The following is a 121,896-nucleotide window of genomic DNA, read 5'->3' on the forward strand; positions in this document are numbered from 1 at the left end:
GTTTTTCTTACCTGTTGTTGGCTACAATCAGAGAGAGTTTCTCCACCACTATCAATCTATTCTTTTAACTAATTTTGCTCAGGAAGCAAAACCTCAGTAAAGCTTTGTAGGTTTGATTCTGTTTTAAGAGGAGTGGTCAGCCATTTCATTGAATGCAGCTCATTTACAAGTAGATAATCCTTTTTTGGTGCAGGAAACATTAAACTACACAGCTTCTCTCCTTATATTCCCACTGTTCTTCTAGACAAATATTTAACTCCCAAAATTTCTCTCAATCCAGTAGTGTCACCCTCTTCTCAAAGGTCATTGGGCTAATATTCTCGCTCTATTCTCTCTCCCCTGCATTTTCTTGTCTAAACTTGTATTACAGAGCTTTTCCACCAGCGACCAAATATCAAATAGTGTGTTACACTGTTACCTGCCTGCTACTTGCATTAAATAAACTAATTTCACAATCTAGTGATGTCACTGCTGTGCATAACATGTTAGAGTCATAGCTGGGGCTTTTCCAACAATGCAAGATCACTAGAAGCACAAGTTTACCAGCTCCCTTAAGGTTTTGTCTTTTTAAGGGTTCACAAAACCCACATGGTATAAGGAACACAAGAGCTAAAAATTGTTAGTCTCTGAGGATAGAGCTGACCTGGAAGTCCCATGCACATGATGAACTCTGGACTTGTCAAAAATTTTTACATTGTCCCTCACTTGGAACTCTGTCCAGAAATGCAGTATAGATCCAAGTGTATAAAAAGCTGCAAATCACAGAATGACAGAATCATTAGGCTGGAAGAGACCTCCAAGATCATCAAGTGAATTTAGCCCAACACCTCACCTAAATGATGGCACCATAGTGTGCCACATCCATTCTGTTTTCAAACACATCCAGGGATGGTGACTCTGCTACCTCACCAGGCAGACAGTGCCAATACCTTATCACTCTTCCCACAAAAACACCTTTCCCTAATACGCAAGTTATATTTTGGCATAGCTTAAGACTGTGTTCTCTGGTTCCATCAGTTGTTGCCCAGTGAAAGAGACCAACCCCCACCTACAGCCACCTTTCAGGGAGTTATAAAGGATGGTAAGGTCACCCTTGAGTCTCCTTTTCTAGAAAAGAGTAAAAATCACTTCATCTCCTACTGGGTTCCAAGACAAGTAATAACAGTTTTGTGTTATTGTTATTGTTTGTTTGTTGTTTGTTTGGGATTTTTTGTTTGTTTTGGTTTTTGTTTTTGTTTTTTTAACAAAGAATTATATTTTTTGAGCTCATTCCAGTTAGAAGTGGAGGAGAAGGGATATATAAATTCCATATCATTAAAAAAAACACAGTAGATGCTGAGTAGTGCTGACCTTGGACTTTTGGGACTGCCACTTTTTTTTTTTTTTTTTGCATTTGCATTTGCATTTGCCTGGCAAGGTTTCAGTAGTGGGAGGGGCTACAGGGGAGGGGTGGCTTCTCTGAGAAGCTGCCAGAAACTTCCTCCATGTTGGTCAGAGCCAAAGCCATATGGCTGCAGGACAGACCTGCTGCCAGCCAAGGCTGAGGCCAAGCCCATCAGTGACAGAGGTAGAACATACCTGAGAGAGGAGAAAAAACTTGCTGTGCAGCAGTAGTCAAAAGAGTGAGAATATGTGAAAGGAACAACTGCGTAGACGCTCAGGTCAGTGCAGAAGGAGGGGCTGGAAGTACTCCAGGTGCTGGAGCTGAGATTCCCCTGCAGCTGTGCAGCAGTCTGTGGAGGTCCATGGGATGCACAGATCCACTTGCAACCCTGGAGAGCCCCATACAGGAGCAGGTGAGACAATGAGGAGGAGGGAGCAGAGAAATGTGTGATGAACTGAACCCAACCACTGTTTTCTGTCCCCCTGTGCTGCTAGGAGGAAGAAGGTGAAGAATTCAGGAGTGAAGTTGAATCCAGGAAGAAGGGAGGAGTGGGCAAAGTGTGTTTTGTTTCTCAATACTCTACTCTGACTTGACTGATACATATTCAGCTTTTTTCCCCACATTTGTTTTGTCCATGACAGTAATTGCTGAGTGATCTCTCCCTATTTTTACCCTGATCCCTGAGCCTTTTGTTGTATTTTCTCTCCCCTGCCCTGTGGAGGAGGGGAGAGATAGGACCATTTTGTGTGTACCTGCTGTTTAATGGGGTTAAACCACCACACTTTGCTAGCTCTGATGGCTGACCTCCTGCATCTTGCTTTTCGGTAGTTAGCACAGAAATGTCACACCAAATGTACCATGGGATTTTAATGTTCCCATGGCATATTTTTGCCCTGCTGAATTTGCCAGATCAGCATTGCTTAGGTAGTCATTAGGTCATTCCAGACTACCCAAATTTACCAGATTATCTGTTAATGGATAAATGCCTAGGAAATCCTTCTCTGAGCAGAGCCCAGATTTTAGAGTTGCACAATTACATTCTAATTCCCAATTTTGGGACTATTGCTATAGCTTTTAAAAAGCAGAGGTATCTGTATGTATCCTCTTTCAGACAAACTGATAGCCAATGCCTAGTGAGAAAAATCAGGTATGTCTTATTACAAGATTTATGATAGCACTTCTTAAACAAATTGTACCTTTATGAAATTAACTTGTTACTAGCAATAATTTAGATCTGTTTGCAGTACTGTGAATACAGGAAAGTGAAAGCACAGATGTCAAGAATTAAAATCCAAGCCAAAAAATTATATAAAACCTGTACTATTCTCTCCCCCTTGTACAAGATTTCTCTAAGGGAATGTCAAGGTTCATTAATGAGACAGTGGAAGAAACTTGTCATGACAAGTTATTTTGCCCACAATTAACTTGCACAGGGAACCGTGTTTGACTTTGGCTGTGCTAATTCCCAGAGAGGTCATGGGTTCCCTGGAGGTGTTCAAGGCCAGGCTGAATGGGGCTCTGGGCAGCCTGGGCTAGTGGTGGATGTCCCTGCCCATGGAGCTTGATGATCTTTAAGGTCTCTTCCAACCCTAGCCATTCTGTGGTTCTATGATCCCATGAATTCACAGTTATCAACCTGCTGCCTCCACCTAGTGTGCTTCTGTAAGGTCTTAATGTCATGATCATAAGCACACTACTGCTTCCACATCTGGGAGATGTTCAAGAAAGGAAACATGTTTCTATTAGCTATGCACTTTTTAGCTGAACACATATTTGCCATCCTACTGCTCCATCCGGTTCCCAGTGAAGGTAACAGTCTTTCCATTTCAGTGGTAGGCAGAACAGAATTTGAATTATCTTTCTATGGAAAAGACAATCCTTGGAGCTAGTGAGTAATAGGAATACCTCATACTTCTGTGCGCCCTAGAAATCCCACTACGGTAAATTGCCACAATTTGTGTTTCCCCATGATAAAACTCTGCAGAGCAAAGTAGTTTTCTTTGCTTGGTGCCACTGTGTTCCTTTAGGGTCTGGACACAACCCAAAGATAAACATGTTATTGAAAAAGTAGCACAGAAAAGAAACAATAGGCCAGCAAACTATCCCATTAAAAGACTGATAATACATTCTGGAATCCAAGCCTTTAGTCATAAGTATGCTTATTTTAGTAGAATAACTATTTATAATTCATTATTTTGGTAACAAGAGGAGACGGTTAATTTGCACTACAGTTGCACTTCTCAGTCTGGGCAAGAAAAAGTTAGTGATTAACATATTAAAGAGCACAAGCAAACACGGAGGACATACCAGACTTGAGAAATAAATGGACTGTGCCAGTTCGTAGTATTTATCACCTTTACAAAGAAATATATATTCTAGGGAAAAAAATATCAGTAATATCTTTTTCCTAGTATATATTTCTCCTGTGCAGAGTTGAAGACAAAAAAGGAGCCCTCAAGAATATATCCATTCTCGCCAGATACCATATTGCAATAAAAATTTAGAAATCAGGTCCTGATCGAGGGAACAGCTGGCAAAGAGTAACTGTCTAATCAGAAATTATGCTCTGCAGAGACTCTTTGAGAAAGAAAAGCAGGGTTTGATCCAACATTTCCCATCATGAACTTGTCAGTAAATCAACAAGTTACTCAACAGCTGGCTTTCTTTTTGCTGAATTCAGTCCCACAGGTCCAAGAGCTTTTAAGGAGAATTCAGTCCTAAAAAATGCATAGGGACAAGCTTCCTCATGTAGTCTGTGGATAGCCCCATTAAGTCAGAGGGACCAACACACAAGTGCCCTAGATAGTATTATTTGCTTTTCATCATATGCCTGGAGTCTTATGTAACTTTATGAGGAAAACAGGTAGTCTGTCACCAAAAGTCCTTTCGGTTATATACACAGTCATTTTGCTTGCAGCAATGTTTTATCAGTGTTGTACAACTGTCCTTATGCACTGCTTTAATAATTTAGTAGGTTGTGCATTAGATTGGGAAAACACTCATTAAAAGTGTCTACAAGTATTATATCCAAGTCTGAAAAATAGATCTGAATTTACATTCCCTGTGTGTTAGTTTCTTGCATAGTATCTAACAAATAGACCTAGCTGTATTCTCCCTTATATTTTATCTTGGTGTAACTCAGCTAATTTAATTAGCTAATGGAATGTCTGTTAATATGTGTGTAGTGTTAAACATTAATTTTTTCTCGGAGGTACAGAATGAGTTTGAACAAGAGACCAGACTCACTGAAACAGTAAGCCCCAGGGACATATGGAATAACACCTGCAAAAACACACAGATTTCTAGTTCCTGCTTGCCTACTGAATCTCAGTGTCTTCAGTTAACGTTGGCCATTTAAACACTTACATGTTTTGCTGCCACATCTGCTACAAGAACACACAAAATATTGCTATGGTCAACTGAGCTGTCTTAGTCCAGTGCCTGTAAAACCTGTTCCAGTAGCAGTATACATGCATGCTTGCATGCACCCAAAGACTTCTGTGTGTGTGAGTATCTATCTATCTGTGTGTGTGCATAAATATATACATATGCAGAAGTGTCGAAATACTGCTTGATGTGCCTACATGTTACTTTTCATAATCTTGTCCTAAGATATTCTGCATGCATGAGACACAGGACTAACATGGATAGCAGACAGTAAGGTTTAGTTTTAAAGAAGTTCCATCTGTGATTAATATTGCATCCAAAACGATATAAGTTTGCATAGTTCCTCTATCTAGTGAATTCATTGGCAGGGCTATTAATGGAGTACCATATTTTAAGAAAATAGTGTGCTAAATTTACAGTGAACCGACTCAAAACTTTTAGAGAAAGCCCTGCTGCCAGAAGTCTTCCGTCCTTCCAGCTAGTTCACCCCTTTCCATAGTATGTATGAGATACTGCAGGTGCTTTGAATACATTCTGCATTATCATCACCCCCCCAATCCCCCTAAAGAGAGGAAAGTAAAAGGAAAAATTAAAACAGATGTATTAACTTATGGTTGACCATGAATTTGAAACAAAACGTTGAAACTGTAAGGTGCTTCTGGATGTCTGTGGTATATGACTGAAGTTTGACAGGCAACCCCTACAAGTGTCAGGCCCCCAAAGCAATGAAGCAGAAAATAAAAGTGGTCCCAAACACATTTAAAATTATTCATCTCACTGTTCCGCTTTGAAACGAGGAACAAAAATCGAAGCATTCCTATTCCCTATTGAAAGTAATCACAGTTTTATATCCTGCAGTATTTACATAGGGAGAGCTGTTTATTTAGAATCCTTGGTGATAAGGACACAGCAAGCTCATAACTTATTATATATTCTCTTTTCATTTTGTCTTTTTTGGGGCTAGAATTATGTATATTTTATGATAACCCAAAATGACTTATACATAAAAAATACAGACTTTAAAGATAAAAAGGATTAGTAGCAGGTAATGCATTTTCCATGAGTGGCTATAGGGCTCTCAGTTCCAGAATGTACAGGCTGCATACAAATGAATTGATAAAAGTCTGAGGCTGCGGATGGGTAGAAAGGCTCATGCTTTGCTGGAGATGATTCTTAAAGTTACAATAAATCAGACAGACAGTGTCGGCCTTTGAGGATAAACCTGTGATGGCTTGTTGTGCCTCTTTGAATCGCCTCAGAGGCCCAGGGACTAAAAAGTGCCTAGATGTCACATTAAATCTACCAGGAGGATGGAGCACTTCAAAGAGGAACGCAATCAGATCTGATGGAAAATACATTTTCTGAAAGCTACTGACAAAAAAGTAATCTTTGATGTGGATGTTGAATAACAATTGATATTGTCTTTCCTGACATTTTTCATTATTGCTGTCTTATACAGCCTACTTCATGTATTAAAGCAATATTAACTGTTTGACAGGGACAAATCCTCAAACGATCACATAAGCAATTGTTTCTGAATTGTCTTAGCCCACTGCCTGTAAAAGCTGTCCCAATAACTGCTTTTAAATATGATGGTATACTCCTTTCCTTGACTACCTAGACAGTGTCTGAGCCTTAGTATAATACAATAGATTCTAGGGGATATTAAAAATGGTTAGGTGGTTATGAGGTGTCATTTGATTGTAAGTAAGGTGTACCAGTGTTTTCTGAAGGTGACTTTTAATGAGAGAGGTCTATAAAAATTTAGTCTGTATTACTCCCATTCTACAATACACATTCACAGCAAGTAAATCTACCCAGAAATTTTGACTCTCCTACAATTCTTGCAGTTTAAAAGAAGAAAAAAAGAAATGTACAGGAGATACTTGTTATTTATGCAAAGGAACAAATAACTCTAGCTATACAAAATGCTATAAATATAATGCAGATAAATCACACAGTTATTACTGGAGGGAAATTCATGCAGATCTAAAGGCTACATGTCATTTCAAAGGGCTGGATCCCTCCTGAGGTTTGATATCTTAACTCTCTACTGTAACAATGTGCTGCTTTACCAAAGATCTCTATAAATCTAGAGCCCCTAATTCCTGGATGACCTCGAGCTACTGACAGTTAGATGGAAAGGCAGCTATAGCTCTAATCAAGCTGGTATACAGGGGTTAATTGCACTAGTATCAGGGGAAGACGCATACACAGAAGCCCCAAACGTGAGAGAAAATTGCAACAGTGGGGTAATCCACTGCTCTCAGGCTCTCACATGTTACTGGTATTTCTGCTGCACCATAAAATAGTGAAGCTGTGGATGTCCCTGTTTACTTCCAATTTTCTTGACAGTGTTCAGTTTTTCACATACCTGGAGGGTGGTTTCACCAGCTTTTTCTCCCTTATCATGACTACCAGTTTCAGACCCACCACCAGGAGCCTTCTGCAATCACTTGTTTCAGATGATTGGGGGGTTTTTTGTGTGTTTTTGTTTCTTTGTTTGTTTTGTTTTGTTTTTTGTTTATTTGCAGTTTGTGGGGGGAGGTTGTGGGGTTTTTTTTGGGGGGGGGGTTGTTTGTTTGTTTTTTATTGAAGGGTCCCATGGTAAGGTTTTTTGTGAATTCCCTCCCCAGGGAAAATATTTTACAGTTTACAGTTAACCTATTGTATAGAATAAAAAGAAAATAGAATAGTTTTTAAAAGGGTCCATAGAGAAATTAAATAATGTCTCTAGCAGGACAGAGTAAGCAGCATCACTGACTGACTGCATAGTGCACAGCTATAATGCATTAAATATTATAATTCAGCAAGAGGGTTTGAAAGAGAGTTCAGCTACACCTCTCTCTGCTATACAGAAACACACTTCTGTTGCCCTCTGACAGGGAGGACAGCTTTCATTTGCCACTCTTCTGCATCCCTCTTTGCCTTGCCAGTGTGTGTGCTCTGGAAGGCGGTCATCCCCAGGAGGACAAGGATAAATCATGCTGCCACTAACATTTCTTCCAAAACCTAGGTGATGCGTGGCTGGTGCCGAGTTGTCAGATTCCCTGGGGCCAAACACTCAGACATACTTTGTTTCTGCCCAGAAGTCAGTTGCTGTCTTCTCATGAATCAGACACAATGAAACCTTCTTCTCTTGGATGACTTGAAATTGATGAATGACTCTAGTCCCACCCTCCAAATAAATAAATAAATACATAGGGGAAAAGACATCAGCAACATTCTCAACAGCTTCCAAGGTTATTCTCTTAAGCTGACTCTTGCTTTATTATTTCAGAGTTGGCCAAGGAAAAAAATATTCTGTATATACTTCAATCTGAAGTCCTCATTGGCCCCTTTAGGATGCCAGCTCCTTGACACTTCAACTCCAGTTACACCAGGAGGGATTTCTTTTCTTTCTTCTCTCCACTGCTCTATCCCTGGTGGGAACTCATCCACTCCCAGGTTTCCTTACACCTTTCTTCTGAGTTATTGAAATGAGGCTGCTTGGCCAGCTGAAACTTCTTTGAAGTCAGGGAATACTTCAGATGTCAAGTCATGAATTTCTTCTCTCTTTACTTTAGACTGCTGCCTGTGTTTGTAAAAATCCATGAACTACTAACTGTTAAAGCTCTATACACAGTGAACTCCTGGCACTAATTTTGTCATCCTACAGTAAATGGAGAAGACCACAGAAATTACTCTGTGGAAGTATTAGAAGGATAATTGTTGTTAGGGGATGGGAAAATAAAGACCCATTAGCTGGCAGAAGATGTGTAAAAAGCTTTTAGTTTGCTTTTATGTTATTGAGGTCTAGCTAACAATACTCCCTCTGCAGAGGTCATGGTTTGACAGTAGAGAAAGTCTGGCTATCACCATATCAGAAATACTGCAGCAAGTGTTATAAGGTTGCCAACCAGTAAGAACTCATGCCACTGCTTCACATTTGTCCACAGTTTTCTGATGGGTTTTTACTGGGCATGCAGGCTTCACAACGATAGGCCATTGTCTATCTGCCTACAGCCAGCAGACATTTCATCCCACATGCTCTGACGCTGACAGAAGCACTGGCACATGCCCTCACGTCACTTGTGCTGCTGCTCAGTCTGGCAGGGTCTGGCAGCACACAGTTCTGACACTAAACATGGGGCAGCTGCCACTTCCCTTGCTGGTTTGGGGCTTAATTATATAAAGCACAGAAATAGAGTGTGCTACTGCTAAGTTCAATAAATGAGAGTAAGGAGCGATCGGCAGGTCAGTGTGTGAAAGAAATCCAGTTTTGCACTAATGAGGACAAAGCAGCTGTGAGACAGCTGATTTCCAAGGCAAGCAGCCAGAGCAGTTGTATGGGGCTCCAGGCTCATGGCGACCCTCTCAAAGATGAATTTTGGCTACACTGAAGCATCAGGAAAAGGAGAAAGAGGGGAGAGGTCCAAGTTGTGATTTCTTCCCCTTGTTTCCATAAGCATCCAAGTTGCTCTTGCTGGGCAGTCAATATCCAACACAATCTCAGTACAGCAATGATTCAACCCAGTTCCATTTGGAAACCACAGCCTTCTACTTCAGGTGATCGTTTTTATACGTACAAAGAATGGGAGTGCCACGACATCTTAGAGGCTTTGAATCATTGCTGCCAGAGAGGAGGAACCCAAATATAGCACTTCATTTTGCCTATGCACTTGTTCAGCTTCTGCACACACACCTCTGCATATTGAGCTAGGCTTAGAGATTCACAGCTTTCCTGAGAAGATCTGTGAAAGGATGCAAATTGCTCCATAATTACTCAGATGCCTTATGGAGGCCTGTGCACTCAATGTCCAATTTATAACCAATCAGCCCTGTACAACAAGCACCTCCACATACAATAACAGCTGATTCTGTCTGGCTCTCAATTCTTAGAAGTTACAGCCCTGCAGGATGTAACAAGACAGTTTTATAAAGCTGTGCAAGTAAAAAGAATCATCAAGGTCACCATTTTCAAAAGCACCCAGAGCTAAAATGAAAGGCTAAGCAGATGGTGTGTGGCACAGAGTCAAACCTCTCCTAGCTATGGTCTTTTTTTTCCCAGCTCTTCTGAAAAAAAGTCTGTGCAAAAGTTGTCTACATAAAATCAGCCATGATTTTCAATATTTTGCCTTTAGATCTTTAAAACAATATCTATTGTCATGTTTTCAGAAACAATCCGATGAGCATGCAATTCTTCGTTGTACTTTTGAGCTGGTCAGAGCTTATAAGCAAGTAGATGCTTGTATGGCAGAGAGTTCTGAAATTCAAGATTCTGAATTTCTTATTTCTTTTTGAAATGCACTGATTTAAAGAACACAAAGTATCATCTTTACACTGGTTACACCAGGATCCGTATCCTTGAGTTCTGTTTCATCACTGACTTACTCTTTGTCCACTCTATGGTATTGCTTGTAGGTTTCATTCATACTGTAAATTCAAGGAATTGCATCACTAGCATTTAATTAACTACAGGGTAATAAATCCACTACATGAACAATGTGGTGGGTTGGCTCCACCATCAGCCAAACAGCACTCCAGTCACTCCCTCACTCTCCTCTTCTGCCAGGTGGAAATGAAATACAAGGAAAGGGAGAAGCCTCATGGATGGAGGCACTGACAGTTTAACCTGAGAAGCAGAAGCTGCCCATGCAGGCAAAGCAGAACAAGGATTCCCCTGGGCAAGCGGACTCCGGCCGCTCCGCAGGACGCAGGGCTCAGCACACCTGACAGGGGCTTGGGACAGAGATGCCACGAGCACGACTGATCCTCCTGCCTCCCTCCTGGAACTGTTCTTGCTGAGCACTGTGGGGCATTTCCTTGCCCATTGGGGTCAGCTGTGCCATCGGTGTCCCCGCCCGGATGCTGCTCGTTTGGAAGGCAGAGGGAGGATGAGAAATGGAGAAAGCCTCGGCACTGCATTCGCCAGTAGCTGGAGTGCTCAGGATTGTGTTTTCAGGATTGCTTTCAGCACAAATCAGAAAAGCAGCACTTTCTGGGCTGCCTGAAGAAAATGAACTCCATCTCAGCCAGAAGCAGTGCAATGAGAAATGGAAATGAAAATGGAATTGGGATTTTTTCACTCCTCAAGCCACAAGGAGCAGTCATATTCTAGGAGAGCTCTACTGGCCCCCAGATTAAAGGGACAATCTGGGTAGTATTCTGGCATCCAGAAGTGGCATATCCTTAATACTCTCTCAAGAGACTATGGCAAGCATTTCTCCATTGCTAATATATTTCAAAGGTTGTTCTGCCCAGCAGATTTTCTTGATGATTTGTTCTTTCCCATATGCCTTTCCTCCTAATTGATTCCTCCTGCCTGACAAGATCTTCATGAAACTCCCCACCAAGGCCTCCATTGCCAGTCCAAGTGAAATACAGAAGATGCTACCTAGATGTACAAAGAGCTGTAAACTTTCTTCTCCTCAGGCAAATAGCCTGAGGCTTGTGCCCCAATAACATCCTGAGATCTGTCAGCTGGGGGAGTATAAGATCCAGCTTTGATTTTTTCTTTCAGATTTATGTAAATGGTTCTTCTGCTCTGTAATTACTTTGCTGATAATTACACAATTACACTCATTTATAGTAATCATTTAAAAATGAATTGATGTTAGCCTAGTCTAATTTGCAAAATAAATTTAGCAAATTATTACTTGATTTTAAGTCAAGTAAATCTACCCCTCCATTCAGTTTGCCTGCATGGTGCCACAGCCCGCTGTGATGCTGCTGGTCATTGCTGGTGTTCATGACAGATGCAGTTGCTGCAGCCTCACATTAATGCAGTAGGGGGAAGTCTAGGGGGTGTTGCTGCCTCTAGTTGTGTGGCATTTTGCTTTTCCTGAGCTCCTGTTTAAGCTGACCACTTTGAATTTTCTCATGATGAAGATTTATACCATCATCTAGTGGAACTCCCCTTAAACTACAACCCTTTAACTCTTCTGCTCTGTACTTTACATGCAGCCTGAGATGGGAAGAGCAGGCAATGAGGTTCTTGTATTCAAGTTACTAAATATAGGAGGATTTTTGACATCTCCCACAGCAGGAAAAATTGCCATAACCACAGTAATTAAAATCTTGCTCAGTATTTGCGTAATGTCACACTAAATCCATATAATGCTGCTGCTCCCCCATCCCACCCATCTCTCAGTTTCATATTTTAGAATCTAGAGACATTAAGTACAGCAGTAGAACGGCTGAGTTTGTTGTACAGAGAGCAAAAAATACTTTAAAAAGCACATTAAAAACCAAGAGAATAAATATGCAGTCTATGCTCTCCACATCAGATGATAAACGGTGCCTGAATGAAAAAAGTATTTCATCCTAATTTCTCATCACATTTGAATAGACAGCATTTCCTCTTCTCTTGTTGCAATCACTCTTGTGTAGAAATACACGTATGCTTTTATCAGGCGTAGAAATGAGTTGCTATTCTCACAGTTAATTCTATCAGCTCTGAAAAACAGCATCAAAGATATTTCCCTATTTAATTCAGGAGTTTCCCCCAGACATCTTCCAAATTACTTTCTTCTTCCTAATACAGAAAAAAATGGGGACTTACCTATATTCCCATACTGCTTCAGGGCATCTAGAGAAGCTTCACATTGGCAGAAGCAGCACACTAATTCCATGGTGTGGAGCTGATTAGGAGACTAAATCAGAGGTGATGTGGCTTTACATGAGTGCAGTGCACCAGTCAGGAGGTGCATTTCCTGTCCAGGGCTCATGCCTCAAACACTGGCTCCTGGCTGTTTATCTCCCTCTGTAGCTCTTGGCAGAATGCAGTGGACACCTCTCCCCAGACCTGGGCAAGCCCAGGAGGAAGCTATGTGGCCCCCAAGCTCATGAAATACATGGTGAGGTGCACACAGCCTGCTCCCCACAGTATTGCTCATTTCTGATTTAGCTGTGGCTGTTGGACTGCAAGGATCCAAGCAGTAATTGCAAACACTATCCCCATGCCAGTGGCGCATGAGGTCAGGCCCAAGACTGTGCCGAAATCTGTACCAGGTGTCCTCTTCCTGGTTCCATTTTGTCATGGTACCCAGTGAGCAGCTAAACGAGTACTAGCACTGCTACCCCAGAGCTGGAGAGGCAACTTCTATTTACAGTTATTTTTCCACAAAATGTTTTGTCTCCTTTCTCCTATTGCAGCAATAGCCAGTTGATGCTGCTGAGAGCCTTTCTGGGTAAAAGTGCTGACCATGCATCCATGCTGTGGATTAGTTTGCTTTCACTCTGATTTAGCACTAACTTAATTTTCTGTGACCAAATGTCTGATGCCTCCCTCTCCCCAAAGGCATGATTATACCCCTTCAAGCCCAGGCATACGAATTTCACAATAGTCAAAAGACAACGTAAAGGAGAATAGTAATCCAGTGCAACAGCACTTGTTTTATAATAGAGTGTACTAGAGAGCTACAGTACAGCTTTTTCATCTAATCTGAAGCATGTACAGTTCATATTAATAGTTAATTTAATCTGCTTTTAAATCGCAGTAATACGAACAACAACAAAAAGGCGTGACCTGTTTTTCCTGGAGGAGCCGAGTCACGTTTCTCTCCAACTTCTCCATGTGACAGAGCAGTGCTACAATTAAAGCACAATAATGTGCTTGTTATTCAAGTCAGGCATTAGTTCTAGTAATGGGGTGCTTGGTGGTGAGATGGATTTCCTTGTTAGGAGCTAAGCAGAGGATTAGCTGAATTCTCCATGGAGAAATCTTGATTTGTTCAAGGTCTTTCATGTTTTCTACAGAGAAGGGATTATGTCTACTTAAAGAGGGGGCTTGCTTAAAAAGCTACAAAGTATAAGAAAAGGATTTAGGGCAGTCGGGCCTGTGGTTAAGTAGCTGAGGGGTAGAGGGAGTTTTAAAGCAGTGGATTATTTAAAGCCATAAAGTTCAAAAAATAATTGGTTTAGCACTACTGGGTCAATGCAGAGTAACATGCTGAAAAGGCAGTTGAGCATAAGCTAATATTCATTTTGCTTTGGCTAATTGTTGCAAGTATTCAGAGTAGAGGGTGAAAGAAGAAATGTTCTAGCTCTTTTCTTTGGGGTCCAACCGTACATCATCATTCTGCACTCCTTTGCTTTGCTGTAGATATATGTTGTGACATGCATTACCCACCCAGCACAAGAATTGCAGAGGGCTCTTTTGGAAGCTCTAACACTGTTCTCTTAATGAGGTCTAAGCAAACTATTAAAAGCCTTTTAGAAGAGTTGTAAAATTCACAGTCTTCCTGCAGCCTCCTGTCTCAAAGGCAGCTCTGCTCCCTCTTCCCCTCCTTCTTCAATATCCTCTGGCAATATCGTTAGTTCACTTTGTCTGCAATCAGACTTTGATGATCATCAGTGCCTCTGAGAAATCTGAACAGAAGCATCCTGCACTGCAGCCTGTTTAGGGGAGTGGCACAGTGCTTGGGGCCATGCCAAAAGCCTGACAATGCAGGAGGTACAGGGAACTGCCACACTTCAGTAGACTGTCCTTGGCATTGCGGCAACAGGCGCAGGCTGCAGTTCACCCTTTACTTTCACCTTAGTCATACTGTGGGTTCACAGCAGAGATCTGACCACAGCAGAAGCAAATCTCTCTACAGCTGGAGACAGCATTCTCCTAGACAGGCCAACCTGATGGATTAAGGCATCTAGAGACATTACTTCCATAGGCAGAATAGCTGAATGAGTCATCACAATCTAAGGACAACACAAGTACACAAAAAATTGGATGGATGGTTGGAAGCAGCTGTTTAAAGCTGTTCTGGATGGAGCCAGAGAGTGGTGAGAAAAAAGATTCTTTAGTAATTCACTGGGAATGATTCAGTGAGTTTAATGGAAGCCAATGAAGAGACGTAAGTGTTCACTAGGGTGTGGTAGATAAACTCTTCAGGCAGAAATACTCTGAGTTGGTTGTGCAGTATGAAGAAGAGGTAGGAGGTGGCAAAGTAGATTCATTATGATACAGAGCAGTGAAAAGAAGAAAGTGCATGGATTTGGATGTCACAGGAGGAAACTGAAATGGGCTTGTCCTTGCCTTGTACAACTCTTGTATATTCACATTTGTTACATTGCATTCAGTCCAAAGGTCAAAATATGTTGACAAACAGGTGGGGAATTTACACTAGAGCTTCCCAAAAACTAAGGTTCCACAGGTGAATAATGAGACAGAATTATAGGAACTAGTTCTGCACAATAGCCTGGCTAAGTGACACCTCAGTGCGTAATGAGGAGACATAACAGGAGATGTCAAATATTTTAAAGTTAGGAAAATATAAGTAATAAATGGAGTTATTTAGGGACTGCATAAAGTATAATAGTATGAAGGCATACTGAGTCAAGATGTTCAGAATGGGTGTCAGAAAATTTACTGAAGTAGCAAATATTCTCCCCAAGAGAAGTTGCAAGCCTGTTTATTCTGGAAAAGTAAAATGTATATAAACTTAAGATTAAGAAATGTATATTAGAGAAATGTCCCAGGTGAGAAAAAGGAGTAAATTTTTTGTGTCTAATAGGCACAATATGAGTCAAGGTACATTGGGATCTGGACAAAGCAAGATATTTGGCAAAACATATGAAATGTTTGTTTTGACAGATTCAGCTAAGCACCTGAAATCCATTAACATCCATATAGTCATCCTTGCAACGGTTCTGCAAGGTAAGAGGACACATGTATTAGCATTCTATGGGTCTCAAATTGATGCAGAGGCTGAGAACTAAATCCCCAATGAGATCAGGAATTGCCACACTCATAGTTACAGACCTGACCTAGCTCAAGGCATGAGCACTCTATTGTCAGTGTGTTTGCCAATAGAGTTAACATATGTTTACTTTTATTTAGTATCAATGCAGAAACACCTGCAGTCAACTGGTGAGTTTCCATCCTCAGCCATGATCAGTTCTTTAGAGGTTTGTCCTCTGCATGGTTTCATTTCCAAAACCCAGTAAACAGGACTTTTATTTTATGATAATCCAGGTCCTGTCCCTGGCTCTTAGTATAGGTTGCCTATGTCAGACTTTCAAGAAAACATTGCTTCTCATTTTGTCTTGACCTAGCTCCCCTTCAGAGGGAAATATCAACATTTGCAAGCACTGTATCAGGAGGGGAACTAATTTATACTTTTTTTTCTCTTTTTTTTTTTTTTTTTTTTTGCAAAGTGCTTTGGATGAAAGGCCGGATAAAATTCTAAATACTGTTTTTTTTCTTTCAAGTTCCATGCCATTGAAGAGGTGAAAAGGTTCTTTTGAACAAAAGCTGTTGATTTATCTACATTTTAGTGGCTTCCTTTGTTCCCTGAAGCTGCACATTTACACTTTGCTATGCAGGAATTTGTTTTAGATACAGGAGGGCAGAGCAGTCTTGTTAAAACTCAACTGCTCTGCTCAGAGCAAAGTTTTGGGATGAAGTAAAATTGAATTCACTGGAATTATAGATAATTTAAAAAATAAAAATATACTTGCATAAAAACAAACAAAAAAACCCCACTGAAATGGAAGCTACAGTCATGATTATTAAGACTGAGATAAGGGTATCTCTCCCCCATTTGTTACCTTTTTTCTGGTAAGACTAATTCATGAGTATCTGACAACACTCTGTAAATTCCCATTTTGCTAGCTCAACACAATAATTTGCCACCACTGCCTTCTAGCATCACACATGGCATCTCTTCTGCATGAATCCCCAGCATCTCTATACTAGAGATGCCAGTGAGTCATCATTGCTGGCATGACAAAGAAGAATTTGACTGTCATAACTCCCAGTTCTCAAACCAGGCACACATTTTTCACATCCTGATTCATCTTCAGAGTGGAAGTGACTGTGTAAGGGACTGGAAATAAGCAAAAGCATTCATACTGGTAATGATTTTAGCTACTCTGACAGATGGGTAGTTTTGTGATAAATTGAAAATCGTGTGGTGGTTGTGGTGTTTATTATTAATTTTGATGCTTCTTTTTTTTACTTCAAATCAAAACAAGACTGGAAGGAGCAACTTGGGTCATGTAGTTGCTATTTAATCTGGTGTACAGAACACCCACCCTGCACAATGCTACCCACCAAGTGCTTCTGGAATCGTTTAGCAAATGAACACATGCTGATACAGAATACAAGCAGCCCCCAAGAGAGTGGCACAGGATATGCCAAGAAAACAGAACCAGCCTCACTTTCAAGAATAGCGTTTCCTGTACCTGGTGAGGTGTCTGAATGAGGAGATGCCTGTAGTCTTCTCATCAGGTGTCTGGATGTAGTGCTGTCAGCCTGTCTCAGAAGCAATGTAGCACCTACCCCACAGAAGCCTCACAGCCCTGTAAGCCTTCTCACTGGAAAAAAACAGCTTGAAGGGACAGCCAGAACAAATCTTATGTAGCCATGGTGATTAAATCCAGCTGGAACCTATTGGAGGGTTCATCCCCTTTCCCTTATATATATTAGAACATAGCCCATGTAATACATATGACACCATTAGGTATTCCTGTCATTATGATTTTATCCTTTCCTGTTTTAAATTGCCTTGGTTCTCATGTAGCATTTTGTTAGTTAATTAACATTTAGAGTTTCCAGAGCACTATCTCCATCATCTCTGGTCCATGGAGAGGGACAGCAAAGGAATAAAGCATTAGAAGAGTGCTTGAAGAAGGAAGTTTAAATATGAATGCCATTCAGCTGATTTAAAGAAGCAAAAGCAATCAATTTACCTCTATACTTCTGAAGGACAGGTACCACCTAGCCTATAAAAAGAAAAGGAACTTCTTTATTTGTAAGAAACAGTTAAATTTTCTGTATCGTATAGGTAATGTCTGCATTTCATAATATATTCAGTGAGAAATTCATCATTCAGAGAGAGATTCATCTCAAATCTCTGTCCCATAATTTCAAATTTTTCCATGTTCCAACAGCCTTCTTCTGGAAGTGGACTTTTGTGCCTGATATATATTTTTTTCAACTGGACTGATATGGCACAGTAGAGACATCCAGTGGTTTGTTAGATTATTAAACTCATGACTGTCACTGAAGATATAGTACAGAGCTATTTCCATTAGATAATGACAATTTTAATTTCACTTCAAACACAAATTTAAGATTTGATATTAATCAGCACTAATTTGGGAATTTGCAGCAACTTGACATCAGATATTTAATTTAATTTGCCATAGAGTTAACTAGTTTCTAGTGATTTATGTGAAACACAAGCTCCATTTATACTAAGGTGTAAATTTCAGTTATAGTCAAAGTAAAGTTGTTGAAGTCAATGGACTACCACTGAGGATATGGTCCTGTCCAATTTGTAGAAAGTGAAAGGCATTCCTATTAAGAGTTTAAGATTCCTTAGAAGAAAATACTGGCTTGGCTTGTACTTATCGTGCTCTCCATCTAAGAATAATGGGGGTCAGAATAAGAGTGTGGGCTTACCCATCTTTGTTAACTCGCTAAGTAGCAGCAAATAAATTATGGCATTTGATGACGGAAAGAAGATTGCTGGGAGCCAGCAAAGATCTGGCAGTTGAGAGGAAGAAGGCAGCCCAATAGACAGAGACAGAGATTTAGCAGCTGAGTGATAGGGCCAGAGCTCTGGAAACACAGAAATAAAAGAGAGATGAAATTTTGCAAGCATATGAGGGGAAGAGACAAGCTAGCATGACAGTGAACTTTGGATCAGAAAAAGACAATATCAGAGAATAAGAGTCAGTGCTGACTTACAATCTGTAAAACTCTGTTTAGGTTCAGTGCGGCTGTACAGAACATAAGTCAGGGTTGCTTGGGTAGAATAAAATCCTTAAAAAACAAAGAAAACCTAAAGCTAGCAGGCCATAGAGAAGCACAAAGTATGCAGTCTGACAAAGAGGTTGCAATACTGTGATTTATTAAAGTGCTACCGTTACTAAGAGTTTGATATTAAACACATTTAACCCAGTAGGATGTTTCCGTGGACTCTGGATCAGGCTCTGAAGCAGCATTGCTTGACTGGCTGATAAAGTGAATAACAGCACATATCTTTTCTATTGACAAAAGTGAGGAGGAGGTTTTAGATTGCTTTGGTTTAGTCAAGTAAAAACAAAAAACAAAGCTGGTGCTTGCACAGTGCCCTGTTAGGAGAGAGGGAAGTTAACCCTAATCAATGTTAATTAGTAGTTGACATGAATGCAACAGAAAAACTTCAATGAAATGCTGACTATGATTACTATTCTCAGTGTTTTTTAACCCTTGTGAAAAAAATATGCATGCAGCAGATAAGTGAACACTGGTTTAACCAGTGTCCTGTTCCTTGTGGTGACTACAAGCATGCAGTCAGGGAAGAATAAGAAAAGGACAAATATATTCCTATGTTGCATTCTGCCACATATTTGTTGGTCACTACATACCTCCACATGAAACAAACTTTTAATACATTTAGGAATAAGCAGCACAGTTTCAATACTACATTGTGCCAGGAGCATTCTCAGTCTGACCCTTTTTTTTGCATTTAGACCTACATGTAGATCTCTCAAGATCCTCTTACTTTGCAGATGAAGCAAAATTTTTATTCAATGGAATGTTTTTTATTGAATGTGCTTTGGAAAGCCACATATCAGGAGAAACTGAAGAGCATCTCTGCAATGTAAGAATTTGGCTTCATTCTCAGCCTTAATTTGATACTATGCAATTGCTTACAAGACTTTAATTTCTGCACTTGATTCCTTAAACCCAGAACTTTTCATACAGACTTGTTAGCATAAGCCAAGAATTTTTCCATCCCTATCAGAAGTGCATTCACAGACCTGAATTTGAGGGCAAGGTAAATGGAGGGATAATTTCTACAACTGAACAATAATTCTGCCTGTACTAATGCTTTTTAATGTCTGCAGAGTGGGGCCAAACTTCAGTAATTGACAGAGCATTGTGTTGACAAAGGTGACAGGGCAACCATTTAATTTTTTACTGTACTGTGTTTCGAAGATTTAGTATGGGCACAAATTATAAGCTAACATTCACAGTGAAAAATAGATCACCAGGTTTCCAGCACAATTAGCACCTACCGTTCTTCTCAGGATACAACTGAAATATTACAAGTGACATTCAGCAGCAGTTTTTCTTCAGTGTCTAGGTCAAGAATCTATCACTTTTTTTAACCTCTGCTCAGGCAAGAAACAAAACAAAACCTCAGCCTTCCTCAAGCTGCCTACCAGCTTCTCTATATCACCTTGGCAAAGTAATAGCAGCTTTAGGGCACTTTAATATTCAGTCTCCATGCTTATTCACACATTGTGTGTTTTTCTGATCCCATGATCATGTGGCTAACTATTCTCTATTCTGTCACCGTTTTTATTGCGGGGAAACAGAACTGCCTCATGTTTCCTGGCTCATTTCACATAGATATCAAATGAAATATTGTCCAAGGAGGTAGTGCTGAAGAAATCATTTGCACCTTTATTAGAAGTTAACAGAAATTGCCAGCACAGGAATGCACATACGTAACTAACTTTGTATGTGGTCAGTAAAATCAAGTACTTAAAACCCTCACAGCTCATGGAGTTTCATTACAATATGTATCTGTGTAAAGAAGGAAGGTCAGGATTTTTTTCTTTTAAGGAATCTTGTCATAGACTGTTGACGAGGAGAGAGAAATGGAGTGAGTTCACAGGCTGGACCTTTAGATGGCATTTATTGGTTTCCATTTCCATTCTCTTAGATTTCCACATATACTACTCAAAAGAAACCCTGAATTCAGTAATAAAATTAGGTATTAAGTGTTGAGTTAAATTTGAATACTTTTAATTATTCTAATCCCTTGGGAACTGAAAATCTATTACTCATGAAGAGACCAGAAGATTTAAGACAGAATTGTATTCCTGATGGGCTTTAATCCATAAAACTAGAGACAGAGAAACAGTGATTTGACCAGAGATGCTTCCACCCCAGGCTGAGCTGGCCAGCCTTTATTTTAGCCCAGCCCTTCACAGCATCCATTTTGTGTAATATTTTTAAGAGATTTCTGCTATAGCCCCTTAGAAAAAAATATTGTGGACATATTTTCTTTATTTTGATGGCTGAGAAATAAATCACTATTATTACACTGCCAGGGTTTATGAAGATTTTGTTAACATTAGAATTCATTTAAAAGTAAAATTTCATACTGGTAAGAGAAGGAAATTTGCTGTAATCTCTGCATTCGTCATGAAAACCTCAGAAGGAAAACAACAGAAGGAAAGGTGTCCTTTCATTCTATGCCAGCTACAGAAGATGCTAACAAAAGAAAAAAAAAAAAACAGTTGAACACATACAAAATACCAGTCTCTTCCCTCATTCAGACTGCAGCATACAGGTGAGGCAGCAGGAGATTCCAACTAGCTTCTCTTCTGAGCTCATGGGTACTTTCCAAATACTCAGGGCTTTGAATCAGATTGCTCTATCTCTTGAAAGATTATCTTTAACCACCTCCTGTTTTTCATAACTGTCAATCTCATTACTAAATATAATTCTCTGGATAGTTATTTAGATCCTGTAAATTAAATGTAGTACAGTGGGTGGTATAGGAAAGTTGTATTCTTTGCATGTTGAACCCCAAAAAGCACAGCACAGTCTAAAGTCTACCAGCATATATCTGACTGACTTTCATCAGTTCAGAAGCTAAGCACTGACTGTCATTAGTGGTGCAGGACCCTTAAAGCAAAGAGAAATTCTTCTTTTGCAAATGAGGAGCCTTGAGCAGAGGGAGTGTAAGTGATTTCCCCAGGTCACAGGGAATCATGACACTCTGCCAAGAGCTTTCTCTGAGTCTCCTTAGATTTCAGTTCAGGGCACTGAGGTCATTCCAGCTATGCTCTTAATGGCCACCTCTCTGGGACACCTGCAGTCTTCCTGAGTTTTAATTATATGTGGCTAGTTAAGAAAAAGGCTCAGGAATTTTTCCTTAAGAAAAATAAATCTGCAATATATCCAGAGTCTTCTTTAAAAGCCTCCTTTGAATGGAATGGACAGCTACATCAGAAGAGACATGCTATGATGAGTTGAAAAATGCAGGGCTCAGATGATTAACTTGTCATCCTAATCGCCTCTGGAAACAGAGGGGAAAGGGCATTTTATTTTTAAATTTTCATCTAGGTAATATCTAGTGCAGCTGAAGAATGTTTGCATTGTCTTCCACTACATGTGTGAGTAGAAGAAATAAATGTGAGGTTTCTCATGTTTTCTGTGTGACAGAAAAAGACAGAATCAAAAAGTGATTTGGAATCTATATGCAGGAGATCAAGCATTTATCACAGGATTTATGTTTTGAAATTGATTTAGAAGAGCAAATACTTACTGGAACTATTCCCTAAAATCAAACCTAATTTTGAGATTTGAAGGAAACCCTTCTGGTTCAGAAAGATAGAAGAGAAACAAGCAGATTACTTGTTCCTGTCTACTCCTGAATAGGTCTATATCAGCAATTACTTTCCATTCCACCAGCTTTCACATAACTGTCGGGCCCATGTTTCAAAATCAAGAATTACACATAGTTATGAGGCTTACTTGAATTAGTCCAAAACTTAAAAAGAGGAGTAGAGGACCTTGATAGGTGTGGCAGAACACTGAAGAAAGAAGTCCTAAAATGGAAGTTAAAATTTAAAAATTAATTTTAAAAAAAGCGCCAAATAAGGGAAATACCTAGAGCAATTATTTATCAAAAATATTCATATCTACCTTTTCTCTATTTGTTAAATTGTGTGAGGAGCCAGCTTATTTGTCTCAACCCTGGCTGTCTGTGGGGGAGGGATTGCACATGTGCCGTGTCCAGGAGGCAGCCAGGAGAAGATGGAGCAAAGCCTTGTCCCTGGGGTTGCTCTGCCTGGCCACCAGCTCCCGTCTGCCACGGGCTGGGCAGTCAGCAGGGGAACTCACAGACACTGTACCAGGGACCCTCTGCAGAGTGGCAAAAGGTCTCTGACAATGGACAGGGACACTGGGCTGGGCCCGTGGTCTCCTGTTGGGAACACTTGGGGATGAGCCGGGGGCATAAAAATAAACTGCACCCCAAGCTCCAGGGGCTTTTCTGTCCCTTGTCTTTTGGCTTTTTTGAACTTGTTTCAGGAGCCCTGCCTTTGTCTCTCCTGCCCTCTCTGGCCTTGCTCGCCCTCCCTGTGTCTGACCAGCGCCTGCCCTGGTCCAACATCCCAGCCTGACCCCTGTGACCCACTGCCCGAGCGGGCCCAGGGCCCTCCACGCCATGGCCCTGTCCGGGCTCCGGGCCTGCTGCCCGATCCCCACTGTGTGCATTCCCTGATCCCCTCACCGTGTGCATTCCCTGATCCCCTCACCGTGTCCATTCCCTGATCCCCTCACCGTGTGCATTCCCTGATCCCCTCACCGTGTGCATTCCCTGATCCCCTCACCGTGTGCATTCCCTGCTGCCCGATCCCCTCACCGTGTCCATTCCCTGATCCCCTCACCATGTCCATTCCCTGATCCCCTCACCGTGTCCATTCCCTGCCCAATCCCCTCACCGTGTCCATTCCCTGATCCCCTCACCGTGTCCATTCCCTGATCCCCTCACCGTGTGCATTCCCTGCTGCCCGATCCCCTCACCGTGTCCATTTCCTGATCCCCTCACCGTGTCCATTCCCTGCCCGATCCCCTCACCGTGTCCATTCCCTGCCCGATCCCCTCACCGTGTCCATTCCCTGCCCAATCCCCTCATCCCGTGTCCATTCCCTGCTGCCCGATCCCCTCACCGTGTGCATTCCCTGATCCCCTCATCGTGCGCATTCCCTGATCCCCTCACCGTGTCCATTCCCTGCCCAATCCCCTCACCCCATGTCCATTCCCTGCCCAATCCCCTCATCCCGTGTCCATTCCCTGCTGCCCGATCCCCTCACCGTGTCCATTCCCTGATCCCCTCACCGTGTCCATTCCCTGCCCGATCCCCTCACCCCATGTCCATTCCCTGCCCAATCTCCTCATCCCATGTCCATTCCCAGCTGCCAGGAGCTGTTCCCAGGCTGGCAGTGAGCCCAGCCCGATCCCCTCGGGACACCAACGGCATTGCCCAAACTCCACCGGCTCTCTGCCTCTCTTTTCCCTCTGTCTGCTCTGTCCCTCTCTCTCTCCCGTGTTTCTTCCTCTTGCTCCGGCTTCTCTAGCCCTCTCCAGTGGGGCAACTCTTTTTTGTTTGGTTGGTTTGGGGGGGTTAGTTTGGGGTTTTTTTAGATACAATGTTTGCTTCTTTTGGCTTAATTTCATTCCTGACCATCTATTCTTAAAAGAACTTCTCATATTTCCCCACAGTGGATTGTGATAACTTGCTACTGTAAATGTCAAGTAATACAATTCAATTTTAATTCACACAGCATGATCATCAAAGCCATAGCACTTACAGAGGAAGTAGTTACAAAATAAATAGTTACCTGATGCTGGGATGATAATGTTATCTAACCTAACTTTGCAAGATTGCTAAACTTGTGTTCTTGCTCAGCAATATTTCTTATAGAAAACTGACAGAATATTCTTATATTATTAGTAAGATACACCTGATTTTTTTGCCTCAGTCCACCCACACACCCCTATAATCTGGTTTAAGCATTTCACAACTAATTTGCTAATTTCAGTCCCTTTTGCCTCCATATAAGTCCACCGCCATTTGAACCTTGTGCTTCTCAAAACTGCTGTCTGCAAAATCAATTTAAACCTATCCTGGATGCAGAAGAGCTATCACTTGAAGGGATTTTTATGCCCTATTTCCCTGCTCACCAATGTGAAGACATCTGCCCTCCTCTGACTGTTCTCGTTCCCACCAGCTAGCCCCAGCTGCCAGAGAAAACCTGTCCACTTTGGGAACAGAAAGGGAAACTGTTCTCCAGCCAACCACTCTTCATCATTGTGTTAATAATCATGTTCCCCATCTGTCCTCCACATCCATCTGCTTTCCTCTGTCTTACACTGGGCTTGGAAGGTCCTTGGTGAATGCATAGCCCTTGATGACCATACATTTGTCATACTTGCAAAAAACTGAATAGATTTAGCCTTGATCCAGGCATAACAGATAATTTAAGGGAAGGAGAAGGAGGAGTATTGTTATACCAAGACATTTGTCACCTGCATATCACAGTACGGTCCTGGAAACACCAGCAACTGTCTGCTCCTGTTCTGGGAAGGGAGCAGGAAGTGAAGGATCTCACCTATCCTACTCCACCTGAGGACTGAACTAAAGACCTGTAGCCAGTTGATGGGATCTAGGTCAAATGGATTTGAGGGACCCTGAAGTCAGCCAAGGGGGGCAGTAAAATGACTAGCCAAAATACCTGACTGAAAAGAAAGAGAATCTTTTGAATGAAAACAGTGTGGAATCCATAGAGGGTTTGCCTGTTTTTGTGGGAGGGGGAAAGAGGTGGTGATTGATTGATTGATTCATTCATTCATTCATTCATTCACTGATTCATTGATTATTTTTAGTGATTAGTGAATGTGGCAAAAGCATGAACCCATGTTCTACCTATAGCCAACATAAATGAATCACTGGAAGTTTTCACAATGATACCCTATTTTCCACGATTCGAAAAAAAATTGAAAAAAGATACACCAAAGGTGTTACTTTTTTTCTCTATTAATTTATTCTGATGGAGTCATCATCAGAGTTGTAATATTCTCCTGCTATTTCTGAAATCTGTAAATATCAGAAAATTCACAAAGGCAATAGTGAAATGCTAAAACCGCAGGAACAGCATTGAATTACTCAAACCATTGGAATCTGTCACTGAACAAGGAATCTGGAAAAAAAAACAAAACCCACTGTGTTGGAAGAAAAAATGTTCATGCAGACTCACAGACCAATAAAAGCAAGGAAGTTCTGAATCCAGGTCACTGTGGAGTCCTAAACACAGGCCTATTGTGTTTTGATGCAGCAGAAGCCCATATGGTCTTCCATTAAAGGGTCTCAAAGCAATGGGCAATGTTACCATACCATATGTGCTGATTTGAGCTACTGTGATGATTTATGTTAGCGAACATAAGGATTTTTTGCCCTCCCACTTTTTTCTTATTCTTGTTCTGATGGCAGAAGCCTAGAAATGGACAACCTTGTCAATGGGGGTTTCCAGCATTAATACTAAATTTGTCTCTGAAAAAAAAAAAATGAGCAAAATAACTGCAAGGCCAACAGAACAGGCCTTCATGTTTAAAACTGAGTTCTCTAACCTGGAACTACGATTTTCCACCAAATGAAAGATCCCAGTTTCTACTTCAGGTTCACACTGCTTCTAATCAATCCCCTGCTAGGAAGCTACAAAAAGGCAGTGGCCAAACTTATGGAAATTTACCACTCAGAAACTTAACCCCACAATGCAGGTTTGTTTCTTGATTTCCCCTTTTGAAACAAAGCAACTGGGAAGAAAATAAAACATTAAAAATACCAGTGAGCAAAAAAAAAAAAATCTTGCTTTCTGGGAGAAAGAAGCAGTAATGTACCTAAACAAACAAGCAATAAAAAAGCCATCATCATCTCTCTTTTCCTTCACAGTACAAACCAGAGCTATCCATGACTTTCCTCCCATGGATCAGTTCTGTGTATAACTCACCACACAACACCCAACAAACGTGCCATTCATCCTGTTCTACTGAGCATTGCATACATTGGTAAAAGATCATAAAGAAGACAAAACAGTCCACTAAACAGAGAATCAGATTTCTTTCTCCTTTGCATGTTGTTACAGTCTAACTACCCCACCCCACCAAATGTCATTGTCAAGTGTAACTGCCTGGTGAAGGCACAGGTTGTTATCTACAGACTAAACCAGTTGAATAATTAATTCAGCTGACAATTGTTGCTTTTCCATATTTATAAAATGTCAAGACAAAAATGGCTTAGAAGGAAATTTCAAAAGCGCAAAGATAGGAGGTATTCAATCTCTTATAAAATCTTGGGCAGCTGCCAACCAGCTATAGCAATTGTTCTCCTTCAACTCAATGTAATCTTCCAACTTAATTTTCCCTGCACCTTTTTCTTAATCTCAGAAAAACACAGGTGCTCCAATGTCAGATTGTGCTCCAAGATGTTGATTTAAGAACATGCAGGGGAAAAATTGAGGTAACTCACCCAGTTGTATGTACATAGCTTTTTGAGTAGAGATGTATATGGACTGTGTGTACAAACACACTGATGTAATCTTCTGGTAGTTTTACAGATTCTTTATTTATCATCAGCACATTTGCAATTGCCTGTACACCATGGGAATTAAATCAGAAATCAAATAAGCTGTACATTTTACAGAATTGCTAGCTAAAGCACGGCACACTCTGCCAAAAAGCCAGTTACAAGGATCCCTGATGGCCAGGGGAAAGAGACACCTTTGCTAAGATCCTGGTTTCCTCCAGTGTGGCCACATCTCAGCCAGTGCCCTGCCACCATCTCAGAAGCAGCCAAGGGGAGGAGAAGCCCCCAGCCGCCCACGCAGCTTGGGGAAGTGCAGCTGGGCTCTGTTCCAGCCGAGCCTCCCTCCTGCATTTGCTTGCTGGACTTTGCAGTTTGATCCAGCCTCTTCGACACAGCCCATGCTGCCCGAAAACCCTGGCACAGTTTCCAGGATGGCATGACCCTCCCTTCACCTCCTAGGTGCAATTTTAACCCTTCTGATGTTGAGATAAGACTTCAGATCTCCTGAGCTCCCCTGAATGAAAAGAATAAAGCAAGAAATATATTGAAGTCAGTGAAGTAGGAGCTAAGTTTCCAGATGGGAAGAGATTGAAGAGATGCCACAGATAAGTTGGCTGAAAAATCATTTTTGTGGACTATTGGGGGACTGGACTACACTGAAATTCCTCTAAATTGTAGAGAACTACTTGGGGGGGTTGAATTGCTTGAGGAAAAAGATCCTTTGCCCCAAGGGAATGGGACACTCTGTTCTGGAGACTAGAAGGATGGACAGAAACATTTGATGGAAAAAGCGATGAAGAAAATTTTTGTCTTTGAACAGCTTGTCCTTAAAGGTAATACCCCATGTGTGTGGCATAACCCATAACAGAGCTCTAGAAAAACTGTGAAGATGGAAGGAAATTCCACAATTTGCAAATTTTCCCCAGGTGGATACAAATTGTGAAAGTAAAAACACCCCCTATGCCTAAACTGAAAAAAGGAACTTTTCTTTCTAGAGTAAACTGAAATGATTATTTAAGTGGAAAACTGAAGTGTTCTCTGTATGTTGTTGTTAAAAAATATGGAAGGTGAGGGGGGAGAAGGAAATGGTCTGGAAATCTGATTCAGAATTTCTTATTTTTTCTGTTTTATTAATAAATTTCTTCTATATACTCTTTTAAGTTTTAGGCCTGCCTTGTCTTTGCTTCTAAACCCTATCTCTAAAATAAATTGAATATATTAAAATTGGCAAACCCAAATCAAACCAAGAAATTTCCACAAGCAGAAAAGCAGACTCATCTCATCTAATAAATGTACATCATGTCAATTCCACTATGTTATACTGAGTCTATCAAATAGTGCTCTAAACAGAATCATTGTGTTTTGGAGTTGTTTAAATCCTAAATCTATCAAATTCAAAGTGCCAGATGTCAGGAAGAGCAGAGCTCTGTTTTGGGGAGAGGGGATGACAGGGCTGGACAACTGCAGTGTACTCAACAGAAATAGCAGAGCATCTTTCTCCCCGAGTGAAGTCCCTCCCACTGTAAATAACAATCAGTTATTTCATACCTGAGGAACCTGAATGTGCATGAGTCCATGGCACCTCATGAGCTGTATCCCAGAGTCCTGAGGGAATTCACTGGCATAGTTTCCAAGCTATTCTCCATGATATTTAAAAAATAATGGCATCCAGGTAAAGTCCCAGGGGATTGGATAAAAGGGAAACATTGTGCCCATGTCTAAAAAGGATAGAAAAGAGGACCCTGGGACCTATCACCCTGTCAGCCTCCTCTCTGTGCCTGGGAAGATCATGGAACAGATTCTTCTAGAAGCTGTGCTAAGGCACAGGGAGGACAGGGAGGTGATTCAGGACAGCTGTCAAGGCTTCATCAAAAGCAAATCCTGCCTGACTAACCCTGTGGACTTCTATGATGGGATAACTACATGGAAAAGGGAAGGGCTACAGATGTCATTGATCTGAATTTCTGTGAAGTTTTTGACACAGCCCCCAAAACATCCTTCTCTCTAAACTGGAAAGAGATTGAGTCAACTGTTAGATGGGTAAGAAATTTGGATGGTCGAATCCAAAGGGTAGTGATTAGTGGCTCAGATCTGATGGACATAATGGACAAGTGGTGTCCTTCATGGGTCCATGATGGTGCTGTTGCCTTTTCCAACCTAGAAATGACACTCAAGATAATTTTAATATGGAAGGTAATATAAAGAAGATCTTTATTGAAGACCTTCAGGGACAGGTATGGAAAGATGTCCACAAAAGCCTGCCCACACAGGGTGAATACAGTTTTTATATGTTTAGCAAATTAGCATAATTGACAAAAAAACACCATTTAGGAGGACAAGTGATGATGGAATTTCCCCCCAGGTCCCTAGTGACAGTCTATGAAAGCAGCCTGAACAATCAGGTCTGGGACACTGGCTACTAGGAGGCTGATGAACCATGAAGGGATGGGTTCTTGTTTGGAAATCCAAAGGCTGGTTTATTGACATACAGCTTCAAATATAAGTCCAGGGACAAGAACAGGGATGGGCTGAGTGTACAGGATTATATATGGGGCAAAAGGGGGTGGTTCTGGGGTTAGGGTCCAATGGGGACAGAGCAAGGTATTACATAGGAGGGGTTAGGAATAGGGAAAGCAATGTGGACAGAACCAACAGGGATTTAGGGAAGGGAGAACATTCTAGGAGATGTACATTAACAGAAGATGGGGGCTGAACTGGGGTGGTCAGGGCCAACAAGCCAATGGGTCATCAAAACTGAGGGGGAATTAACATATGGTATGAAGGTTAGTGGGAAAGAGGCTTTTCTGTCCACAACCTCAGAGTATATTTTTTACGAATTTTTCCAGAGTTGAGGGATGACTGACCCTTGTGCCTCCACATAGGTCAAGCTCCTTCTTTGGAGTCTCCTACCTTGGTGCTAGCTCTACCTTCTTCATGAAGATGTACCTTGAAGAGTTGTTCTCAGTCTTGGCTCCCAGGAAGAACCAAGATAGGACAGGGGCCTTGTACCCCCCAGGGCTTGGAGCTCTGGAATTAGTTTTGACTTTCTGCTTAGGGAAAAGCGATGGAAAATTACTGGGAAAAATAGCCACTAGTGCAACAGGCTACAGAGCTGCAAATATATGTGTGAAGAATTCAGAGAACATATAAAAGGGAAAGGGCAAACCAAAACAGCATCAGTACCAGTATTTTTTAATGTCTTCATTAATGATTAAGATAATGATTTAATGATTGCACCCTCAGCAAATTTGCTGATGACACCAAGTCAAGTGGTACTGTTGTTACATCTGAAAGACAAGATGCCATCCAAAGGAACTTAGACAAGATCAAGAAGTGCACCCATGGCAGTCTCATGCGATTTAGCAAGACCAAGTACAAGGCAGGCACCTGGGTTGGAGCAATCACCAGTTCCAACAGGCTGTGGGATGGACAGATGGAGGGCAGCCCTGGGGAGAAGGACTTGGGAGTACTGGGGAATGAAAAGTTGGACATGACCCAGCCATGGGCACTCACAGCCCAGAAAGCCAAACATGTCCTGGGCTGCATCCAGAGCAGCGTGGGCAGCAGGGGAGGGAGGGGATTCTGCCCCTCTGCTCTGCTCTGCTCTGTGAGACCCCACCTGCAGTGCATCAGCTCTGGGTTGCCCAGAAGGAAGGACTTGGATCAGTTGGAAACAGTCCAGAGGAGGGCAACAAAAAGGATTTGAGGAATTGAACACATCTTCTGTGAGGAAAGAGAGAATTTGGACTGTTCTTGGAGAAGAGAAGGCTTTGGGGTGACAATTGCAGCTTTCTAGTACCTAAAGTAGTCCTCAAGAAACATGGAGAGAGACTGTTTACAAGAACATGTCATGACAGGACAAGGGGGAATGGATTCAAACTGAAAGTGGATAGGTTCAGATCAGATATTAGGAAAAGCTTGTTCATTCTGAGGGTGGTGAGGCACAGGAATAGGTTTCCCAAAGAAGTTGTAAATGCCTGATCCCCATGAGTGTTCAAGGCCAAGCTGAGCACTGAGCCACATGGTCTATTGGGAGGAGTCCCTGCTCATGGCAGGGGCATTGAAACTGGATGATCTTTAAGGTCCCTTCTAAAACAAGCCATTCTGTAATTCTGGATTGCTATAATTCCATGACTCATTGAACAAGTCCTTGAATTGGCTACCAAATAGAGCATGGTGGGATGGATGGGTGGATCAGTTGCCCGCCAAGCTTATCCATCACTACTGTCTTCCATAGAACATGGGAGAGAAAATAACATGGGGAAAAATATTGTGGGTCAAGATAAAGACAGTTTAATAAAGCAAAAACAAAGGTTGTGCATGAAAGCAAAGGAAAAGCAAAGTTTTATTATTTATTTCCCATCATGGACGATGTCCAGTTGCTTTCCAGGAAGTAGGGCTTCCAGATTCACAGTGATGGTACTAAAAGACAAATGTAGTAATAACAAATGCCTGCTCCCCTCTTCCCTCTTTCACTTAGGTTATATTGCTAAGCAGATGCCATATGATATGGAATATCCTTTTGGTCAGTTTGGGTCAGCTGCCCTGGCTGTATTCTCCCAACAACTTGTTCATCTCACTGGTGAGGGGGGAAATGTTGGAGAGCCTGCACTGATGCTGTGCCAGCACTGCTCAGCAGTAGCTAAAGCACTGGTGTGTTATCAACACCTTTCTAATCACCAGTGCAAAGCACAGCACTACAAGGGCTGCTGTGGGGAAAATTAGCTTCATCTCAGCCAGAGCCAATGGATCAGTCCAGCTGTAGATTACTTATTTCATTCATTTTTGTATTACAACTGAATGCCTCACAGGGAAGCCTAAATAACTCAATTTTATCAGTTCTTAAAATAAAGTCAAATGTCATGCAGGACTTAATGAACTTGGAAAGGAACAGTAATCAAGCTGTAAAAAAATGCAATATTTTTTATCCCTTTTTATTTGATCCTAATCACCCTGTGCTATAGGCGGTCAGCAGACACAGGATTGGAAGATAAATAAATGCACCCTGGCAGTTGCCTCAGCTGCCACTGCAAGTGCTTTCTGACATGTAATTAGAAAACAAATGGACGATTAGCTTAATAATATTCATTAGCATCAAGCGAAACCAAGAGTGTTTCGTGTTCAAAGCATGTTGGGCTTTTAGATGACTTTAAGAAAATTCTGTATTTTCACCCTTCAGTTATGAGAAGACTGGGGGATGGGGCAAGAAGGGGAGGGAGGAGAGATGGGGGAAGAGAGGGGGAGTAGGAAGGAGGGAGGGAGAGGAGAGAGCTTGCATAGTGTTAACCCCTTTCTCTCTTGTCCATCCTATTTATTGATGTGGTTTTTCCACAAGTATTTCTCCTAATCTTCAGGGCAGGAATAGTTAACAGAAAAGCAGGGCCTCCTTTCAGGCATTGTTGTTTTTCTATGCTCCCCTTCTTTTTTCTTTTTTTTCCTCTCAAATTATCCTAAGTAAGGATTTTAATGATATTCAGAAATCACGGCTGTCTTGCTGAATCGCTGTAGGACTGACCTCCCCTGACAGTTCTTAAATTATTCAGCTATCAAGGGCCTGCTAAACATTAAATTAAGCATCCTCTCTCCCCTGTCCTAAACCATTAAGTTATGCAAATGCACAGATAATGGGGCATATGACAGCTGGAGGCATTAATCAGGCAGCTCTGTCTCTGGGCTGTTGTTATGTAGAAACCGCATCTGCCAACAGACAGAAGAGACACAATTAGATCTCACTTAATGGAATAAGAAGAAACTACCGAGCTCTCTACACTCCTGTTAGGTTGTAGACCTGGGAGGGAATAAGGCACTTGGGAAATCTCACTCGCTCTCTGTTTCTCTTGCTCTCTTTTTTTTTAATACCTGTTCTTCCAATTGAAATGAAAAATTACCTGTAATTGTTATCATTTGCAAACAAAGCCTGTCAGAAGACCCACCCGCTGTTTGCAATGGATGTTTTTCTTGTTCCTTGCTAAGGTTCTTCGGGGAGTTTTACTCCATTTGTTTTTTTAACTAATGCTCTGTCTTTTTCTGGAGAAGGGGGAGGGGGGAAGGAAGCAAATAAATGGGTATCCCTTTACACCATTCAAATTACTGCTTTGAAAATGAACTGGCATGCTCAATCATAGCAAAGAAGCATATTGTTGAGGCATGACTCAGTTTGCCATTTGTATCTATGTGATGATTTCTTTCTTATTACTTGCTAATTATTGGAGACGAGTCTTTGCATGCAGATTTTTCTGGCACCTTTAGCACATTTTCCCCCGCAAAATTTCTTCTCCACTCTAATGAGGTGGGTGGGGGTGGTGCCCAGAAATTTTGGGATGTCCTGTGAATTTCTTAAAGAGGTATGGAAAAAGAACCTAAATAACTTAATGTAGCTTACTTTAACGGTGGCTTCAAAAATCCTTGTTCGAAATTTGTGATGGATCAAAAAGTACCTAGTAAGTGGGTAAGTGTGCACGCATGAGGCACAGTGTTAGAAAGGAAACATTTCCTATACAAACTGATCCTATGTTTTCTGGTGGAATGTCTGAAAGCCTTAATTATTAATAAAGCATCTGATGCAATTTTCTTGCCATAAAGATCTTCTTTCACCTTTGGTAAGCTCTCCCTTTCTCTGAAGGAGAGCCTACTTAAACAGCTTCATTGAGTCCTTTAGACAAAATCTTTAATATACACATTTTCTCGTTGAGAGGCTGGGCTTTTAATTCAGGCTGTGTGTTGACTTGTTTAATAAAAGCAAAGACTATCAATCTTTACTGCTACCAACTTTGATTTTTGGAAAGCAGTGACGTTTTTCTGGGACATATGTTAAGATGAAAATGTTCTTGAAGTAGTAGAACAGGTTCTTGAGCACATATCAGTTTGTACACTGCTACTCAAATAAGCCAAATATGTGCTGCATGCATCAGTAATACAGATCTTTTTCTGCCCAGCAGCGATGATCAGAACTTCTGCCAAAGGTTTTACAATCCAAAATGCTACCTAAACATATTAGTTGAACATTTGAAGTTGATCTCTACCCCACACAGAATAGTTACCACCTCTTTCACTGCTGAAAGCCTGAGTCCTTATGAGTTTGACTGTCACCTTCAGTGAGCAAAGCTAGAACCCTAACTCTAGGTAGGAGGTGAACAAGTCTCAGAATCCCAAAATACCAGGTCTTCCTTAGCAATCCACTTTGGGGAAAAAAAAAAAAAAAAGGAAGCACTAGGATAAACATTCTAGATGGTCACAGCTGCCAGATTTCCACATTTAAAAGAAGAGAGAATGATGGAAAATGAAAGCTGCTTCTCTTATTTCTGTGACTGCATCTCTGACAAACAGCTGGAGATCTAAGACCTTAAAACAGTAGATCATGAACCAGTACTAAATTAATGATGTAGTTTTCAATTACTTCCATTCATTTTGATTTCTTCTGTTCTTTTTTTATCTCGGCGGTACTGGGAATTTGGGCCAATATACACCATCTCTATCTCCATTTTTTATGCAGAGGACAGCTTTTCCTACTGGTCCAACAACCTCCAAGGTAGGAAAAATAGAAGAGAGGTAGGATATACCACCTCCAAATCTTACTACTTTCATTTTAATTTTTGACAATCATAGTATTTCAGAATTATTTCAGCTGCACAGATTGTTTAGTGTGTTTGCTCCCAGTGATCATATAGACACAGTTATCATTTTGCTTGTTTACAAAGTGCTCCCAGCGGTCTGGATTATGAAGCTCTTCGTAAACTTTACAGCACCAAAAATGACATGGAAGCAGAGTACTGGTTTCTTCATTATTGAGAAGTTGGATGGTTTCTGATTTGGGTGCACAAGTCTTCATTAAGATATTTTAATTGAAATCAAGTGATATACAATTAGCTTCTTAGCTTTTCTGTAAGCCTAGAAATAGTGTGCCAAATCAACTAAAAGTGTATAAATTGTTATACACAAATTCTACGTGAATAAATTGCATAAATCTCTGAAACCTTCACTGGAGAGGATGGGAGAGATGCAGATAATCAAACCCACTGCTTGTCCCATATTGTATGCTTTGTAATATTTAACTACTTTATAGTGCCAATTCCAAAACTGTGCTGACTGTGAAGCAGCAATTCATAACAATAAATACAGTTATTTGTAAAATTCCTCCATGCCAATGCATACTAAGTTTTATAACTCTTCATCAGTTTTCAATCATATTTTTCAGAGGAAGCTATATAGAGGTATCTGACCAATCTGAGTGCTTGCTCTGCATCATGACAAGATAGACATGGCATTGTAATTAAATACCTCTATAAAAATGCCTGAGTAAGCCATATGTATAGAGCATTTACAAGCGTCCAAAAATTTATTTAAGGTAGTCTTGGCCTATGGTACTACTTATACTCTAACAACATATTTTTATTATAAAATATCCTTCTTTTCTGACCACTGGTTATATTTTGACAAACATAGATGGGAATAATTTCCTGGGCAATCCTGTGTAGCAGATGAACTGTGCAGAGACATACATATATTGAATTCTATAAGAAGAGATTGAGCACATCAAGAGACAAAATATTACATGATGCAGATAATTTTTCTTGCATGATGGCATCATACAGAAACTAGAGATCACAACATACATCTGTGTTTTAAATAAGAAAATGTGTTCACATTCTTAATGTTACTGTTTGTATTGGTCATTCTCAATTTAATAAAATCTAATATAAAATATTAAACAGGTTGCAGTAGCCATTCATGTACATTCGTGTAATCACCTTGGTGTTCATTTCTCTCTGACAGAGTTGCAATCATGCAGTCTCTCAGGCTGCTTTAGAAAGGAGAGTGGCAGCACTCTTTCAACAGTCTCTCTTAGAAAAAAGTGTGTATTCAGCAACACTTCCTTAAGTGAGACTTGACAGTGGAGAGAGAGCAGCACTGAAATTGTTGATTTGTGGAACTGCTATCTCATTCTTGTTCAAGAAAGCTTGCCCTCAAATATAATTTAAAATTTATTTCTAGGCATAATTGATAAGCACCATTATAATAAGGTATTCTGCCAACATATGTAAACATTTGTCATTTTTACTATTTGGAATCCAAAAAAAGCTGTACTGTGATCTTCATATGTGTTTTACACTACATATGTAGGTACTTTTATTTTGAGATGAACTGAAAGCTTAAAATACTTAAAATGTGCAAGAGCACATAGTCTTATACCGAATTTCTAAATTTGAATACAGAATTTGCAACATGTTCTTGATCTTGAATCTGCAAGTGCTTTTTCATATATGCTGAGCTGTAATGTATATCAAGCTAGGACTGAATATGTAGATTACTTTTTGAATGTAACCTGACTATAAAGAATACAATTCCCATTATGCATACATACATATAGATACAGTCTTTGTGTTTCCCTATTACAGTGTAATGACTGGATTGTTTATATTTGCCCCTCCTTCAGAGACAATTTTTTGCTACTTTATTACATGGGACAGAGCCAGGCTAGGATGTGCCTCTGAGACTTAGTGCTTACTTTCAGAAATTCAAACCTTCCCTCACAGCTTTGCCACCAATTTAATGAAAATAAGACTGTATCTAGTGTAGTAATTTAACACAAAATTACATTGGTTTAGCCTATTAAGGCAGTAAACAATAACTTCCACTAGTGTATGGTAAGAAACAGTCACAAATATCTAGCAATTAAAGCTTATGTTCTAATTTAAGTCACCTACATCAGCAGAATTACTACTTTGGTATTCTATGCTAAGCTTATTTCTGCTATTAGCTTTTTTTTTTAACTCACTGGTTCCAAAGCATAACCTGATAGTTTCCTGCTCTGATGTTTTCCTTGATTGCTTTGACTGAGCACTTTCTTCTCCATTCAGTACAACTGTTCTCCTCAAAATGTAAGAACTTTCTCTGTGTCTTTACTAAATTAATATGTTTTCTGGTCTGGAACATGATAGTTTTCAAGATGCACTCATTTTCTATTAAAGAAAATTTCATACATGCCAACATTTCATACAGATTACAGATCTCTATTAGTAATCTCTGATATGTTTAGGTTTTATTGTTCTGAAAGGGAACAAAGGTTTTGCACACTTCTGCTCACGTCATCTGCCTGTGGATACTATTAGACTGTACTTACTGTTGCTCAGATATTGTATTTTCTTTTCAGGTCTGCTTTTTGCCTGGTTTTACAAAAAGCCAGTTGTTGAAATCCAAGTCTCTGGTGACTTTTGTCTACACTTTGATAAAGGATTTTATCACTGTCACTTACCAGTTGCCTGAATTTCCCTTGCCACAGCTCGCCTTTGTCCTCACCTTTACACATTCTGTCAAGGATTGTATTTCCAAAGCTGTAGGGACTGGCCAACTTTCTCATTCACATTCCTTTGGGAGTCAGCTTCCACCTGAGTACTCAAAACCCACCTGCTTCCAAATGCATTCAAAGATCAGGCAGATCCACAGTTTATTGCCCAGTGAAAGACAATATGGGGCAGTTGCCAACCTGGACAGGAAGAACAAAATTATCACTTGTGCTCATGGTCTACACACACAGGCAAACATTGCCTGCAGGTTTGCCTCAAGATTTCTTCAGTGTGTTTCCTACACATTAACCAGCAGAATTCCTACCACATCAACACATGCATCCTTCCCAAACCTGTGTCAGGCTGCTTCTGACTGTTCTGCTATTCACTGTCATCAATCAACAGAAATTAATGCATATCCACTGTTCTTCCACAAGTTGATGATCCTTCATCAGCCATTCAGATCCAGCCCAACTGATCAAGCAAGACCAGCTCCTAAATAGGAAAGAAATTTGGCCCTGTAATTAACAAAATTTTGCCATACCTAATTTTGTCATGGCAAGTGAGTTTTTTCCGCCTTCTGCAGAGTATCATGGCACTGTCCCTTTTGTACATTCCTCACACTGCACTACAGTGAGAACTCTTACCCTGCACATCCTGAGCTGCAGGAGACCTTCAAAGCAGTCTGTCAGTCTATTAAAAGTGTCATTTTCTAGGGTGTGATCTGTGTGTCTTTTAGTGGTTGGCATATGAATTTACAAAGAATAATTTTCAGGGTTTCCAGGTTTTCTATGAAACTTTTACAAATTTCCATTGGTCATTCACTTTCTATTTTCACCTGTTGGATTGATTTTTATAATGCCCCAGGCAGCAGCAAATTTCCAGTAAAAGCAAACTGGGTCACATCATTTATTTCACCCATTTTCACCACACCACTTACTGGTTTCTTTCCTCAGGTTGTTTTATTTCTGATGATGTTAGACATTGAGATTTTTTCCCCCACTTTATTTAGCTCATGTTCCATAATCACTGCAATCTATTGTCTATATAGTCTGTATATACAGGGAAACATAAGAGATTCACATAATAAGATTTATGAGATAAAATATAGCTTCATTGTATTTTGTACAAATCTGTCAGATATATACTGCTATTATGTATCTCATATATAATACATTTATATATCTTGACACCCACGTTCATTATAGATATCAGCACTTCCTGTGTGGAGAGAAGTTGAACTCTGAGCCCTCAGGCCTCCCTGAGTCCTGGGGCATACTGAAAATGATAATAACCCATGGTTTGTTTTGCTATATTACTTAATTAATCCAGTTGCCCTTGAATTGCATTCTTCTTTCACTAGATATTAAACCAACTTGTCAATTGTAATTGCAGAGCTCTTTTTTCCTTTTTTATCTCATTCAGACCATTCCTACTGAGTCTATCTTTTCTTCCATGGCATTGCTTTAGTTCAGTTATTTTTACTAAAGGAAGTACATCTATAAAGAGTTAAAATTTTTAAAAATGCCCATCAAGTTTATGAAATAATACTTGTAATTAATACAAAAATGTGATTAATATTCAAAAACATTTTAATTATAAAGCTATCTATAGAAACAAAATAAAACTTGTGCAGATGATTCTAATACATCAGGAGTGAATAACTTCAATTTTTTAGTAAATTTCCACTCTGGTGTGTTAAAGATGCATCAGTGTGTTAAAATGGGTCAAAGTGCAACTCTGCCACTTGCACAGGAAACTAAGCACTTCCAAGGAATATCAGGGAATATTGAGTACTTGCAAAATTGATTCTTTCTCTGTGCACAAGCACACAAAGTTCATTTTAAAAATTAGGTGCATAGCTTTCTTTTCTTCATTTAATTTTTGCCTTCCATCTTCTATTGACACTGAGCAGGAAAACATATGCAGATACAAAGAAAACACTAGCAAAGTATTAAAAAATTAGGGTAAACTAATGACATTATCTCCACCACCACTTGAATGACAGGAATATACACTTTACATGGATATTCCTGGCCTTCAGAGAGACATGACTTTTATGTCATCATTCATGCTATTTTGCCCATCAAGTATTCTAAATCAGTACCTGTGTGCATCTCCATTAAGTACACAGAATTTCAACCTTTATTGTAACTGTGAGCATGATCAGGCTCAAATAAACAAGCAGATGTGTAGTCACATAGTTTTGCCAGCTAGAGACCATAAATGGGCCTTTTAACAGAGCGGTCCCCATTTTAATTCATTCTTGAAAGATGTGGTCCTCACAAGTTTTTTCTCTTCAAGTATCTATATGTCTGATGTTTAAAACCAGTAAATTTTTGTTCATTTCCTGGGAAGCTGAAACCCAAAAACTACTGAATTAGTGCTAACATGTGATCTGTTCATCTTGTTTATCTCTCTGTGCATTTGCTTTATTTGTCTTCTCAAGTATATTTAGTGTGCAGTCCCTGTGTGGAGTATTATGCATTTCAAAATAATGCAATATTGCTCACAGGGTTTACGTGACAGAATCATTGATATTGATGTGATAGCCCTAATGTCTCTCTGCTTATTATTATGAAGTATCTTTGCTATGATGCAGAAAGTAGTGTTCTTAATCCCCTCTTCACTCTACATGATTAGTTGTGCTGCCCTAAAAAAAATCTTAGTTCATTCTGAATAATGACAGTGATCTGGACAATCAGTAGCACTCATCCAGAGTGATATCCATTCATCGACTATTCCTTTTGTTTCTCTTTCTATAAGGCAAAAGCCCAGCCTGGAAGACCCCTCCATTAGTCACGGAAACCATCAGTCACCCCCATGAGCCACAGGAAGGCAGGGTACCCCAGCATCGCAGTGAGCATGCCTCCAATAGACACCAAAGATACTGCTACACATGAGAAAAGGAGACCTAAATATCAGTGAAGGGAGAAAATTAAGTGCTTATGTTACCCAAAGTGAGTTTTTAAACATTTCTCAAGTGTTGTCTCAGCTAGAGCTCAGAATGGTCATCTCACCTAGGCAGGAAGGCAGAAAGTGTCTAGTTACCTTTTCTTAAAATTTCCCCTGGTGCAATGGTTTTCTCATAGTTCTACCTGTTTGTTTATGGCTAAGTCTTTTTAGCTGCTCAGAACCCAGCTGTCTAAAACTCCAGCAGATTGTGCCCTGCTAATCACTGTTGCCAGCAAAGATCTAATGCAGAGCTAATAGCAGTTGCTTCATTTTAGAAAACGGTGTGTAGGGAGAGTAGCACACCCTCTGCCACATAGCCCAAGCAGCTATTCCCAGGCTGCCTGAGAGCTCACTTTGCTATGTATATTAAAGATATGGGTTCTGGTTATGCACTGTTTCAGCAACAATAGTTCTTAAATAGCTCAACAGATCCACCATCAATTTACAATCGGTATTGTTCTTATTTAAGGAGCAATTCCTGATACTGATTCTCCCATCCAGAGTAGCTCTGGATTCCCCATCCCTGGAACGGTTCAGGATCTTGGATGGGGTCTGACCAGCCTTGCTCTTGGCAGGAGGGTTGGAACTTGAAGATTTTTATGTCCCTTCCAGGCCAAACCACTTAATGATTCTACAACTTTATAATTCTATGATTCTGTTAGAGTGCAATGACCTCTACACCAAAAAAAAAAAAAATTTTTGTTTGTTCTGTTGATCTGAAAGTGACAGAGATGCTTCATCTTTGTAGTCCAAACACATACTTACCCTAAACATCTGGCTTGCATTTTCTTTTCAATAGCATAGAAGTTAGTCATGTTTCAAGAGGTTTTAATTGTCCAGTAGAGTAGTCCATTTTTTTATTTCTGTATATTTCTTGTCACTATGAATTACTTTCACATGCAGAAGTAAGAGAGCTCTTTGATACAGTTTGGAAATGTTGATTTCCTAGTTACAATTCATAACAAGACAAAGAAGGCTGGGTGATTATGGATCTGAGAGAAGGATATAAAATCATTCAGATTTGATATCTTGAGTATAGAGTAGTACTGACCAATTGACCCAAATTATAATACTCTGGGTTTAATTGTGCCTTAGAGTCCTTGAATTATATTTTCACTTTTTTAGTATACCAAAATGTACATAATAATTGGTGTTTTCATTTTAAAATGTTATAAGCAGATATAAAGCACAAAAGCAGTATTACAAGGACAGGGTAACAAACTTGGTAAAGCCCACATAGAAAACTACTCCTGTCATTCAGAAGTTTGTCCATATTATCAATTTATTGCCTTATCATACCCAGCCTTATCATCCCACCATCTCTCAGCCAATTGATTCACTTCCAGTCAGTTTTATTTTCTTTACTGTATGGCTGCAATGAAAAGTCCATCCTGTGACTCTGCTGGACAGTGTAAGCAGTCTCAGTTCACCTCTCAGCAAGTAGTAAACCTTACCAGCAATGCTACATCTACATGGCAAATAGTGCTCAGTTAAAAAAATATATATAGAATAAAAGTGCATCTTCAAATACTAGTGGCACAATCTGAAGAGACAATATATCTTTTATGTGATTCAATGGAATTTTTCTGTTGGCAAAAGTACCTCAATATCAGCATAGGCACAGACAAGAGAAGTCTATCCATGGTATCAGTTTCAGAAATAGGCTAAGAAAGTATCACATTTGAAGCAATTAATAAAGGAAAAAGAAGTAGGGTGAACGGTTTCTACCAAATAATATTAGGGAGAAATTTAGAAAGCAATATTGCATATAATAAAAGTATTATTTTAAATCAAATAAAATAATTGTAAATCACCAGCTGTATTAATTCTGCCCATTTCTTTCCCAGAGCTTAGCTTTTAAGGACGGCTCTGCATCTATCTTAACCAGGTCTTTGTCTCCCTCCGGTGTTCAGTCTCTTGTTAACATGAATTTGACAGAAATTAAGATCTCAAATTTTTACAGTCACTGTTTTAAAATCTTTTTTTTTAACCCAAGTTATATGTAAAGTAACATTTGTATTTCTCAGATAAAGTAAATACTTCCCAGATAAAACCTAATTCACATTTGATAAAAGCAGGTCAGAAAAAATTGCAAGCAACAAAGTACCTTCACAATTTATGATTTTTTTCCCCTTCTAAGATAGTGCATCTAAAATTTCTTGGTACTTGCAATATGCTAGTTTTCAAAAACTTATCCAAGACCTCTAAGCCTTTCTTTTAACTGTCAGACTGCTGAATTTACATGGTGTCATCAAGCAATAACTTTCAAAAGCATTAACATCAGAAGGGGGAGAAATTATTAATGCATAGATGAAACATATCATTAAATCTTAAACTAATCAATTATTAAATTCTGCAATATCTTAGTAAAGTTGCCTGTTTTTATTTCCAAAGGGATTATATGGTGCTAAGGTGGATATATCATACATTTTTGATGCACACACATATCTATGCTTCACTCATTAACTAGTCTGAGACAGCTTTAAAAGAAATATAGTTGTCCATGGGAAAGACCCTCAAACATGCCCTATAAAATCTACCCATTTACTTTTCCTTTATTTCTCTTTTATTTTACTTTTCCTCATATTTGCAACAGCCAAGACAACTGTCTTCATGAAATTACTAGTTTGTGGTTTGTTGCTGTATTTTTAAATTTTCTAGTGCTGAATGTGTTCCCCTTTCTAAGAGAATCTGTGTAGCAGAGTCTTCATCTTTTGTTGTAAGGGAACATATTTCCAAATCAAGTCACTTTATTTGGAAGGCACTACATGTGATATTTGAATACTTGAACCCCCAGGGCAGTAGAAAAAGTGTTTCCAAAACATAGACACCTTTTTTCATGAGCCCTTAGAAATTTGTAGAAGAATGTTCCAAATATTTCCAACAAAATAAAAAAAGATACCCCCGGACAGCTACTGTCCATGTAAAAAAAAAAATTAAGAAAAGCCATCATTTCAATCTAATGGAAGTCTGATATAAACCCACAACATGACACCTGTCTTGCTGTAAGCCTATTCCATCAGCAATGTCTTGTAGTCTTCCACTTCTCTTTGCTATGTGTCCAGCCCTTTCCAAAAGGACAATGAAAACATCAGGCCAAACCCTTTACTCGTATGTGCTTTGGCCAGACACTCCTTTCCTGAGCAGCAGATGATGCAATTCTAAAAGTATTTAAAGGATCAAAAAATACCCTTTTAAATGAAAATTACTTTTGTAGCCCTTTTGCAGAGCTTGGATATTTTTGCTGTCATTTCTATTCCCACTTCCTGCCTGCCCAGGAGAACACAAAAACCATCCAGATAGCTTTTGCTTTGGTTTGGTAAAAAAACGAAGGAACTGAACAAAAATATCTTTAGGCAAAAAATCTTTTAGCGACCAGATTGCAAATAATTTGGTATAACATAGCCAATAACTAGCTAAAATTTGCACATTCTTATTATTATTGTCAAATTCTTAGCATACATTAAATCATTACAAACCTTTTGGGGATTGCACTCTAAAATGCTACCTGATGCTTATATTTTTGACCCAAAGGAGGAGTCAAAATTTTTCTCCAGTGTCTAACTCTCACCTGCTGTAACAGAAAATATTAGCAGTTTTCAAATCCTTCTATTCTTTCAGTCACTGTAATTCTCTCTTTTACAGCAGTCTGCCATCTGATTTTCTGTAAACCTGTACCTTCATTGACTTCTGCAGAATGGCACACATCTCTCTAAAGCTGCAACCCATCACCCTGGTATGTTATCACCATTCCTGTTTCAAGGAGAAGTGAAATAGTATTGTTAGTTTTATGGCTTTGAAAGTCCATCCAATAGTGGGATAGAGAGTACATTGAAGTATTTCTCACTATAATCTTTTCTTACCTAGCTGAAGAGAAAGGAAGTGTAGTAGAGCCAGAATAAAGCCTGTTCACAGAGGTTTTTCAGCACTTAACTTCTATAGCATACCTGCATTTGAATATATTCCTTCTCCCTGAATCTTTGCTTTCCTCCTTTTCCATTTTATACTATTCAGAAGGCAAATGCAGCCACAGTAACATGCAAGTTGCATTTGTAACCCATCCTGAGAGGGTGAATGCTAAGTAAGTCACAAGCACACAGATACTGATGGGGTGAGGAAGAACTCCCACACTTCTGTCACACACCTTTTCTAATGCAATATGATAGAATGATCTTAGACAAAATGTAGAGTCAAGTAGGCTTTTCTTTGGCCTTCACAGATGACTTTCTTAAGTGCTGAAGTACTTAACCCACCACTCAATAATAGTCTTGAGTAGTAACATTACTGAAAATTAGCTTTGAAATAAGAAGCAATATGAGTGCTTTGTTTGGCAATAGATGTTGCGTGAACTCAGTTGCAATTAGACAAGCCAAGCTTTCAATTACTGCAGACACCATGGTGGAAAGAGGACCAGCATGTGGGCAGTAATTTTCATTGTTTGCTTTACTCCTGTATCCTTTGGTAGCCAGCTGGTGATGGATGGGAAGCAGTGTAATGATGCAGACTCTTCTGAAAGCCGTTTTGTACAGCAATCCAGATACTAATAAAACCCCATGAAATACCACATTTTTACGAACTGCTAAAGTGATATGACTGTTATATGTTGATAATGATAAATTGAAGGAGTAATTGGCAATAATTTATTACCCTTTTCCTTGAGAGAAAATTACTCGTACTGCTAAATGATACCAGTATATTATGAAAATGAAGTCGTTCTCTTCCCAGGCTACTCCTCTTACAGCTAGGAGCCACGTCTGCTATTTTTGCATCTCTTGCTACTGTTCAATTCTAAACTCCATGCATATAAAAAAAAAAAAAGCTCTTTCTCTTCTTTTTGTGATACACAGAATGCTATGATCCAGACAAAGATCACAAGATTAAAATCTTTTAACAGTAGTAATAGCACCAAAATATTTTTGTAGCCTAAGGAGACTGAAAGGAAACATTTTTTTATCCAGCATAAAATGATACAGTCTAATTTCCTGAACAAGTAACTGATTCGAGATAGCAAAGCAGCAAATATCCTACTGAGAAAAAAAGTTCAAAATTAATTAAAGAGGCAGAAAGAAATTATCTGAATAATTAAAAAGTCATCTCTAGTTGTTCGAAGCAAGATAAGCATACAGAAATATCTCTTTAGTTCTCATCTCTGAAAACTGATCAAAGATTGCCTCTTTGGGATGAGAAAGAAATCCATTAGATCCTTAGTTGTTCAGTGTAATCATTCACCCTAACAAAATTTGTCTTCAGTCAAGTTGGTAATTGCAGAGATGTATAAATACACAAACAGCGTGGAATGCCTTTCAAAGAGCCAGAAGAAAGCTTTTGATAGCCACAGTGACAGCGACATGAGGTCTCCTGAGTATTCTTTTTTATAGGAAATGTTTAATTGTTTTTTATTGAGCAGAACCTTTCCTTCTGCTTGTAAAAGAAATTATTGCTTTCTCCCTCTGGTTCAGTCAGAGGAAGTTAATAGTCCCAGTTTCCTCTGGCAACAGACACAGTTAATGACTGGAAGACTATCATAAACAGGGTTTATTGTCCAAATTATGGTCCAGTTCCTAACCAGCCTTCTCATTTCAAATTGCCCTCCTGGCATTTTGGTGATTTTCTGTCTTATCTGGTTCACAAAGACAGTTCTCTGATATTTAAAAACTTTACATGTTTCTTCATTCTTTTTTTTTTTTTTTTAATAGTATTCACATTGATGGAAATTGTTAAGCTCAGTGTGAAAGGTTTATTTATTGACTTCATGACACCACAGTGCTTCTCAACAGAAGTGGTTTTTCAACATGCAGCATGTATTTCAACCTGTGTTCAAATACAAAAAATATAAAATTTCTTCTCTGCCCTGAAGCTGTCCCTTTTGGTGTAGTATCAAAACACTATTATTAAGGCACTTGTATAAAAAAGTATAATTGTATAGGAAAATACTTGTGAAATCTTTAAGGGAAAAAATCAATAGAATACTACATATGTGGTTACTATTCTTACTAGGATATCAGAAATGCACACAGACATTTGCCCTTAAAGAGAAATTGCTGCTTTATAGTGCTATCAAAGAGGTCAAACATTGACTAGGTATAACTGGTTTTATGGTTGGAACATATCATGAAATGAGGAGACGTAAAGAAAAATGAAGGCAGATTTTCTCTATTTATTTAGCAATTTAGCAGTAAGAAATCTTATACAAAGCACAAACTAAAATTTGTGTTTCTTTGAAGGGGAATTTCAGAAAAGAAGATTTTGGGGATTGCACACTAAAGAATTTCTTTGCTATTATACCTCATAACTAGGTCTCAGATTTTCTGAATAGATAGATAGATCTGAGACAGGCATTAACTCAGAGTGAAATACAAAAAGTAGCAAGAAATGTAAAAGCCTCATTCCTGCCAGGAAAAGGACATTAATTGCAAACACTGCATAAACCGAATCAGTAAGATGTAAGAGGTAAAAAAAGTCTGCAAAGAACATAGGTTCAAAATGTGGTCAAGTTTCACCATGAACTCCAAAAGCCATTACTGCTTTAAATCAAACAAGTATCCAGAATTTTACATAACTAAAAAATAAAAATCCAAAGCAAGCAGGATAGTGGAAAAACATTTTAAATTTATTGGAAGTGGGAGAAAGCAAGTGATTATTTTTAATTATACTACTCACTCCCTAAACCCATGAAGCATCCGAAGACTTCCAGGTCTATCAGGGCACTACACTGACTCTGTCCTCTGTAATTCAGACTGGGGACCTTTTAAATGTAGGTGTTATATAATCACCAGTATTGCAATTTTGAAAATGTTTACTATCACTGCATCAGGATTTTTACATCTCATATTGGCATTTTTATACTCTAAATATAAATAACTATATATATATATATATATATATATAATGTCTTCTAATTTTTCATTGAACAAAATGAGGCTTCTATAAAGGATTTCAAGACTAACAGAAAAAAAACCATCTATGTAGAATAGAGATGACATCTAGTTTGCTTATGGCTAAGTATTCATTCAAGAGTATACCTATGTCTCTGTAAGTGTTATAACAGGCACAATAAAGGTAATAAAGTAAATATTTTGAACAATCAGGCTAATTTATTAGAATGCCTAACTAATATTTATAGGGCATTTCAATATCACTGACTATAGCATACTAAAGGATTGAATTAGAAATCATCTGACAGAGGACAGTGTAACCAGGGCATAAATGGTCAGTCTTCTAAATATTGCTTATTTTTAGCTATAGTAATGTCTTAGGTTGCAATAGAGGATGTGACCAAAAGTATGTATTCTGTTGAAACCAGACAGGGCAGTGATCCTTATCTCTGGGGGAGACATTCTCTGCTAAAGGGCCATCTGTTAAAACCATGTAGGGCACTCATCTTTATCTTTTCCACAACCCATCCTTCCTCCAAGAAGAAATAGTCTCATAATGAGCCCTTGAGTCCCACTGCATGACTGATAAAATTGCATCATCCCACTGGGAGATGCTCCAGCCAGGGGGAGGAGCATTTCTTGCCTAGATAAAAATTGAGATTTGGAACACCAAAGCAGCCTTTTCCCACTGGATTCCAGAGGAAAGCTGGACCTTCCCACATCATCCCTGGATCTTCAGAGGAAAACTGCACCCTTCTACAGGAACACTGTTTCAGATGAACCACATCTGCCACTGGAGGAGGACTGCAGCCACCATTTAATCAAACTGCTACCAACACCCTGACTGACAGGGTGTCAGGTTGTATTCTGACTCTGCCAGTGTTTTTGTGATTGTTCTTTGTAATACTGTATTTCTATTCTAATTTTCCTAGTAATGAACAGTTATTCCTATTCCCAGATCTTTGCCTGAGAGCCCCTTAATTTCCAATTTATAATGATTTGGAGGGAGGGAGTTTATATTCTCCATTTCAAAAGAAGCTTCTGCCTTTCTTAGCAGACACCTGTCCTTCAAACCTAAACAAGTGAAGATGGTAAAAATAAATTTATTATTTCTAAAAAGGAAAGACTACTTTGAAGCACAGAATTGTGTTTAAACCCAGTTTCAGCCTCACTATATTTTTTCCTTACTGAGTCAGTATTCTCTTTGGCTCAGAAGTTCATTTTGTGCAGGGCAAGATCCAGAACAACAAGGCAAAAACTTCAGCTTATGACAAATACCTTAACATTTTTATTTCGTGTTATTGCTGTGATATACAATAGGTGATTTTCTTAGTTGGGTGCCAGGCAGTCAGGGACCATAGTACACATACAGATTCTCCAAAAGCACTGTCCCACTCCTCAGTTTCTGCCTGGGAATTGGAAGCTCTTCCACAACATCAGCAACAGCTGCACCACAAACATACTACAAGAGTTACATCAATCTGTGAGAAAAAGCCACTCTAAATTAGCCCTGCTGAGCAGCACCACTTTCAAGAGAGCTCTACTTCTAACAAAAGCCATCAGACATGAAATTTTTCACTCTGTGTCTTTCAGCAATCAAGGGCCATCATTTCACTTTGACAGCAGAAAAAAGAATTAGTCTCTATAAAAAATATCAAACAGACGTACCTTGAGTAGCACATAAAAGTGAAGTTGAGGGCTAGGTTGTTGTCTGCAGCAGGTGCTTATTTCAACAATTCCAGCAATGGGAGAGAAAAAGGGTATCTGAAACCAAACCAGAGCCTTATTACAGTGAGAGAACGACCACTTCACATTTCTACTCTATCTTAATACTCTCCATCAACCTGACGAAATCCTGAGTACAATCACAGGACTTGGAAATCAGAGCCTAAAATTGAAAGAAGCATGGTGCAGAGATAGCCCCTTGCAGAGCACCCCTTAGGAAAAAAATGCACCCTGATTTTTTCAGATCCCACAGTGTGAGTGTTACACTTGTTCAGCCACATCTTATGTCTGCCCTACTCACAAAAAATGCCCCAGCACTTCATGTATCTGCAATGCAGGCAATCTGATATTTGCCTCATAGCACAAACCTGCAAAACACAAGATGGGTAACCTAAGGTTGTGGGAAAACAGGAGAAGGATAACCTGAGGTTGACCTCTTTAAGAGGAGATTGCCCCTAGAACAGATCAGTCCTATGTGCTCTGGCACTTGAGCTCCCTCCTCTTGTTTGGACACAACAGACTGGCATTATGGCAAACTCAGTAGCCTATAGTTCTGTTGGTAACTTTTAGAAAGGCAGAACATGTGTCACAAGTCCTACACTGAACTTTTACCTTTACATACCTGTTAATGGGACCTTTATTTTTTAAGTGAAACAAAATCAAAACAGATTCATCTGATCTCTCAGCCTCATAGCTATCATATGCTGGATGGGAAAATAACTGGTTTGCAGTTCCAAGAATTATAAAAATTCCGTTTATATCCACTTATTTCTGAACTAAAAGGATACTTGCAGTAAGATATTACAAAGTGTGGTCTAATGGGCTATTAATAGAAGCATGGTATAACTGTGTGTTATGAAGAAGGAACTGAAATAACTTTCAGTGACTCCAATAAAATACACTGCCTTGTCTAGAGCCTTGCTTTACTGGAATATCTACAGATATCTTACATCAATGCCTGTATGTTTAGTCTCAAGACTTTAGATGATTTCACTGTATATTCTCAATTATTGTTCAAGGAAAAAAAGCACAAGATAGGCATGACAGTTTAAATGTAGGACACGGATCATCCACCTCTCCATGAAACAACAGCAGCTACAGCCATAAAAGGCCCTCAGCTGCTAAGCTGAGCTATCTGCCCTTTGGTCAGTTTATCCCCAATTGTCACAGATTAGGAAAAAGAAAAAATGCATGTATCAGCAAAAGAATAATCAGGTCATTTGCTCCACAGCTCTTGCCAAGAATGCCATCAGGATGCAGGGCTACAGACTTCTGGAGAGCAGGTTTTTTCACAGGAGGACCCTCAGCCTGCTGCAACCTGCACTTTGGAGGGGCTGGTGGAAAGCATGTGGCTGGAGTCTGTTTCTCACCCCTTGACTGATAGATTCTCCCTGTCTTAATACAGCCCTGTGAAGAAACATATCTGAATTTTTGGCCTTTAAAACAGCACCTCTCCAAGAGCATTGAACCTGTGAGCACCTGGCTGAACGATCATCAGCAGGAACAGCATTTGCTAACACTGGTACCCAAGCCATGACTTCTCACCTACCCCATTCATTCCTTCTCTTTTGCACTTTTTCAGTCTGTTCCCACACTGCAGTCACCTAGCCTTGTATCTCCTTACACCATTTTGGTCTATCTGCCTGCAAAGGGCAGACTCTCTGGGGACCTAAGCCACCAATGCAATTTCTGAAAATCTCATAGCATGCCCAAGTTTGGGGAAGGACCTTGAGCACTTCATTTCATCGACTTCTACAACTCCTGCACCAGGATATGGGAACTTGCCAGTTAAATTACACTGGTCATCTTTTCTTCCTTACTGCCAACAGATCTACATTATTTCTGCAACTGAGAAACACCTAAACAATTCCTCTACTTTTGCTACTAAATTTGCTACTATTTCCAGCTCAGTTTTTGAGTCCCTTCTCTTGCTCAGAATGTTGTCTCAAGTTGAATCCTAACTACCTCTGTCTTAAATACGTTTTATTGAATAAAGTTTTTTGTAATAAGATAATAAAATATTGCATCATATTTTGTCATAGGCAGCACAGCTATAATTTATAATATGTTTTATGCTTATTGTCCCTCAACCAATGGAAATTACTTTTCATTTTCTTTTACCCTATCATGGGACATACTGGTGGCCAACCAAATTCTGATTGTGTTCCTCTCCCTTCATTAATCCTCATGTATTCCACTCAATAGAACCAAAAGTGGAAGCAGCAGTATTGATAGCAGCTGCAAGGTTTCTGGAAGCACTATTATCTCTGTGATGAACTGCAAAGTATATATCATATACTGTAATCAGTAGCACATCATTTTCAGATAGTTAACCTTCCCGACTGAAGGTGTGAATTCAGAGAGATTCAGAACGTGCCTGGAGTAGGACATACCAAGGCCCACTGCCAGTGAGGTCTCTGGCTTCTCTACTGAAACTTCACATCTTGTTGCTAAAACTAACAGCTGGTATCAGTTCTCTTTAATAGCAATGTAAAACAGAAGTAATCAAAATCATTTAAATGAGCATAAGTAATGGAATAAGGGCCATAAAATTATCTTTTATCCTATATTTTAACTGTAAGTATATTCTTTTCAGAGAACAATCACCACCTTCTAGCACTGAGCTTTTAATAGTACTGCAGTAACTTAATATAGGGATTGGAATTTTTGAGACTTCATTTTAGACAACATAATAGCCCTTACAGATTAAAAAAAAATCATAAGATAAGCATCACTCTCAGAATAAACTCAAAGCGACCCCCACACTCAGCAGTCTAGGATATTTCAGCTCCTGAGCTCCCTTATATCACAGGTTTTTTGTGATGGGTTGCTAGATGAATATGTTCTGTAAAACAGCCTAAAGATAATCCAAACATAATCAGTCAGATATGCAACAACCAATCCACTGTCCTTTAAATACTTACATGAAATTATCTTGGGTTGGAATGCTGTATGTATGTAACCAAAAGTATGTATCCTACCACCATCTGTTAAAACCAGGTGGGGCAATGTCCTTTATCTTTCCATGACCCATCCTTCCTCCTGGAGTATATCTTCTTTTAATGGGCCATTAAGTCCCACTAAAATTACATCATCCCATTGGGAGATGCTCCAGCCAGGGGAAGGAGCCAAGCTTTCCTATTGGATATAGTCTGAGATTTGGAACATCAGACCAGCCTTTCTTCCAATGGATTCCCAGAGGAAAACCAAACCTTTCTACATCATCCCCGGATCTTCAGAGGAAACTGCATCCTTCTACAGGAGCACTGCTTCAGCTGAACCACATCTGTCACTGGAGGGGGACTGCAGCCACCATTTAATGGGACTGCTACCAACACCCTGACTGACAGGGTGTCAGGTTGTATTCTGACTCTGTCAGTGTTTTGGGTTTCTTTTTTGTATTACTGTATTTCTATTTTAATTTTCCTAGTAAAGAACAGTTATTCCTGTTCCCAGATCTTTGCCTGAGAGTCCCTTAATTTCAAATTTATAATAATTTGGGGAGGAGGATTGCATTGTCCATTTCAAGAGAGGCTTCTGCCTTCCTTAACAGATACCTGTCTTTCAAACCCAGACAGAAATAAATTTTTATTTCACAGTTCCATGCTGCAGTACTAGGAGCTCATCATCCCTCAGGGATGTACAGCAACCTGTCCCCCAGTTGCCTGTGGCAATTGGAATCTTCCCTGTTTGTGAGCAAGACTGGTTAACTGAGGCAAGAGATTTAGGCCTGGCAAGTCATACCAAAGCTGTGGCCATCTCTTGTGATTGACCCTGTTTCAAGTAGAAAACTGCCCACCTGGCACTTCATTCTTGTGCAGCTTATAAACCCTCTTTTGTATTCTTGGACCTCTGCTCTACACAGAGCTCAATTGGGCTAAGCTATTAATTGTCCACAAAACAGATTTCCTCCCAACCAGAACTACAATTTGCTCTGCATCATGTAAGTTTGTTAAGCCTTGAAACATGTATTTTCTGACCTTTTATGACCTTGCCTGGAGTTGAATTCTCCAAATTCATTCACACCTAAACACTGATCAATATCTTTATACTCAGTAAGGCTCCATACCAATGTCTTTTACATAGATGGGCACACAGAGCATTTGCAAGCACTTCAGCAGAGAGCAAGGAGACACTTGATACTGTAAATCACTGACCCCATTCTGCTCTTGTGGATCTTTCCCACCATCGTCTCCAGAGACAGAGAACTTCCCAGTCTTTCACGTTTTCTGAATGGTTAACCTATTTCACTTAATCTGACTGAGATCAGACTGTTATACAAGGTTATTCTTTGTGTGTGAAAGACATTACAAAGAGCCTTTCACATTCTCTGGGGGTTAACACAGAGGATAATGGGTATCAACATTCTAGATTGTTTATGCTGTCCTTCTAGCATCTTCCTGAGTGAATGCAGTTCTGTTATTCTACAGACATATACTTCCTGTCTACTTCTGGCTCAGTCTTATTCCAGAACTAAACTTTTTGCAAAATATTCTTCCTTTCACAGACAAGGGGAGAGCCACACAAAGTATATGCTCCTTCATATTGCAACCATAGACATCCAACCCTTTAAGTAAATTCCTCAATGCTTTTCATTTTGCATGACCATTCTTTATATAGTAACCTCTGTATTTTCTACAATCAGGAATGAGAATCTTAAATACATTGTCTAAACAAAATTTTTAGGAAAGTGAGAACTGGAAGCAAATATACTGGGCATAACAGTCTTCCACTGCTGTTCATTTTCTTTCAGTAAGGATTTAGAATGCTCAGCAGTATTTTGGCTCAATATTTGAAGTTGCTATTTCAGTATTGCAGAGCTGTGGCTGTAAACTGCCCCTATTGTTAATTTCTCCCATTCTGAGCATCAATTGTCACACAAACATCAATCATTTTGCCAGGTGTCACACTGATGGAGGTACAAATCTTTAACTAAGACTTTTACTATAATTTATCCAAAATAAAACATTTGCTTCATCACAGAGTGATTTGTGTTGTAAGGGGCCTTCAAAGATACTCTACTCAAACTCCCCTGCTGTGGGTAGGGACTCCTCCCACTAGAACAGGTTGCTCAGAGCTCCATCCAAACTGGCCTTGAACACTTTCAGGGATGGGACATCCACAGCTTCTCTGGGCAGCCTATTTTGTGCCTCAGCACCCTCACTGTAAAAAAATTTCTTTCTTATGTCCTGTCCAAACCTAATAGTTTCAGTTTAAAGTAGTTATCCCCTTGCCCTCTAAGTACAGATTGTTATAAAAAGTCTTGCTCTGTATTTCTTATAAGCTCCTTTGTATACTGAAAGAAGACAATAAGGGCTCCCCAAAGCAGTGTCAATGGAATTACTGTGGAACTATTTCCATACTGGATAAATAAGGCACATTTAAGGGTCCATGGAAATCAACACTATCAGAACACAAACTAAAACTTCATAAAACAAGGGCGTCAAATATTCACCTACACATGGTATCTTTTAAAATATAAAGGATCTGTGGTTGATTTTTGGAATGCATTCCCTTAACATGTGTGAATTATTAGCAATGTGACTGAAAATTCCCTTACACTGAATGAATACAGTTGAAAGGTACTGTGGTAGGTCACCTGTTTCAACCTTCCTCCTCCAACAGGGTCATTCTAGAGCACAAGGCACAGAATTGTGTCTAGATAATTCTTGAATTTTCCCAGTGGAGGAAACCCCACAAACTCTGCACAATCTGTTCCAGTGCTCAGTCAAGCCCTTCTTTATATTCAGATGGAAGGTCCTGTGCATCCATTTGTGCCCATTGCCTCTTGTCCTATTGCTCAGCACCACTGACAGAGCCTGGATCTTCATGCACTCCCCTCAGGGACTCACGGACATTGATGAAGTCCCCTCTCAGTCACCTCTTCTCTGGGCTGAACACACTCAGCTCCCTCAGCCTTTCCTCATAAGAGGGAACTCCAGTCCCCTCATCACCTTTTTGTGAGCCACTGAACTTGCTCCAGCAGCTCCATGTCTTTGTTATGCTGAGAAGCTCAAAAGTGGACACAGCACTCCAAACGTGTCTCACCAGGGTGGAGCAGAAGAGCAGGATGATCTGCCTTGTCCTGCTGGCAATGCTTTACCTAGTGCACCCCAGGACACCATTTGCCTTCTTGGCCACAAAGGCAAAATTTTGTTGGGTTGTTTTTTTTGGTTTTTTTCATTCAGGTGTAGTTTAGAGCATCTACCAACCAGCAGTGAGATGTCAAACCAATCAAAACTTGGTAGAAAGCTGCCATTAGAATTCCAGACGTGGTTGTCTTTTCCGAGTCAAATGTAGCAGGGATACAAGTAATATTCTGGCTTACTTTACACATAAAAATGTGTGAATTTTGCACGAAAAAGCTAAAGGTTTGGTGGTAATACAGTGGATATTTTTCATTTACTGAAATGTACACTTTACTGCCAGTTAAAGATTCTGACTAGTGCTTCCCAATCTAGCCAGGTTTTTGCTACAGTCATTATGATGATATCAGTAGTCATAGAGCCACAAAACAAGCAGTATTTCTCCTGGCTGAAGAGGGTGGAGAAGCAAGACAGAGGGAGACCTCTTCAAAGTGGTTCTAACTGGTACATCAATACGTGACTAAATAACAACTTATTGTTGTACAGTATTCCCAATGTTTTTCTTCTGTTTCTATTCCTCTCCTTTAAATTCACACAAACTAACTCTAAACCTTGCAATGTATCCTCCTATTTACCAAATGTTGTCCTGACTTACCCTGCCCATACCCCAACACTAACTTGCCCAATGCATCCTTCAGAAGTCACAGTGCACATAGCTCTGGTGTCAGTGTCTTTCTCTTGCCACACTTGAGAACCCCTCACAGAACTAGAGCAATGTCCTGTCTTGCACTAAACCACATCACCAGATAGATCAAGACAAGGTTCCATGGCATACCAAACAGGAAGAAGTATCATTTAGGTGGCTTAGTGAAATACCTCCACAGACAAAACCTTCTATTTCAGTACTGAGAGACTGGACCTGACAGTACAACTCAGTACTGCTACATCTGCCAAAGCACAACGACTGAATGGAGCATTAACATGTGTCTAACACTAAGGCCAGAGGTGTGTCTTCACAACAAAAAAGTGCCCAAAAGCAGTATGACTGGGCTGCCCTGGAAAGAAAGAAAAGCCATAAGCCAGTATGACTCTATACTGACAGCATACTACCAGCCCAGAAGTTTTCCAGATTTTTTAATTCTTTATGTCTGTTTGCTAAGCTTCAAAACCCAGCATGAGAATTTGAAACTTCTACACAGTTGTTTAAATTCCAAAAACTACTGCTTACCCTGTGGAAGGCTATTTACTAAGTTTACTACAGTAGAGTTACTACTACCCTTAGTTTAGCAATAAGTCTTCCAAATCTCTTTAGATTACATTATGGAACTACAACATAGAATCACACCCAGAATTTTCATTATATTAAAAATTCTAAGCAGCTTAATAATTTAGCAAATGTCCACTTTCTTGCATGATTTCTTTACATCTCTGTTGGGGGCTGGGTTTTTGTCCCTGTTTAAAGAATTTTTCCCATTACCATGCTAACGGAGCCTGCTGGGTTACACCCAGGATCTTTTGACGACTCCAGACAAAGGGGTAGGTGGGAGCGACTTCCGGGGGTTGGGGGGACAATTTGTGCTTCTGGCAAGCTCGGAGTACGCCCCGTCTGTAGCCCCTGCTGTGGAACACAGGAGAGCCAGACCCTCTGCGATCACCTGCCCTGCATCTGCCCCGTTCCAGCCTCCTGCCTCTGCGGACACAGCTGATCACCCGGACACACACGGTGAGCGAGGAGCCGCCGCTCCAGCCCGTTCCCACCGAGACCGGCGTGGCCGCTGCCGCCCCTCCCGCCTGCGCTCCCGCCTGCCCTCGGCAGCTGTGCCGGCCCTGCCTCCTGTTACAGCACCGGGACCGAGCACAGAGAGCGTGCCTGGGGCTAAAGAAAGGACTGGAACCGAGCTACCTGTTCTGTTTTGTTGGTAATTTTAACAACTGCTGTTGTTTCTGCTTGTACGGTTAGATATATTAGTAAAAGAGGTGTTATTCCCACCCCCTTATCTCTGCCTCAGAGTCCTTGATTCAAACAATTATAATACTTGGAGTTTCTCTTTTCTCTATTTCAAAGAGGAGCTTCTGCCTTTATTGGCAGACACCTGTCCTTCAAACCAGCACAATCTCTTTTGTAACTAATCCAATTTTAGTTAATCCAACTAATTTATCGAAAATATACAATTTTTGCATAGTGTAAAGGTAGGAGATAGAATTCCAGTTATGTCAGATTTCAGAAACTGTACATTTTTTTGTTTTCTTACATCAAATACACATTTATTCTTCAGCTACTTATAAAAAAAATAAATCTATCTTTGCATCTCTTAATCACTCTCCTCTAACCATTCAGTAATCCATCAGCAATTATAACTTCTTAGTTTCTTCAGCCTAAAAGGGTGGTATATTTATCACATATTGTCATGAATCCTGGTTTTAAATTATCAAGAGTCCAATTGCTGACTGGAATGGGGAATCTTCTTTCCAATTAAATTGACTGATTTAATATAAAAACCTGCAATATTTCATTTTTAACTAGGTATATTATAATTAATTACAAAAAGGTTCATCTTCATTTTATATTCTACCCAGAGAATGAAATACTGTGAAAATTAACCTTATGCCAATATAGTGCCAGACCTAGTAACACTTTCAGCATACCTTTGCAACTACTAAAACATCAGTATATGATGTCTTTTATTCCTGTTTCATAACAAACACCTACTTGACTGTCAGGAATAGGCTCAAGTTTTTTACATCCAAACATCCCTGGGTATACTGAAAAGTATTAAGCCAGCTATGAGTTGAAAAGAAAAAAAACGGGATTAATTTAAAAAGAAACAAGAAAACATTCGAAATTATAGAGTATCAGTTGACCCAAGAGCAGGACTCCCCACACTGCTGCCTGTATGAATAATTTCTCTCCACTGGAATTACTACTTAAATAAGGATTAGCAATCCAGACTTCAAATTCCTATTTAATTCTTGCTTGGCTTACAGATGGTAACTACCACAAGAAGTTCTTATCATAGACAACTGACAATCTCTGGGACATGGTACCTTCCTGAAGGACAGTTGGCACCTTGGCTAAAGCATCCCTCACAGCACAGCAGAACAGAGGGCACATGGCAGCTTTCTCAGCAGCTTTCTCTTTTAAGGCCAGGTCTCTGAAAGACACTGGCCAGAGACTTTAATACTACAAAGCAGAATGCTGGAATGTGCTTTTGTGAAATCAAACACAAGAGGTAGAAAATAGAGATGATTCACTATAAAAGTAATTGAAAGAACTCTCTGAATGGGCCAATTCAGGCGAGACCAGTATATTTTTTATTTTTAACACATTTTAATGTCTCTGGAGTATTCATATCACTCCAAAAGAGCCCTTCTTCCAAACACTGAAATTACTGGCCCAGCTAGTAAGTGTTGATGAGAAAAAAAGACCAGGAGTCACAGGAACAGGTTGCTGAAATTCCTCCTGCCAATCTGATGTGAGAGAATCAGGATTTCACTGTCCATAAGGGCTCAGAAGCCCAAATACAGATAAATATCTTGGAAGGCTAGAATTGCTGCATTGATTAGTCTGAAATAAACCTCAAGTAAATAATTAATTCAGGACATGCTTCTGTATTCCCAGTATTCCTGTATGCCCTCCACTTGATATTCAGTCAACCATTGTCTGCCTAATGCAGCCTTCACTATGTATTTTAACTCTATATTATTTTTGCCTTCCTGGTTAGAAAAAAAATTTGAGAAGATGTAGGCACAATTCAGAAGCAGCAAGAGGTTTCTTGTTGGACTCATGAACCAGCTGCACAAACCAGTGCAAGTTTTTTTGTAAACACACACAAAAGCATGCTTGCTAAGAGGAATGCAAGGCTATTATAAAATAGAAAGGTTGGCTATTTTTTGGAAAGAGATAAGCCAGAGCTACGGTTGAAAGCAAGAGAACAAAACCCAGAAAAAGAAATTAATAAAGTTTAATATGGAATCCAAATTAGACATTCATAATTGGCAGGGCAAAAAGGGTTATTTAAGCATTCATAATAATACTCTTGTTTCCATGGCTCCTATAGGAAAGACTCTTCTTGGAAAGAATTAAAACATACATGAGGGAAGCTTGCTTTTTAGGGAAAAGGAGTATACCAGAATCTAAAATTCTAACACACATTAGTTTTGATTTTCCTCCTGAAAGTGACAAAATCAAAAAGTTTCAAACACAATGGTACCTCACATCATGACATGATTAAATTTTATTTTTTCTCATAATTTACTCACTTTGAATTACACTAAATTGACAAAAATCTCCAAACAGTAGTCATAAAATGATGACTTTTCAGATAGGAATGTAACTCAACCCCAGCACATTCTACTGACTTGCTCTGAGGTTCCATCAACAAAGGGGTAGCACATCATTATCACTAATAAATTGTTACCACTGTACTGATGCTACACAAAAATTAAAAAAAAAAAAAAAACCACCAAAAAAAAACCAAAAAAGAAATCCCCATTGTTTGCCAAAGAGTTTAGTCTGAAACCAGCTGTAGTAATGCTAAACACTGACAGTAGCATATAGCTTCTACACAAGTTAAAATTGGAGATTAAGATCAATATATGGGCATTGGCAGTAAAGCCACAAGCTGAGAGAAAATAAAATGTAACTCAAGGGTTCTGTAACACGAGATCTTCCGAAGATCTTTGCATAACCACAGTGACCTCTCTAGCCCAGAGCATCAAAGTCTGTGATAAGCTAGAAGGACCAAGTGAGAAAGTGAGAGCAAAAGTACACTATAGTGTCAGGAAAAGGCAGAGAAGACTATTATTCTCTCCAGCAAGACAAAGTTCCACATATAAAAGCCTACAGAACTGAAAGAATGAAAAGGTAGAACAAATACTGGAGCAAGTAGAGAGGAAAACCACTTAAGAAACACCAAAGAAGTCTGCTGCACTTTGGGCTCAAAGTAAGTGCAGAGAAAATCACAGGCTCATTGAGTGGAATACAGCAATCCAGTCTAGCACAAAGTTAACAAACAAGAAGCAAATTTTTTGCAGCAGCAAATATCCATGCTATAAAATAAGGATATAACATTAATAACCTAGGAGTTTAATATACAAAATGCATAGAGAAATAAAAAACATCTTAGAAATTGATATAATCAGACTCAAGAATCTTAGCTTTTCACGAATAAACGTTAAGAGGAAGAAAGGCCCAGTCCTGCAGACCTTAACCACAAGTGCTTTCAATGGTTATAATAGTACTTCTAGCACTGGAGCAATAGTCTGAAGGCTAGATCCTCAAGTTAGGAAAGCTGGTGTTAACTCCTAAATACTACTTGTGCTACACTGCTGGAATGTACCCCATAAACCAACTAGATGTTCCTAGAGACTGTGTTAGTTTACCTTCATTATGCAGTCAAAGAGTATTTGTAAAGCATAATGGAGAGCTTATAACAAATTTTGCTTCCTGAATTTCATTAAAAAGTAGGCATTGCTGAAGTCTCTTGTAACTAGAAGTGAGAGAAACAGACTCAGATCCATAGCATCTTACAATGTTATTCATGTTTTAACCATACATTTCAAATTTTGGAATTATTCACGATCAGTCTGAGGATCAGCCAAGCCAGAATTGCCACATCACTTCAAGACTGGGCCTCTGATCCATTCAGTTAATTAAAATTGCTACAGGAACTAAAAGAAAATAAAACTTGTGTTCTACAGCTGTGCAGTACCACAGTAATGTTAAAACCCTTTAGCTTTTAATTCACTGATGTGCAGCATGACTCTAATCCATGGGCATTTATGACTTATGCGTCTGCATGAAGCTTCTCATGAATGCTGCAAGCTTCTGAACATCTTCTACAGTCACCGCATTATATAGAGAGGCACGGATTCCTCCCACAGACCTGAATTGAAAATAGGAGGGGAGAAAAAAAAAGAACCAGAAAAGTTTTGTATATTTTAAAAAAGACATTAGTAACAGTCACAGATATTTGAATCTATTTCTACTCTAAAATATAAAACTCACATTTATGTGCATGAGAATATTTAATTCTTCAAGGCAGGCTTGCAATCTAGAGAAGCTTTGTATTGATTAGTTATCTACAGCTCCAAAGCTGTAGCCCAATGACAACAAAAATCCCACAAACACTACTGAACACGAGAAAGAACTCTTGCAACCAGGCAGACAAGCCACCTGAGAGGCTTTATACACTGATACACTCTGACCTCAAAAGATATCTTCTTGGCATCCACACAGAGAAAGATTTGCAGAAGAAAGCAGCATTAAGGATAAAGCTCTTTGATGCCCACCACTTCACCTAAGCAGTAGCTGAGCCACCAGCAATTTCTAATTACAATCTCTAGACTGCTACTCTCAAGTGTTGCCAAGTGTTGTATGAGGAACAGCTCATATATGAGAAAGGCTGGTAAGTCAATGTACAGTGCCTGACGCTGTACCACTGCAGTAATAGTTCATTCTGCACAGGACAGATATTCACTTGACTAATACTTACCGATGTCCTTTCAAAGATATCATGTTAAGTTCCACAGCCTTCTCAAGAAATTTCTTTTCCAGGGCTTCATCACCCTTGACACTGCCAATGCGGAAAGGTACATTCATTCTGCTTCGGTTCTTTCTCTCCACTGGACACCTAGAAAGGTTGCAGAATGTAATGCTTAACACACTGAATTTATATTTCAGCGATATGCAGGTTGAGAAAGTGAATAATCACATCTATTTGTCCTTCAAAGTCAATCCTTCATGATCAAAATTGTCATTACTTTCCAGGAAAGAAAGCAACCTTCCTTTCTTAACCAAGTATAATAATGGAAGTAGTAAAGTGGAAGGTTTATTAATCCTTTCTGACATACTCAAAATTGTGCCAGAGGAACGGACACGAGGCTTATATACAGACCAAATAAAATGAAAAAAAAAAAAAAAAGGAAAACACAGGATAGGTGAGGTAATTACAGGGAATTTTGACTAAGTCTGAAGCCTCTTCAAAGACTGACACTTCTCAACTAGTCAAAAGTGCTACCAGAATTACACTCAGCTAAACAGAACTAAAGGAAGTATAAGAACACAAGATAAGTAAATTTTCATAGACATCAGAAACTTCTGTTAGTGATTTCAGTCCATCTTCTAAAACAGCATTACTCAGAATCATGAAGTAGAGAAGAGGCATCTCCAGAATAAATCTTGTACTGCATACATGGCCACAACATGACATGAGAAGTATCACAGCTCCTTAATATCTTAAAATCCCATTTAATCTGAAGTGGAAAACTCAAGATATGTGCAAATTCTCTTCAACTATTTTGCCAAGGTAAGAAATTATGGGGGAGGAAGACAAGATTTAAGTATTTTTTTTTAGTGTTTCTACTTATAAAAGAGATATGAAGCCTTCAGGTTTATCTATCTTTTTCTAAGGCTGTGATATAGATTGTTGCAGGCATTCAATCTAAAAGACCTTTCATAAACTGAATGTGAATTTCATACCTATCATTATGCTATTTGGGAAAGAATGAGCATCATTCTTTTTAGTTCCTCTCTTGTTCCTTTGTCCAGCTATCTCCATGATGAAAAGAAAAAAAGATCCATCATAACACCTACCTGCCTGTGCAAATCTTCAACAACAGGTTCAACCAGGAAAACAATGTTCAAAAAGGCCTATACTTCTAGGAACTTCCACATCTGAATTACTGCAGCTATGCCTTAGTTTTTAGAATATCCAGTTGCTCCTAGGCAATCTGATGTAACTCAGTGTACAGACATTGAAAAACAAACTACAAATGGCACAGAGCACTTCACGGAATAAAGGCTCCATTTGCTAAATGGCTTGTCACATGGCTTACTCAGGGAAGCATGCCACAGACTAAGTACCACATTACAGGTGGGAAGGCAGCCTCAAATTAAGTCTTCCTTTTAGTTATAGATACAATTTAAAAATTCAGTCTTAACTGTATTGCTTAGGAAGCTGCATACAGCTCAGTTAGTGAAGCTTGTTCTGCTTTCCCAGCTGACTATTTACCATCCAATTTGCATTGCATTTCCCACTCACTGCCTTACAGACCGACTTGCCAGATACAGATTTCCGTTTGTCACAAAATGTTTTTTTTTAAGGTTTCATTTGCCTTCTGACATTCATGAAAAACCCCCAGGATTTCCCTGGAGTAGGATCACAATCCTGATCATGGTGATGCCAAAGGCAAAGCTGTTCTCATTAACTAATGGATAAGAAGAATGTATTCAATATTATGATGAAACTTTATCCCTGCCAATTATGACTGCAGACAGCTTTAATTTAAAATCCAAATTTAATTTGCTCTATCCTAGCTTTGAATTGAAAGTAAATTAGGTCCTCACACTGTTGCTTTTACCCTGAAGGTGACAGAAAATATTTTGCAGGTTCATGGTCAAGTAGTAATCTGAGCTTGGCAAATATTAAAATTATTACAATATCAGCTCTTAACTAGCCATAGGTTCTGTGAGTTCAAAAATTCCTTGCAACATTATGTAGAAGTCAAGAGGGTTAAATCTGCTTTGGAAAGGCAACAAAAATAACTGAAGAAAATAAACTGTGCATAAAGTACATAAAAAAATGTATTCCATTTTGAAGTCTGATCTTTCTATTTTATTTCAGGAAGTGTTTCAAAACTTAGCATAATTAACTAATAAAAGAGCTCTGCTTGACAGAGAAAAAGCAGAGTCTTTGACTCCTGGAAAGTGGTAGGGAAAATACAATGCAAAAAGGTCTCTACAATTTCTTACAGGTAATTTTCTCTGTTTTGGCATATATTTCCCCAAGAGATTCAGTAAGCATACAAACCAGAATCTGCATATCTGTATTCTGTATAGTCTTATCCCATATTCCTGTTTTATTAAGTTTAAAATGTTTTTAGTAGGGTTCACTACTGACATATACAAGGTAAGCTAAAATAACTTCCTACTGTAATGAGACTTATCCTTGGACAGTTATCATGTGAATGGTTTGCACAAATAGTATCTCCAGGAGACCTCAAAAAGATGATTTCAGAAACACAATTAAACTCTCGAAAGTTAAGAATGTTTGGTTATGTAGCAAATATTGAAGCCAAGGGGAAAAGCATAGCAACTTACGCATAAAATCCATTAGATTTGTCTATAATATCATAAATCATCCGTGACTTGATTAAACTAAGTTTATCCATAGCTGCAGCTCCACCATTATTCTTTATCCATTCCAGTACCAATCCCATGATATAAATACTGCAAAAGAAAAGAACATTTTTCAGTGAAATTATTCCAACAGGAAAAACATAAGTCTCATCTAATAGTTTACAAAATGTTTCAGCAACAAAATGCCATGTTTGATTTAAGGGCACTTAAGATTAACAAATCAAAATATAGACTATTTTACAAGTTATGACAACTCTAAACAGACAATGTTTTCTAAACACAGAAGAAATATTCTGAAATTCAAATGCCACTCATATTTGTTGGACCCAGCTTAATCCTTTGTACCACACAAGGAGATGTTCTGCAGGCTTCCTGCAGCCCTGCAGAGCTTCCAAAGACATCCCAAGACATGCTGCATGTAATGCCAATTAAATGCCCACACTGCTTCCTGTCAGGTCCTGCCTAGAAGGACTACACAGCAGCCTAGAAACAGTCAGATTTAGAAAAAGAGTTAATAGAATTTGCCCTGTGTAGCTGCTCTAGCAAAAATATAGGAGTAAATCTCAAATACATATACATTAATATGCCAGAAATTTAATCATATTTTCACAAACATTAAAAATGAGAATTCTTAATACCATTTCTGTCTACAAAGACCTTTTGCAGACATGATCAGTGACGTTTGGTGAAACAAATTACAATGTATCACACTTAATTATTTGTTACCAGTCAAGTTCTTGGTAGAGATCTGGAAGCCTACTGGCATCACATGGCTTGAGACCAAGCATTTCAATGCTAGTTGCAAAGTCCAACATAAAAAAATCCTTGAGGCCTTTTGCCTTTGTGCTTTTGCTACAAAACTCAGCTTGTTCAAGTTAGACATTTCCCACAACTACAACAATTTACATAAAAACCTGCTCACAAGTTTTTATGGCATATATCCAACAAGTTCTTTCTTACGAATCCCTTCATTATTGATTCCAAGGGAGTGCTCAGAGAACATTACCCTACAAGTTTCCCTAATGCATATCTAGCAGGAGGCTGTTCTAAATTTTGCTGCTTTTTATTACTAAAGGGATGCCAGTAACAAATCCTTGAACACTTCAGAAAGGCTGCAGAATAACCAAGGTTACAGACTGCCGTTTATAGGACAGCACAATCTTGTCACATTTAAGACAGCATGATTAACTACTCCAGTGTAAAGGGTTTAAGTGAAATATAGGCTATGCCCTTGGCAAATGTAAAGGGCCACATTCACCTCCTGCCCTCACTTCCTTGAGCAAACTTTTTCGACAAGTGAACTCTTAGAAGTCACCCTTAGAGTCACTTATAAAAACCCAGACAGCCAAAACCTTTCATCCGTCTTTGATATCAATCAAAATAATGTTTCTGGAGCAATTTTAAGTGCAAAATGCATTTCCGAGCTTGTAAATGAGATTTTTATAGCAAATTCATTGTTAATTTTAGCTAAATAGATGAGAGTCAAGGAGTCAACTATGTAATGCCATGAGGTTAAAGCCATTAGCATCACCTTAATTTAATTTAACATCTTGCTGAAGTAGCTTTTGCAATTTCAGTTAATATTTCCTGCCTGTTTGCCAGCAAACCATTAACAAGTGCAAGGAAAAGACCAGAGAAAAAGAGAACTAAGAAGCTTTGCCAGTTCCCTAAACTGGAACAGGCAGTTAGGGCCAAGCCAAACAGATGTGCATCCTGCCAACATTTCAATCTGTTACATTCTGGATTCAGGAGTGTACTCCAATATGAGTCTGTAGCATGAAGTGAAATCCAGCAAGACAGTGATGAGAAAGGGGAAAGACTGTTAGTTCAACTTTATTTTCAGTTCCCTTAACCACACACTACTCGGTTAAGGCTACTGTCAGATACTGAGCAACAGCTAAAATAGCACTTTCTTTTCAGAAGTTCTTTGCAATAGCTAAAAAAAAAAAAAAAAAAAAAAAAAAAGGCTGAAGAATTTGATTTGTTTTGCTTTTCAAATCAGAGGAACAACACTGTGTCCAAGTACTGAGATTAAGTAGAACTTCAGTTTTTCAAATGGAAATAGCTTTGTACTTGGAAAACATGAATGGCTGGATTTAAAACCTGGCATATTCAATTATACAGTGTCCAAAAACAGTATGTGTGACTTGGCAGTCAGGCAAATAATTGGACACGAAATAGAGGTTTCATCAAGCACTGTAAAAGAAAGATATACATACTGCCTATGTTACAAAACTGCATTGAGCAGACCAAAATCTGGCAACATTGTATAGTTAATTCTTACTGAGTGTACTCAGCCAACAGGGCAGACAGACTGCCAGTAAGAATACACAATTACAGCACTACATACCGTACAGTGAGCACACAACTTTGGGGAACAAATTCTGCACTATATATACAGTGCACTATTCTGCACTGGCAAAAACAAATGTTCACAAGATTTACTGTTCTGTTGATAAACATAGCTGCTCCTATGTCATTGCAACAATACATTCTGCAGTGACAATTAGCAAATTCAAAATACTTAAATTCAGCAAAATTTGAAGTAATACTATTGTAATGATAGAATTAAGTTATAGGGTTTATATACAGGAATCATTGAACTTTAGGCCTGTACAGTACAATTAATAGGTGTCAAAGACCATGAGGCAAACTAATTTTGCCATTCTGGAACATAGAAACAAGCTGAGACTAAGTGTCAGTATAAAATTGCATTATCAGATTATCTGAATGAAAAGAAAACCTTTAGTTTCAAGGTAACTTTAAATGCTTCTAGAAAAACAAAACAAAACAAAAAGATACCTAGATTGAAGATCTTTTTTTAAATAACCATTTCAGAGGAAAAATTATTCCGTTTAATAATTCTGTAGATACTATTGGCACAACATCTAAACATTCTAGTAGCAAAGCATCATTTTACTAGTTATCAGAAACTACAAGATAGCAATTTTTTAAAAAGCAAGCTGTAGTGTGATCTTCTTGCATAATAAAATCATCATATACATGGCAATTTTATGATTTTGATTGCTAGCAATGATTAGCTAGATCAATTTCATCTTTCAATACCAAATCAAACACTGAGATGCCAGTCAAAAGAACTGTACAAAACTCTACAAGAGAGAAAAGCAAAGCAACTACTAAATGCCTTTTAAAAAATTTTTCTGCAGTTTTACTTCAAAACCAACAGTAACCAAAGATGTAGAAAGAACAAGAAATATTTTTAAAGATTAAAAGAATACTTATGCTTGTGATATATTATTTATAAATTTATTCACAAGAATGTTTACCATTTTCTGGTAAAGAAAGTCAGTGGGGATCTGGAGGTTCAAATGCTGAGAACAATGTCAGGAAGAAATTAAATTAAACTGTATCTAGGGATCAGGAAGCACATCTAAGTGCCAAATTACCTCCATGCAATGAGAAAAGCATCACCACTGAATTGACTAGAACTGTGCTCATGTAAACCAGAACTGTATCCTGAAACTTCTACAATAGAGCTATGACATATAGTATTTACTTTAAAAAAGACTACATCCTCTATGGCTGAGTTGCACTAGGCAATGCCAAGCCTACTAGTCACACGGCCAGACACTCCAATGTTTTCACAGGAATCATGTGAAACACTCCAATGTATCAGTGGCTTGAGGGCCAATATACAGCTTGGAAGCTTTTCTGAGTAAGAGCAGCAGATGGCAGTGCAGCAGCTTTCCTAGTAAGGGGTACCACATAGCAGGGTGAGTTACCTGTAGCACGGTGGAGTGTTGTACAGTGAGCTATTTGCTGCCTGTGTTTTGTAATCCAGTACAATAGGGCATTCCTTCAGTGCAAATCCCAGCAAGTCCTCACGTACTATTACAACAGTAACACCAGCACAGCCAACATTCTTCTGAGCACCAGCGAAAATCACGCCAAACTTTAAAAGGAAGAAGAAAGAACTTGGTACATGCATTCACTTGTAGAGCTTATTACTGGGGAATACCCCAGGCATATTAGTCAGCTGAACAGAACCCAAAATGTGTTGAAAATTAGCAAGTTATAGGTTAAAAGAAGAGTTAGCAGAAGTTCTGATTTCAAAGTGCACTTATGGCTACTCAACCAAGGAAGATAATCACAACAAATTTCACAACAGTTGGCTAAATGTTTATTTAATAACTGCAAATAATTCTCAAGGCAACCTGTTGCAATTTCACACTACTCCATGCAAAATTTACTAAAAGCAAATTCCTACACAGTTCACAGTATTTTCAACCCATCTGTTATTTCAGAACAATCATCATAAAATCCACCTGTTCAAAGAGGCAGATCGGGAAAGGCCAGGTTGAAAGTTTCAACAACTACTCATTTTTGCTACACACAGGCGAGAGAGGTCAAACATGCTGTTTCACTAGTCAGTAACACTTCTACTCATAGTATACTTTACAAACATAATGACTGCCTGTGGTCTGCCTCTGCACTATCTATGAAACAGACGCCATAATCATGAGGCAGAGGAAGCTTTAGGAGCTTAAAAGACATTGCCGATTTTTCATGTAAGAGGCAAGATTAAAAAAACATTCACAGTACTCAGCTGTAGCTGTACACTATCTACAGACTATATATGATTTGGAAGATATTTATTTTAGCTGTTATTTTTCTTCTAGCAGGTATCTTCATCAGTAAAGACCTTACAATAGCTAAATAATCTAGGGCAGTTACTACCATGAACAATTTCAGCATAGTTAAGCATGTTTTTATGAGAAAAAGGAAAACAAAAAGATATTGAAATCTTAAACCTGAAATTTCAACGCTTCTATCCATCATCAGATACTCAATTAACAAAACATGACTTCCTTAATTTCACTGCTCAGCATCTCTAGCCACCCAGACATTTCAAAGTGTTTCACTATATGCATTAAATTTTGAAAATGCTCTGTCCAACTGTTTACCTTGGAAACATCCACAGGTTTGGACAGGAAGTTTGATGACATATCACAAACCAAGACTGCTCCTTTGACATCAGGTACAAAGTCAAACTCCACACCATGAACGGTTTCATTAGCACAGTAATACACATAAGATGCATCTGGATTAAGATTCCAAGTGCTTGGGTCAGGAATGCCTAAAACACAAAAAGGAAACCCAGAGGTTTTACTGGAGACAAGTAATTTCTTGGAATGTAATTTTACCTAACATGAAACTTAAGTGCAAATCAAGAACAATTTTGCCATATAGACTATTAATCATGTTGTTACCAGGAAAATAAATGTACCTGCAAAGCCAATACACCAGTGCATTCCCAAAATTCTCCAGTAAGCCATCACTAAGTTTGCAAAACCTTTTGATTTTCACCCCTTATTCTTCAAATTATTTTCACCCAGTTTGCAATTCTAGACTACAAACTACTGCCCTAGGGGCTCAATACAGAATTTAAGAATACAAGAATCTTCCTGCTGCCTTTGGAACCAAATTTGCACTGGCAAAGTTCAATAAAGCTCTGTTTCTTTGCAATCCCAGAGGCATTTAAGTGTTGCCCAAGCTGAACAAACAAGGTTACCTACCTTTCTCCCATTTTAAGCTTTGCAACTGATTTACAAAATAAGATCTTCTCTGTCAACAGGCAATATACAGACATGTCCTGACAGCACAGAACAGGTTTGGCATAGAACAAATGGTTGCTCTGCCTTTCTTTTCTCCTCCAGGACTTGTTGGGAGGTGGGGGGAGGGGTGGGAGATGGTGCTATTCCCCCATCATTATTTACTGCCTCTCTTCTTATCTACAGCTACACAATGGTAAATTACACTCCCCCAGACAGGAAAGTTGTAGGTTCAACTCCTTCCTGTGCCTCACAGAATATAAACTTACTTTCCAAGCTGGTGCACTGTTAGTTAGTACACTAACTTACATGGGAATATTCTTTGTCTTTCTGCCTGCCACTGTTTTTAGTTCAGCTGTCGTAACTTGGACTAGAGAGAAGTGAGCAAAACTAGCAGGAATAGAAAACAGATCTCATGTATTCCTGCTTCAAGAATTATTTATATACATTCAGTGACACATTGGTGGTAAAGATAATAATTAAGAAATCCTTAAAAGCAGGCAACAGAATTCAGGTCTCCCATACCTTGGGTCAACAAGGTCAACATCTCAGACCTGCTTCTGAATTTTAGCATAATCTCATTATCGAGTATACATGAAATTTAAATACCTCACAATATTCCTGTGAACAGCTTAAGAACTCAGTTAAATATTAAAAAAAGACAGCCCAGACCATTTCCCTACTTAGACACTGGTTTCTTGCCACTCACTTTCAGGTGTCTGCTCAGCCCCATTTGACCATTTTTTTCTGATGGAAACTGTTAAGCCACTAATCTCCCGGTGGTGAACAGAGAGAGATATGGCAGACATTCTTTTGAGTGTTGGGCAGTCAACTCTAGTTAACATTCAACAGCCCAATAGCTACATAGCCAGTCAAAAAGCTAAGCATTCATATAGATAGATGCAATTATCAACTTACTTGTATAGGCTCCTAGTTTGGGATGAACAATATTTACTTTGGCATACTTCTCTGCTTCTTTAGCTGCTTTTGCTGACCAGCCTCCAGTAACCACATAATCTGCTTGTCTTCCCTCCTTTAAACCAATAAGGTTAAGTGGGACTGCACTGAACTGAGCAGATCCACCTCCTTGAAGGAAAATAACTTTGTAGTTGTCTGGTATATTTCTGCATAAAAGAAATAGCCATTTATGTTATTCTCAGGTGCCTACAACTTGATACTATGCATTTAACTGCGAATGAAGAAGAAGGCTGTCATTTTAGAAAACTTTCTGCCTAGAACTTAGATCAAGTCCCACTAACTTACCACAGCACTGGTCTTGAGAAACAAATATTTAAGAGGAAATGCTATGAATTTCAGTGATAAAAATTTGCTGAAAAAAAGCTTTCCCTCCCCAACCCTTGCATACATTAAACAAACTCCCTCCTGAGTAGCTGTACACACAAACTTGAGAGATATTCCATCACAATTAATGCTGATTTTTAATTTTATATATTGCTAGCTTCATGACTTTTCTGTCAGGCTAAGAACATCACACCAAAGTGCTTACAGTAGCACTCAGAAGAGACCCTTCAATTTCAAAGTGCAACAGTACAGTAAATATGATGTAGACCAAGTGCAATAAAGAGTTGTTCATACAATCACAAAAATTACATATTCAAATTATTCATTAAAATACCTTTGTCAATGATTCTGGCTGTAACTGAGGGTCAAGTGTGTTAAATGATCAACATTATTAACTACTATGAGAACAGTAATTCTAATCCATTATACATTTAATTCAAATTTTTAAAAATGTGTCATTCTACAAACCTGAAAAGGGCTCTTGATCAGTGATTCTGATCCACAGAGCTTTTGTTAACAAAATAGGGCTTATGAACAATGTGCAGATCACTTTTATACCACTACAGAACTGACTATTTTATTGTTTGCACTTACTTCCTTTAGCTCAAGCCCTTCATGAATTCTATGAAGGTGACAAAAATCAAAATTTCAAAACAAATACAGCTAGACATATAAAAAAAAAATCTTAATCTAATAAGAATATTTTGTGACATTCAACAATATAAGCATCAAACAGAAGATCAGTGTCCTCCCCAAGGTTATTACTTTACGATGAAAAACACCACCAAAGAGGTACTTTCCTCTTTGAAACGATCTCCACCTTAGACATTACTGATGCAACTAGCACACGCACAATGTGAAAATAAGCAGAAAGTCATTCACTTACAGCAATTCACGCATGAGATTTTCAGTTGTATTTAGAATTTTTGTGAAATCTGATGACCGATGGCTCATTTCTGGTGGAATAGAGAGAAGAAATGAAACAAGATGGTAATACATTAATTTTATTTTTAAATTGTGTTAAGCTTTAAATCTTTTACACCACAGACCCAAAATGCCTGAAGGCTGTCATTCCCAGTTTGTCTCTAAGTACATAAATGGTCCTAAATATCTGCAGAAGACTTATACCTGCAGTTCAGATACAGGCAAATCCTGTGCATTGACATTTGGGACTCATAAGACCTTATTACCACATTTGCAGGTAAAAAAATAGTCTCTAGAAAGGTTTCATTTTCCTCATGGTAAGAACCTTCTCTGCTGCTAATTCTGTAAGAAGTACACAGTAAAGTACAGGAGTTTGTTTGTTCTTTTACCTTTACTAAGGCTTCTTCACACAGTAAAGGCAATTAAACATTAAGGACAATTACAGAGTAATTCCTTTTAAATCCATAGGCTGTCTTCCACGTGTAAGTGTACAATTTAAACATTAGTCTAAATTTTGTGGAGACAGCTGTATGTTCTACTTTTAGCAACTAATCAGTTTCATAGACTAATAAAATGCTCACCATCTTGATGCATAAATCTTTGGTGCAACTGAAGCTGAAAAAACCAGCCAGCTACCCATGTGGCACAGAAGACTTCCTCCTTATTGCAGGAGAGCCTTCCTAATGGGAAGAATGCTGTACATCTAAATGGTATCTATGCTGACACACAGGTATTATAAATGGAGCCAAAATACCAAGATCAGAACGTCTTAATACACAATTCAGTTAAACATTGAATTAATGAAAAATGTAATTTAAGTCTTACCAAGAACACTTATACCAAGTCCTTTGTAGTCCACCAATTCTTTTTGCGCTTCTAATAATACCTATCAAAAGAAAAAAAAGATCCAGAAATAAATTAAGTGAATTTTCCACTATCTGAAGTCTCTGATGCAATGTCTATGCCAGCTGTCCCATACTGCAATAACCTGGCACTTGTCAAGTGAGATTAACAGAAGTATAGCCAATTCTGTTGTAACTAGAAGCTTAAGGTTTTTCATAAGATAGCAAACTTAAGTCATATGTTTGTTGTGGAGATCAAGTTATTATTTCAAATGCTACATTTCCAGATTTCTGAACAATTTCTAGGAGCTGAATGGAACTCTTAACCTTTACAGAACATCTAATACTTCTATACATACTCTTTCTAAGCAAGCATCCTAAATACCCACTCCTGCCACTTCATCCTGTGTCCTTTCACTTGGCTTGTGCAAATAGGACAACCACAGTATTGAAGAAAACATAACAAGACCAACTTGGGGAATTGAGTATCTTAAACTGAGACAATACAATGACTTGTTTCACAAAATGAAGCTCCACACTTTTTGAAGACAAGCCTTTATCTTATTGAGAGTTAAGAAAAATTAGGCAAAATTTTGAGATAACCAAAAAAGCAGGTCACTAAAAGTCCTAGCCAAGCACTGCTTCAGCCATCCATTTATTCCTGCCTTCTCCCCGAGCTCCTGTATCAACAAAGTAGCATGAGATTCTAACCACTGGATCTGCAGCTTCTGATATCGGTAAATTCTTGTCTGAGAACCAGAACACTCTTGGCCACTCCTAAAGGAAGCGGGAGAAGAGGGAGCCCCAGTAGAACAATCACCAAACAAATGCTGCATCCATGCACCCTCAGAAGAAATTGCACACTCTGGGCAATTCCAGGAATAAGAAATCTACCTTGCTGACAGGGTATCTGCATGGCCTGTCAACTGTAACAGCTGGCTACCAAAAGGTCAACTAAAAGATTGTGAAGTTCTAACCACCACATTTCACAAGCTAACTTATCCATGACAGAGAAGGAGGCAAAAAAAAGAGAGAGGGAGAACACACAGACTATTAAAGTAGTGCTGGCTAAACTGCTTGATAAAATCCAATTCTGCTTGTAACATTCACCATCTCAAAATCTGCACAAAATGCCTCACAACAGATATCTATGGCACCCGTTATAATCCATCTTCTTGCTTCACCGAGTCTGTGTGCTTTACGCATCAGCCCACAACCAAGAGAAACAAACCATCGAGGTGATAAAACAGTCCTCACAAGAGCACTACATTTTCAAGAGGGTAAACAGATTAATAATAGGGAGCTCATCTGTGCCCACCTGCATTCCTCAAACCTGAAATTCAGCTTTTATCCGTCTCTGTCAGAGAGCTGGGTACTGAGGCAGTGCCTTTGAGAGCCCCTTTTGGAATCTAGAGCTCAAAACAGCAACAAATTTCTTTGCAACCTTATCCACAAAGGACGTTTCCTCGAGAAAAGAGATGGGAGGGGAAAGAAACCCACACATAAAAACAACCGCTCTGCAGAAAATTTGTTTATCTAAAGATTATTTTTTTTTAAGAAGTAACATATAAAACAACGAAGAATACCATGAAAGGAACTTAAGAAAAAAAACAAAACAAAAATAAAAATTCCACAGTAGATAACTCTTAAACTGAAAGTCAGGTACGTACAGCTCGGCAGAAATGTCCCTTCTCCATATGTAACTGGATAATCCATGGATGCTGATGCAACTTTCCAGAGGGTTGAGTGTACACCACATTCACAATAACTTCTTATAAAAAGGGGTCTCAGGGAATTACTATGCCATTTATCAACTGATAAATCTCACACTCCACAGAGCTATCCTTATGCGCTTAGGTCCTACTTCCCATGCCAAAACTAACAGATAGGTGCTGGCGCCGTATCATCCAGCAGCAAAGAAAACCCCAAAAGACAAAACCCTGGAGAGCATTCCAAGAACCACAGTCGAGCTCGCTTCCAAAAATCCGAGCTTTTCAGGGCAGTTCGTTGGAGAAGGGGAGAAGATAGTAGGTTTCGGCGCTGTGCGTGTAAACTCCTGTGATTATTTACTAGTTTCCCCAGCCCTCGCTTTGCAGCCGGAATCCCACGGGAAGCCGGGGGGACGAGGACGCCCAGCCCCGCCGTGCCCCAGCCCGGCCCCTACTCACGGAGCGCGGCAGCTTCGCTGGCCCGGCGCCGAAGTTCGCAACCTGCCGCCCGCCCTCCATCGCCGCGATGCTACCGCTCCTGCTGCGGCCGCGCTGCCGCCCCTCCGCTATAAACCCGCGGCCGCCGGTGCCCGGCACCTTCCACCCCTGTCCCGGCCGCCCATTGGCAGCGCGGCCGCGGGGAGGCGGCGTGTGAGGGGGGAGGGCCGGGCGGTGTGAGGGGAGGGCCGGGCGGTGTGAGGAGGGCCGGGCGGTGTGAGGGGAGGGCCGGGCGGTGTGAGGGCGGTGTGAGGGGGGCCGGGCGGTGTGAGGGGAGGGTCGGGCGGTGTGAGGGGGGCCGGGCGGTGTGAGGGGAGGGTCGGGCGGTGTGAGGGGGGCCGGGCGGTGTGAGGGGGGCCGGGCGGTGTGAGGGGAGGGTCGGGCGGTGTGAGGGCAGTGTGAGGGGAGGGCCGGGCGGTGTGAGGGGGGGCCGGGCGGTGTGAGGGGGGCCGGGCGGTGTGAGGGGAGGGCCGGGCGGTGTGAGGGGAGGGCCGGGCGGTGTGAGGGGAGGGCCGGGCGGTGTGAGGGGAGGGTCGGGCGGTGTGAGGGGGGGCCGGGCGGTGTGAGGGGGGTCGGGCGGTGTGAGGGGAGGGCCGGGCGGTGTGAGGGGAGGGCCGGGCGGTGTGAGGGGGGCCGGGCGGTGTGAGGGGAGGGAGCGGGGCGGGGTGAGGGGAAGGCCGGGCGGGACGGGGTCCCCACAGCGGCGCGGCCCGCGGGAAGCGCAGCGAGCCCTAGCGAGTGGCCGTGCGGGTAGACGCACGCACGGTGAATGCATGTCCTACTTTAACTTTTTGCCTGGGTGTTCCCCCCACGCGAGTGCTGCAGCAGCGCTGGGATGCTTGTTCTAAAAACAGTCTACTTTCGGAATGCGCGAGAACTTAAAAGCAGCCAGCCGCAGTTACAGTGAATTTTAGGATATCCTTAATATTTCATATAAAATGACAAGAGGCCACGCACAAGATACACAGGAAGTTCCACCTCAGTGGAAAAAGAGAAAGAATTTAAGTATGCAAGAACATGCACTAGAACACGCTGCCCAGAGAGGTTGTGGAGTCTCCCTAGCTGGAGACACTTAAGAACCACATAAGTGTGATCCTGTGCCATGTATTCTAGGTACCTCCCTGATAAAGTTGTGAAGCTGGAGCAGATCACCTGCTGTATCCAACCAGACCGTATCTGCGATTCATCTTGAAAGAGGTGGGTTTGCAGTACCCATTTTTTGTGTGAAATACCTTGTAGTGGAGGATCCCTGCCTTCTACAAGCCAAGAAGTGCTTGCAGTTTCCCCAGAAAGTCTGTTGCAGGCAAACTGCTATTTCAATTTCATGTAAGAGAATTAAAAGAGAAGAGCTGTGAAACTTGATCACCTTCATAATGGATAGAATAGCTTGGACTTGCCTTGAGGTTTGCCAAATCCTAGGATAATATCTGAATACTGAGCATTCTATCCCCAGATACCTTGGTTCATTGAAAACACAGAGGTAGTACAATAACTGAGGGAAAGAGACTTTAGTTCAGTTTTTTCTGACTGTTTGAAGGAGAGGCATTCTGCGCAAATCAGATTTCAAATGTTATTTTAAAGGCAGTAGCAGTAAACCAATTTTGACAAAGCAAGCCATGAAACATGACTGACAACAGATGGGCATCACAAACTCTGATAATTTCCAAGTATCTAGGACAATTCTCATATGTAGCTGTACAAAGCACAGCTCTTGAACACATTAGTTTGCCGTGTTTCCTGTAATGCTGGCCCTAGTTAGTCTTGTGGGTGTTAACCATGCTCATCATCAGTTATCTGTACAGAAATCTGCATTTTTTTAAAATAATGGAAGTATCGACATCCATTATTTTGTGAATACGGAGATGCATATAAAATACCTTTTTTTCATTACCAATTATTCCACTGAAAAAAAAATACTGACTACTTGAGTTTGGTCCTTTTCCTGTCAAGCAAGGTGATACCTGGAATCACGAAAAGAATTTACAGCCTGATCTGGTGCTTAGTTGAAAGATTTTCATGTTAAGGAAGTTGGTTTGTTTAAAAACTTGTGAACAGAAACATTGGTGTTAGAGCAAAGATAACTTTCATTTCAATGATAGCTATCACTTAAGGAAAAACCTACCAAACTTGCTTTCAGACACCAGAAACCTCCTCAGGTCTTAACAGAGAATAGGAAACTTCACAGATATCACAGGCTGGATACATTATCTTCAAAACACCCAGGTATATTTAAAGTATGTCTCACACCATAACACCCAGAACAACTACATTACTGCTGTTATTAGAATTAGTTATAATTAAATAGAAACCTCTACTGAAATGCTTAGTAACAACATAGATGTGACTAAAAATTTTATTATTTTTACTAGTGTCTCAAGTAGAAATAAGATCAAAAGACACAGGCTTCTCATACAGGCTTTTTCCAGTATTAAATCTAAAGCACCTCTGTAGGCCAGAGAAGCAAACTTCAGTCTGGCTAGGAAAATGGTATCCAAGGTAGTACAGGGTAGTGGAAGCAGTCAGAAATAGTGTAGGTTGGGGATTCAGGTCAGGAAGCCTGCCCATTACTACAGAAAGTGCTTCAACATCCTACCAGGATCAGTCCTAATTGTGTGACACAAACCACAAGGGAAATTAAAACTTACGAGTTAAAAATGTACTTCAACTGCTGGCACAAAGAGCTAGAACACAAAAATAGAAACAACACAAGCTGCTGCTGGTATCAGCTGGGAGCACTGGTGTAAATACCAAGTATAGGAGCTTTCAGTTCACACAAGTCTCATCCTGACCAGAAGGATCAAAAATAGCAGCTCCCACAAGATCAGAGGACAACTCTGCTGGAAGTCTTGTCACCCAGAAGCTTTAGAAAATCCTCTTCATGCTGTGCATTGATAGGAAGCATATAAAATTGGAAAGAATAAACGTGAATTTTTGCTGTGGATAAGGGATCATTACGCATTTGCAGATGGAAAGAATAAAGAGAAATAGTATAGGTAACATTACAGTTTTGTTTGCATTGGATTAAGATTTCTCCTATTTTAGTATTTTGCTAGCAGCAATTATGATTTAATGTTTTAATTACATCAAAAAAACATTAATTCCATCATGGAATCATGCCAATATTCATAGTCACCCAATAACAGCTTTCAAAACCATGATTTTCAGGAATGCCTCTGACTTCTAATATTTTACACAGAATTTGATCCTTCAAGTGCCGCAAATCAGTCCCTGCAGATGAATGAGGAATTGCATAATTAACAACAAAGCAAAGAGAGCCATAATGTAAAACTGGAAAAACAAGACAGGTTAAAAGAAAAAGGTGTAAATAAAGTTTAAGAGTTTTCAGTGAACTTTTATTAGGTTCATTGTGACTTCATATTATGCTGGACAGCAAAACCTTGATCGACTACTGCTGGAAGAGAATCAGCTCACTCAAGGAGAGCATATGTACACAAGTTCTCTGTCTGGTACCACGGCTGACAAAAGGACGTCATCATTAAAAGACAAACAATGCTGATGACACAGCAACCTGACAAGCATTTCAGAAGGCAGCTGGGATGTCTGGTCCAGCAAACTAGTGAGATGAGCCAAGTTTGGCGAAGTCTTGCACTTAGGTGGTTCAAACAAGGGTTAGGGGCTATTTTGTTTCTCAGAGATCAAAGTTCTGAACTGTGAAGAGCAGGTTTTGGGAAGACTAAGTGAAAAGAGAAAAAATATTGAGCTTTATGAGTAAACAGGAACATGTTCTCTAGCAAATAGCTGGCCTATTGATTTCAGGCTTCTATGTCAAACAAGAACACAGACAATTACGTAAAACATTAACAGCTAGAGAATGAAAGAGTTTCTATTCAGACTGAAGGTAGAAAATGGTTCCTAATAATTTAAAACAAAGGGTTTTTTTACTTTTTATTAGAATACTGTTAAACATATATAAAATGTATGTTTATTTGTGTAAAATACTTTTTTTAAAACGGCTTTTTAAACTGTCAGAAAAACCTTGAAACTTCTGATGTATTCATGATAGCCTTAAAAAGAATACTTATCCCCTATAGTAGATTCAATCCACTGTCTCTGCCAATTTCAGATCCAACTATATAAAAAGTATGCACTACAGATTCTTTCAGTAAGAGTACAATACCATAGCACCAGTAACACGAAGGAAACATGAGGAAAAAAATGCTGAACTATTAGTCCACTGAAAAAAAAAAAAGTATGCAAACTAAATTGCAAACTGCCTGGTCAATTTTGTTTTAACAGATTTTTTACATAATTCATATTCTAAATGCAAATATTGAAAAGCAAGTATTTAACATGAAAGGCAATTAGTATCACCTGCTTTTGGGCATGTAATACATAAATTGTTCTAAGTTCTTCACGGTATTTTTAGGGACAAGTAACAGATTCCTAACTTCTACCCCCACAAATAAAACACTTCTGAATTTATAATTTTATCCAGCATTTCTCAATGATTAGCTTTAGAATTTTAGATTTTAAAATGGGACTAGGTAGCCTTTTACTGCTGAATATACAGGTTGCACGTAATTGTTGAATCAAACCAAAATCATAAAAAACTGAATGACTGAAAAATTAGACAAGCCATTGGAAAAATATGTAAAAAATTACAGATGAATATATTACCTTCTAATATCCTGAAATGACAAAATCTGTACAAAGAACATACTTTCATTGTGCAATTACTTGTGCAATATTGCAACAGCTAAGGTAATCTTGTGCTATTTGCTCTGTAGAATTGAATTTGAGGATTCATGATTTTTTTCATATTTGTCAAGCAGCTGAAGTCAGGAATTTCTACAGATCCTATGTGTTCCAGAAATCACATAGCAGATGACTGAGTAAAAAATAGTTACAGACTTTCTGTTCCACCCAGTTCAGCCTAAATTATCCTGCCTAGTTCCTGTATGTAGTTAGTATATTCTATCTCAGAAGCTGCAAACCAGCTGCCTTGCACAAGGAGTTTTAAAACAATGGTAATTCTCTTAGTTTTACATTCTCACATTTCTGTAGGTCCTGAAAGCAATCTGAGTTAGACTACATATCCCCCAGTGGCCCCTTCCACCATGTGCTATTCTATGATCTGCAGTCATAGCATTAATGATGGTTGTGTTTAAAGTTTCTTATAGGCATGTTTCTGGGCTCATTTTTGAGTCTGAAACTTCCCCCAGTTTTCGGAATTTCATACGCACACACTGTTATGCAGGAATTGATGTTTGCCGCAAAACAACTTCTGCACTCCCACTGCAATACACTAAAATTTAACACTAGAAAAAACTTTACTCAAATTAACTTTATTTTATTAGCTAAAAATGTGTGATAATGAAATCCATATGTCAAGAGTCCCTTATATGTAATACAAACTGCTGGGTACCATTTTAAGTTTATCACATGTTTTCAGAACTAGAAATCTAGTGACAAGAAATGCAAACATGAAACAGGAATACTGAGCAGTGCAATGTTTTAAAAAGTCAAAGTCTACAAAACTTTACAAAAAAATTTACTAATTTAGACATCCAAAAACTAATTTTGCAAGTGTAAAAAACAGTTCAAACATCTTAGAATCATTTCAAATGCTGGAAACACTTTGTATACTTTCCTGTATTTCAGAGCTAGATCCTACAGTATCAGTTCCAGAGATAATATTTACTGCTTGCAGTCTACCTTTGTCTCCTCTCACTCCATTACTTAGAGTTGCTGTTTCATTTGCTACAGGGATATATTTCTTAGAGGAATAATTTTTGGTTTTTTCACCAGGAATATCACTGGGTATTCTGCTATCATCACCTTTGTTTTTGTCACTGGAATCCGTAGATGAATGCAGACTGGTAGCCAACTGTCTTGCTGAGTGACGTCCTTTTGCTTGTTCATTTTGTTTGACTCTCCTCTCAGATAATACTGGAGTACTACTTCGAGGCTTATCCTCTTTATTTTGGTTAACTGTTTGAGCTTCATTTTCCTTCCACGAACCTGGCTGATACTGCTGTCCTGCAGCCTGAAGTTCTCTTATTTCTCTAAGTGATGAAAAGGCATTATTCACAACCATCTGGGATTGAAATGTGCCAGGAAGAGGAAGTTGGATATCCCCAGCTCTGTTCTGAAACAAAAGATTCCAATGAAGAAACTGAGGCAACTAGAGGAAAAAAAAGCCAATTTTGCAACATCCATATATACTGGAGTCTGTAGAGCAGAACAGTCTTTACTTAATATAGGTAAGATGCAGAGGTAATAGCAATTGCACATTCTTTATCACCTTTCAAAACACAGTTCTGAAGATTGCTGTGGTGATAATGACACAGAGTAGGCCCATTACAGTTTCACATCTAGCTTGAAATTTATGCTAGAGATCTGTCAGTTACACAAACAAAACTTAATCATATCTATCATTCTGAAAAACCTGCAATTCCTTACGTTTACTAGCAGTTCACAGAAGTGTAGTCTGAACACTGTACCACAACACCTAGCTGCTACAAGAATCCAAACTAATCAATACTAGGAGATAAGAACCAGAGTCTTCAAACTGAAAAACTTGAAATTATCTCCACACTGTTAAAACAACCCCCAAATTTTTTAACATTGTATTTAAGAACCTCATGTGCTCTTGAGGAAATCAGAACATTTAGAGGGGAAGAAAGACACTAGAATGTAGAGTAATTCTTGGTACAACAGTTTTATTCAACTTGGACACAACTATAGGCCACCAGGATCTAAATATTTTACAGCCTTTTAAAAAGCCAGGTTTTTTCACTTTGTTACAGGAGTTTCAGTATCTCCTTTGAAAAATCCAGAAGGTTTACTATTAATTCAGAGAGCAGAGTCTAAAATCTTATGCAGTGTTTACAAATAGTACAAATTTGTAGTTGCCTGGAACTCATGTCATGGCCACAGAGAAATCCATCAGCACTGGACATATACACTGCAATTACTTACAAGATAATTTATGATTTTCAGAAAGTACATCAATTGTATAGCCTCTCTTGTAAGACTAGGTTTCTTAAAAACACTACATTTCATTATTAAATGTTTCTAAAAAACCTGATCATGGAACTTTCCAATTTGAAGGGATGCATACCACCATTGGAAATTCCTATTTCAGACGGGGAAACAACACAGTTACCACCCAAGTTTAATACGTTACAAAATACTGCAGTTTGTGCTCCAAGCGGCAAAAAAAAGCTTACATTATGAATTATTATGATCTGTATAAATGTAGCTACAGCGAGGGAGTGCAGTAACATCTTCAGGAATCAGAGGGAGATTAACAGCTGAAAAAGTACATTACAGAGTACCAAGCAGAATTTCCTCCAGCATTCATTCTAAAGACTTACTTTGCTATTCTGGGTATGTTCCTGTCTTTCTTCTTCAAAAGACTTCTCCTTTACCATGTTCACAGGTCTACCAAGAGTAGAAGTCATTTGTGGATGCCCCAAAATACCAAAATCTGATTGGTCTATCCCAGCTAACACAGCAAGTTGTCCAAGCCTGTAAAATAAACATTTAGCAGAAAAATCACACTATTAGTACTTTTTGAAAGACTAAATATTCAAAATTAAAGCTTTGAACATAGTTTTCTGTTATTTTATGTGAAGCTCAAATTGTCTTAACCATGATGAAAACAAGTAGCTGAAGGTATTTTCCTGTCTTTGCACAAATTAGCCCGCAGATTCAGAGTAAATGTTACAAGGCTGAGAATGAAGGTCTCCTAGTTACCACTGAACACAGAGCAGCATACTGGCAATCAGATTCCATGTCAGCCAAAACAAATATTAAAATCTGTCATTCAAGAAATTGGTGCACATCTCCAAACAGCATAACCTCTAAAATGCCAATGACAAGCTTCACAACTACAATGATGCTGGGTCACCTGCCAGCTTGGAAATTGGCCACACTAATCACATATGGGTTTTAAGCCCCAGTAAAAAGTGAGAAGTTGCAATCATTAACTGATAGCACAGCATATGATGTATAAAGCTTACTGAGAAAAGCATTCTTCATGATTAGGATTCTGTAACTTTCAGAGCAGCTCCTTATTAGTATGTATAGACATAGGTCCCATATGAAGAATTTTTTTCATGTAGTGAAAATTGCTTTTTTCCCCTTCCTGAGAAGTTTGAAACTCCTGTAGTAATGGCAACTCTACAAACTGATTGTCACAAACTTAGAACACAGCCTCACAGTGAACTTTACAGTAAGTTAGAATTATTGAATAATGGAATCATTGGTTGAAAAAGATCTCTTAAGATCATCAAGTCCTGCCATGAATCTAACACTGCTAGGTTCATGCACCACATCCATTCTTACACTTCCACGGATGGCCGTTTTACCAGATCCCTGGGCCACCTGTTCCAATGTCTGACCACACCTTCAGAGAAGAAATTTTTGCTAATATCCCATCTAAACCACACCTGGGACAACTTGAGGCCATTGTCATTTAGGTCCTGGTTTATATCACTATTATTTGGAAGTGAAGATAGGAAGAGCAAATAAAATCTTCTGTGATCTTCTCTGAACACACAGACTAGACTATAACACTATTCATATAATTCTCTTCTTGTGGATGTGACTGCCATTCTTGGTCATACAAGCTTTACAAATTGGGTTCAAGCTGAAATTCTTTGAAAAATGGGAAGGATGAACTACAACCTTGCAGATGAATTGCAGGTACAGTGGCAATATAAACTTTAATCAATACTCTCTGAAATAACTCTAGTAGTAGTAGTAGTAGTAATATTACTACTTCTAATAAAAACCATAAATACAGACTTTAAATACAATGGCTGGAGATTCATCGACATAGATCTCCATACTTCAATTAATGAGTAGAGAGCATAGTGTAACAGGACAGTTTCTGAAGGCAGTTCAACTGCATTTTGAGCCTTTTATACTTTGGGAATACTAGGAGCCAAAGGTGATTCACTCGGAAACGTGCTTTAATAAAAGATTTCTACTCTTGTGGAATATGCTTCTTGAAAGCCTTTCCCAAAGAGAGATGCATGAACTCAACTGAAAGGTGCTTAGATCACGCTTTTTCCACTAGGAAAAGACTAAACAATAGGTACATGGCTAATTCATATTCCTTTGCTCTCTGAGAGTACAGACCAAGAAATCTGGCAGGGTAGCAGGCAGCATACTTCACTGTGAGGATAATTTTGGAAAGATCTCAGGAGAAACAGCAAGACTTAAAGTGACAACCTACCCAGCATCTTTAAGGAGGTCTAAAAAAGCATGAAACTTTTGAAAAGAGTTCTCAATGCTGCCTAGAACACCTTCATCTTCCAAAATCATGCTGGTTACTGACTGTGCATGAAGAACCTCGGATAGGGAGATATTTAGACTCCTTAATCTTGCATTTTCAATTTCCAGCTATGTGGGGGGAAAAGAAAAAAAGAAATTTCTTTCATTTTCAGTGTAAAAGACCCCAAAATATCAAACCTCACCTCTGTGTGCCTAAACAGCAGCATCATGAAGAGGAGTATCTGCAACAACTGATGTAACAAGATGTAGAGTTTGCTGTATCACAAATTTTCAGGGCACAGTTATACATGAGCTTTGTGCAGGTCTGCTTATCCACAGCTGCAGTTCTATGCTACCAAAGATATACCTGCAAGTGCTCAAAACCACTGGCTCAGCACTGTCTTTAGTATGTACAGGATGTTACACAGCATGTACAAGCAGAAAAATTTAGCTTTCATATAATTTTACTTTGCATGTATTATATAACATGTTAACACCAAAGAATTTATTTTACTAGTAAAAAAGCCTTAATGAAGGCAGATGTCCTCCTCATATTCACACCTCTGTATTGGGAGAATGCATACTACTGTTATCCCTCCCCTGCACTCTGCATCCCAAAACTGAAAGTATATGATGATTCAATTTTTCTTCACATTGACCATTAATCAAACTGAAAACTGCATGGTAACTGCAGGATATACAAGGTTTTGTGCTTGAGGGAAGCATTAACTCACTCATTTAAGATTACAGCTGTGCAATCAAGTACTACCACAGTCTTTGCATCTTATTTTTTTTATGAGAGGACAAAAAAATTATAGATTGTGTAATGTACTGTAGCTGATAAATATGCAACAAAATACACAATTTTAGAGATTAATGCTACTTGGTTTATTCCATCACCTAAGGGACAAGGTGCTAAGTCCAACCAGCCTAGACTTGATAGAGAAAGATTTCTTGCAGGGGGTATTTAGCCTAAAAAGCATTTAAGCATCTGAACAACAGACACCCAGCAGAGCCCACTGGTGCACATCACGTTACAGAAAGATGGCGATAGTCACAAAAGAGGACGACAATCTGCCTTTGTGAAGTGCAGAGTCCTTTATGGATACCTGCTCCCCGTACTGTGGGGTATCACTTGTTGCTCATATTTCAAGGGATATCACTACTTTCACTCCCCTCCAAATCACATGTAAGGACCAAATCCATTTGTTTACACTACCTTACACTCAACTATATTACAAGAAATCCTGCTTATTCAAGCAGAATAATATTTTTAGGTCAGCAACAGCAGAGGGGAAGCAGACCTCACAATTTAACTGTGATAAGTTGCTCAGTTTTGCCAAAGCTGAACTGCATTTCACAACAACTGACATGCAGAAAACCATCCAATGTGGTTATTGCCTGCAGAAACAAAACTTAAAAATCAAAGGTACAGAATAAACCAAATTGAGCAACAGTTGAGACATACAACTTTTCAGCACAAGTCAGGGTAAGTGAGTTGGGGGACAAAGAACTATTCATGTGTACATACTGGAAACAGATTTAATTGCTTTCTTCAGAAAAACAAGTATCAGGATGCCCCAGATCATAAGTGTTTCAGAAAATGAATAAAACACATTGAAAGAGTAGCTTGAACTGGAGTTCAAGGCTCTGAACAGGATCAGTAGAACAAATATTACCTAACAGATTTCATCACTACCCTTAAGACCAGCAAACGATCTGCGTGACTTTGAACTGAAACTCTGGACGCTACCACATTAGTGGTCATTGATAATTACTCCTAATTAAGCAAGTGGACTCTCTGAGAAGTGCCTCCTTTAAAAGTAAAGATCATTAATAGTTAAGTATCTTTACCTCCAGTAGTCGTTCCTCTGCCTTTACTCTAGCTTTCTGTTCTTCCTTTAGTTTTTCCATGCATTCTTCCAGCTCCAACTATGAAAACACAGATAAATTATCATGAAATGTATCTCAAAATGTCAGACTAACATGCAATAAAAAAAACAAAACAGCTCAACAACTTAACAACTAGCAAATGGCATTCCAGACATATCTTCTTCAAAAAAACAATTCAGAGGTCTACAAGTACATAACTCTAGAGAAGTAGAAATAAGTGTTATTCACTTAACAGATTTGTAAGATTGCAACAGATCACATTAAATTACAGCCCAAGTCTCTTTGGCCTATGACATAACCATCAGCCATGTTCTTCTCTACTTCCCCTCCACTTTTTCAAGTATCATTTTTAATTAAATACATATACATCATCAAAAGGTCGATTTGGGGCCTAATAAGAAATTCTTAGCAGCCATATCTAGATTTTTCAACTATACTCTTTATCCAGGATTTTATTCCTTCCTACAGGTGTAAGAATATGAAATTCCGAAAAACTATAATATCACTAGAAAGAATACAGAATTCTGAAGTGTAAAAACTGTACTCTTTCTCTCTTTCTAATCAGTTTCATTTAGTTCTTCAGTAGAAAGTTTTTCACAATTCCAAATTTAGTGTTGAATTAACAAGAACAAAATCTCAAAACACCTAATAAATATATTCTAGTCTTATTCATGAGATGCCTAAACTTGTATTTTAATTATTAATTCTAAGCAGTAAATCTCAAGTTTCAGTAAGAGTAGTCAGGATTTGCAATACCCCCATTTTCTTGTATCCCAGCAGAGTATTATCTTTCATTACAGCATCTGAACTGGAAAAACAAGCAAGAATTTTTGTTCTTGCACACCTCAACAATCTTCTGGTTCAAAAGCTGAAAACTGTTCAAATTATCAACTTACTCTATTTTTCAGACATTAGACTATACAAATTAACAGTATACAAAAATTCTCCCTTTCACTTTGTATACAGGCACATACATGTAAAAGGACACTGCTTTTTGTACACACCATATCAAGCAGCTCTGAAGAGAATCAAGTATTCAAATAGTACTGAAATTGTTCACTAGCAAAAGGTCATTCAAGTGCATACTACTGCACTTCATGTAAGCAATCAACTGAGAAGACTAGTGTGCAAGAGAATGCATAGCAAAAATAAACCTACAAATGCAAAGGTGTTCTAAGTTCCAAGGTGCTTTTGCAACTGATTCCAAACTGCAGGTTCCAGAATACTCTCTATATATAGCCCTCCTAGTGACAGTCACTCAAAGTGACTCTCACTACTCCAGTGAAGCCCACTCCTAAAATCCCTAAACTAGCATCAACCAAGCAAACACTGCAAGCAAAAAGTTAGTAATATCTTTATCATACTCCTATTTGAGCATCAAAACAGATTTAGCACTATCTAACCTGCAGGCATAGAGTGGGGGGACAAATATCTATGGAGAACCATCCACAAATACCAATCTTACTGCCATCTACCTTTGAACACATGGAAGTGGCAGGTGCTGTAAAATCTCTAACAGATACAAAAGCACAGCACAGAAAGTAGAAACCATAATGTTCTGCACTGACAACATGACATGTAATCTGGAATCCCTCAACCTAGCTTTGAAGCCTTTCAATTTATAGTGCAGGTGCATATGAAATATTTGTATTTTGAAGTTTCTAGGATGTAAGCTAAGAACTCTGCTTTAGAAACTGTAGTTCTGTAGTATTTTTGCTGTGAACAGATGTTAGATAATTCTAAAGATGAAACCACTGACCTTTTTCTTCAAATTGCTGGTTTGAAATGTCAAAGGTCAATGGTTTAGTAATTAAATGATCCTGAGTTTTTATACAGAAATGTAGATGTTTTGCAGTAATGTTTAAACCTGATCTATCACACTCTAGATGTACATAATATTCCATGGTCACAGGCTGAGTTCATAAAAAAACCAGACACTGCAGTTGCATCTCCTCATAAGCAGTAACAAACCCAGCATTTAAAGAAACTATTTTGTCACCATTATATTACAGGTATATGCACACTTTAATCTTTGATTTGCTTTTAAGAAATTCACTAGTTGACACAATGTCCTAGTCTCTGTGCAGAAAAACAAAAATTAAAATATTTCAGAGAGTTAAACATACATCCGAACTACAAAACTAAGCCTTCAAGTATTACAGCCCAGAAGGATAGCACTGACAGACTTTAAAATGAAACTGAATACCAAAAATATCGGCAGACCTCAGAATTACCATAAGCAGTATGTCTGTTCAACACTAGACAGTGGCATAAAACTGAATGAAGCTAAAAAAATTAAATTCTATTTTAAAGAATTTAGTAACTAATCAGCCATGTTCTTATACTTGACTGCATTGTACTTTATAAAAAACAGCTACAGTACAATGTGTATTTCTTTGTAATTTAAAAAAGTAGTGAGATGTAGAAAGAATTGCCCTGTTAACTAGACTAAGGGTAAAGTCCACCATTTAAATCCCTAGTTAAAATTTAAAAGTATGGGAGTTACCTTAACTACAGACTTCATCAAAACCAGCTGTGACATTTGATTCCCTCTAGTGGAAGGAAAAAAATATTTATCATTTCTTATTTTCCATTTAAGCAGAAATTAGGCTTTCACTAGCCAAGGCTTTTTTTTTTTTTTTTTTTTTAACGCAAACACAACAAGTACTACTTGTTTCATTAAGTAGCATGTTTAAAGCCCCTTTTTCATCAGAAGGATGTAGAGAAGTTCTCCAAGACTTGTATACTTAAGTGAAAATCCGGTCATTCACTCATATCAAGAGACGCTTGGAGAGCTTTTGTTGACAAAGCAGCAATTTAAGCAACTCCTGCCTTTTACTGTTTATCCCCATTCTGCATTCCCATCATTGTTCTAACACAATTGGTTGTCCCATTTGCTGAAAGGCCTGCTACCACCAAATACATTGGACTACTTTTCAGTTGGATCAAAGACCCTGTCCTCGCAAGCTGCTGTGCAGTAACAGCTGATTAATGACAGTCTTATGATCAGACAAACATGAAAAAAGGCATAAGAGAAAAAGACTGAAGCAAGAAATGAAAAGGCACTAAGTGACAGAGGGGAAATAGATAATCCATTGGTGCCAATTTGATAGTTTGATTCTGCCATAATGTGAAACCTGCTTTGTGTCAAGGTAACAGAAACAATGGGTGAGGAACAGAACCAAGTGCAGATTGCTTAAATGGTGTTATCTGATAAGCAACCATGGCCTAAAAAATTATTTTGATTTTCAAATTCAGAAACACATGAAAATCTTGACCTTTACAAGCACAAAAAAATAAAAATTTTAGGATAGGTGCCAAAATCTGTGCATTTCCCCCCAAGGAAGTTCTAATTAATCGCAAATTGTCTCTTCCTTATAGCCACCCTACATGTAATACTATAGCTAACACTGTTACACTGTTATAACAGGTCAGTATGACAACCCTTTCCCAAAGCACAAAACACTGCCTGCCTCTGCTGTGTGTCCTGAATATGCTGTTCTTCCCTCTCCAAACACCAAGAACAAATACATCAAAAGGTTTCCGCAAGCACAGCGGTTCCTTCATAGAGGTTTTTGGAGCAATTTACACGACATGGAATTCTGTGATTTCAGACACAGTGCTCTTGCTAAGAGTGTTAAAGCCACCACACAGTCCAATGTCAATTCATTGCACACTAACAGTAAAAGATGCTACAAAACTAAGTTCCAACGACATGTGAAAACCTTGAAATATTCCTGAGCAAAAGTTCTAGAGATTAGATATAAAGAAAAAATATACATCAGCTGAAAAGACTGGTAGTTATTTACACAGTATTTGTACAGTCCTTTTGTCTTCCACAACTCTATCCCACCCTAAACATTCCCACTAGTGATAAACCTACAGCAAGTGAAAACTTCACTCCTCTTACACCAAGACAGGTGTAAGAGTCCAGTACAGTCCAATATGAACAGTACATTCACCCCGTGTGGTAGTCTGACAGCCAGCAAACCCAGACTGATTATTTACAGAAGTAATCACTAGTTTCTCCAAACAGAATTCAAATTTTAATAGTTCAGAAACAATTCTTATTCTGCCTGAAGATGTTACTTTATAATAGTGCTAGAATACCTCAGCAGCCTTACTGAGCTACTGATATATACCTTTTTTCCACCCCTTTCTTTTATAAGAACATTCCCAATCAAGATATTTGCAGAAATAGTCTGGTTTCACTACTGCAAACTTTTTTAAGTATAAAAGAAGTAGAAGGAATGATAAAAAACAAATTAATAACATTCACTAGGCTCAATTATAAAATGGAACTTAAACACTTTTAGCTATTTTTGTAACTATTTTTACACAACAGTCATTAATACATTTTAGCTCGTAGGAATAACATTATATAACTTTTATAAAGGAAATACTTGAAAGTACCACAGGCAATAACACTGATCAAAAGGTCTGTGTGCTATGATTCAAGACTGGAACAGAGGAATTGCACTTACTGCAGTTGTATTAAATTATTCTGAAATTCTGCTCCAAAACTGATAATTTGTTTAATTAGAATTTTCTGAATAAAACATGGTTTAATTGATATAATTTACCTTCATGGAGTCTAAGGCACTGAACATGATTCTTACCTCTAACTGCTGATATTGTGCTACATCAGTCTTATCTAACGATTTTGCCAAATCAGGCTGTTGGATAACATCCTCTAAATCCTCTGTATCTTCAGTTTCAGATGTAGAAGCACTTTCTAGTGTCACTTTCACAGGAACACCTGTCTAGTTACACCAGAAAAGAAAAACATGCCCACTCACAGCATTACAATGTGTAGCAAAAATCAAAGATTATATCATATCAAAAGCTTAGAGTTAAATACAGTCTCTGGGAAACAAGACATTGACATAAATTTGCATAAAACAGTATTAAAAATCCCAATCCTATGTGTTCCTATGTTGAGTATTTGTGTTGAAGATTTAGCAACAGTCAGTCCCTGCAAGGCACAGCCAGGGCTGCCCCATGCAGGACATAGCCAGCCCCAGCTGACTCAGTGCAAGGCAAAAATGCCACACAGGCACAAGAGGTAGGAACAAAAAGAGTGAGAAAAAGCAGAGGGAACCTCAGGCTGGGAGCAGGAAGAGGTGTTCCATGGTGGAGCCAATACCCTCATTGCAGCCAGGGAAGACTCGTGTCAAAGCAGAGGGATGGGTCAAAGGAGCTGCTGCCACAGGCATCCCATGCCAGCCCATGTTTTCCCAAACCATTGAAAGCCTACACCAGAGCAGAGGTTAATTGATGGATTCTGCATACATCAGATCCTTCTGCGATGAAACAAGATGCAAAGCAGAAGGAAGGAAGATGGGTTTTTTCTTCTCCTAGTAGATTTAATAGAGCAGCTAACAGATAGGTGCAATAAAGTAAATCACCCAAATCCAAGACAGAAAAAATGGTGCAGAAAGCCTTCAGATAAAAATGCTGCTAGTTATTCTTACTGGCTATGGAGGGATTGTGCTATACTCCAACTCAGCAAGCCGTTAAGGCTAGAAAACCAAAAGACAGAAATAGAAATGGAAGTAAACTAAGTATCAAAGAAGCTTCGACCAAATTTCATTTCTGTGAGTGAGAATCTTGCAAAGAATGTTCCAGCCTTAGCCTTCAGACAATGATTTTCTGTTTAGAACACTTTTCCCTTTTCTCAGGCATCTAATCACTAAAAACAAAACCACTATGTGAGAGACTTAGTACCTCAATCTTCACTGGCAATTCTCCAGCACAATCCACTGCCCCGCCTCTGAAGTCAGGAAAAAAAAAAAAAAAAACAAAACCATACTTTTGAGGAAAATAAGTTTATAATGTTCAAAAGACAAAATGCTAGGACAGATGAAGAAATAAGAGTAAATAAACAGTGTCAGACACTGTACTGTATCCCTTTAAGCCTCATTACATTCTCATTTTGATTAGCACTCCCTACTTAATCATTATTTAGAGCAAAACTACTGGAAGCTAACATTAATATCTTCAATAGGTATCTTACTTAGTTAATTACTTTGAAATACAGTCAGCAGGAGGGTTTGGTGTTCAGCATTTTGAAAAACAAGCTTAACAACCACAGTGGCAATAGAGCATTAAGTAATTTTTCTATTTAACTAGTTATATAGTCTCCACTTCGAGATGTCAAGATCTAGGGGATAGATTTTAAAAAATAATGTGTTTAAAAAAAAAAAGTGTAAAAAAAGTTCCATGTGTAAGTTGTTTTTCAGTTTTATTTTAATTTACAGGTCTTAGATGATTACAATAATTATGCCGGTATTGGGTGAGGTGAAATAGAAAAAAGAGGCAGGAAAATACCTAAAAAAACCTTGAACTGGATCTCAAACCAAGTATACTAAAAGTTTAGAACATTAACTTGCCTCTTCACCTATGATACATCAGATAAATCATTATTAACATGAGAACAAGCAGATAAGGCAGGTTTGGTCATAGTGGGGTTTTTTGCGGCATATGAATATCCCTTTGGCTATCATGTATTTCTGTGTATTTAAAATACTTACTAGAGAAGAATATACGTAAAATCCTCAAAATTGATATAAACAGAAAAAACTGTGATGACATTCTGTGTGTAACTTTCAAACAATATTTTAAAAAGTTAACATTGCTCTCTACAGCATTTATTATGCAAGTTTTATGTTTCAGTATTTTTCCTTGTACTATGAAAATCTCACCTGCATCTCTTTGCACGTTCTGCAGTCCTCCAAGGAAGGAAGCCTCTTGTGCCTGGTGGTAGTGGTTTTGGTGAGTAATTCTCTCTCACAGTGGAATTTTTTTTTCCAGGACTTATAGATTTTTTAGATGATAATCCTGGATTGAAGATCAAGATCAGAAGAAAAGAAAATTCATTATACCTTACTATTCATATACAAATTCACAGATTACTATTTATAAAATTTCTTATGTAATAAGGACTATAGGAAATCTGCCATTCAGTCTAATTTTACTGAAGTGTCCAAAAACTTGCTATTAGAAGCTGATACACTTAACTGCTTTTAGGTTGATACAAGGGAAGCTGGTTTTCAAAACAGGAGGTAAAGCTTTGTAGCCGAAGAGATTTATTCACATTACTAATTTCAGATATCTAATTATATTGTGTCATGCCAGAATTTGGACCAACCATATAGACAATAAAGGTATCTACGTGCTTAAAACTGCCCTCTAGTGGCTTTAGAGTGAAGAACATTCTTTTATTTATGGGCAAAATAATTAAAAATAAAGCTGGTACTCATGCAGATCACTTGTACAAACACCAGCAATCTCTTCCCTTCAGATGACTAATAAGAAAAGGCAGGGTTCACTGGTCTGGTCTTCTGTTGTTTAAATCCTACAGTATCAAAGTAGATTCAGCAAAAAAACCTAATGTGGACGATCACTCTACCTCACATTCTCTCAAACCCAGAAACTGGTAAGTCTAGAAAACTACTTGCCTAATATTTACCACAGTTAAACTAGTGATAACTCAGGTTATTGTTTCTCTGTGATCAATAACAGATTTTGTTATGGAAATGCATAACTTAGTTAATAGGATTCAAAATCTCAATTCATTCTGAACATAATAAACAGGATAGTTTTCACCTTGATTCCCTCTTAAAAAAAAACCCCAAAACACATAAAAAACCCACACACAATGAACAACCCCAAAACAGAAAAAAAAAACCAAACAGAAAAAACACACAAAACCCTCCACAACCACATTTGCCAAGCATTTTTTCTCCCACCATCACCACCATACCCTGATCACCATAGCTGATTTGTACTGAACCATAAAACTTCTTTTTGATTTATGCTTACCTCTCTGCTTCCAGATAACTAGAGCAAAGACGAAAGACAATGAAATGTACTACAGTGAAATTTTTGGTAGCTGACTGAAAAATGTTTAGTGTTGCTGCTATCAGTACTTGTAAATGTTCAAGACACCTATGTTATTTTAAACATACTATTTATAGTAGGTTTACATGAAGTTGAAAAAAATCTTAGTACATTTTGTACATCAGTTAAAAAATGCACGTTTGTTTATTCTGGCAGAGGACAGCCAGCTACAGAAAGGTTACAACAGCAAGAGAACTAGACAACTTACTATTACCAGGCTTTGCAGAAGAGAAAGCTTGTGGAGGTATAGAAAAAAAAAAGTGCAATGCTTCCACACATTTTAAAGTTAGCATATCCTACATTTTTCCAGCTATGTATCTAGTAGCACTAAAAACAAAAGTGAGTTTCCTACAGATACCAATGATGATAGAAGATGCATAATATAATTAAGAAGAAACAGATTTTTTTTTTGGAGACAAGCATTCTGTAAAACAACAGCATTTAGACACATCATACATATTTTAATTTAAGCTCTTGAACAGTAAGATAAAATTTTCCAGACAAAATTTACTATAGCCAGAAAAAACAAAGCATTACCAATACGAATAGTAGCTTTTCCTTTCCGACCACTTCCCAGGACAATAGTTCTTTTCTTTGGCTTAGTTTTCAAAGCATCTTTGGAAGGTGGAGACAGCAGCCACTTAAACTGGAATTTGTTGGGATTTTTTTAAAGAAAAATAAATCCGTTCAGTAAATGACAGTTGAAGAGGTGCTTATTTAAAATTAGAGGTAGCTTGTCAGATATCTAGGACTACTAACAGAAAACTTTATAAGCTGTAAAATCAAGAAAAAAACGTAAGTCTCACAAAGCTCAAATTCAAACAGATGACAGTCTACATTATGAAAAAGTGTTCCCAAAACACCACTACAATATCCCATCCACTATTATCCTTCCTCCTGCACAAAACAGTTATCCTTCCACAGCAAAAAACACCCAGGATCAACCCTATAAAGAGGCAACCCTGACTTCTGCACTTTATCCTCAGAAAACTGGCTTGATAGGAATGACTGGCTCAGGCTAAAGCTCTCCAGAGTATATAAAAGCTTCCCTAATGTGATTTTGTATTACTGATAAAGTCAGTATTTTATAAAACATGAAGTTTATTTTTACTGCCTGTAATGAAAATTCATCCTTACAAAGTAAAAGCCCTGAACTAAAATTAAGAGACGGTGATGATCAAAGGCCACAGCTGTACTTCAAACTTCATTTTCTAACAGTAACAGCTCTATTCAATGTGCATCACTAATACAGGTTACAGTGCTGAAGCAGTCATTCAAAAAAACACAGATGACATTAACACAAAGCTTGTCTCACATAGCCCTAAATCCCACAGAAGTGTACTAGGAACAGTACACCAGAGCTGTTCCCATCTAAAGCATCAGAATTATTAAAACGCCATCATTGTGCTCTAACTAAGTTTAAGCCAAATTTATCATTGTCAAGAAAACCTTCTTCTTTTCCCTTTGGACTCAATCTTTGCTATGTCTTCAGCTGGATCTGTGCAAGCAAATTGATCATTTTAAACTAAAACACACCCAGAAACAGAACTGCAAGCTTCTAAGAGCAGAAGTCGTTTTAATTTTGTTTTACTAGACACCTAAAAGGGCAGCTTTACTAGGTTAGTACTAAAGCTCACGTAGCCCATAGCCTGTCTCATCTGCGTGCCTACTGCTGCTGTTGTACAACATCTAAGCATAAAGACAGCAAAATACAAAAACAGTATTTTGAAAGCATCCTGTTTTATAGACGCCTTCAATGGATTTTTCCTCAAGCTATTCAGTCTCTCAGAAACTAGACAAACTTTCACCACTTACTACATTTGGTCATATATATGATTACAGTTCATTATACTGCTACACAATGCTGCAAAAATATATAGTTTTTGTCTTAGCAAAGGCGTCAATTAGAAGTAAACAATTCTTCTTGCAAATCTAAAAAAATAACCCAGAAGGGAATCAACTACATGCTATTAAAAAAAAACCAACCATTTTTTACACAAAGCAGAATGCAAGGAAAGAGCTCTGACTGGCAGAAGCAGCAATGCTACTTAGCAAGCCGGTGGTCAGTATTTCTTCATCCATGCTGTTAATGAAGTATGAATAATTACTAGCACTGCCAATAAAACTTAAGATACCACACTGACTGGCTGAATTAAACTAATGTCTTGAGTCAAGTGATCTTTCAGAATATGGGAGATTTCCCAGAGTTGTTTCTTTCCACGGTTTGACTTTGTAATTATCGTTAGCATTTGCAGGCAGATGTTATTTTCATATGATCCTATGACACTTTGCAAGCAGAAAGAGTATTTCTTCACAATCAACCTCAACTTCCCAAAAAAAGGTCTTCTAGAGACTGAAGTGGGGAACTGTGTCAATCCTCCAGAAATCCTATACACAAATTTTCAGTTTATTAGACAGTCTCTACACATTCACAGCTCTGTCTTTATTTAGTCTTTGCAAAAACCAAAAGAGCATTAAATCCCAACACAAGAACTGGGATGGCTGGACTCCTTTGAGAACTGAATCAGATTTCTTTATAATTCAATAGTATACCTAATCATAAATGTTCCAGATATTCAGTTTACACACATTACTGTGAACTCTGTGTTGGAAAGGACAGTGTTGTGTGACCTAAATTTTAAATAGTGGTTTCTTTTACTTTTTAATTAGAAGTAATTAATATCATGTTGAGAAGGACACATGTAGCAGAAACCTCTCCAGCAGTCCTGGGGCAATATTTTGTTAACATTCTACGGTAAAGCCCAAATACACACACATTTCTACTTTTCTTTCCCTTAGATTTTATTACATGTGAGAGCTTTAATTCCATAAGAAATCATACAGAAAGCCTGATACAGTAAAATGTCCATCACACTCATTTTAGGTTTTCCCCTAGTGTTTTTTATTTGTACTGAGTCATACTCCTCTTTAGAACTAGTATAGCTGTTTCAGATTCCTTTTGAAAAAAGTCATTCTTTAAACAAAAATAAATGCAATGGAAGCTACAAAGAAAACCCCAAACTCATTCCAAAATGTAAAACATACCTCTGAATCAGCACTCTTTCCATTCTTAAGAACTCTTTCAATAATGCTTTTCATCAGACTATGTCCTAGAATGAATTAAAACACCTTATTAAGAATTTTCTCTAAGATTCAACTCTTTATGTGAACAAACAAGTCATTGAATAATAAGTACGTTACCTATCCTGCTTGTTTTCCCATTTTAAAAATGTTTAGCAAATTACTGTAGCATGTTCTTTTTTTCTTAAAAGCTGTCTACCTTTCCCCATATAGTTACTGTAGAAGAAAAAAGACCCCAACAACCGCACAAAGAAAATAAATGCAGACACAGATACGTACCAATTAATGGATTTTTTCTTATGTCAAGTACCACTAATGTTGTATTAGTTTGAAGAGCATCTAATAATAACCTTGCTCCCTTATTGGATATTCCACACTGCTGCAAATCAAGTGCTAAAATGTTTAAGGAGGCAAAAAAAAAAATTAGTGGAGGCAGTACTGCATTTAGTTAGCAATTTAATAGTAGATATCTAAAAAATTAATCCTGCTGAAAACCTCCATTTCATAGAACACAAAGCATGAGAAATGAGGACATGAAGATAACTGTCATCTGTAAAACTTCTGTAAAATCTGGAGTATTACTTTCAAAGAAGAAAACTAGAACTTTTCAACCCAAAAGAAATAACCGTTTAACATCTACACAGGAGATAAATATGAACAACTCTAAAACCACTGTGGGCAACCTATGCCAGTGTTCAGTCACCCTCAAATTAAGAAGGTTTAATTATGCTGAGGAAAAACCTCTGGTGATTTCATCTCTACCTACTTCATCTTACCTTGTCCCCAGGCACCATTGGAAAGAGTCTGTCTCCACCTCCTTTACATCCTCCCTTCAGATATTTGTACACCCTGATCCCATTCTGAGCCTTCTCCAAGCCAAGGAGTCCCACCTTTCTCAGCCTTTTCTGAAGTCAGAATTCCTTTAGTCACTTCATCTTAGTGGCACTTCACTGGACTCTCTCCAGTAGCTCCAGCTCTCTCCTGTACCACAGATTCCCATGGTCTCACTTGTGCTCAGTAAAGAGGAAGAATCACCTCCCTCAACCTGCTCACAGTCTCTAGCAAATGTATCCCAAACACCACTGGCCCTCTTTGCCACAAAGGCACTGTTTTATGGGACAGCTTGTTGTCTGCCAGGATCTGCAGCATCCTTTCTGCAAAGCTGCTTGCCAGCCACACAGCTCCAGCATGTTCTAGTGCACAAGATTACTCCTGTCCAAGTGCAGGACTTCACACTTCCTTTTTCTTAAGCTCCCTGAAGTTCTCATCAGCTCATGCCTCTAGCCTGCTGAGGTCCCTCTGGATGGCAGAATATCCTTGCCTTTCAAGGGATCCAAGTAAGATTGATTGGTCCCTAGTTTCCTGGGTCCTTCTTCCCACACTTTTGAAAATAGGTATATTAGCTATCCTCCTCCAGTCCTCATGCATGCTGTCCCAATCAACATGATCTTTCAAAGACTGCTGAGAACAGACTCAAAATTACATCAGCCAACTCCCTCAGCACATGTGAAGGCATCCCATTAGGGCCTATGGACTGCTGTTTGTCCATTTTGTTTAAGTATTCTCTAATCTGATCCTCTTCCATCAGTATGGCTGTTATCTGTAGGCCTGCCTCAAACTATAGAACAAAACTATAAAACAGGGGGTTTTTTTCCACATACAGAATGCTATGATTTACACCAGCATCATTAATAATTTTGTATAATTACTAATGCAATGATACTGTAATTCTGAAAAATACTGAAGGACAATACTAGACAACACAACAGTATTCAGATACTTCAAAAGAGGAAGAGAGATTTCTTTGGAAAAAGGAGTCTCTTCCCAAACTACATAGTGAATTATCCCTCTGGCTGCAACTGTTGTAACTGCCAATTTTAAGTCTTCTACCTGCCACTACTACATTTTAAGAGATGCAGTAGTCAAGACATAGGGATAGCAGAAAAGACTTTAGTAGAAATATGGAGGTCTTGCAGAAATCCTTACAGCAACTAGTAATAACCGGATATGGTGTCGGCAAAATTCTATGTTAGACGGAATATCTCAATATCATCATATTGATATATCTACAGTTACTATACAAGGAAACTCCTTGAAGAATTACTCTGCTGTTCATTAGTAAAAGACTCAGCAATACCTTTTAGCCAAAGGTCTTCCCCAAGACAGTCTGCAAAGGCACTTGCTCCTCTATCTCCAATAAGCATGTTGCAATTCAAAGTAATCCGCCTCAAACCTGTCATATATTCGAGGTCAGGTCTCCTGTAACGCAGGCTTTCAGCCCAAGCTTCACCATGTCTTCTTATTGCCTGGTGCTTTGCAAACAAAGAAGCTGTTACAAATGCAATGGCAAAGACATAACTGATGACATGATCACAAGTTGCCTTTTACTGTAAACCACATTCAACGGCTTGAAAGCTGATATAAGAAATATATTCCTGAATTCAATAAATATAACCAATTTTTAAACCTTACCTGTAACTTATATTTGTTGTCACTGCCCAGTTTGCAATGCAAATTATTAAACATGGCTACAAAGTATTTTATCACCTTCTTTTGACAGATACTTTCAAGGCACATTGAATAGGAAATAAATACTACAAAAATTTGTGCTTTCATGGAAATCAAAATTAACACTAATTAAAACATAGTACTAGGCAGAAACCTACTGATAAATTAATCAGTAGGTAAACTTGATTATTCTTACCCAATGTTTCACAATACTTGAGACATTTTTCAAAATTACTGACAATGAAAGAAGTACCCCCAAAACAGGTGTTAGATGTTTACAGGCCTAGTCCTCATTAAAAGAAAATACTTTATCATTGGCGAATTTAAATCCCAGAACTAAGTAAACTAAGCTATATTTGTCATATGAAGTCACATCTTTCATAAGAACAAACACTTAATTTTGGTATTCACATAAGCTTCTCATTAAATGCCTTCATGGATTTTGGGCTTTAAACTAAAAAATTAAATTTATTAAGTTCTTACAAACACTCCATTCTAAGAAAATTGATTAAATTACCTTTAATACATTTGCTATATGTTCTGCCCCTCGCCATGTGAGGCTACATGCTGTGAAGTTTACAAATCTGATAGTAGCTGTATTCTTTATACTCTGACAGATTGCTGAAGAAAACAAAAGCACACGTTATCTACACACAGCATTTCCGTATCATCAGAATACATTTCTTCAGTGGCTATTAAGAGGCAGCTTTAACAGACAAACGCTTTAAAGTAGTGCTGAAATACAGAGTATCTTGTGCTGAAATACAGAGTGTCTTTTAAATACACTAAATGTGTTCTAAGTTTATACATTTCTAGTGCAAATGTACAGCAAAGTATACCTGAACAAGATAGCATATATTTGATTTCAGTTTACTTAAAGAAACTTAAAACAAATCAGGAAAGAGTAAAGAAATATGAACATTGCTTTAAATAAAAGTATAAACATCATTATAAAGTAGTATAGTTATTTACTAGCCTGAAATGAAGAAATTCAAGTCTTCAAATGCTACTGAGTTACACAAAATAAAGTGAAGATTGTTCTTTTAATCTCCATAGACAAATTTAAAACAGGAATAGAAATACTGAAAATTTTGCTTACTTATTTGGAAACTTAAACAGAGAAAAGTATATTTATAGGTTTTGAGTCTAAACTTACTTTCCAACCCTCCATCTCCAATTGGACAGTGGGCTAAAGAGACACTCTCCAGAGATGAAGCTGTGGCCAAGCCCTTAAGAATAAAACAATGTTGTTATCTGGCTTGAAAAGAAAAGAAAAAAAAACAAAAAAAACCAACCAAAAACAGTAAAACAAACAAACAAAGGAAAAAAAAAAGGTCACTCACATATCTCAAACACCATTCCTTACAACAAACTCTGGGGGATTTAAACGAAGGTCAAACCAAGCAAATCTTCAGTTTAAGCAAGTTCATTTCTTCAGCACAGAGGAAACAACAGCAACCTCCCTTCCAGGAATCCACTCATGAGCAAACTGGAGCTTTTCAGTAACATATCTGAAGACCACTTTTTATCTCCTGGGTGTCCCACAACTTCCCTTCTATCACACACATGGCACAGCGGTTTCTCACATGAGCATATGTCATATGGCTCAAGCACATGGCAGAGATGCTGCTAACATCTTTAAAGTAAACCTTGTGATTCTGAGGCATTCATTTAAGACTACATTATTCTAAATATCTCAGCACAATCTTTCTATATGTACATGTAAAGGCTACACAAAGATGTCTTAGAAGAGAAATATCTTTGTCTGCAGCAAACACAAAGATTTGTTTATGCTATTCTTTGTTCTGGGCATATTTGCCATATTTGTATACTACTATATTCTCACCTTTGTTAAAAGTGCTAGGTCTTTTTCCCTCAGGAGCAAACCCTGCAGTTCTAAAATTTTTAGTACATCTGATATACTGAGACAGCCTTTCACAGCTTTGCATAGTTGACCAGTCAAGTCTTTTGGCAGAGTTGCTGGAATTCTCCTTCTAAGGTGAGTTTTGTATCTTTCCACACCTAGTAAAAAAAAGAAACTACACATGAGTAAAATCCAGTCCTTATTAGATTAAAAGCAATTATAATCAATGCTTTTTTCCATGTACTTTCTTAAATTAAAATAATTTCTTAGGCATAAAAATTCCTCCCCCCATGTATTCAGTCACATAGAAGTTTTATGCAACAAATTCTAACATGCATACATCAACATACTTATCTTCTATACAGACCTGATTCTTCAAGACCATGTTGATGTAAACTTCTTATTCTGATAGAAGTCAGAGTCTTACTATGCCTGAGAGCATTCAGAAGCGGTGCCCAATCAGTGGCTTTGATGTGATCCACAATTAGCTCAACAGCATCACGAGTCACATTAGCCTTCACGGCTTTCAGTGGGAGAGAGCCCTGGAGCTCACAAAGATGTTCATAATGCGAGTAGAAATCCAGCATGCACCGTCTTCTTAATTTGACTGACTCAATCATTTCTTTTTATGTATTCTAAAATAAGAAAGGGGAAAAAAGATGTAATTCTTTTCAATATATAACTATCTTGCATCACAGTGCCAATTCAACACATACATTCACACATACCCAAAAAATGGAAACGTTCCTGGATATTGTATAGCATTTACACATCTTTAATGTGTAGCTAAAAATCTTATGATGCTCACTACCTTGCAAGTAAAGTTAAATAAATTAAGGGCTGGGGGAAATACCAAAAACAACTAATCTGGATTTTTATTCTCCCTATGTTAACAAGTATATCAAGAACAAAAAAGCCCTGATCTTTAAGCACTGACTGCTGTAGAGATCTTGTTTTCATCTTAAGATTTAGTTTTGTAGCATCAAGTTCTGTCCAAAAGCCTTGGACACTCCCTGAGCCATCATCACGGGAAACACACAAAACTGCTTCTCTGCTACTTCAGTTAAAAATCTAAATTTTCATCACAAACAGTAAAATTTAATCCTTAAATATTTTGGCTGTTGCATATCATACATACATATCCCAGTAAAATTCGGTAAGCACTTTTCAGGCAGAATCTCTATACACTGCTATAGCACAGCTATTAAGGGCTAAGTAATTCTACTGTCTCAATAGGGACAGCTGCCAATATATTTAGATGATACATTTTCCTATTTATTTATACTCAAGGCAGTATTAAGTATTTCACACACATTGTTTATACCTGCAAACCTTCTTCTTCTTTGTCATAGACTACAAAGCTCTAACCAATCTTCTCAAATATTCTATCAAATTAACACAAGTTACTGGACAGATAAAAGCAGGTGAAGACAGCCATTTGTAGAAGCATAATTTAGAAAAAAATACATATTGTTAGCATCTAAATTACTGGAAATGTAATAGTAACAACATAGTAACTCTATTAGAGTTCTTCCACACCCTTTTACTTTTTTTTAGCTGTGATTTCCTAGTATGTAATGACCACACCGTGGTCACAGGAACAGAAATTATTGAATTATAATCCGATACTTCGGGTTCAAAAAATGACCATCATTTTTAAGACACCAATGGCTTTTGGTGATGTATGGATGTGCAAAATATTAGCCTTTTTTCTCTGGAGCTTAAGCAATATTCTTTCCATGGGGGCTTTCACTGCAACACCTTACTATCACACCTCTGAAGAAATGAGCTCCTGGCCCTACCACTGAAATTTGACCCACTTGTGGAAAGAGAGAAAAAGGGACAAACTAATCAGATCCACAATGCTTTCAAAATGGAAAAGTACACAAACACGAAGTCTTCTGCACTACAGGGAGCGATACCACCAATATGATACCACCTTAGACTAGCTTGACAAGAAATACACAGCACACAGTAAAACTGAAAAATCCAGCTCCAGGCTAGGAGTTCTCAGGAAGCGATGAGTTCGTAGCGATTAAAGCAACCAGCTGGCTGAATGCAGGGGGCGGGCAAACAGCTGGCACCCAGGAGCGCGGGCAGCGGCAGCCACGCCGCGCCGACCGGCGGGACACGCGGGGCCGAGCCGCGCTCACCGGCCGGGCGCGCTGCCTGAGCGCGGCCTGCGCGTCCGCCGGGGCCAGGCGCCCTTCACCGGACCAGCGTCTAAGGCTGGAACACAGTGCCCCGCTACGCACATCTGCGGTTGGCACAGCGGTAAGAACAGCCCGTTTATGCCGCACCGACTCAGGGAACCGCTTCAGATCGCACACCGCTGAGCGGGCATCTACAGGGGGCTGCGCTGTCCGCCACCCGCGGGCTCGCGAGAGGCGGCCGGGACCCAGCACCAGCCGGTCGCTCCGCAGCCACAACGGCCCCGCCGGCCCCGCCTTCCCGGAACAGACGAGGGCCAGCTCCCCCCGCTCCCCCTCCGCGCCGCGGGCCCGCCGTTAGCGCTGTCAGGCGCCGCTAACCGGCGCTGCCCAGAGTTCGCCGCCGCTCCCCGGCGCTGCATTACCGCCGCTCCCGCCGCTCCCGCACCCCGCGCTGGGCCCGGCGCCGTTGGCTCGGCCGCCGCGTGGCGCGCTAGACTGGCCTCTGATTGGCCGCCGCCCCGCCGCCCTCCCGCCCGCGTTCAAAATGGCCGCGCCCGGCCGTCGCCACAGCGGGGCGGTCCCATAGCAACGGTGCCGCTCCGAGAGCTACCGCTTCCCTTCCCTGGAGAAAAACAAACGGACGGGGGGACAAGGATCAAAAAACAACCCGTCTCCAAACACACATACAGAAAAACAAAACTACCCAAACCACAAAAACCAAACCCGTCAAACAAACCAAAAGCCAGCAGTTCAGTGCAAGAAGAAAGCAGGCCCTGCATCAGCAAAGCACACGTGTAAGGGGCTCCATGCGCAGGGAAACGTTTTGATATGCAGCAGTAGCCACAACCAGCAGGCCTGAGCCGTCCAACAGGAAGGGCAGCAAACTCGTATTTCACAGCTGTGTTTCCCACCAGGTTGCTAGGTTAGTTTCTATACACGGGATCACAGAATATTCATTAACATTCAGTACCGTGCCTTACACCGGGTGACATTTAAGGCAGAATAACTCAAAATGGAGTCCGGGTGCTGCTCCTAGAGTTTGCAGTTCATTCATGGATAAAGACACCATCTAATCAGGAAAAGTTATTACTGTAGATTGATGACTAAGAGCAATTTGGTTATTTAAAAAATTATGTTTCTCGTCTGCTGGTAGGCAGCTGGATTTAAACTCTAAAGGTGAGTGAACTCCAGAGAGCTTTCCAGAGAAATGAGACGGGCCACTAGAACATTCAGAGGACACTGTGTTTATGCAGACGCAATGTTACTCACTGGCATTGACTGACATCAGAAGCAACTGAAGCACCTTAAGTGCTATCAAGTGTACCAGAACAAGACTTATTTCTTATAAGTCTGACATCACCATCTGTAGAAATTGTTTTACTGTGACATTTGGGGAATTGAATGTAAAAGACAAGAAACACAGGGCCATTATCAGTGAAGTGGCAAAAACAATGTTTCTGTGGCTGGCAAAATATTTCCTGTGTGTGCTGTACTTCTTGGTGTCACAGACTAAACTCAAGGAAAATAACGATAAAATATTTCCAAGAATCTCTACTTTAAAAGGTTTCTTGTCCATGCTATTTGGTTACATAGATATCTCCAAAACTGAAATTCAAAATCTAGCTAAGAATCTGCTTCAAGTTGGTCCCTACCAAACTTGGTTTTCTTTAAAAACCAATGCTAAGTGTCCCTTTCCATAGCATTTGATTCAGTCTTTTAGATTTGCATTCTATTTACAACTCTAATTTTTTGTTTTGCTTTGCTTTGATTTTGGTTTGGGTGGGGTTTCTTGGGGGATTAGTTTTTTTGGTTGGTCGGTTCGTTGGTCTTGGTTTTGTTAGTTTGGGGGAGTTGTGGCTTTGTTTGGTTGGTTGGATTGGGTTGGGGTTTTTTTGCTCCACTGAATTTTGGTAGTCACAGCACAGAGCTTTTGGTACACCTTCCAAAAGGGCAGATTGCTGAGGAAGTGACAAAAGCTTCTGTGTGTATCAATCATTGGGTAGGCCCTAAACACAGGCTTTATGTGGCACTTGGGACAATGTCTCATTCTGCTTTCTGGTATCCCGTGTAGACCTTCCACAGCCACAGACTTCTTGCAGAACACACCTAGTGCAGGTAGCTTGGAGTGCAAGGTGCAGGTTGTGCCCTGGCTGGTGGGAAGCAGACTCAGCCCCAAAAAAGAGCTGCAAAGGGGCATTGCCCTTCTGCCTAACAAAGGGCACCATCCTGGAATGCCAGCCATCATCCAGAGCCTCTGCAGGGCCCAGTGAACAGTGAGAAGACCCCAGATGCCACATAATTTTTACTGTTGTTTTGTGTTTTCTCTTTGGCTAGGGATCTCATTCATTTTGTAATGTATCCTATATATTGCATTTGCAACTATAATCACTACTTTCTTTTGTGGTAAAAGTCAGATGCCTTTACTGTTTTAGAGCTTCAAAAGCATAAAGTAATTTGGTTAGATACCAGATGTCTCTATAGAGAACAGTTCCAAACAGACCCAATTCTGTCACTTTGGCAAATGGTATCTTCTTCACCAGTCGTCATTTTGCTGAATTTGTTGAAGTACTTTTTGTTCTCACTGTTTTCTTCCTATATCTTTCTAGGCCATATGCTCTTTTGAGGTTTTTTTTGTTAGTGTATATTAATTTAATTTTTAAATTTGATTCAACAGTACAAGCATTTCTCAGTCTCACACCATAACCAATGTTAGCTTTCTTAGAGACATCAGGAGATGAAAAAGGGGCTGTACACTCTACCCTGTTAGTGGGTGGGCAGCAGATGTTTTCTCTTGACTTTATGAGGATGTCTGGAAGGTATCCTACTTGATTGGTGTTCTTCCACATTATTGCTTACTGCCTAGACATTTTGTCCTTTCATTTTTTTTTAAACTTCCCTATCTAGCCTTTTAAAGCCTGTATCAGAGGCTAAATAGCTGTCTGATTCCAAAACTAAATACCTAAAAATTATTTTCCTTTCTTCTGCAGAAAGCCAGTGGGGTTGAATGCTAAGTGCAAAAAATGACAAAACCAAAATTTCCAGAACTATTTGACAAGTTTTAAGAGCTGCTGACAGGAAAACTTTGTCTAGCTTTTGTCCAGATGCGTGAGAGGGTCCTTTGTTGCCAGGTGCAAAGGTTCATCAAGCAAAGCTGTATTGGAAGAGCCTGTAAATCTGCTTAAAGGATGGAGGAAATAGTTATTTCATTTTGTCATTATTAGGTAGCTTTATCAAGTTTTTATTGGAAGCTCATAGTTGCATAATGACAAGTGCCCAGTGCTTTTTATTGTTTGCATTATACTGTAACAGGATTTGACCCTTCAACATACATTAAATGCGACAAACCACAGAATCTCAGTATCTACTTCAGGGCAACCTAAAGACACATCAAGTTAAAAAGAAAAGAGCCATTGTTTTCAGCCAAGAGATCCAAAAAGGTATGAAACTTGGTCTGAAGACAGAAGTTTTCCCAATAATCATCAATTGTACAATATCTCTTGCAACATGGACTAGGCACTGGAGACTGAAGCGATGGTAAGAAAATATGCTTCAAAAAACCTGAAAGAAAAGAGGAAATTTGGCCAAGGTAAAAGTAGAAGATACTTCATAGACTAAGTAGGAAAAAATGTGCTGAATATTCCTTGCTTTAGAAATCTTGGGTTGGACATAGGGCAGGGCAATAGATTCAGGGTGGTTTTTTTCCTGAAATATCTAGCCATGCCCTCCAATCCATGGATTAGCACTCCTTTTTTGTAGACTTGGAAGCTCCACATCCATGTAACTGAATGCAAAGACTGAATGCAAAGCAGGACTTGTTCAGTGGAAATTGATTGTTTTTTTCATTTATCTACCACTGGCTTGTTTTTTGTTCTCAAAAGATTGTTGTTTCTTTAACTGTCAGGTATGTACAGAACACCTTTCCTCACCTTTTGTCTCATCTTGATATTCACCGTCTCCCTTTTTCCTACTTCAAATTTTTTTTGTCTTTTTCAAAATTTCTGTTTAATGATACCAACCATCTAGGTGAAAAGTTTTGAAAATAAATGATTGTTCCTCCAAATGTTGTACTGAAAATTATCTAGATGAATTCTGGAAGTCATCACTGTAACAAGAAGCAACACTAAAAACGCACCCTGAAAATTTAATTTCCCAAACTTAGGAAATGAGTAAATACTGAGTGTGGAGGATATAGAAAGGCAGTATGAACAAAAATAGTAGTATTATGTACTATTGCTATAACATATAATATATTTAATAAGATATTGTACATACAATGTATATTGTTGTATCGAGAAGAAAATATATAACATGTATAATTATATACAATTGTGTACATAAGCATAAAAATTAAATATGTAAAATTACATATGTGAAATAACACTTTTTTTTCCTTATGAAATTAAGCTTGAAGGTTATACATGCAGAAAAATAACACATTTGTAGCTAACTGTTCTTGATCCTAACTTTTCTCCTAGATTGGGAGCCATTTCAGCAGTTCCATTGCACAAAGTTCATCATTTGCGTCTGATTCACTACAAAGATCTGCACAGCCTCAACTGCAGTCACTACTATACACTAATTTTGAAATACATACTAACTTTCAGAAACAATGCTAAGAAAGGATAGAAAACATAGGTTTTCATTCAGATAGCTTTCAGATATAAAATTGCAGAATAACCTGGGTTGGAAGGGACCTTAAAGATCATCTAGTCCCAACCCCCCTGCCATGGACAGGGACATCTTTCACTAGGCTGGCTTGCTCAGAGCTCCATCCAGCCTGGCGTTGAAAACTTCCACAGATGGGGCATTCACAACTTCTCTGGGCAACTTGTTCCAGTGTCACAACATCCTCACAGTAAAGGATTTTTTATTAATATCCAAACTAAACCTGCTCTCTTTCAGTTTGAAGCCATTCCCCCTTGTCCTGTCACAACATGCTCTTGTAAACAGACTCCCTCTATTTTTCACAGCCTTCAGGTACTGGAAGGCTGTGATTTGGTCACTCCAAAGCCTTCTTTTCTCCAGGATGAACAGTCCCAATTCGCTCACCCTTTCCTCACAGGAGAGCTGCTCCATCCCTCTGATCAACTTGGTGGCCTTCTCTGGACTGTCTCCAACACGTCCTTGTCCTTCCTGTGCTGGTACCCAGGGCTGGGTGCAGGGTTCCAGCTGGGGTCTCACAGAGCAGAGCAGAGGGGCAGAATCCCCTCCCTCCCCTGCTGCCCACGCTGCTCTGGATGCAGCCCAGGACACGTTTGGCTTTCTGGGCTGGGGGTGCCCATGGCCATGCCATGTCCAGCCTCTCACCCAGCAGCACCCAAACTTCTTCTCCACAGGGCTGCTCTCCATCTGTTCATCCCATAGCCTGTGTTGGAACCAGGGGCTGCTCCAATCCAGTGCCTTGCACTTGGTCTTGTTAAACCTCATGGGATTGCCACTACCTACTTCTTGCAATAGAGAAAACTACAATGGACATTGTACTTACAACCCACAGGCTCGTTAGATTTACACCTAACCAGATGTGTCTGACCTGTTTTCAGCACCCTTTTGGTGATTATCAACATCTGATTGTATTTTCAGCTGCAAAAGTACAGCTGGCTGTTAGATTTATCAGTGACAGCTCCTAGAACTCCCTTTTGAGCTGAAAATATGAGTTAAACATTATAAAAGCATCTAATTGTGTCATAGTGTATTTTGCATTATGAGTAGAATAATTTCTTCAGTGCCAAATTTTCCTATGCTTCCTCAGTGAAAAATAATGAACTCCCACAAACACTTATTTTATTGAATGAAACACCTCTTCTGTGGTAGTCTTCATCTTCGACCTACATTTAATGAAAAGCCATTTGTTTGAGTTCAGCGGTAGTGGTTTTTTGAGAAAAAGACAAAATGGCAACAAAAAAGCTCTTTAATACAGAATCAGCTTTTTTCATATAATACATATAATAACAAATTTTCTGGTTATTAGCTCTCTTCCAGGGAAGATTTACCTAATTTATATTTATAGAGGATTTTAATACTTTAATAGTGTCCTGGATGCTGTTCTTGAGGTCATACAACATTAATCTAATATGTGTTAACTATTAAAAAGAGCCTGAAATAGCACTGTTTTGGATTCACTTGGCAAGATGAGGCAGTTGGGGTTAAGTAAAAAACACAGCAAATTTTTAATATTATTATTTTAAAGCCTTGGAAGAGTGGAGTTTTTCAGAAGCAAGAGCTGGCATTATTCTATAGAATTCAAACTAAAAGCTGAACAAAAAATAGATAAGGGGACTTAATCTATTACAGTAATGAAACTCACTTGACTCACTAAAGATTCTGTAATACTGCTTGAACTTTCTTAAGATGATAGTCATAGAAAATTGGAAGACTAGGAATTTAGCAATTAACTGAAATGTATATATGGGTGATGGCATGTTGAAAACACCAAGAAAAACAACCCATTTTCCAAAAAAATTGTCATATTTTTCTAAATTTTAGGCAAAGACAAACCCATTTTCACAGCAGCGACATATTAAATTACTGAAAAATTTGTGCAACTCAGAAAATTAAGCACCCTTGCACCCAGCCAGTCTTAGGCTCATTGTTTGATAAATGTTAAAGGACAAAATCCAGCATCACATTCAGTGCATGTGGAGGTAGGAGGGGACATGGAATGGAAGAGTGGGAGTATGGAAATAGAAGACTAGGAGTATAAAAATATAGGAGTAGAAGTAAATAGAATAAAGTATCCTTGTAAGCTGGTATTTATTTGATGGTACCTATGAAATGCCTAAATAGATTTTTTTTTAATCAACAAGTAAGGGTTTTCCCCCCCCAACCCCCCCAATTTTCACTGCCAATAATGTCACAATCTGGAAGTAGATTGTTATTTTCTCACTATTTTTTCCACTGTTCTGCTCAATATAATTTCATGGCCTTTTTCCTCTGCTTTCAGCTTAACCCAGTTTCAGTTTTAACTAGTCATAAATAAATCTTTGTACTGGCAAAGAAAAATCTAAAGGAGGAATAAAATCCCATACAATCCTTAGTACAAATACAGGCTGGGCAGAGAATGCATCAAGACTAGCCCTGCCAGGAAGGACTTGGGGGGTGTTGGTGAATGAGGAGCTGGACATGACCCAGCAATGTGCACTTGCAGCCCAGATCAAGCAACCACGTCCAGCCCTTCCAACCAAAACATTTTATGATTCTGCAATTCTAGAAATAGCATTTCTGTGTGTTCCTCAGCATGTGTTAACTGCTGAATATAAATTCACTGTATTAAATACCTTTTAGTGTATTTTATGTAACGTTATTAGTACATTACATTATTTCTTTACATTTCTTTACGTTATTGGGTACTAATAGCCTGCAAATTCAGATCTCCAACTTGAAAGGAACACTACAGGTACAAACCATATTGACATTGTTTCTGTTGCATTTTTAAGGTATAATGACATGGCAATGCAATAATTTTTTGCCTATATTTAATTTATTTAGTTGTTGGAAATAGTACCTTTTACATTTTACACTATCACATGAAAAGTCTAGAAAAGGCTCAAGTTTTACTGTGGCATGTGGACTCTTGCACCCATGCTGTATGTGGGGTGTTAACCTTGGCTGGCTGCTGGACACCCACCCAACCCAGGTGCTCTTTCATCACTCTTCCACACAACAAGGGAAAATAAAATAAGATTGGAAAGCTTATAGGCTGACATAAAGACAGAGTGACAGCTTACTAATTATTATCATAGGTAAAACAGACTCATCTTGGGAAAGATTAATTTTCTTGGTGGTAAGAATCAAAGACACTTACCTACTCCTTTTCTTCTCAGCCTCAACTTCTGTCCTTCATTCTCAACTGCCCTTCCTCCTCCTGCACCAAGTTGCATGAGGCACTACCAGTGTTTGCCTGATTATTGGGAAAATGTAAGTCATATAGAATTGTCATTCTTGAAAGATTTTTGAAGTTCCTGTAAACTAAGAACAAATGCAAAAATATTGTTTCTAATTGGCCATTGTTCTGGTTTTGGCTAGGACAGGATTAAGTTTTGCAGCAGACAGGAGAAGAATGGCTGACACAGAGGTTATTCTCTATCACCTGATATAATTGGCAGAGAAAGGTGAAGGGACTCTCTTCTGGCAATATGGGGTTTCTTCCAGTTGAGAAAATGTAGCAGAAGCCACCCTGTGTTGTTTATTGTCATAGGGTCTGCAGTGAGCATTTTTACCTGGGAATCACTCTCTTTTGAACACTATTAATTATATTGTTGCTGTTACTGTACATTTTCTTATCTTGTTGCTGTAAATTGTTCTTAACACATGATCTTTGCCTTTTGTGCCTCCAGTTGGATGGAAGGGAAGGGGAGAAGCATATTTTTTTTTAGTGGGAATACGAAATTGGGGAATATCACCTCTAAGCCAGGATTGCCATATATCATTAAAGATAATTTATTATCTGTATAGAGGTAAATGGATATCTGCTGAAACAGCATCCACAGAGAGAATTTAGTAGTGAAAGTCAGTACTGTCTACTGTATTTCTAGCCTGGTCAGAAAAGCAAAGCAAACTTAGAGATAGAATGAATGAAACATATACAAAGTAAACAGCAGTAACTGCCTGATTTTGTTATATAAAATCTTCTTGGACAATGAGTTACATACAATTGCCATCACAGTTGTAAGAGATCATGCTCTAATGACTTGGTGCTTACCCCAAAAAGTACAAGATGAGAATATCCTGCACTGAGTAGTAAATCAAATCTATATTAATTTCTAAATTGATTGTTTCCTTTTAAAAAATTAAAAAAAAAAAAAAAAAAAAAAAAAAAAAAAGAGTGAGAGAAAGCAAAGCTAGAGCTGGGAAGATGCATGTAGACGCATTTGCAAGTATGCAATCCTGAGAAGAGTGGGAAAGAGGAGTACAGCAGGAACGAATCAAACCACCTGAAAAGTGGTTTGAATGAAATGGCTCTTGTCATACTAAGTAGATAACAACATGACATCATTCCACTGTCACAACATGTCATCATTGTGAAGACTACACTGATGCTGTATGAGCCAAAAGAGAAGGTATGCCTATTCAGAACCATATTTGCTTAATGATCTTCCATCATATCACAGTCTTTCTTTACAGGTAGGTTTTCTTTCTAACTTTAGGTTTTACTGATCAAACTAATTGACAGACTAGCATTCAATTTTGTGGAAAATCAACAGCTTTAGTATGGAGGATGATGTGGTTTTTTTCAGGGACGCAATAATAATTGTTCAACTTTTATTTTTGTCTCATGTCTGATAATGAGTTACTATTTCTTGATTAAAATTGATCCAAGTTATTATCCATGTTGATGACGCTAGTAGTTTACTGGACAGAGAAAATGCTTTTCTGTACTACCAAAATAGGAATGTAAGCACTTACCAAAGTTACTGTGCTCAACTGTGTTCACACATTTTCACAAACAAATGTGTTTCATATATTTCCTTTCTGCAGAAAGAAAAAGCTGAATTGGAGGTTTTATACAGTATTTGGCTAATATTGGATAGCTAATTTAATAGATCCAAGTAACTATCTGGGTTCCAAGAAAACAAATAAAAATTAAAAGTTATTATAAAAGAACTTAGAAATGGATTCTTAAGAAAACAGGAACCTGGAGCACAGAGTTCTGATTAACTCCTGTGTCCCTTACATGGTGAATAAACAGCCCATGATCAAACACATTAGGCTGGATCATCAAAAAAAGCCTCTGACCATTCAAGCACCCAGATACTAGATTCTGCTTCCAGTAGAATCAAAAATGGTTTCCCAGTAATTAGAGCTCCATGAAGGTGGTTACGCTGAATCCCCAGAAGGATTGCACTAAGTTTAGTAATTTGCTTTGGGAGAGGAAAGCGTGAATTTGACTTCCCGGGTCGGAGTCTGCGGCTAGTAGTTCTTTCCTCAGCGGGATTTTTTTTTTTTTTTTAAATAAGTAAGGACGTCGGATGTGTATCTTGCAGTGAAGGCACGCACATTTATACTCAAACATTGACATTCCCTGACGGGCAGGAGAACACATGTTATCACAGAAGAATCAACTTGACTCTGTACAGAAATCTGCCTGATTTAAATATTAGGAGGGGGAGGGGCGTGGCCTCAATTTAGCAGTCGAGAAAGTGCATTAATACCAGAATTATTATCAGAATTCAGTCTCAGAGAAGATGGCAAAAATTAATATACTCAGAGCTCTTTGCAAAGTTCTTGAGCAGCCCAGATGCATAGGAATGTGAAAAAGGCTGTTTTGCGATAGTTCTAAGAGCAAAGACAAGGCATAAAAAGGACCAGCCTTTTGCTAGCCCGGTCTGTGTCAGGAAGTTCGCCGTGACTGATGTGGACATGGTGGCGCCCGCTCTGCGGGCGAGAAGGAGCAACATCCCCGGCCGTCCCCACTGTTCCCCCCACCGCCACCTCCGCCCACGGCGCCTGTGGTGGTAGGAGCCGAGACAGCGGCAGGGCTGCCCCTGCCCTCATCCCCCACTGCCCCATAGCCCACCTGCCCCTCAGCCCCCGCTGCCCCTCAGCCCCCTCAGCCCCCGCTGCCCCTCAGCCCCCGCTGCCCCTCAGCCCCCTCAGCCCCCACTGCCCCTCAGCCCCCTCATCCCCCGCTCCCCCTCAGCCCCCGCTGCCCCTCAGCCCCCGCTGCCCCTCAGCCCCCTCAGCCCCCGCTCCCCCTCATCCCCCGCTCCCCCTCAGCCCCCACTGCCCCTCAGCCCCCACTGCCCCTCAGCCCCCGCTGCCCCTCAGCCCCTTCAGCCCCCGCTCCCCCTCAGCCCCCGCTGCCCCTCAGCCCCCTCAGCCCCCACTGCCCCTCAGCCCCCGCTCCCCCTCAGCCCCCTCAGCCCCCTCAGCCCCCTCAGCCCCCGCTGCTCCCACTGCCCCTCGGCCCCCGCTGCTCCCGCTGCCCCCTCAGCCCCCGCTCCCCCTCAGCCCCCTCAGCCCCCTCAGCCCCCGCTGCTCCCACTGCCCCTCGGCCCCCGCTGCTCCCGCTGCCCCCTCAGCCCCTCATCCCCCGCTCCCCCTCATCCCCCGCTCCCCCTCAGCCCCCGCTGCCCCTCAGCCCTCGCTGCCCCCTCAGCCCCCGCTGCCCCTCAGCCCCCGCCTCCCCTCGGCCCCCGCTGCTCCCGCTGCCCCCGGCCGCCCCGCCGGCAGTGGCGGGGGCGCAGACCGGGCCCGGCCCGGCCAGCGGCAGAGCCGGGGCTGCGCGCCCCGGGCCGCGCTCCGCCGAGCGAACACCCCGCGCCGAACAGCCCCGACTGTGCCTCCCGTACGGATAGAGCTCCTCCGAAGATGAAACCGGGGACAAGCTGCTGCAGCCACTGCAGTGAGAAGGGGAAAATTAGCCCGACAGGCCATAAGGAGCACCTGACAAAACGAATCTGAAAAGGAGGTATGAGTAAGGGAGGAGCCTGCCATACAAGCACCTTTAAACGAAGCTGTTGAGAATGAAGGTGTGATTTACATAAAAGCACCGTTTTCCCTCGTAGAGCTGCAGCAGTGGAAAGCCTCAGTTGGATTATAATAGAGACAATCCAGAAAAGGTAGCTAATCTTGTTAATAGGGCTATTACGACACAAAACCCAGACTGGAGTGGTCTGAATGTAATGCTAGACACATTACTAGATGAAACACAAAAAGAGTGTCTGCTGTATCTGCTGTAGAGACTCTAATTACAGCTGGAAATCTTCAAGGGCTAGTTAATTATATTCTTCCCTTTAACTGACCCAGGGTGGGACCCTAATGTGGCGGAACAAATGGCAAAGTAAAAACGCTCTCAGAATTGAATAGTACTTGGACTAAAACATGCCAAAACATGCCTAAAGCAGCCCAAATTATATGAAGGCACAAAAAACTGGAAATGAAACCCCTACATAATTTTTTAATAGGCTTACAGAGACTGCACGAATATACACAGTCTGGACCTCAAAGCATCTGCAGAGAGACCCACTTATCTTATTTGTTTATAGGCCAATCTGCAGATGATATAAAGAAAAAGCTGCCAAAGATGGATGAGACACATGATATAGGTAAATTGTTGAATACAGCCTGGAAGGTTTATCAAAATAGAGATTCAACAGACAGGGACAGATGCCAGCAGAATAAAAGGGGTGATCAAGTCATCTAACATGTTGAAAAGGAGTACTCCTCCTCTAGACAAAGATCAACATGCTGTTTGGAAGGAAAAGGGAGACTGGAAGAATGAGTGTCTGGTGTAGGCAAAAAAGACACACAAGTACCTGAATTAGCTGTGAATGCCCCTCAACAGAGCCTTCGGTTGTAGCTAAGCTAGGGAATGGTAATGCTGAATTTCTGAATGTGGGAGAATGTATTCTTTGTTAAATACTTTAAAAGGGAAACTGAGTCAAGATGCTATAAATGTGATCGGTGCCACAGGGCCTTCACAGGGTTGGTGAAACAAGGCCTTTCTTCCAACCTTTAAAATTTAAGTTAGGAAAACACTGGGTGGCTCACCAACTCATTTACGTGTCAAACTCCCTATAGCCCCATTAGGTAGGGATGTATTGGAGAAATTAGAAGCAGAAAATTCATTTTCCAAAGAAGGTGCAAGTGAAAGTTATAATTCCTGAAACTAAATTTGTCAAAGCAGCTACAATTTTCTTTCAGAAGAATTATGATGAAATTCCCAAGAAGTTCCAATAGCATGGATCAATGATTTTCCTGGGACATGCAAATGAGCCTGTTAGTATTATGCTCAAATTAGGGGCTACACCAGTAAGGTAGAAACAATACCCTTTGAAGTTAGAAGGCCATAGGGGATTGAGGGACGATCGAGAAGTTCTTTACATGTGGGTTAGCAATGGTATATGAATCTAGATACAACACACTTATCCTTCCAGAAAAGAAGGCTGATTGTAAGAGTTGTAGATTTAGTGCAGGATTTAAGAGAAATTAACAAAATCACAGAAGATATATACCAAATTGTAGCAAACCCCTGCATTCTTTTGACTATGCTGACAGATGAATTCGAGTGGTTCACTCAAGGATGCCTTCTTCTGTATTCCTGTGCAAAAGAATAGCCAAGAAGTCTGCTTTTGCTTTAGTGTGAGATAATCCTGAGACAGGGAGGAAAACCCAGCTCCACTGGATGATTCTACCCCAGGGATTCAAAAGCAGCCCAACAATATTTGGAAACCAGCTTGCAAAGGAACAGGAGGACTGGAGAGAAAAAGAACCAGGAGGGGTTATTTTTTAATATGTTGATGATATCTGAATTGCAGCTATAACACAAGGTGACTGTATCCAACTCACTGTAAGTCTGTTGAACTTTTTAGGACTAAGTGAGTATAGAGTCTCAAAAGAGAAAACACAGGTTGCCAGGGAAACAGTAGCCTACTTGGGGCTATAAATCTTCTGTGGACATTGACAACTCAGCAGAGAACAGAAAGAAGCCATCTGACATCTTCCAGAGCCCGACACTGTGAGAGAAATGCAAGCCTTCCTGGGAATGGTAGATTGGTACCGTTTCCGGATATCAAATCATGGACTACTGGTAAAACCTCTGTATGGAGCCCTCAAGGCAGCTGAGAGGGGGAACCACCATGCAGACAGTGTATGCAAGGGCTGCATTTAGACAGCTGATTGTCAACCCCAGTTCTGGGGCTGCTGAACTTAACTAAGACTTTTGAACTTCTTGAATGTGAGCAACTGAATGTTGCTGTGGGGCTACTGGCACAGCACCTTGGAGATCAATGAAGGGCTGTGGCCTACTTTTCAAAACAGCTAGACAGGCGACTACTGTCATCCTGACACAAGAGGCCCATAAATTGACCCTTGGGCAACACAAGTTCAAGTATGTGCCCCACACAGTGATAACTGTACTGGACCAAAAGGGGGCCCTGGCTATCTCCTAGCAGAATGCTTAAGTATCACTCTGTATTGTTGGAATGGGATGGTATTACTCTAAAAACATCTGCTGTAAATACTGCAATGTTTTTGTCATATACATTAATTTACAACATGCCTGAGCATGACTGTTTACAGACAATAGAAGAGGCTTATTCCAGCAGACCAGACCTGAAGGACATGCATGTGGAGAATCCAGACTGCAATCTGTATACAGACAGAAGCAGCTTCAGGGGTCAGCAAATGACAGGCTATGCAGTGACAACCATTGATAAGGTGATTGAGGCAAAGACCTTGCCATCAGATATATCATCACAAAAGGCTCCTCATTGTTCTGACAAGAGCTCTAGAACTGAGTGAGGGGAAGAAGGTGGATATATGGACTGATTCCAAATATGCCTTTAGTGTTGTCCATGCCTGTGGAGCCATTTGGAAGGAGAGAGGGCTTCTAAATGCTCAAGGTAATGAAATTAAGCATGCTGAACAGATCCTCACATTGCAGAATCTTTGGAAGCCTTCAGAGGTAGCTATTATGCATTGCAGAGGTCATCAAAAATGGAAAGCAAGTCCTCCGCTGGGAAATTGCTTTGCTGATGAAACCATGAGTCAGGGTTGGCCCCACGATTTGCATGGGACTTTAGTCCAAAATGTATCCAAAGCTCTTAACAAGAACAATTACTGGATTTCTACTCAACTGACACCTTTAGGTGGGAGCAGTAGCTGGCCACTGATCAGCATTTTAATGGAAGCAAATCCCACTGAAAGGTGGGAATAAGTCAGTAAGACTTTTCTGCTTCCTATACCCCTGAGTGGCCTAATAGATCATGGGAATGATACAGTTCCCTGTGCAGTTATAAATTCCACAGAAAAGGCCATTCTTCCTTCATACTGCCATAAGACCAGAGTCATGGAAAGAATAAGCCCAAGAACTGTGAGGAGACATGAAACTGACATTATGGAGACTAGTTCAACCACTTGGGACAGAGTGGTGTTGGATATGTGATGGTAAGGCCTGGAAAATCCTGCCCATAGGTAAAGCTCAGGTTTGTGCCTTTGGGATTGTAATTCCAAATATGACAATATTTTATCCTGCTGAAAATTGCAATGGGAGAAGGAAAAGATCTATCAATCCTTTATTGAATCTCACTGAATGTTTCCATAGTATAATCAGAACTTTTATTTCCTCTTTCAGAATAGTCAGGCTGGAAAGGGTCTGACCATAGTCATAGTTGAAAACATACATATATATATATGTAAACATACAGTCATAGAGTTATAAACATCTCAGCCATTATTGAACAAATTGAATGGCAGACTGTACATACAATTTTGGCCTTATGGGAAGAAGTCCATGGTCTGTCTCGTGGTTGTGCAGAGCAGAATGGCTCTCAATTTCATACTGGCTGCACAAGGAGATATATGCTATTATTTATACTACTTGTTGTTCTTTTGTGGACCAGAGTAGAAGAATTAAGAAGGGGTTGGCTGAAATTTGGGAGCAGACTCAAATTTTACAAGAAGTAGCTTTCAGAAATAACACCTTAAACTTTGACTATATCTATATTAGGTAACCATTACCTAGTGGTTACCAATCTTGGCCTGGATAAGAAGTGTTCATAGTAGCTGTAGCTATAGCTGGAATCTGTATAATAACTAGTGGGATAGCCCGTTGTGTAAACCAGTGCTGTGGTTAAAAACAGAGTAGAAACTAGATAAGGTAGAGTTGTGTTAGTCTCTAAAAAGGGGAGGAAATTATGCCATCTTGATTTTTGTATTCTATATTCTTTACACATTCTACTATTGTAACTTAACTTCAGTACTTTCCTAGACAGAAGGACAAAATACATTCCAAGATTGCTATGCTCTCTTGGCTCTTCTTAGAAATCAAGATTTGGACCACCTCTTCACGATTTCTTCTTTTCATAGAGTTTTGGCTCATCTGAGAGGGGAGGATTGAGAAGGTACTGGAGCAGGGTGGGGGGGGCATGACTTTACCAGGTGTGAATCTAATTGGGGATTCTTGCCAGATACACTAATTTGCAAAATCTATAAAAATTGTACGTGCATTATGCGGGGTGTGCATCTTCAGCATTTTCCAGCTGATGAATTGTGTACCTAAGAATCCTTACATAAAGGTAACCCCTTTTTACCACCCTGTGTCTGGCTTATATTTCTAGGATGAGAGAAAAAAGCATCAGTATATGCAAAAAGGATACAAAATAAAAAAAGGATAACCAGAAGCAAAGTAGATCCTAAATATTCACTGAGAAAACAGTGTCCTGAGTCAAACAAGTCATATTTGCTTAGTAACAAGGGAACTGATAACTGATGGTGACCTTTTACTAATCCTGATGGATATAACATGTGAAGTGAGTTACTCTTTTACAGGAAGTGTGGCTGATATTTTCTCCAAACTGAGTTCTACTCCTTCCTAGGTGGTCTACATGAATAGAGGGAAGGATTTGATATGACAGAGAGAAGGAAACATAACTGCAGAGAGAAAATTCTGTGGTTGAAATACCTGTATTAGCACACAGGGCTTTGCATATGAATTTCTCTTATGACTACTATCCATTAGGACTGGAATCCCAATGGTCTGGACACTAAAAGAATTACAGAAGAAATATACTCCTAAACTGTTTATACTTATGGTCTATCCATATGTATGACAAAACAGATCTGGTACTAAAGCATAAAAATATGCAACATAAAGCAGTCAAATAGGACAATGTGGACAAAATGGGAATGTAACAGATTAAACAAACAGTAAGATCTACATTTTATAGCATAGAATTCTAGCAACAAATAATACTCCCAGCTCAGTGCTCAAACCTGGCTCTTTTCAGTATGGTCAGCTGTTTGAAGTATTATATCCAATAAAAGCCTCCATGTAGAACTTGATAAATCTTTTGTGAAGACCATGGAGCTGGTTTTTTTTTCAATTCATAAAGGAAAACAGAGCAGTTTCATCAAAGTGAAAGAAGATTTACTGAGCATGCAAACAGCAGGAAAATAGAATTAAAACTGCAGTAAAATTGAACTTCACTTGATGACAGAATCAATTAGAGTAATCAATCATCTGAGATTATCAAATCCAACCTTTGACCAGACATCACCCTGTCAAGCAGATCATAGCACAAACTGCCCCATCCAGTCTTCTCTGAAATGTCTCCAGGGATGGATGACTCCACAACCTCTCCAAGAAGCTTGTTCCAGTGCTTAATAACTCTTTATGTGAAGAAATTCTTCCTAATGTCCAGCCTGAACCACCCCTGGTGCATGCTTCAGATTGTCCTCTCATCCTAGTTGCCTGGCAGAAGATATTGACCTCATCTGGCTCATTTCAGGTGGTTTTAGGGAGTGATAAGGTCACTCCTGAGTCTCTTTTTCTCTATGCTAAGCAACCCCAGATCCCTCAGCTGCTCCTCAAATTACTTACCTCTAGACTCTTTCACCAGCTTCATTGCCCTTCTCTAGACAATGTAGGGAACAGATAAATTGTGAATGATCTGAAGGTAAAAACAAATGTCTTCATGAATCTTGGAGTGCTGTCTCTCTAATGACACCACAAAATGGCATAAAAAATCAATCACTTTGGTTTACTGGTTTATTTTGCCATGAACTATCACAAAGGAGCAATGTGATCCTTGAAAAGAGTGCAGATAGATATTGTAATGGGGTCCTTGCAAAAGACATTAAACCTGAGGAGCTGATCTTGAAAAGGCCGTTTCTCCTATTGGAACTTGCACTTGAGAATGCCATATTATTAATATGATTTGTAAACTGCAACATATATTTGGGAAAGGTAAACTGTATAGGGTTCAAGGGACAGAATGTATTGATCCTGACTGGGAGACCAGTGTACACTGCAGCTAACATGGGACAACTGAGACAGCTCCTGCTCAGCATGACCATGATACCTCCTGCATGGACTGGCCCTTTAAACAGACCTGTTTTCTTGTAAGGAAGTTAAAGGTGACCTTAAAAGACTGAAATGGTGAGTTTCTTCCCCAAGACAGGATCTGCTCTGTGCAGTCAGTGTGCCATGGAAAATCCATCGGGGCACTATTCAATGCTGTGCGGAGTGCCAAGCACTTGAGGACATATAAGATATTACTATCTATACCCCTTTTCTTAGCCTGTCTTTTTGAAGCAACCTTATTAAGCCACTTGCTGGGCTTTTCTCACTGAAATCTAGAAAGATCCCTGCACCAGTTCACTCTGCACGCCACACCTCTGTGCAGAATAGATGGTATTTGGCGTTACCAGGCCAAAGAAATAGATGTTTGCTTAACTGGTTTTTGGAAGTCAGAGTGGTAAAACAGGAAGATTATTTAATTAGAAGAATTTTGAACTCCATAGGGAAACTCAAGGAGAAGTACCAATACGTATATGATACACTAGAGAGAATTTTTAATTTTTTATCTTTTTTTACAATACTATGACCTTAAGGTTACCTGAAGAGACTAGCAGAGACTCTTTATGAGAATGGGTATAACAACACTTGAAATTATCTGCACATTTGTATTTTTCAGCTGTTAAAATAATGAAAGCACAAAACTCCAAATAAAGCTCAGCCTATGTGCAAAGGCAGGCTTTTATTCTGG

The 121,896-nt window shown here is 39.3% G+C and overlaps 2 protein-coding genes and 1 long non-coding RNA gene across 6 annotated transcripts; 1 reads left to right on the forward strand and 2 right to left on the reverse strand.

Moving 5' to 3' along the window:
- Positions 1-58,986: 58,986 nt before the first annotated feature.
- On the reverse strand, positions 58,987-74,876 carry PSAT1 (phosphoserine aminotransferase 1). The gene is made up of 9 exons (XM_079331260.1): positions 74,723-74,876; positions 72,538-72,598; positions 71,675-71,744; positions 70,405-70,610; positions 68,839-69,011; positions 67,657-67,826; positions 63,875-64,003; positions 61,269-61,406; positions 58,987-60,659 (listed from the first exon to the last, which is right to left on the reverse strand). Exons 1-9 carry the CDS (start codon positions 74,780-74,782, stop codon positions 60,554-60,556), a joined length of 1,113 nt encoding a protein of 370 aa, XP_079187386.1. The 5' UTR covers positions 74,783-74,876; the 3' UTR covers positions 58,987-60,553.
- A 4,860-nt stretch (positions 74,877-79,736) lies between these two features.
- Positions 79,737-103,933, reverse strand: CEP78 (centrosomal protein 78). Of its 4 annotated transcripts, none has more exons than XM_079331199.1 (16): positions 103,831-103,933; positions 101,623-101,890; positions 101,238-101,413; positions 100,548-100,620; positions 99,909-100,012; positions 99,021-99,195; positions 97,163-97,276; positions 96,848-96,912; positions 94,340-94,448; positions 92,605-92,740; positions 91,628-91,673; positions 90,520-90,663; positions 85,862-85,939; positions 83,970-84,136; positions 82,102-82,255; positions 79,737-80,870 (listed from the first exon to the last, which is right to left on the reverse strand). In XM_079331199.1, exons 2-16 carry the CDS (start codon positions 101,873-101,875, stop codon positions 80,343-80,345), a joined length of 2,322 nt encoding a protein of 773 aa, XP_079187325.1. In that variant the 5' UTR covers positions 101,876-101,890; positions 103,831-103,933; the 3' UTR covers positions 79,737-80,342. The 4 variants fall into 4 exon arrangements, with proteins under 4 accessions (XP_079187325.1, XP_079187326.1, XP_079187327.1 ...); XM_079331200.1 differs by having other exon boundaries at positions 103,737-103,885; XM_079331201.1 differs by lacking the exon at positions 103,831-103,933 and adding an exon at positions 103,195-103,293.
- A 10,796-nt stretch (positions 103,934-114,729) lies between these two features.
- LOC306814845 lies at positions 114,730-117,019 on the forward strand. The gene is made up of 4 exons (XR_013777259.1): positions 114,730-114,815; positions 114,913-114,966; positions 115,312-115,452; positions 116,459-117,019. It is a non-coding gene; the product is annotated as an uncharacterized lncRNA (long non-coding RNA).
- Positions 117,020-121,896: the final 4,877 nt, after the last annotated feature.

The sequence above is a fragment of the Erithacus rubecula genome (genome assembly GCF_903797595.1).
Source record: "Erithacus rubecula genome assembly, contig: SUPER_Z_unloc_2, whole genome shotgun sequence".
Taxonomy (NCBI): Eukaryota; Metazoa; Chordata; class Aves; order Passeriformes; family Muscicapidae; genus Erithacus; species Erithacus rubecula.

Bases quoted from the DNA above. Each gene is read 5' to 3' on its own strand.
- PSAT1 (XM_079331260.1), bottom strand. From the start codon at position 74,782: ATGGAGGGCGGGCGGCAGGTTGCGAACTTCGGCGCCGGGCCAGCGAAG. The intron at 71,745-72,537 runs GTAAGACTTAAA...CTATTCCACCAG, and splicing joins ACTTGGTATAAGTGTTCTTG to AAATGAGCCATCGGTCATCA. The intron at 67,827-68,838 runs GTAAACAGTTGG...TTCCTTTTAAAG, and splicing joins AACCTGTGGATGTTTCCAAG to TTTGGCGTGATTTTCGCTGG.
- CEP78 (XM_079331199.1), bottom strand. From the start codon at position 101,875: ATGATTGAGTCAGTCAAATTAAGAAGACGGTGCATGCTGGATTTCTAC. The intron at 92,741-94,339 runs GTAATGCTTTGT...TCTTCAATCCAG, and splicing joins AAAAGCTACTATTCGTATTG to GATTATCATCTAAAAAATCT. The intron at 90,664-91,627 runs GTACTAAGTCTC...TGGTGTAACTAG, and splicing joins AATTGCCAGTGAAGATTGAG to ACAGGTGTTCCTGTGAAAGT.